Here is a 144179-nt window from a genome sequence, read left to right as displayed (position 1 = left end):
CCTTCCCATGTTAAGACATCTTTCTCCTCTCTCATAGTCTCCTTTCTGCTTTTATCTCTCTCTCTCTCACACACACACAAGCACACACATACATATTAAGATATATTTGAGAAAAAAAAAACATGTGGTATTTGTTGTTCTGAGTCTGGCTTATGTCACTTGACATAATTATTTCCAGTTCCATCCGTTTTCCTGAAAACGTATGACTTCATTTCTCTTTATGGCTGAAAACCATTCCTGTTCGTAAACCACATTCTCTTCGGCCACTCATCCGTTTGCGGTCGTCTGGGCTGGGTCAGCTTCCTATCTAGTGTGAATAGTGCCGAGTTAACTTGGATGTCCACGTGGTCTGTTGATCTAGAATCTTCAGATGTGTACCAGGTGTTGTATAACTGTTCCTAGTGTTAGGTTTTCGTTTTGTTTTGTTTTTTAATACAGGGTCTCATGTAACACGGGCTGGACTCAAACTTACTCTGCAGGCAAGCATGAGCTTGAATTATTGAGTGCTCTGCCTTCGGCTTCCTCATGCTACAACTACAGAGGTATGTCACCATGCCTGGGGTGCCTCTGCACTGACTTCTATCTAGCTGGAGCAGCTAGCTAACACTTTCAGCAGCAGCGAATGAGCGCCCGTCTTTCTCCACATCCTGCCCATCTCTGATCATGTGTATTTGTGGCTCTAAATATACATGTTCCGATAGTCATTTCTTTTTCTAGATTAGAGAGATTTTCTGCTATAATTTCATTGAAAAGATTTTCTATGTCTTGGGTTTTAATTTCAGCTCCCCTTGTATCCTATGGACCCTTCAGTTTGGTCTTTTGATCATGCATACCCCAGAGTCCTGGAAGCTCTGATGATGTACAACTTTTCCTTTGTTGCTGTTTGAATGTAGTGTCCTTGCCTTTAGTACCTGATATTCTTCTGCTTGGTCAAAATTATTGGTAATTCTTTTCACTGACTTTTCTTTTGATTCATTGAATTTTCATGTCTAACATTTCTATTTGTCTTCAAAATTCCAGTTTTCTGTCAATCCTTTTCTTCCATGGTGCTGATCTTTGGTGATAACCCATCTTCTGATTTTTTTAACCTCTCTGTTACTATATTTCCTTGCTGGGTCCTGGATTGCATTTATCTCCCTGTTTGTGTCAGGCAAATACACACATCTCTTTGAGGAAGTAATCTTTTTTTTTCCTAGTAAATGATTGATCTCTTCTTGCATTTTGCCTATTTTAGTATTTTTGAGTTCAGTAGTTGAAGAGGTCTGATCATTTGGAAGAGTAGTGTTACCTTGCTTTTTCTTACTTCCTGGTTTCTATGCTGTGACCTACTCCTCTGTTGTTTGACTATTGCTTCAGTTTTATAGAGAGGTCATCTCATTGAGGAACCTACTTGCATGGTCTCAATTCTCAGCACCTCCTAGGGAAGAAAAAACAGGAACAACATGAAACCAATCAAAATATTAAAATACATTTCAAATCAGTGAGAACCCACTAGTTCATCATCAGAAACCATAAAATAGACAGTGGGGAAGCTGATATAGAGTGTTCTATGAAGTTAAAATTATTTAAGATAAATGTAGAAATAATAGGGCTGGAGAGATGACTCTGTGATTAAGAGCACTGGCTGCTCTTCCAGAGGTCCTGAGTTCAGTTCCCAGCACCCACATGGTGGCTCACAGCCATCTATAGTAGGATCTGATGCCCTCTTCTGGCATAAAGTCATACATGAACATACAGTGCTCATACAATCAAATAAATTACTTTCAAAGAATGTGGAAATAACGACAGAGATAAAGGTAGAAGTCAGGAAAAGGGAAGCACATAAGCCAGTGGAGCAGAAAGAAGAGGAGGAAAAGGCTGTTCTGGAGGGGGAAAAGAAACAGGAAGTGGAGGCTCATGCCAAGAAGCACAACATCTGGGACATGAGGGTGAGAGTTCAAGTTCAATTGGAGGCCAGTCTGGTTCCATGAGAACTTTTCTCAGGAAAAGCTACCGAACAAATGAAAGCTATGATGGCTCACACTTGTAGCCCCAGGAAAAGATTGCGTGAGGTCTACCAGGACTACATAGTGAGATCCAGAGAGAAAGAGAGACAGAGAGAGAGAGAGAGAGAGAGAGAGAGAGAGAGAGAGAGAGAGGAAAAAGAAACAACAAAGCAATTAAAAAAAAAGAAAATTTAAAATCCTCCCAAAGCTAAAAGGGGGTGGGGTGGGGAGATGTATAAGTAATGAGAAAGTTTGAAAGTAAAATTTGATAAATATAAGACATGGCATGAAAAACCAAACCACAAAAACCATGAGGCTGGAGAGATGGTGCAGTGGTTAAGAATGTGTACTCCTCTTATTGAGGATTTGAGTTCTATTCCTGGCACTAGCATTGAGTGGTTCACAATGACATGCAACTCCTCCAGTCTTGCTGTCATGACTTCAGCCGCAATAAGGCTGACACTTCCGGGTTCTAGGGGCCATGCATGTGCAAACAAGCCTCATGCAGAAGTTCCTAATGGCCCCCAGGGATGTTAAAGGGCCCTGCATGACCTACCTGCGGCGTGGATTACAGCATCCACATATGACAGCCCTTGGGCGCATGCATGAGACCCGTCACCTGCTTATGACTGAGACACGTCAACCCCTGTGCACATGTGCTAAGCTGCTTTTAAAAGTTGGACATGGCATCTTCCTCCCTCTCTCTGCACACTGACTTCCCCAGGCCTGTGCATGCCCCCCTCTAATAAACTCCTAAGCGGGTTTGGTGCATGTTCTGTGTTTCCTTCTCACTCACGCCAAGTAATTTCATCGACACCTTTGATCTCTGTGGGCAGGGACACACACACACACTCAGGCATAATTAAAAGTAAAATAAATCTGTGGTTGGAGAGATGGTTCAGTGGTTAAGAGCTCTTTCTTCTCTTGCTATGGACCCAGGTTTGGTTCCCAGAATATACATGGTGCCTCAGCCAGTGATAAATCCAAGTTCAGGAGGTCCAATGTCCTCTCTTGACCATGGGCTCCAGGTACTTACATGGCACACATACATACACCCAGGCAAAATATGTACATATACCATACACCCATGCTGGGGTTTGCAGTCAACTGTAACTCCAGCTCTGAGAGATCTGACACCCTTTCCTGTCCTCCCCGCACACTCACACAAGTGCATACATAAATTTATTTTAAATTAAAAAACAAACAAACAGGGGGCTGGAGAGATGGCTCAGCGGTTAAGAGCGTTGTCTGCTCTACCAAAGGTCCTGAGTTCAATTCCCAGCAACCACATGGTGGCTCACAGCCATCTGTAATGAGGTCTGGTGCCCTCTTCTGGCCTTCAGGCATACACACAGACAGAATATTGTATACATAATAAATAAATAAATAAATATTTGAAAAAACAAACAAACAAACAAACAAAAATCAGGCCAGGAGATGGTAGCACACACTTTTAATCTCGGCACTTGAATGGCAGAGTTGTATGGATCTCTGAGTTTTGAGGCCAGCCTGGTATACAGAGCAAGTACCAGGACAGCCAGGGGTAAGCAGAGAAACCCTGTCTTGAAAAACCAAAAGCAAACCAAACAAACTAAATAAAACCCAACAACAACAAAGAACCAACCAAACAAAAAACAGCAGCAGCAGCTGCGGCACAGACTGGAGAGATGGCTTAGCATATACCAATTTCTCAGCAGACCAAAATCCAGTTCTCAACAGCCACTTCAGGCAGCTCACACCCCACCGTGAATCCAGCTCAAGGGGCATCCTACTGACCTTTGAGGACACCAGCACTCACATGCACATATCTACATAGAGACACACACGTACCCTTCATAAAAAAAATAATTTTTAAATTAATTAATTAAAAAACTTAAGAGGCACGGGGACTGGAGAGTAGCTCAATAACTTCTATTCCAGAGGACTTAGGTTTGCTTCCCAGCACCCACATGATGACTCACAACTGTCTGTAGCTCCAGTTTCAGGGACCCAAGTCCTCCTCTTGGCTTCCTCAGGCACCTGGCACACACATGGTACACAAACAAACATATACATAAAATAAATAAGATATACTTAAAAACACACATACACAGGGCTACAGAGATAGCTCAGTAGTTAAGAGCACTGGGTGCTTCTCTAGAGGACCAGGGTTCAAATCCCACCAACCACATGGCAGCTCATAGTTCCAGTTCCTGGGGATTCACAGTTGTAGTGGGAGCTGCGGGCTGTGTTCCTGCCACCCGGGTCCCGGCCGCCTGGCTAGCTTATGCCCCGAAATAACAACACACAAACTGTATTCATTTAAACACTGCCTGGCCCATTATATCTAGCCTCTTCTTTGCTAACTTTCATATCTTGCTTAACCCATATTTAGTAATCTGTGTAGCACCATGAGGAGATGTCTTACCGGGAAAGATTCAGCATGTCTGACCTGGCGGCTTGCTCCATCGCATCTGACCAGAGAGGAGCGGCATGGCATCTGGTTCACTTCCCTTCTTCCCAGCGTTCTGTTCTGTCTACTCCACCTACCTAATTTTCTGACCTATCAGACCAAGCAGTTTTCTTTATTGATTAACCAATGAAACAACAGATTGACAAATGAGCTTCCCACATCACACAGTACTAAGCATGCACGTGGTACACGCAGGCAAAATACCCACACACATAAAATAAATAATTTGTTTTTTGAGATGTAATTTCTCTGTGTAACATCCCTGGCTGACCTGGAACTAGCTCTTGTAGACCACTAGGTTGGCCTCGAACTCAGAGATCTGCCTGCCTCTGCCTCCTGAGTTCTGGGATTAAAGGCTTGCGCCACTAACACCTGGCAATAAATGAATCTTAAAACACACACACACACATACAACAGAAAAAAAAAAGATGAAAAAAGGTTAAATGTTGAATAATCTTTTGTTTCTGTTGTGGTGATCAAGCAGAGAGGACTTCTTTTTTATATATATATATATTTATTATGTATACAATATTCTGTCTGTGTGTAATACATGCAGGCCAGAAGAGGGCACTAGACCCCATTACAGATGGTTGTGAGCTGGGAATTGAACTCAGGACCTTTGGAAGAGCAGGCAATGCTCTTAACCTCTGAGCCATCTCTCCAGCCCCCTGGATTTTCTTTTTTGTTTGTTTTTTTCGAGACAGGGTTTCTCTGTAGCTATGGAGCCAGTCCTGGAACTAGCTCTTGTAGACTAGGCTGAACTTAAACTCACAGAGATCGGCCTGCCTCTGCCTCCCAAGTGCTGGGATTAAAGGCATGTGCTACCACCGGCCAGCAATTGTGAAATTTTTAAAGTCATACTATGTTTTATGATGCGATAAGAATAGGAGATCTTGAGGAATGAACAAAGAGGAAAGGTTATGTTTACAGTATATCTTTGTGTACCAGTACAAAAGAATACAGGATCAGTGGTGCTGCATAGCTTTTTGTCAGCTTGACACAAGCTAGGATCGTCTAGCATGAAGGAAGCTCAATGGAGAAAATGCCTCCAAAAGATTAGCATTTTCTAAAAGGGTCCAACCCACTGTGGATGGTGCCATCTCTGGGCAGGTAGTCTTGGGGAGTATAAAGGAGCCTATTGATCCAGGTGTGGTCAAGAATGCTTTAAATTCCAACACTCAGAGGTTGGTCTTTGTGAGTTTGAGAACAGCCTGGTCTACAGAACGAGTTCCAGGACAGCTAGGGCTACACAGAGAAACTCTCTCGAAGGTCCTCCCTCCCCTGCAAAAAGATCTCAGTCTCAAAACACAAGTTTTTTGTTTTCTTTTTTAGCATTGAAACAAGATCATGCTATGTACCCCTGGCTGTCCCAAAACTTGCTATAAAGACTACGCTAGCCTGGAACTTGACTTGATCTTCTTATGTGATGAGAATACAGATGTGCACTAACACACCCAGCTAATGAAATTATTTATGTTCATTTTGAGATTGCAGTTTACCAAAATAGCAGTTCATTTAATTTTCTCAAGCATTTATTTGATAATTCTTCCACACTAAAGAGCTCACCAGACTGGAAGAACATCCTAGTTTGCTTCTATTGCAGTGATAAAGGCAACGACTACAAGACATGGAAACGATCACACGGGAGGAAAGGGTTGATTTGGTTCATGTGAGGGTCAGCCATGATGATCTAAGTCTGGGCAGGTGACCCAAAGGAAGTTCTTTACTTCTTCCAACCATTATCACCTGGCACTCTGGTCATAGACGAATTTCAATGGAGGCTGGAGTCTTAGTTGTTTACCCTGAGATGATGCAGGGCTGCAGGAGAAACCACAAGCTGAGATCACCTGACCCTTCCCCTTGGCCCCTATCTCCTTTCCCACGGCAAGCTCCCTATCCCACTTTAACACAGGCCTTCCCTTCTTCTTCTCCTTTTTAAGGATGACACCCGCAAGGTCGTTTCCTGCTGTTTTTCTGTCTGAGTCAGAAAGCAGCGCTTTAACTTTCCTTCCCCACTTAAAAAAGGAGCTCTCTGTGAAAACAGGTGATTGGGTGTGGTTTGTGCCTAATTCGGGGAGCCCCTTTCAGTTACTTTCTTCAAACAAGGCCTCAGGTGTTATGATCTGCTGGGCCTGGTCTGTCCCCCCTGGGTACCCTGTTCCTTTAAGAAACAAGCCCTGCCCACTCCCAACCCCTCCCCTTCTGCTTGCAAGCAGGATTTCCTGGGTCCTCCAGCCTGTGAGTTATCTCTCTTTTCTACCTCTCTCCTGAAGAGGTAACTTCTGTTCTTCCCCTTCTCTCTGCCTCTCTCTCTTCTTCCCCCTTCTCTCCTCCCTTTACTTTCCCTTCCAAAACCCACTAAATAAACTCATACCCAAACTCTCTCTGCATGGTGTGTCTGTCTGTCTCTCACCCCCTCAGGGGTCTACCCCACCTAGGAAAGAAGGACATCTAGTAAGCAAAAGAAATCATACCTAGGTTGTGTTGACATAATACCACGACTTAACTCCTCACAAAATCAATTTCAGAGGAATTTTAAGACTCCACAACTCTGTTTAAAATGCTTTATTCTGGTGACTGTGAGTGTGGTTCAGGGGTAGAGTACTTGCCTCACATTCATGAAGACCTAGGGTCAGTCGCCAACACCAAATAAACTGTGCCTGTGATCCCCAGAAGCCTAGAAATGGAGGCAGGGGGTTCAGAAGCTCAACATCATTCTGCCCTGAATCGTGAGTTTGATGCCAGCTTGTCTCAAAATACTATTGTGAAGCTGAAGGCATGTGCTTTGCATGTCCAAGACTCTAGTACCACGTCCTTCCTCAGCAGGCTGTGGCAAGAGGCTCGGGACACACGTTCAAGGACACACGTAAGGACGCAGATCAGCTCACAGGGTGAAAGGCAACAAGGCCTGGGAGTACATATCAGTGGTTGAGCCCTTGCCTAGCTCATGAGACTCTAGACTCCATCTGAGTACAAACGAGCAAGCATAAAAAAGAGACTTTTTTATACTAGAATTTGGGAAATCTTAAGACAGTCAAGAGACACAAATATTAGTCCTTTAAAAATTGGTGGCATCAACTTTATTGAAGTCTGTTTTGATTTTGTTTTTGTTTTGTTTTTTTGTTTTTTGTTTTGGTTTTTCAAGACAGGGTTTCTCTGTGGTTTTGGAGCCTGTCCTGGAACTAGCTCTTGTAGACCAGGCTGGTCTCGAACTCACAGAGATCCGCCTGCCTCTGCCTCCCGAGTGCTGGGATTAAAGGCATGTGCCACCACCGCCCGGCTTGAAGTCTGTTTTGAATTTGCTAACAAAAGACTCAGTTAAAGACAGGTTGCCAGGCTTGGTAGCACACATATGTGATTCCAACCTGAGAGGTTGATCAAGCCAGCTTGGGCTACATAATGAACACTTGGCTAAAGAATTAGAACTTATCTCCTACAGAGAAACCCTATCTCGAAAAAAAAAAAATTAGAACTTATCTCAAAAGAATGAGAGCCAGGCAGTGGTGGCGCATGCCTTTAATCCCAGCACTCTGTGAGTTCGAGGCCTGTCTGGTCTACTAGAGCTAGTTCCAGGACAGGCACCAAAGCTACAGAGAAACCTTGTCTTGAAAAACAAAACAAAACAAAAAAAATTAATGAATAATTAATAAAATAAAGAATAAAAAGCACACATTTCCAAATAAGACTGTGGATGAGAAGCCTCCACCAAGTATTAAAAAGAACAGCTAGTAAAGTGGAAGAAGAGACTGTTTAAGACAGAGAAGAGGGAAGAGCTGTGGAGAGTCACAAAGGCTCTGAAAACAGCAGCAAAGGGGGATGGGGTGGGGGAGGGGTAGAGCTGACTAGAGCTTCAGCCAGAGGGCCTCCCACAAGGGCGAGGGGATGCTGAAACCTCATCCACGAGGTAGACCAGGTAGCTCTGGTGAAAGATACTGGTGTCCTACCATCAGATAAGCACCACCCCTCGCCACCCTCAAAGTCAGCTGTGAGTTTTGGGGAGACAGATTCCTCCAGTGGACAGCAGAAGGAGGATCCATCAGACATCATCCAATGAAGGATCTTAAAGCCTAAAAGTGAGCAATCTGGGGGGACCAGAAAAGAGAGAATCACCATGAATCGGAACCGAATTTAATCCAGAACACCTCCAAGCCAGAGACAGCCCTGGGAAGAGTGTAGAGCCAGATGCTGACAAGCCAAAGCAAGCAGGCTGCAGAGGCTCAGTTCAGGCGATGTATTACATAACAATGCAGCCTCATTAGCCGAAAATGGGCCAGAGTAACTTTTTGGTTTGGTTTTCAATGTAGGGGTGCTCAAAGGGTTCTGAGAGTGTGAAGACAATCTCCTTAGGTGTGATCTCCTTTTCTGTTTTTTTTTTGTCATCCCCCAACCTCCCCCCCCCCTTTTTTTTAAAGACAGGGTCTCACTATGTAGCCTAGGCTGGCCTGAAACTCACAGAAACCTCCCGGCTCTAAGCACTGGGATTAAAGGTGAGACTGAGAATGTAACAATTGCTGTCATTACAAACAGAAACTACACCATTAATTTCTACCGAGTAGACTGTTGTAAGGAGAAGTCAGTGTTAGAAATATTTCCTAACGCGAGCTCTCTGCTGGTGCAAAAATCCCAATCAAGCCAAATCACAACAAACTAAATTAAAAGAGGGGTGGGGGAGGCCACGAAGGGACTCTCCCGGGAGTAGTTTAAATAGACTTGGGGGAGTGGTCAAGGTTTTGGCAGGCTGCCTTGACCCTCCTCCTCCGGAGGGACCTAGGCTTGCGGGCCACCTTGACTCTTCTCCAGGGAGGGGTCAAGGTTTGGTGGGCACAGGGGCGGGGCCTCCAAAGATGGAGGCCTGAGACCGGGACTTACAGTCAGTTTTCCAGAATTAATGCTTGTGTTGAATGGTAATTTTTCTTTTGTTTCTTTTCTTTTTTTCTTTTTTCTTTTCTTTTTTTTCTTTCTTTCGAGACAGGTCTTCTCTGGCTGTCCTGGAACTAGCTCTTGTAAACCAGGCTGCCCTTGTCTCTGCCTCCCAAGTGCTGGGATTAAAGGCACGCACTACCACCACCTGCCTAACGTGCATAAAAACCTTTAGGTTCGATGATGAAAATTACATAGAACAGTAGTCGCAGCGAGGCAGCAATGGCACAAGTCTTTAATCCCTGTATTTCTGGAAGTAGAGTTCAAAAATGTAGGACCCTGCCATGACAAACAGCACAAAGAGAGACCTGAGTCTCAGTTGTTTACCCTAAGGCAATACCTCATTCAGAGAAAGACCTCAAACTGAGACTACCCAGGCACAATCCAGGAACAGACCATCCAAAGGAAATTCCTAACGTTCCAACCATTGTAAATAGGATCACCTGCCAGCACGCACCTATCACTTTTCACCAGGACACCCCTAGACAAATGTCAGCCAATCAGGATTGAACCTGTCACCCCACACCCTGCTAATGTAACTTTTCTGGTTTCTACCTTTAATTGTGTTCTCCAGAAGGGTGGTGTTCCTCTTCTTGCAGCTGCTGCACTGACGAGGTCCCTGCCGGCTTATAATGTACACACAATAAACCTTGCTTTTTGCATTTCGGTGAGTCAGTCTCCCTGGTGGTCTTTTGGGGTCCCCACAGACTAGGCATAACAGAAAACAGCCTGATCTACAGAGCCAGTTCCAGGACAGTTAGAGTTGCTACATAGAGAAAGCCTGTCTTGAAAAACCCAAACCAAACCAACCAAATAACTCCCAAAATAGTAATTGTAGTGTACCACTGTTACCCAATCACTCTGGAGGCACAAAAAAGAAGACTGGAAGATCAGTCCTTTATGAGTGTGGTGATTTCTCAGAAAATTAAGAAACAACCTACCTCAAAATCCAGTAATACAACTTTTGGGTATGTACTGAAATGATACTCAATCATACCACAAGGACTTGTGCTCAACTATGTTCATAGCAGCATTATTTGTCATAGCCAGAACCTGAAAGCAACCTAGATTGTAGAAGGAGCCGTGGGTTGCTTCCCACCACCCGGGTGGGCTCCCAGCCACTGGCTAGCTTTACCCCAAATAATTATAAGGAAACTGTATTCTTTTAAACACTGCTTGGCCCATTAGCTCTAGCCTCTTACTGGTTAACTCTCACATCTTGATTAACCCATTTCTATTAATGAGTGTAGCACCACGAGATGGTGGCTTACCAGGAAGGATCTTAACCTGCATCCATCTTGGAGAGGAGAGCTATAGCGTCTACCTCATTGTCTTCTTCCCAGCATTCTGTTCTGTTTATTCTGCTTACCTAATTTTCTGTCCTATCAAAGGGCCAAGGCAGTTTCTTTATTAACCAATGAAAGTAACACATAGACAGAAGACCCACCTACATCATTTCCCCCTTTTCTGTTTGAACAAAAAAGAAGGCTTTCATTTTAACATAGTAAAATTACATATAACAAAACAGTTATCAAGTAAGAACTACAGTTACATTATTTATATCTACTTTATCTTTTATCATAACTAAGGAAAACTATAACTGCTGTTCTTTTGGAGACAAGGCCACGCATGCGCAGAAAATACAGCCTCTAAGTGGACTACGAATCCCAGCGGTACAATGGAAAGCCACGCATGCGCAGGACATTTTCTCCCAGACACACCTGAACTCCCCCTTAAAAACGGGGGGACACCTTAACCCGCCCCCTCTTTCCCCTCTTTCCTTTCATCTCTTCACCCCTGTCCCTTACCTGTTGATCCCCATTAAAGTTTGCCCACGTGGGACCCCGCGTGTCTCATCTCTCCTTCCCGAACCCCGCATAAAAAATAATAACAATAACTATCTCTTTATTCTTCAACTCCATCAAAGACTCCAGAAGGATATAATCCTACTAAGTAAAGAAGAGGTAAGCAACTTCCAAAACTCTAAAAATGACAGAGACATCTCGCTGCCTGTACAGTCACCCAAAGTTCCTCTGTACCATTGGGGCATCAATTTTCAGCCTTCAGGCCCATAGTATCTAGCAGACTTTTCCATGAAGCAGGAAATTTCAAAGACAGTTCAGTCACTATCTGCTGTGTCCTGCAGAATGTCTCGCAGACTCTTTCATGAATCAGGAACCCCAAAAGATCATCTCACCTTTAGGCAAGTTCAGCAGTCCTCTCTCTGCGGGTTCTCTGTGTTCAGTTTATGCAACAGTCCAGGCAAGAGCAGTTTCTTGCCCAAATGGCTATCAAACTCCATAAGGAGCCGCTTCGATGCCCATCTTCTTCTTAAAGTAGATTGGTGCTGTCAGGAGCAGACGTGTCTCATTGTCATGAAAAGCCCTAAGTTATTAAAACATTAAAATGCCATATTCTGTAGTCTTTGAAAGATATGAAGAATGCCTATCTGAAATATATCTATGTACATCTAGAAAGTCTAACTAACATGACTAAAAGCTTGACTATTATTGATGATTATCCATTAACAACCTATATACATTACATTTTTAAATAAACTACACAAACACAATACCTTAATCAAGATCAGAAACATATATAACATATACATATAACATAATCAACCTTAACTATATACAAATAAAGTGAAATTTATACCAATGTAAATTATTCATATCTATATAATATCCTCCTTTAAATGTAAAAGAACATTTATTTATTTATTTATTTTTTAAAGATTTATTTATTATGTATACAACTTTCTGCCTCCATTTATACCCACACGCCAGAGGAGCGTGCCAGATCTCTTTACAGATGGTTTGGAGCCACCATGTGGTTGCTGGGAATTGAACTCAGGACCTCTGGAGGAGCAGACAGTGCTCTTAACCACTGAGCCATCTCTCCAGCCCCTAAAAGAACATTTATAAACAATATTTGGGAATATGGACACAGTTATTTCTCTCCAAACTGCTTCTTGCTGTACAGGGGCGCTGTTATTTAGGTCTTTTATGGTGTATTCTGTGTGCCAGGTTCATCTCAGTCAGCAGTTGAGCATTTTACTTAATCCATTATAGTACTACATAGCAGAAAAAAAATGACATCTTGAAATTTGCAGTCTGCCAGGCAGTAGTGACACACTCCTTTAATCCCAGCACTCAGGAGGCAGAGGCAGGTGGATCTCTGTGAGTTTGAAGCCAGCCTAGTCTACAAGAGCTAGTTCCAGGACAGGCACCAAAGCTACAGAGATACCCTGTCAAAAAAAAAAAAAAAGAAAAGAAAAGAAAAGAAATTTGCGGGCAAATGTATACATCATATCGACCCAGAAAGACAAATATAATATATACTCACTCATAAGTGGCTTTTAGGCATAAAGCAAAAAAATTTAAAAAAATTAAAAAAACAGCCTACAATTCACAATCCTAGAGAACCTAGACAAGAAAGAGGATCCTAAGAGAGACATACATGGAATCTAATCTACATGGAAAGTAGAAAAAGACAAGATCTCCTGAGTAAATTGGGAACATGGGGATCATGGGAGAGCGTAGAAAGGGAGGGAAGGAGAGAGGAGCAGAGAAAAATATATAGCTCAATAAAAACAATTTTTAAAAATGTTCAACCCTTGGTTACCTTGTTAAAAATTGTCTTAGTTAGGGTTTCTATAGTTTTGGTAAAACACCATGACAAAGAGTAACTTGGGGAGGAAAGGCCTTGCTTCATCCTACAGCTTGTAGTCCTTAGAAGTCAGGGCAGGAACTCAGGGCAGCAAGTGCTACAGAGGCCATGGAGCAGTCCTGTTTACTGGCTGCTTTCTTCAAGAATCCAGAACCACTATCCGAGTGGTGGTACTACCTATGGTGAGCTGTGTCCTGCCATATGAATCATGAATCAAGAAAATACAGTACAGGCCAAGATAGTGGGGGCATTTCTCAATTGAAGTTCTTTTTTCCAAATATGTCTAGGTTTGTGCTAAGTTGACAAAAGGAAACCAGAACAAAGCTCATCCTGGAATACTTGAGACTATATGTTAATACACGTGCGTGCACGCACACACACACACTCATACACATGTACACACATGCACACACATTCATACACACGCACACACACATTCCTACACAGGCACACACACATATTCATACACACACACATTCATATACATGCACGCACGTGTGCATTGTCCTCCAGACATGACGTGGTCATTGCCCTCAGCTCTCAGCAGCTGTGATTCCTTGCATGAATTTTGCCAGGACTGGTTCCGCTAAAGTCCCATCATGGACAGGAATTGAGGGGTTCGTGACTCGTTCCACCAGATGGTGTAGAAGAGGTTAACTACTGATGAGGTAAGAGTTTTCCTTTTTTTTTTCGTTGCCACATTTTGGCAGGCGTATGTGTATGTAGGTGTGTGCTCATACATGACATGGTGAACATGTGGAGGTCAGAGGATCAGTGACTTTTAGAGTCTTTAGGACTCAGTGTCCAGTTGTGGGTCTGTGTTTTAGTTCCCATCTATTTCAGCAGGAAGCTTCCCTGGAGATGGATGGATGAGACCTGATCCATGGGTATAACAGAATGTTGTTAGGAGATTTATATTGCTATGTTCCTTTAGCAGTTCATTAACATTTAGTTTTCTGCTAGGTTCATGGCCTATTTAGTCTCAGATTTTTGTCTGCTCAAACAGTGTCAGGCATGGGTTCCATGTCATGGAGTGGGCCTTAAATCCAATCAGATAGTGATTGGTTACTGTAACATGGAGTGCAGGTGGCCTGGCTAGCTTACCACCAATCTGTAACAGGAACGAACCAGCAGGCTGCTTGTCATCCCAGCTGCCCTGATAGCTTACACCAGAAATAATCACACAGAAACTGTATTCATTTAAACACTGCCAGGACCATTAGTTCTAGCTTCTTATTGGCTAACTCTCACATCTTGATTTAACCCATTTCTAACAAACTTTATGTCACCATGAGGTTGTGGCTTACTGGGAAAGATTCAGCATGTCTGACCTGGCATCTCCATGGTGGCTCTCTCTGACTCTTCTTCCCAGCATTCTGTTCTGTCTACTCTGCCTACCTAAGTGTTGCCCTATCAAAAGGCAAAGGCAGTTTCTTTATTCAACCAATGAAAACAACACATATACAGAAGAACCTCCTACACCAGGTTACTCCCACAGCTCTCTGACAGGGTTGCACCAGCAATATTATGCAGTCAGGTCACTACTGTAGATCAAAGGGCTTATAGCTGGGTTGGTGTCTACCTTTCTCCTCTGGTAGTGTGCACGGTGCCTTCCAGTACTATAAAAACGACTAGCTGTTCTGTGGTGGTGCATACCTTTAATATCAGCACTTGGGAGGCAGAGGCAGGTGAATCCCTGTGAGTTTGAGGCCAGCCTGGTCTACAAGAGCTAGTTGCAGGACAGGTGGGACTGTTACTCAGGGAAACCCTGTCTCGAAAAAACAAACAAAAAAAGCAACAAAACAAAACAAAACCAAAAGGACTAGCCAGTTGGAGTGAAGGCTCCAGTTAGGCACCAGCTCAACTTCTCTGTGTTCAATGAGATGTGTAAGTATTACCTTCAGCAATAGGGCCTTACTGTTAATTTGTGGAGAGCAACCAACAATCTTGGAAATAGTCAGAGTCCTTTAAGGGTTTCCATGGTGCCCTTTTGACCAGCAACTCAATTAGATACAACCCATTCCTGGCACTGAAAGTTTCACTTGGTGGCAAGAGATGTCTGGTTGGAGCTTTGTCTCCACTGTTCTTTGGTGATTACATTTAGGTTTCTTTTATATAGTGTATATTTTAAGGAGTTTCTACCATGGTAGTGTTAATCCCAATGATTGAGTTTAAAGCCAAATGTGAAGTGAACTGTAATTAAATACTGGCCAGATGATTGGATTCTTAACCACTGAGCCATCTCTCCAGCCTGGGATAATTTTTTTTCTAGTTCTATCCATTTACCTTCAAATTTCATTATTTTAGGTTTTTCTTCTTCTTTCCTTTTTTCTTTTCATTTCATTTCTTACTTTCTTTTTTGTTTTGTTTTTTTTTTCAAGACATAGTTTTCTCTTTGTAACAATCTTGGTTGTCCTGGAACTCACTCTGTAGACCAGGCTGGCCTTGAACTCACAGAGATCTGCCTGCCTCTGCCTCCTAAGTGCTGGATTTAAATGTGTGCACCTCCACCACCTGGCTTATTTCACTTTAAAAAAAATAGTAACATTTCTTTCTTAACTGCACTGCATTTTCATTATTCATTCCTCAGTTGCTGACATCGAGACTGTTTCCAGTTCCTGGCTACTGTGACGAGAGCAGCAAGGCACACAGCTGCGCAAATGTCTGGAGGGATACAGAATCCTCTGTGTAGACACCCAAGAGTGGTCTAGCTGGATCTTGAGGTCTTTTATTCCCAGCTTCTTGAGGAACTGCCACCCTGATTTCCTATTGGTTGTGAAAGTTTGCACTCCCACCACAAATTAATGAGTGTTCCCCTTACCCCATATCCTCAACAGCATAAATTGTCTTTTGCTTTATTGATCTTGGCCATCTGACTGGGATAAGATGAAATCTCAAAGTAGTTTTGTTTGCATTTCCCTGACAAGTAAAGATGTTGAACATTTCTTTAAGTGTTTCTCAGCCATTTGTGTTTCAGTTTTCAAAATGTCAGAATTGTTTGTTCAAATCTATATCCCATTTTTTAATTGGGTTATTTGTTTTCTTTATGTTCAGGGTCTTTTTTTTTTAAGTTCTTTAGATATGAGTCCTCTATCTATGGGTAATTGGTAATGATTTTTTCCCCATTCTGTGATCTGCTGCTTTGTCAGAATGATGATGTACTTTGCTATACAGAAGATTTTCAACTTCATGAGGTCATTCATTAATTATTGGCCTTAATGCCTTAGTTAATGGCATTCTGTTTGGAGAGCCTTTTCCTGTGCCAATGAGTTCAAGACTATTTCCCGATATTTCTACCAGATTCAGCATACTGGGTCTTATGTGAAGGTCCTTAATCCATTTGAGGTTGAGTTTTGTGCAGGGTGATAAATATGGTTCTATTTGCATTTTTCTCTGTGCAGCCATCCATCTTGACACTGTTGAAGATGCTGTCTTTTTCCAGTGTGTATTTCTGGCTTCTTTGTTTAAAACCAATTATCAATATGGTGTGCAGACTTATTGAAAGTCCCGGTCTCCGGCCTCCATTTTTGGAGCCCCATCCCTGTGCTCGCCAAACCTTGACCCCTCCATGGGCAAGGCAACCCGCCAAACCTTGACCACTCTCCCAGTCTATTTAAAAGGTCCCTGTGTGGCCTTTTCTCTCCCCCTACCTTGTGGTTGCGGCTTCCTTGTTCCCCTAGGGTCCACCGCAGAGTGCAGAAATTCCATTAAACCTAACTATCCTTTAATTTGGCTTGTTGTGATTTGGCTTGATTGCGATTTTTGCATTTTCAGAGAGCTCGCATTAGGAAAATTCCTAACACTTATGCCTGGGTCTTCAACTCAATTCCACTGATCAATGTGTCTTTTTTTTATGCCAATACCAGGATGTTAATATTACTATAGATCTATAGTACAATACCAGGATGTTATTATTACTATAGATCTATAGTACAATTTGAGATTGAGAATCGTGATACCTCCTGCAGTTCTTTTATTACTCAACATTGTTTTAGCTATCCTATTTCTAGACCAGGCTGGCCTCAAACTCACAAAGATCTATGTGCTTCTGTTCCCCAGATTCTGGAATTAAATTATTTATGTAACTATAATTATTTATAATTTCATCTTTAATATACACCTGATCCTATAGAGTTCTGAAGTTAGAATGATTGGTATGACATTACAAATCAAGCTTTAATTTTCTAGCAACTTACTACTTTATACTCTTATCAATGCCATACATACAAATGACAGTTTCTTTTTCTGTGCTTTTCATCGATACTGGTTGTTCATTATCTATCCTTCTCTCTCCCACCTGATGGAGGAAGGTCATTGGCTAATAAAGAAACTGCTTTGGCCCATTTGATAGGCCAGCCTTTAGGTGGGTGGAGTAAACAGAACAGAATGCTGAGAGGAAGAGGAAGTGAGCTCAGATGCAGGGCAGTTCCTCTCAGAGCCAGAAGCGATGAAGCAAGCCACCAGATCAGACATGCTGAATCTTTCCTGGTAAGACTGATGCTACACAGATTATTAGAGATGGGTTGATCGGGATATGAGAATTAGCCAGTAAGGGCTAGAGCTAATGGGCCAAGCAGTGCTTAAAAGAATACCGTTTGTGTGTCGTTATTTTGGGGCATAAGCTAGCCAGGCAGCCATGAGCCAGGCTGTGGGAAGTGGCCCGCAGCTCCCCACTACACCCACCCCTGGCCTCCTTTCTTTACCTCCTTCTGATAGAAGAGGGTTATCTGTCTATGTGTTACTTTCATTGGTTAATAAAGAAACTGCCTTGGCTCTTTGTTGGGAAAGAAAATTAGGTAGGCAGAGTAAACAGAACAGGATGCTGGGTAGAAGGCAGTGAAGCAGACATGATGAAGCTCCGGCCCAAGATGACTGACATAGGTTAGTATCTTCCCGGTAAGCCATTGCCTCGTGGTGCTACACACATGAATAGATATGAGATGTGAGAATTAGCCAATAAGAGGCTGAAACTAATGGGCCAGGCAGTGTTTAAATGAATACAACTTGTGTGTTGTTATTCCCGGGCATAAGCTAGCCAGGTGGCCAGAGGCTGGGCAGCAGGAACGCAGCCCACTGTTCCTACGAAAAGCAGGCCTGCTCGCCTCATCACTACATCCTTCTTTCTATCAAGTTTGCTTTCAACCTTGTTGAAAATAAGGACTATTTTAGCTAGGCATGAGCTAGACATGATAGCTCATGCCTGTGATCTCAGCACTTGGGGAGTGTGATATAGGAAGACCATCAAGACATCAGGATCCAGTCTGGGCTACAGAGTGAAAACCACTCATCACGAGACAGAATCTGTCATCCACTCATTGGTTGCTTGTTCACATTCAAGTTCACACCATAGTTTCAAATCCTCCTTTGGAAGAACAACTTGAAGGATTATCTCATACCTAGCCTTAGGTGAAAATCTGAATTTTGTTTTACAAATTAAGGATGTTGCCAGGCAGTGGTAGGGCACACCTTTAATCCCAGCACTCGGGAGCCAGAGGCAGGCAGATCTCTGTGAGTTCAAGGCCAGCCTGGTCTACTGATGGAGGATGGTCATCTTTCTATCTGTTGCTTTCATTGGTTAATCAATAAAGAAACTGCTTGGCCTCTGATAGGGTAGAATTAAGATAGGCAGAGTAAACAGAACAGAATTCTGGGAGAAAGAAGCAGAGTCAGTGAGTCGAATTGATTCTCCCACCAGACACAGACGCAGGTTAAGATCTTTCCTGGTAAGCCAGCTCATGGTGCTACGTAGAATATTAGAAATGGGTTAGATCAATATGTAAGAGCTAGCCAATAAGAGGCTGGAACTAATGGGCCAGGCAGTGTTTAAAAGAATACAGTTTCCGGTGGAGGGCTGGAGAGATGGCTCAGTGGTTAAGAGCATTGTCTGCTCTACCAAAGGTCCTGAGTTCAATTCCCGGCAACCATATGGTGGCTCACAACCATCTGTAAAGAGGTCTGGTGCCCTCTTCTGGCCTGCAGACATGCACACAGACAGAATATTGTATACATAATAAATAAATAAATATTAAAAAATAAAAATGAAAATAGTAAAAACCAAACAACAACAAAAACAAACAAACAAAAAACCAAGGAGCCTGAGTCCCATATGTAAAAGCAAAGAACCTTTATTCAAGTTTGAACTTGGACTGTCTGTGTGTCCAAAGAGAGAATCTCGAGCTCAGTTGGGGAGCTGGGGTGGGGTTTTATCTTAGCAGAGGTTGGGGTGAGGGATTTCTAAGGTTCAGAACCCCAGATTGCTGACATTTGTCTAGCAGTGTTCTGGTGAAAGGGGGTGGGTATGTGCTGAGAGACATCAGGTGCTCCTATCTACAATGGTTGAAATGTTAGGTATTTCCTTCAGAACATTAGGTACTTTCTCCTTGGATGGTGCCTGGGTAGTTGCTGGGCCCTACAAACTGGTCTATGTAGGTCAGTAGTTCTCAACATGGGCGTCAAACGATCCTTTCATGGGAGTCGCACATCAGATATCCTGCATATAAGATATTTATATTCCTTTTTAAGAAAATATTGATTTATTTATTATGTATACAATATTCTGTCTGTGTATATGCCTGCAAGCCAGAAGAGGACACCAGACCTCATTACAGATGGTTGTGAGCCACCATGTGGTTGCTGGGAATTGAACTCAGGACCCTTGGAAGAGCAGGCAATGCTCTTAACCTCTGAGCCACCACTCCAGTCCCATACATTCTTTTTTTTTTTTTAATTTTATTTTTGGAGACAAGGTTTCTCTGTAGCTTTGGGGCCTGTCCTGGAACTAGCTCTTGTAGATCAGGCTGGCCTCGAACTCACAGAGATCTGCCTGCCTCTGCCTCCCGAGTGCTGGGGTTAAAGGCATGTGCCACCACTGTTCAGTTGGAAGCATCATCTCAGCCCCTGGCATCCATTTTAGAATGTTGGGTGGAAAGTTCCATTTCAAGCCCCCTCCCCTGGGAATTGCCCCAATCCAGATTCCACCTCTGAGAAAGCCTGCCGTGTAGTGGGGAGCTGTGGGCCTCTTCCCACAGCCCGGCTAATGGCTGCCTGGCTAGCTTATGCCCCAAAATAACAACACACAAACTCTATTCATTTAAACACTGCCTGGCCCATTTCTATTCATGTGTGTAGCACCCCAAGGTGCGCTTACCGGGAAGATTCTAGCCTACGTCCATCCTGGGTCGGAGCTTCATCTCGCCTTCCCTGGAGAGGAGAGCATGGCGTCTGTCTCTCAGAGGAGCTGCCCTGCATCTGAGCTCACTTCCTCTTCCTCCCAGCATTCTATTCTGTCTACTCCACCCACCTAAGGGATGGCCTATCAAATGGGCCAAGGCAGTTTGTTTATTGACAAATGACCTTCCTCCATCACTGCCGAACAATGACCCCTCCCCAGAGAGGGTCAAGACTACTCCTGCAGACCATTTAAACTGCCCACAGAGAACAAACTGTTTTCTCCGGGCCTACTTCTCCCTGTCTGTGTCTACCTGGTCTTCTTGTGGGTGGGAGCAGGGGGGTAAAGGGGGTGGGGAGGTTGAGCTGGGGAGGGGCCTGAGAGGCCACCCGGGAGTGCTGATATCCATTAAACCTGGGCCTTTTTCTAATTTGGTTTGATTTGGTCTGATTTGCATTATTGCATCAGCAGAGAGGCTTATTGGGCCGGAAAAGCTTTACAACTACCACCTGGCTGATATTTACATTCTTAACAGTAGCAAAATTACAGTTATGAAGTAGCCACAAAAATAATTTTATGGTTGAGGTCACCACAACATGAGGAACTGAATTAAAGGGTTGCAGCATTAGGCAGGTTGAGAACCACTGATTTAGGGAGTTCCAGGCCAAGTAGGATCATGTAGTGAGTAAGTATCTCTCTCGCTCTCTCTTTTTAATTTGTTTTTTCGTGATATGGTTTCTCTGTGTAGCTCTGTGATGGAGGAAGGTCATTGGTTAAAAAATAAAGAAACTGCTTGGCCCTCATAGGTTAGAACATAGGTGGGTGGAGTAAACAGAACAGAATGCTGGGAGGAAGAGGAAGTGAGCTCAGACTCGATAGCTCTCCTCTCTGGGGCAGATGCGATGAAGCTCCGACCCAGGATGGATGTAGGCTAGAATCTTCCCGGTAAGTGCACCTTGGGGTGCTACACACATTATTAGAAATGGGCTAGTCCAGGTGCAAGAGTTAGCCAAGAAGAGGCTAGATATAATGAGCCAGGTAGTGTTTAAAAGAATAGTTTGTGTGTTGTTATTTCAGGGCATAAGCTAGCCAGGTGGCCGGGAGCTGGGGTGGCAGGAACACAGCCCGCAGCTCCCCACTACACCTCTGACTGTCCTGGAAATTGTTATGCAAACCAGGTGGCCTCGAACCTGGAGATCTGCCTGCCTCTGCCTACCAAGTGCTAGGATTAAAGGTGTGTGCCCTTTAGAAACTGACCTGGAGGCAAGTGGGAGCCATTAAATAGCTTTGTAGACATATTTTCCTAAACTAATTTTCTTTCAATATTTATAAGAATATTTTCTGTGTTAATTTTTTCTTTTTGATTTTTGGTTTTTGTTTTTTTTTTTTTTGAGACAGGGTTTCTCTGTATATCTTTGAAGCCTATCCTGGAACTTCCACCATAGGCCAGGCTGGCCTTGAACTCACAGAGATCCACCAGCCTCTGCCTCCTGAGTGCTGAGATTAAAGGTGTGCACCACCACCATCCAGCAACTTATTTAATTTTTTATGATATGAGTGTTTTGCCTACATCTATGCATGTGTACCACATGTGTGCCTGGTGCCTGAGTAGGTCAGAAGAGGACATCAGATTCCCTGGGACTGGACTTAATAGATATTTATGAGCCACCATGTGGGTCCTGGGAACTGAACTTTTGGTCCTCTGCAAGAACAGCCAGTGCTCTTCTCCTGCCTCTACTTTAAGCAACAGAAGGAGGAGTCTAAATGTGGAGTGTCACGCCCCACCTTGTCCCACAAGGAGGACGCGACACACCGGAGCTCTTCTTGCTAAGCAGTTTATTCAGGACCTTTTTACAATTATCTCTCTCTCTCTCTTTCTCACTACTCACTCACTCACTCAGTCACTCACTCAGTCACTCACTCACTCTCACTCTCTCCCTCTCTCTCATTTCCTCTCTCCCTCTCCTTCCTCTCCCTCTCTTTTCCTCTCTCCCCGGGCAAACCTCCCCCAGTCCTTAAGTAGTCCTGGGCCGCCAACCCCAGATTGCCAGGTGGGCACTGCCCTTAGGTTCACGCATATGCAAGCAGCTGACAATCATTGCGTGATAATAGCATAAGTCAGGCCTAGTTGATATTAGGAGTTGATTATCACAGAGAGCACTCGCTTTCGGGATCGCGGAGAGCGGGAGCCAGCACCATCAGGTGCGGCTCCACGCAGCTCTCTACACATAGCCATCAGGTGTGACTCCACATGGCTCTCTACACATAGCCATCAGGTGTGACTCCACGCGGCTCTCTACACATAGCCATCAGGTGTGGCTCCACACAGCTCTCTACACATAGCTATCAGGTGTGACTCCACACGGCTCTCTACACATAGCCATCAGGTGTGACTCCACACGGCTCTCTACACATAGCCATCAGGTGCGGCTCTACACGGCTCTCTACACATAGCCATCAGGTGTGACTCCACACGGCTCTCTACAGTGGAGGTGTAAGCCTACAATCTCAGCACTGAGGGTGAGGCAAGAGGCCAAGTCATCATCCTCCAAACGGCTCTCTACACATAGCCATCAGGTGCGGCTCCACACGGCTCTCTACACATAGCCATCAGGTGTGACTCCACACGGCTCTCTACAGTGGAGGTGTAAGCCTACAATCTCAGCACTGAGGGTGAGGCAAGAGGCCAAGTCATCATCCTTTGCTGCACATCCATACTGAGGCCAGCCTGGGCTACAGGATACCCTATTCAAATTAAATTGATTAATTTTTAAGAGACAGGTGTCTCTGTGTAAAAACCCTAGAACTTGCTTTGTAGACCAGGCTGGCATTGAACTCATAGAGTTCTGCCTGCCTCTGCCTCTCGAGTTCTTAGATTAAAGGTATGTGCCACATCATGCCTGGCGGGGGTAATCTAGTTTTATTATTATTTTTATTTTTCCATTCAAAAATTTCCACTTCCTCCCCTCCTCCCATTCCCCTCCTGCTCCCCCACTCACTCTCCTCCCTCCCCCTCCAGTCTTAAGAGAGGGCAGGGTACCCTGCCCTGTGGGAAGTGCAAGACCCTCCCCCCTCCATCCAGGCCTAGGAAGATGTGCATCCAGATAGACTAGGGTCCCAAAAAGTCAGTACATGCAGTAAGACAAATTCCCAGTGCCATTGCCATTGGCTTCTCAGTCTGCTCCAATTGTCAGCCACATTCAGAGGGTCCAATTTGATCCCATGCTCGTTCAGTCCCAATCCAGCTGGATTTGGTGAGCTCCCATTAGCTCATGCACCCTGTCTCAGTGGGTGGACCAACCCCTCCTAGTCCTGACTTCCTTGCTCATATTCTCCCTCCTTCTACTCTTCAACTGGACCTTGGGAGCTCAGTCCAGTGCTCCGATGTGGGTCTCTGTCTCTATCTCCATCTGTCGCCGGACGAAGGTTCTATGGTGATATTTGAGATATTCATCAGTGTGACTTTGGGACAAGCCTAGTTCAGGCACCCTCTCCTCTGCTGCCCAAGGACCTAGCTGGGGACATCCCCATGGATACCTGGGATCCCCTCTAGAGCCAAGTCTCTTGCCAACCCTAAAATGACTCCCTTAATTATGATATCTTCTTCCCTGTTCCTGTATTTGTCCTTTCTCCATCTCAACCCTCCCACTCCCCCAAGCTCTCCCTAATCCTTCCCTTCTTCCTTCTCTCTCCCCCTCTCCCCCTTCCTCCCACCTCACTCCCACCCCCATGCTCTCAACTTTTGCCTGGTGATCTTGTCTGGTTCTAATTTCCAGGAGGATGTTTTTCTTTGGATTCACCTTATTATTTAGCTTCTCTAGGCTTGTGAACTATAGGCTCAATGTCCTTTGTTTATGGCTAGAGTCCACTAATGAGTGAGTACATACAAGAAAAATGGAAGGATTTCCCATGCTCTTGGATGGGTAGGATCAACACAGTAAAAATGGCAATCTTACCAAAGGAAATCTATAGATTCAATGCAATCCCCGTCAAAATCCCAACAAAATTCTTCACAGACCTGGAGAGAACAATAATCAACTTTATATGGAAAAACAAAAAACCCAGGATAGCCAAAACAATTCTATACAATAAAGGAATTTCCGGAAGCATTACCATCCCTGACTTCAAACTCTATTACAGAACTACAGTAATGAAAACAGTTTGATATCGGCATAAAAACAGAGACGTTGACCAAGGGAATCGAATCGAAGACCTGGATATTAACCCACAAACCTATGAACACCTGATTTTCGACAAAGGAGCTAAAATTATACAATGGAAGAAAGAAAGCATCTTCAACAAATGGTGCTGGCATAACTGGATGTCAACCTGTAGAAGAATGAAAATAAATCCATATTGATCACCATGCACAAAACTCAAGTCCAAGTGGGTTAAAGACCTCAATATAAATCCGACCACACTGAACCTGATAGAAGAGAAAGTGAGAAGTAGACTGCAACACACAGGCACAGGAGATGGCTTCCTATGTACAACCCCAGTAGTACAGACAATAAGGGCAACATCGATAAATGGGACCTCCTGAAACTGAGAAGCTTCCGTAAAACAAAGGACACTGTCATTAAGACAAAAAGGCATCCTACTGAATGGGAGAAGATCTTCACCAACCTCATATCAGACAAAGGTCTGATCTCCAAAATATATAAAGAACTCAAGAAACTAGACATTAAAATTCTAAATAACCCAATTAAAAAATGGGGTACTGAACTGAACAAAGAATTCTCAACAGAAAAGTTTCAAATGATCAAAAGATACTTAAGGACACGTTCAACTTCCTTAGCTACCAGGGAAATGCAACTTTGAGATACCATCTTACACCTGTCAAAGTGACTAAAATAAAAAACACCAATGATAACCTATGCTGGAGAGGATGTGGAGTAAGGGGAACACTCATCCATTGCTGGTGGGAATGCAAACTTGTGCAACCACTTTGGAAATCAGTGTGGCAGTTTCTCAGGAAATTGGGAGTCAACCTACCTCAGGATCCAGCAATACCACTCTTGGGAATATACCCAAGAGATGCCCAATCATACTACAAAAACATTTGTTCAACTATGTTCAATAGCAGCATTATTTGTAATAACCAGAACCCGGAAACAACCTAGATGTCCCTCAATGGAAGAATGGATAAAGTGTGGAACATATACACATTAGAGTATTACTCAGTGGTAAAAACAATGACATCTTGAATTTTGCATGCAAATGGATGGAAATAGAAAACCCTATCCTGAGGTAATCTATTTTTAAACATACACACATATACATTTACTAGGAAGGAAACAATTTTGAACTACATGACACTATTTGGATGGAAAATTCACCTCAACCCTTGACATCCATATATCCAAAGAATTTTAATGTTTGGGTGGAAGCCATACCCCAGCCCCTGACACCCACAGGAGTCTGGAATGTTCAAGTGGGTGTACCACCATAAGACTCCTCCCCTGGGAGTTGTCTCTGTCCAGACTCCACCTGACAAAGCCCACCAAAGGATGACCCCTTCCCAAGGATGCTTAAGACCACTCCCACAGGGTATTTAAACCGCTCCCACAGAGAACAGACTTCCTTCCTGGCCTCCTTTCTGAGGGGCTGGAAAGACATTTGGGAATGTTGGTATCCATTAAACCTGGGCTTTTTCTAACTCAGTTTGATTTGATCTGATTATTGCATTGGCAGAAGCTTGCTGGGGTGCAGAAACTTTTTAGATAATGTGTCAAAAATAAAAGAAGGAATCCCTCTCAAGAAAGTGTTTTGGGTTCTTTGAGCTTAGAAAGTAATGACCTCTCTTGGGGTACAGGAGGTGACAGCAGCAGTTGGCTCTGCTGAGATGCTGAGGAACACTGGAAGAGCCTTAGAACTAGTTTCTGGCCTGCCTTCCTGTCTGACTTCCCTGAACCTAGATTTCCTCACAGCAAACAAAGAAAACTGGAACTTTTTCCCTCCAAAGAAACCTAGAGACTGTAGCAATCTGCCCCACCCTCTTTCTCTGGTAGAGGCCCCTGTGCTCCTCAGGCCTCCGACTCAGGATGCCAATAAGGGTAGCCTTGAACTCCTGACCTACCTCTCCAGTGCTCTCATTATAGACAGGCTTCATCACATCAGCCCCAAACTATTGGCTTTAGTGCCCACCTTTAATCCTACAAGTTAGCTAACGTGGACCATAATCCAACACTCGGACACAGCAAAGAGAACTGCCTGGAGGATTTTAAAGGTAAAAACTGTAAGCGGGGTGGCACAAGCCTTTATGTTTCGGGATTGGGTAAAGTATACAACTTTTGAATCATTGGATGGGATGTAGGGGATTTGCAAAACAGTGACTGTCAGCAGACAGAAATTTTAAAACAGTGGTTAATCGGATACCTACAAGGATGTTCACAGCAAACAGGTGTTTGGACACCTGGTGGGCCACTTTGATCATGGCAGGCACACTTTCTTGGAAGTGTTTATGACTTTCCTAGGCTGCATTACCCTCAACCCCCCCAGGTAGGTCCTGTCTAAAATAGAGTTCTTTTTCAAAATGGAGTTTGTTCTGCTCCTTCAATATAGGCAAGCAAAACACTCAAATATACACAAAAAATTATTAAGAATAAAATTTAAAATGGTAGTAACTAATAAAAGTCTTGTTAATTTTTAGACTGCAATTTTTTGTTTTGTTTTGTTTTTCGAGACAAGGTTTCTCTGTAGCTTTGGAGAGGGTCCTGGAACTAGCTCTTGTAGACCAGGCTGGCCTCGCACTCCTTCCTCTGCCTCTCGCGTGCTGGGATTCAAGATGTGCACCACCACTTCTTGGATTGTAATTATTTTTGTTATAAACCAAGTAAATTCAGGGATCTGGTATGGTCATGCATACCTGTAATTCCCACACTGAGGCTGGATAATGAGTTCTAGGCTAGCCTGGAATGTGTAGGGAGACCTTGACTCAAAACAAAACAAAAAAAATCTCAAGGTTTAAAGATGTTACTCAGTGACAGAAGGCTTCCCTGGTGTGTGCTTGGTCCCAAGTTCCATCCCCTGTGTGTAAAAAAATACAATCAATTTAAAGTTCTACTCTCCTATGTGTGTGGTTGGGCCACAGTGTGTGTGTGTGTGTGTGTGTGTGTGTGTGTGTTCATATGTTTAGGGCCGATGTCAAACTTAGGGGTTGTTTCTCCAGAGTCTTTTCAGATATAGTTTGTCCCTGGAACTGTAGCTCACTGACTAGGCTAGGTTGGCATATAGGTAACCCTAGGTACTAGTCTCTACTTACCCAGTGCTAAAATGGCAAAGTGTACCTTTATGGCTGGGTGTGGTGGCACACACCTTTAGTTCCAGCAGGCAGAGGCAGGCAAATCTCTGAGTTCAAGGCCATTCTGGTCTTGAAAAATCATAAGCAAAACCAGCCAAACAAACAAAAAAGATGTGCCCTTATGCTGGACTCATATATTACATATACAGTGTTCTGCTTGCATGTATACTTGCAGACCAGAAGAGGGCACAAGATCTCATTACAGATGGTTGTGAGCCACCATGTGGTTGCTGGGAACTGAACTCAGGACCTTTTAATCCCAGCACCCAGGAGACTGAAGAAGACAGATTTCTGAGTTTGAAACCAACATGGTCTACAGAGAGAGCCCCAGGACAGCCATCTCTACGCAGAGAAATCCTGTCTCAAAAAGACAAACAACAACAAAAGAAAAACAAAAGAACAAATAAACTACCACAAGCTTCTCTTTTAAATATTTTATTCTTTGAAAAATAATTCACATGCACACAAAATATTTTGATCATATCTGCCTCCTTATACTTCTCTCTTCTTTCTATTGTATGTGTGCCTGTGATTTTTTTTTCTTGAGCAAAATTAATTTTCTAACAATTTATTTGATATCAGAAACTTTGGTGCCGAAAATTAAAGTTAACTCACATTCTCGAAATGACTTCCATGTGTTCCTCAGTAGCCGCTGTCTCTCCATCAACCAATGCAAAGTCCACACTTTCTCCACTCCATTGCGACCACCTGCCAGGGGGTTACCAAAGCCTGTGCTTAGGAGTTTTCCATGCACTACAGGAGAATTCTGACTCTATGGCAGGACTCTAGAGTGTACAGGTGTCAGTGCAGTGAACCCCTGACAGGACCTTCTACAGATAGCCCTCCATCTCCCAGGAGAAAATTTGGTTTCTTGCTGTCCAGGCATTGTTGAAGGAGCTGCGGGCTGTGTTCCTGCCACCCCAGCTCATGGTCGCCTGGCTAGTTTATGCCCCAAAATAACGACACACAAACTGTATTCTTTTTTTTTTTTTTGGTTTTTCGAGACAGGGTTTCTCTGTAGCTTTGGTGCCTGTCCTGGAACAAGCTCTTGTAGACCAGGCTGGCCTTGAACTCCCAGAGATCCGCCTGCCTCTGCCTCCCGAGTGCTGGGATTAAAGGTGTGCGCCACCACCGCCGGGCACAAACTGTATTCTTTTAAACACTGCTTGGCTCATTAGCTCTAGCCCTTACTGGCTAATTCTCATATCCCGATCAACCCATCTCTAATAATCTGTGTAGCATCAGTCTTACCAGGAAAGATTCAGCATGTCTGACCTGGCGGCTTGCTTCATCGCTTCTGGCTCTGAGAGGAGCTGCCCTGCATCTGAGCTCACTTCCTCTTCCTCCCAGCATTCTATTCTGTTTACTCCACCCACCTAAAGGCTGGCCAATCAAATGGGCCAAGGCAGTTTCTTTATTAGCCAATGACCTTCCTCCATCAAGGCATCACTCCTCTGGTTTCTTCCAGTTGCTGATGCTTGTCGTGATTATCCAATTTTTGTTTGTTTTGTTATTTTCAAGACAGGGTTTCCCTGTGTAGCCCTGGCTGTTCTGGAACTTGCTCTGTAGATTGGGCTAGCCTCAAACTCACAGAGATCTGCCTGCCTCTGCCTCCCGAGTGCTGGGATTAAAGGTGTGCGCCACCACCACCCAGCAAGAGATAACTTCTATAACCTGATGTGAAAAACAGTTTTACAAGAATGGGTATGGAGAAAGCTCAGGTGCCAGAAAATAAATCTTCAGTCACATAGATTGCACAAAGGTCACCAGACCAGATGGCACAGCCACTCTAGCCTTCTGGGTAGAAAACAGGTTTTGTATCCTTTCCCTTGGAGGAACATCCCTGTGTATTTAACTTTCCAGGTTTCCCTACTGCATGTCTGTGAGCAAAAAACCCTCCATGTCTCCGTAAGGTGGGAATCCCAAACCCCTCCATGGTACTTCTCAGTTGTCCTAAGGACCTACCTACCACCAGGTCCCACCTCCTGAATGTTCCATGTCATCTTAATACTGTCACCTGGTAACAAGATCTTCATGGCACCAACCTGGAGGGATAAAAACCACATCATTATTGGCAAATAAAGACTTTCTATTGATTTAAACCAGTAGTGTCTGAGCAGTCTTCTCTGGTAGCTACCCCACAACAGTTTTGGAGGCCCTGCTGAGATCCCCAGAGACCTTGAGACACTGGTAGGGTTGGGGGTTGGTGGGGAGGGGCCAGTGTGTGTGCTCAGAGCTCCTTGGAGCAGGAAGAGTGTGGTGGTCAAGGAGCTCCCAAGGGATGTATAACCTAAGTTCCAAGTCCCCAAGACTCCCTTTTATCAATCACTGCCTAGTACTTCAGAGGAATCTGGTACCTTGCTCCTAAAAGGAAACAAATGAGAAAGTCACATAGTCTGCTTCTTGTAACATGAATTCTAATTGTTCTTTTTTTTAAAAAAAAAAATTATTTATTTATTTATTTATTTATTATGTATACAATATTCTGTCTGTGTGTATGCCTGCAGGCCAGAAGAGGGCACCAGACCTCATTATAGATGGTTGTGAGCCACCATGTGGTTGCTGGGAATTGAACTCAGGACCTTTGGAAGAGCAGCCAGTGCTCTTAACCTCTGAGCCATCTCTCCAGCCCCTCTAATTGTTCTTAATAAAAACCTGGAGTCAGGGCCGGGCGGTGGTGGCGCACGCCTTTAATCCCAGCACTCGGGAGGCAGAGGCAGGCGGATCTCTGTGAGTTCGAGGCCAGCCTGGTCTACAAAGGGAGTTCCAGGACAGGCTCCAGAGAAACCCTGTCTCGAAAAACCAAAAAAAAAAAAAAAACCTGGAGTCAGATATTAGTGAAAGTTGAGGTCAGAGAAGCAGTGCAGCCAGACACCAGAGAGACCTTTTACCTCTATCGAATCCTCAGACCAAAAAGGCAATTCTGTCCTCAACTGCCTCTTCAGACTGCGTCCTCTGACTGATTGCTGCAGACTGCACTTCAGACTGCCCTGCGCTCCTGACTCATCCAGCCTTGTATTCCTCTTCCTGTCCAGTCATATCATTCCTGTCTTTTGTTTGTTTTTTGTTTTGTTTTGTTTGTTTTTTGGTATTTTGAGTCAGGGTTTCTCTGTGGCTTTGGAGCATGTCCTGGAACTAGCTCTTGTGATGTGGGAGTGTCTGTATCTATTTGTTGCTTTCATTGGTTAATTAATAAAGCTGCTTGGCCTCTGATAGGACAGAAAATTAGATAGGCGGAGTTGACAGAACAGAATTCTAGGAGAAAAAATGTCGAGTCAGTGAGTCGCCATGATTCTCCCACCTGACACAGACAAAGGTTAAGATCTTTCCTGGTAGCCGGGCGGTGGTGGTGCACGCCTTTAATCCCAGCACTTGGGAGGCAGAGGCAGGTGAATCTCTGTGAGTTCGAGACCAGCCTGGTCTACAAGAGCTAGTTCCAGGACAGGCTCCAAAGCCACAGAGAAACCCTGTCTCGAAAAACCAAAAAAAAAAAAAAAAAAAAAAAAAGATCTTTCCTGGTAAACCAGCTCGTGGTGCTCCACAGAATATTAGAAATGTAAGAGCTAGCCAATAAGAGGCTGGAGCTAATGGGCCAAGCAGTGTTTAAAAGAATACAGTTTCCGTGTAATTATTTTGGGGCATAAGCTAGCCAATGAGGGAGCCGGGGCGGCTGGAACGCAGCCCCGCCGTTCCTCATACTACACTCTTGTAGACCAGGCTGGCCTCGAACTCACAGAGATCCGTTGCCCTCTGCATCCTGAGGGCTGGGATTAAAGATCCACTGTGCCACCACTGCCTGCCTATCTAGTGGCTTAGCTCTGCACTCTAATCTTCAGGCAAGCTTTATTTGCTAGATTACCAATGAAATATCAGTACAGTCACCTCTGGAGGTTGGGTCTGGTTAAGGCACCTTCTATTTGGACATACAAGAGAGGTAAGATGCAGCCACTGATCCGGTTTCTGGTATCCATGCAAGACACACTGGATTCCCGTCTGTTCAGGTGTTGACTGTGTGTGGCTACTCCTGGCTGTCTTTACCCTGTGTGTCTCTCCATATGTGTCTTTCTGTCAGTTCTGTTTTCCTATATTGCCCTGTGACTTTCTTTGGTGTGAGAACCTCCTGGTTTAAGACCTGTGCCCCTCCTCTTGGAGACCTGAATCCTTTTGGCTCTGCCAGGTCACCCCAGAGAGACCAAACCAAACCTCCATCTGTCCCACTATGGGAGCCCAAATGCTTACTTGTTTCATTGTTTGACTCCGGGCTCAAGGGTCAGGGTTGGTTCCTGTGTCGAGGTGGGGAGGGGCCCGGACTCTCATCCAGGGCCAGCTGCCCTCTACTGCGACTGTGTAAACAGGTGAGCGTTCTCTCTGCTCCATGCCTGCTCTAAGAAGCCCCTGGGAAGGGGGAAAGCTCCCCTGGGCTGAGCCAGAAGGAAAAGAGAAAGTTTCTCTTCTTTCTTTTTCATAATGTATGTCTTCTTTTAAACTAATGATCCTGTATAACTAGAAACTCACCATTCTGGAAAAAGTAGAAAAACTGCCCCTGGGCTGGACATGAGATCTTTGCCAGACAAATGGGACAAAATGGGATTATCCCTTCTCTCCAACACTGACCAAGGAGACTAAACATTTCTTTCTAGGTTCTTTTTAGAAGGATTAAAGACAGATGCTAAAATGATTGTCTTTGCCATCCAGTCGGCCACAGATAGTGAAAAAATTTTTTTTGAGACTTTAGAAACAGTTCTGACTTTGACTCCAGTCCTAGCACTTCCACATGTCTCAAGACCAGTTTGTTCACAAAACAGAAGACAGGAGGGTTTTGTTTTTTTTTTTGGTTTTTCGAGACAGGGTTTCTCTGTGGTTTTGAAGCCTGTCCTGGAACTAGCTCTTGTAGACCAGGCTGGTCTTGAACTCACAGAGATCTGCCTGCATGTGCCTCCCGAGTGCTGGGATTAAAGGCGTGCGCCACCACCGCCCGGCTGCCAGATTTCTTTTGATTCAATCAAAAATAGAGATCCCTTACTTAGGAAGTAGTCAAAATGAGAGACCAACACTAAGACAAATGCTGGGAAAACTGACTTCACCAAGATCCGGCCTGTCAGGAGAAGATATAAGAACTTGCTAGTTTTTAGAGATATCATTTCCAGGTGGGTGGCAGCACATCCCACTGTCATAGTCAGGGTTTCTATCGCTAGGAAGAGACACTGTGACCATGGCAACTTTTTTTTTTTTTTTTTTTTTTTTTTGGTTTTTGGTTTTTCGAGACAGGGTTTCCCTGTGGTTTTGGAGCCTGTCCTGGAACTAGCTCTTGTAGACCAGGCTGGTCTCGAACTCACAGAGATCCGCCTGCCTCTGCCTCCTGAGTGCTGGGATTAAAGGCGTGCGTTACCATCGCCTGGCCCATGGCAACTTTTATAAGGAAACATTTAATTGGGGCTTGCTTACAGTTCAGAGGTTTAGTTCATTATCCTCATGGTGGGAAGGAAGCAAGGCAGCATGCAGGCAGACACGGTTCTGGAGAAGGAGTTGAGAGTTCTGCATCTGGATTGGCAGACCACAAGAAGAGAATAAGACATTGGCCTCTGACTTGAGCATCTGGGACGTCAAAGCCCGTCCCCACTAATACTTCCTCCAACAAAACCACACCCACCCCAAAAAAGGCCACACCTCCTAACAGTGCCACACCCTATGGGCCTATCAGGCAAATTTTCATTTAAACCACATTTCACTGTCTGGTCCCCATAGACTTGTAGCCATATCATAATGCAGAATCCATGTAGTCTAACTTCAGTAGTCCCCATTGTCTATCATTGTATCAACACTGTTTAAAAGTCCAAAATTCAAAGTCTCTTCTGAGACTCATGCAATCTCTTAACTATAATCCCTGTAAAATCTAAATGAAAAAGCAGATTACATACTTACATCTTGTAGTAAGGAGGCCTTTTGTTCATTTCTCAGCTACTCAGACTCCTGAGATAACTATACAGAATTGTATTAGTTAAATCATTGCTTGGCCAATTACTTAAGTGTATTGCTAGTTAGCTCTCACATCTAAAATCAATCCATCTCCATTATCTTATATTTTACCACGAGGCTCATGGCCTGCCAGCAAGGTTTCAGCATGTCTGTCTCTGGTGGCAGCTCCATGCTTCTCCCCTGACTCTGCCTTCCTTCTCCCAGCATTCAGTTTAGTTTTCCCTGCCTACCTCTGTTCTACCCTGTCAGGCCAAGCCAGTATTTTTATTAACCAATGGTATTCACAGCATACTGAGGGGACTCCCACATCAACTTCTAACATATAGTGGTGCAGGATATACATTACCATTCCAAAAAGGAGGAAGGGGTCCATAATGAGGAAATACTGGATGAAAGTGAGACCAAAAAATAGCTGGGCAAACTTCAAACTCTACATTTCCATGTCTGAGGTCAAAATGCTTTCCAGATCTCCAGCTCCTTTCAGCTCTGTTGACTGCAGCACACTTCTTTCTCTTGGGCTGGTTTTACTCCTGTTAGCAGCTTTCCTTGGTAAATATCCCTGTCATCTCCAATATCTTGGGGTTTCCAAGTCAATCCAGGTTTCACCTTTATATTTTCACACAATGGCCCCCCCAAATGCCCAGGTCACAGAGTCCCCCCAAAACCAACTAGGAGACTGAGTCCTGTATGTAAAAGCAAAGAGCCTTTATTCTTACACAAGTTTGCAGACTCAGACTCTCTGTGTGTCCAAGTTCCGGGTGATCAGAGAGCCCCGAGCTCAGTTGGGGTTGGGTTTTTGTAGCAGCAAAGGTGGGGGTGAGGAATTTCTAAGGTTCAGGACCCCCGATTGGCTGGCATTTGTCCAGGAGTGTCCTGGTGAAAAGTGATGGGTGTGTGCTGGCAGGTGAGTGTATCTACAACAGTTGTTAGAAATTTCCTTTCCTGGGTGATGCCTGGGTAGTCTCAGTTTGTGGTCTTTCTTGGAACCAGGATAAACTATTGAGACTCAGGCCTCTATCGAGCTTATTGTGGCTGGGTCCTACACATGCAAAGACACCGCTGACATAAACCTGGCCTCAGTGGCTTTCCTTAATCTCAGAGGGAGATTCCATAACCTCTTTCTTGTTTCCTTGACGCTACAGACAGAATCTTGTGGCTGAGGCTGCCAAGTTCTGCTGCTTACTGGGGCTGAAACATGGAATGTTCCTGGGAACTGATAAAGACAGATACAGGGGAGGTGATACCAAACATGGCTATAAACCAGCAGCTCCATCCATAGTCCCTTTTCTTCTTCTTCTTTTTTTTTTGGTAGGGGAGTTGAGATAGGGTTTCTCTGTGTAGCTTTGCAGCCTGTCCTGGAACTCACTCTGTAAACCAGGCTGGCCTTGAACTCTTTCAACTCTTTAGTTAGGGTTTTTGTTGCTGGGAAGAGACGCCATGACCATGGCAACTCTTCTAAAGGAGAACATTTAATTGGGTGACTTACAGTTCAGTGGATCACTCTATTATCACCACGGTGGGACTGGTGACATGCAGGCAGACATGGTGCTGGAGAAGGAATTGAGAGTTTTACATCTTGATATGCAGGCAATAGTATGTGACCTGGGACCCTGGCGGCGGCTTGAGCATATACGAGCCCGCGAAGCCCACTCTCGTAGTGACACACTTCTTCCATCCACACCCATAGCAACAAAGCCACACCTCCTAAGAGTGCCACCCACTATGAGCCTATGGGGACCAACTACATTCAAACTACCGCCCCCACTTTAAGTGTCTGATCGTACTGGAGAAAGAAAAGATGTGGGAGTTTATCTTTTGAGATAGGATTACATAGTTTATAATTCTATGTGTGCTCTGTGGCTGGGCCCCTCGTTGTTAGGAACAAGGGAGTTTCCATCGCAAAGATTAGAATTGTAAAGCTAGACTTCCTGAAAAACTCCTTAAGAAAGGACTGGCTTGGGGGCTGGAGAGATGGCTCAGAGGTTAAGAGCACTGACTGTTCTTCCACAGGTCCTGAGTTCAATTCCCAGCAACCACATGGTGGCTCACAACCATCTATAATGAGATCTAGCGCCCTCTTCTGGGGTGCAGGTACACATGCAGGCAGAATAGCTTATACATAATAAATAAATAAATCTTTAAAAAAAAAAAAAGAAAAAAAGGACTGGCCTTTTGAAAACAGGGAAAGCCTGGGGAATCAGATTCCATGCCACAGGAAAGGACCTTGGGAATAGAGTTAGTCATTTCTAGCCAATAACTGGCTGGGATTGCTGGTTGGACTGTCAGCCCATTGACTGACAAAACTTACTGTGACTGGGAACAGCCCAAATTAAAGTGAGAGAACTTTCAAGGGTGCGAATGGAATTTGTCCGCTATCCAAAGCGTTGCATCTCGGCAGTTCTGAGTCTAACCCCAGCTGGTCCACCTTGCCGGTTAACAGCAGCAGTTCTCCTTATCCAGGCACTGGTGAGTCTGCCTTGTCCGTCACCCTTGTGGGCACAGTGATGTTCCTGGGCCCTAGACTACATGGTGGACATTACCAATGGTGACTAAGTGTGCTCTTCGGACGCTTTCCCCCTTGCTAGCGCTGTTAATGGAACGATGTCAACCCAGAACGCGGGTTTTTACTTATGCTTGAGCGCTCAGCCTGAGAAAGGCTACACTGGGGTCCCGAATCTCCGGAGTAGTCGCCAGCCAGCTAGTGAAGACTTTCTGTGGGCTGACACCTGTGTCTGAGCAGTCTTCTCCAGTGAACACTCCATAACACAAAGCATCCCTAACCATGAAATGAATCACTCTTTAAAAGATAACAAAGCCACAAAGAAGAAAAGGACTTTAGGAACAAGCTAGAGGAGTAAGACAGACGTGTGCTGGGATGCTACAAATGACACCAGAAACGAGAGCTTTCTCTCAAGGACACAGGATGTGTGAGTCTCTCATTTTAGTGAAGAAACTCAGGCTTCAAAAGACTTGGTTACTGCTAGAGTTAGAATGCTTCTCCTTTCCTTCAGGACTCCAGGGCTGTCACTCAGGAAACACAAACAGAACATTCAGGAGTTCAAGGTTGTCCTGTTACACAGCGAGCTCAAGGCCAGGCTAGGCTACGTCAAACTGGGGGGGGGGGGGGGCTCAAATTGAATTGCTATTGTGACAATACTAAGGAGTTTAGATCACTAGGGTCCCCCTTACGAATTCGTTACCGCCCTCATGGCAGTACAGCGAGTTCCTCATCTAGGAGCATGGCTGTTGTGATTTTGGCAGCGCACCAGGTCCCCCTGCTGGTGTGGGGGACCTAGGTGGGTGGCCCGAGGCCAGTCCCATGAGGGGCTGGGAGAGGTAGGAAACAGGCAGACACGACATGCAGAGAGAGTTTGGGTACAGTTTACTTAGCGGGTATTGGGAAGGGTATAAGGGTAAGGGGGTTATGGAGGAGAGAGAGAGAGAGAGAGAGAGAGAGAGAGAGAGAGAGAGAGAGAGAGAGATGGAAAAAGGAGAGGCAGAAGTTTCCTCTTCAGAAGGACAAAGAGAAAGAGGAAGAGGGGAGGAGGGAGATCAGTTGAGGGGGGCATTGGGAGTGGATGGTGGGGCTTGTCTCTTAAAGGGACAGGGTACCCAGGTGACGGGGCTGGCCAGCAGATTTATAATTACAATGGCCCCTTACTCATTTGGGTGTCTGCTCATGTGTTGCTGTCCACAGTGAGGCAGTAGGAAGGCTCTCCCCATCTGGCACCTTGACAAACTTCCCCAAATCTAGCACCAAAAATCTAGAACCAATAAATTACCATTACATTGTGTGTGTGTGTGTGTGTGTGTGTGTATGTGGTTTTTCGAGACAAGGTTTCCCAGTAGCTATGGAGTCAGCCCTGGAACTCACTCTGTAGACCATGCTGGCTTTGAACTCACAGAGGTGGCCTGCCTCTGCCACCTGAGTGCTGGGATTAAAGGAGTGCACCACCACCACCTGGTTAAAATTCCATTCTTTGTAAATTCTGCAGGCCAGTCACAGAGTTAGCAAGCTGTGGGATCAGCATGTTTTCAACCCCTGAGGCATTCTTCCAGTCCTCCGGACTCTCCTCTGGGGGCATTTTGTCCGTTTTGGCTTTCACAGATAAAGGCTTTAGTTCAGTGCCTGGTCTGTACTCACCAAGGCCACTGTGTACAAAGTTCATTCCTTGCTTTCTTCCTCCAGACGAAAGGAGGCAGAAGGCCTCTTTTTCCTGCTTGAAAACTCCTAAACCAGGCATTTCCCCAGGGGCCTTGTGGAATGTTTAGAATGTTTGGTGAGGATCCCCTTCTTCTCTACATCAGGCTATTGTACTTGGTATTCCATCTCACTAGATTCATAGAAATTGCAGCCTACATAGGACCTCACCCGGGTCACGTGTAGGGGCATTCAGCCCGACTGCACCCTTCCCTTCTCCAGGCCCCAGGGTTGCCCTCCCCAGGAGCACAGGTGTTTTTATGGATGCTCACAGACTTGTGGATGAGCATGTTTTATTGGATAAGATTCTAGATGCAGCTGGGTGTGGTGGTGCCCACCTTTAATTCCAGCACTCTGGAGGCAGAGGCAGGCAGAGATTGTGATGAGTTCGATGTCAGCCTGGTACACAGAGTGAGTTCCTTTCCAGGGCAGCCAGGGATACACAGAGAAAGCCTACCTCGGAAAACAAAACAAAGAAAGATTCAAGAGGGCTGGAGAGATGGCTCAGTGGTTAAGAGCACTGCCTGCTCTTCCAAAGGTCATGAGTTCAATTCCCAGCAACCACATGGTGGCTCACAACCATCTGTGATGAGGTCTGCTGCCCTCTTCTGGTCTGCAAACACACACAGACAGAATATTGTATAATAAATAAATAAATAAATAAATATTTTAAAAAAAGATTCAAGATACATTGGCAGAATAGGCATTGTTGAGTTCTTTGGTCTTTGCTCCCCTTTGAAACTTTTCAAGCCAGATCTCCATCATCTGACTGTTCTCAACGTGCCTTTCTTCCAAACTCCCACAACAATGCATTAAGCTCTGAACACTAAATGGTTTTTCCAGCTCAAAGTACCAAATTCCTTCCACAGTCTTCCCCAAAGCAATTGGTCTGTGACAGCTGTAATGATCTGCCTCTTTAAGAGACAAGCCACTCCTACTCCCTCCCCCATCCGCTGAGACAAGCAGGTCTTCCTTACAGCTTGCAGCCTTAGTCTCTCTTTTCCAGCTCTTGGAAAAGCAGGTTAGGTCTCCTCTCTCTCTCTCTCTCTCTCTCTCTCTCTCTCTCTCTCTCTCTCTCTCTCTCTCTCTCTCTCTCCTCCCTCCCTCCCTCCCTCTCTCTCTCTCTCTCTCTCCCCCTCTTCTTCTCCCCCCCTTCTCCCCCCTCTGTTCTTCTCCCTTTCTCCTTTCCTTCCATAATCACTAAATAAATATCTAACCTCTCAACATGGTGTGCCTATCTCTCGCCCACCGCCCACATGGCTCACGAGCTGTCTCTGCCTGGGACTGGCTGCTCTCAGGACCCCCTGCCCACTGCCTACCGCCGCCGGGGGATCCTGCAGCAAGCTACTCGGGGATCGGGGTAACAATTTTTTTTTTTTTTTTTTTTTTTTTGGTTTTTCGAGACAGGGTTTCTCTGTGGCTTTGGAGCCTGTCCTGGAACTAGCTCTGTAGACCAGGCTGGTCTCGAACTCACAGAGATCCGCCTGCCTCTGCCTCCCGAGTGCTGGGATTAAAGGCGTGCGCCACCATCGCCCGGCCGGGGTAACAATTTTTAATAATCCGTTACAGCAACAATACCCCACTCTCAGTGCTAGGTTCTTTTTTTTTTTTTTTTTTGGTTTTTCGAGACAGGGTTTTTCTCTGTGGTTTTGGAGCCTGTCCTGGAACTAGCTCTTGTAGACCAGGCTGGTCTCGAACTCACAGAGATCCGCTGCTTCTGCCTCCCGAGTGCTGGGATTAACAGCGGCGTGCGCCACTACCGCCCGGCTCAGTACCAGGTTCTATTTTGGTGTGCTTTCTGTGTGGTGCACCGGGGAGGAGGAAGCCAAAGGATCAAGAGCTGGAGTTAAGCTTGATTTGCATGAGACATTGTTTCAAAGGAAGGGAAAAAGGAAACTTGACTGATAACTCTGGAAACTGTAGGATGCCTGCTTTAACTGACAGGAAAGAAAGGGAAGCAACCGTCTTCCCAAGGGGCCAAGAATCCACCGCCCTTGCTTTCTAAGAAGCCATTCCTGAAAGGGCTCTTACCTTACAGCAGTGGTTCTCAGACTTCCTAATGCCATGACCCTTTGATACAGGTCTTCACGTGTGGTGATCCCCAACCATAAAATTATTTGGTTGCTACTTCCTAAATGTAATTTTGCTACTAATATGAATGGTAATGTAACTATCTGATATGCACGATGGTCTTTGGTGACCCCTGTGAAGGGGTCACTCGACCCCTAAAGGGGCCGTGAGGCACAGGTTGAGAACTTCTTACCATACTAAGGAGACTAGCATCACCCTTTCATGAAAGAAGAATCTCCCATTCCTGCCTTCTTCCTCCTCCTTCTCCATCAGAGTCTTGTGTAACCCAAACTAGCCCTGAATTTACCACGTACCCGAGATTGGCCTTGAATGCCTAATCTTCTTTCCTCCCCGACCCTTGCTGTCCCCGAACTCACCCTGCAGACCAGGCTGGCCTTGAACTCAGAGATAAACAAACAAACAAATAAATAAGAGCAAGGCGTTGGTGGCGCACTCCTTTAGTCCCAGCACTCGGGAGGCAGAGGCAGGCGGATCTCTGTGAGTTCGAGACCAGCCTGGTCTACAAGAGCTAGTTCCAGGACAGGCTCCAAAACCACAGAGAAACCCTGTCTTGAAAGAACCCAATAAATAAATAAATAAATAAATAAATAAATAAATAAATAAATAAATAAATTCTGGCATTAAAGGTGTACACTGACGCTGCCTGGCTCTTTTTTTATTACCAATGGGGAAATTCAAAGTATTAGTTTACATTAGCTACTTAACCTTCAGGCTCAAACCACTTTTAGATCAGAACCCCTAGTCTTCTGGCCTCCATATTGGGAAGAGGAGTAGTTCACACTCGCCAGAAAGCTCTTTGTTACTGGCCTACCCAATGTGTTCATTGTGCTGTATAAACCAATTTGTCTTTTTTTTTTTTCTTAAGAAAAGAAAAATTAGGGGGCTGGAGAGATGGCTCAGTGGTTAAGAGCATTGACTGTTCTTCCAGAGGACCTGAGTTCTATTCCCAGCAACCACATGGTGGCTCACAACCATCTGTAATGAGATCTGGTGCCCTCTTCTGGCATGCAGGCATACATGGAGGAAGAATGTTGTATACATAATAAAAAATAAAAATCTTTTTTTTTAAAAAAAAAAATTACACTAAACTTCTTTCAAAAAGTAAAAAAAAATACATTTGATTTGATTTGAAGTACCATTGATCTGTTTGTGATCATCATTATCTTGACTACATTTGAGCATAGTGTTGGTGGTAGGTATACCAATGTAGCCCCCACAAACTGCTATACCTAATTTTTTCTGCCCAGCCAAGATGGTATGGTTCTGTAAGTCTAGCAATTTTTTTTTTTTTTTTTTTTTTTGTCACAGGGTCTCCCTATGTAGCCCAGGCTGGCTTAAACTCATGATTCTTGTTCTTGTTTGCTTTCCATAGCTGTAATAAAACATTCTGATCAAAAGCACCTTGAGGAGGAAGGTTTTATTTGGCATACACACCCCAATCACAGTCTACCATGAAGAGAAGTCAGGGCAAGAAGTCAAGACTGGAATCTGGAGGCAGGAAGTGAATCAGAGGCCATGGAGGAGTGATGCTTACTGACTTGCTCCTCTTAGCTTGCTCAGACAGCTTTCTTTTACAACCCAGAACCACTATGTGCCCAGTGATAATGTGACCCTCAGAAGCCTGGGATCTTCCATGTCAATCATTAATCAAGAAAATGCCCACAGTCATGCCTACAGATCACTCTAATGAAGGGTCCCTCTAATTCGGATGACCCTAGCTTGAGGCAATTTTATAAAAAACTCACTGGTACTATCATTCTACCTCTGCCTCCTGAGTGCCAGAATGATTGGTGTGCACCGTCAAGCCTAACTAAATGAAGTATATATCTCTAGTACTCCACAGAGCCAATTATGACAAGCATTTATTGATGTCTACAAGTTCTACTCATGGGTGCTCATTGTGTCTCTGAAAGGAGGGATTATCTATACACATGAGGAGACAGGCTTAGAGCAGTTACTGCATGCCTAAAGTCAGTTGCCCTGTGGTAGGCGATGCTGGAATCCAAATGCTAGTTTGTGGCTGTGCCATCTCAGGGTGATTTCTTGGTCCTCAGAGCACTAACGTTTACATTTGCATGTCACTGTCACAGAACTTGTTCAGTCCTTAAACAGCTCTGTGCTGCTTTCTTTTACGAATGAGGGAAAAGGGTCAAAGAGAAGGGACATTTCTGAGGGTCTGATTGGCCAATTAAGTATTTGAGAAAAGCCGGGCGGTGGTGGCGTCTGCCTTTAATCCCGGCACTTGGGAGGCAGAGGCAGGTGAATCTCTGTGAGTTCGAGAACAGCCTGGTCTACAAGAGCTAGTTCCAGGACAGGCTCCAAAGCCACAGAGAAACCTTGTCTCGAAAAACAAAACAAACAAAAAAAAAGTATTTGAGAAAAAAACTTAATGCTCAGGTCTTTTTTTCTTTTTAACTTCAACTGCTACTTTTCTTTTAAAATATTATTTATTTATTGTGTTTGTCACCACACACATGGCAGAGCAGGCAGTAGGAGGCCAGAGGACAAGTTCTTCAGGAAGTTGCTCTCTCAGAAGTCATCAGGTTTGGTAGAAAGGCCCCTTTATCTCCTGAGCCATCTGGCTGACCCAAACTGTTACTTTCCATAATTTGCAGCTCAATATCTTCATTCTGTTACCTTACCAGGCACATTCACTAGTGTTCCATAAAGATGTATATGAGCCACGAGGTGGTGGCGCATGCCTTTAAGCCCAGTACCTGGGAGGCAGAGGCAGGCAGATCTCTGTGAGTTCAAGGCCAGCCTGGTCTACAAGAGCTAGTTCCAGGACAGGCACCAAAGCTACAGAGAAACTCTGTCTCAAACAACAACAACGGGAAAAAAAAAACAAACAAAAAAATCAAACAACAATAATAACAACAATAAACCCACCACTACGATCACCAACCAACCAACAAATAAACAAAACAAAAGAAGTGATTTGTGAGTGCTTTCACTGTCTGTGTTCTCAGCCCTAATGTGGTTATTTCTTCTGTTTTGGGGTCTTAGCTACTTTAGACTTGTCAGGTAGGGAGTCAGAGCATCCTCCCGAGTTCCTCCATGGCATGTCTTTCCACTGTGCTAGTTTTCCTGAAGACTCGGTGGTTCTTGTCCATCCAATGCACAGCTGTAGGCTCTGTAACACTTGGGAACTTCCATGTGCTGGAGCCTAGAGAGATGGCTTCACTCGGTGAAGTTCTTGCCATGCGAGCACACCACGAAAAAAGCCAGGCATAGTGTTGAGTACTTAGTCCTGGGGAAGTGGAGAGTAGAACGGGCAGGAGAGTCACCACAGCTCACTGGTTAGCCATTCCAGTGGATTTGGTTAGCTTCATATTTGGGGAGAGACCCCCATCTTAAAAAATAGGATGGTGCCAGGCATAAGGGTACATGCTTTTAATCCCAGCACTTGGGAGGCTGAGGCAGGTGGTTCTCCATAATGTCCTCCTGGAATGACTTAGTCCTTGCACGCTTAAGCTCTCAGCAGCTGTAACTACTTGTGCAAGATCTGTGCAAATTTCAGCCCATGGCAGTAAGGGGTCCATAATGTACCCTTCTAGATACATGGGCAGGTAACGGTTGATTGAGGGAAGGGTTCCTGAAATCCTGTCTCATCCCAAGAATATATAGGCAGTTAACAGCTGGTGGGGGAGGGGTTCACAAGGTACTTTCCCTTCCTAGGAATAAGTAGATGACTAATAGTGGCTGGGGGAGGGGCTCCAGAGGTGCCAGGACATAAAGTGTTAACAGTTGAGCTGGGTAGTAGGTGGTGCAGGCCTTTAATCTCAGCACTGGGGAGGCAGAGGTAAGCGGATCTCTGTGAGTTCGAGGCCAGCCGGACCTACAAAAGCTGTCCTAGGACAGCTGGGGCTGTTACACAGAGAAACCTTATCTCGAAAAATTAAAAAAAAAAAAAAAAAGTTTTCTTCAAGTATAAGTTGCCTATGCTCCTATAAGTAATCCTAATTAAACCCATTCATGCACAACTTGTGTGGAGTCATTGATTTGTCTTTAGTACTTTACCTGGGGTGAATGGGCATTTGTTCCTTTCCCTAGGAAAACTCCATGTAACATCTAGTCCAATCAAAATTCTTATATTGCACATAGATATTCATATAGTGTTACATATTTGTAATACTTGAATTTAGGAAGTGTAGGCAAGATTAGGAGTCCAAAGATAAGGCCGGGCGGTGGTGGCGCATTAATCCCAGCACTTGGGAGGCAGAGGTGGGCAGATCTCTGTGAGTGTGAGGCCAGCTTGGTCTACAAGAGCTAGTTCCAGGACAGGCTCCAAAGCTACAGAGAAAGCCTATCTCGAAAAACCAAAAAAAAAAAAAAAAAAAGTTCAATGTCCAATGTAAGTAGGCCAGTGTGGAGTACATGAGGCATTTGAGCAGGGAGGGTTAGGTGGTACATGCTTATGTCAGAATTGGGGAGGTAAAGGAAGAAGGACCAGGAATTCAAAGTTTTCCTTAACTACACATTTGAGTTCTAGGCCATCATGGGGTGTAAGAACCTGTTTCAATTAACCAAATAAATACTTGAGCATTTTCCAAGAAGGGTCATGCACACCTGCCTCCTACCACGTGGGTTCCAAGGATCCAGCCCAGATTGTCACCAGAGAATAATGAAGTATAAAACAGCGCTCATCAGGGAAGCGATAGCAGTCTAAAGCTGCTCCAATGTGAATAGCTGGTGCAAGTCAATCAAGGAGCTTACCACATAAAAACACTTTTAACCATAAGTTCAGGTAGTCAACTTAAAATAAGGCTGGAGAGATGGCTTAGTGGTTAAGAGCACTGACTGCTCTTTCAGAGGTTGTGAATTCAATTCCCAGCGACCACATGGTGGCTCACAGCCATCTGTAATGAGATCTTGTGCCCTCTGATGTGTGGGCATACATGGAGGCAGAATGTTGTATACACAATAAATATTTTTTTTTTTAAAGAATATGGATCTAATGTTGTCATCAGACCCCCCTCCCTCAAGGCTCAGGAATGTATTCAGTAGAAGAAGAGAACAGGATTTTAAGAGCCTGAGGTGGTGGATGACTACAAGGAAACCACAGGGAATGATACACTTATTACTCTCTCTGAGAGGCTGGGACAGAACTCATGGGACCTGCAAGGGTTCAGGTTCCAGCACTGTGAGGTGAAGTGGACCCTGGGGTCCCATTGTTATAAACAACAGGAATGATACACTTATGACCTCTCTGAGAGGCTGGGACAGAACTCATGGGACCTGCAGGGGTTCAGGTTCCAACATTGTGAGGGGGAAGTGGACCCTGTGGTCCCACGCCTACCCAAGAAGCTATTTGCAACTATTATCTGCTGGCAAACGGAAAATTAGTTTTTTTCTTCTTTTTTAAATTTCATTTATTATTTATACAGTGCTCTGCCTGCAGGGATACATGCAGGCCAGAGAGGCACCAAATCTCATTACAGATGGTTGTGAGCCACCATGTGGTTGCTAGGAATTGAACTCAGGACCTTTGGAAGAGCAGGCAGAGCTCTTAACCACTGAGCCATCTCTCCAGCCCCGGGAAATTAGTTTTCTGCAAGGGAGTGTCATCGAGTATTTCAACCACTTGTCCAGGCAGCCAGGACAACACACATGAACTCCTTGCTTTTTTAAGTGTACTTTTTCTTTTGTTTTGGCATTATCCATTTATTTGCTTTTTTGAAGACTGGGTTTCTCTGTGTAGCTTTGACTGCCCTGAAAATCACTTTGTAGATTGGGCTGGCTTCGAACTTGGAGATGAACCTGCCTCTGCTTCCTAAATATTGGGATTAAAAGTGTGCACCAGCATTGCTTGACACGTTTTGGCATTTTTCTGTCTTACTAGTTTCCTATTTGCGTTTTATTTTTTGAGACAAAGAACATGAGGTGGGGGTAGGGAGGTGAGGAGGTTCGAGAAGCTGGGGAAAACATAATGAAAATATACTGTATGAATTTTTTTAAAAGAAAAAAACCAATATGGCCCTAGATTGCAGCAGAAAATGGATACTACCACATTTTTTAGCGAATTTTCTTCTTCCTCACATTTATTAAGAGGACATTGTTGTGACAATGACATTGAGTATGCAAAACAGTATTGTGTAATAATATGAAATTTCACAAGTATGTTTTAGTGTTTTGAAAACAAAAAAAATTGTTTATGGAATTTTCTGAAAAATATTCCTTGAAAAGCTAGGTCACATAATGTAGGTCTCTTTCAGTTAGTAAAAGAAACAGTGCATGTATGTAATTTAGACGCGGGTGAAGGCAGTTGTCTTATTGAGAATGAACCAGTTTCTACCATGTTACTCTTTGTAAATGGTATCCACTAGAATTTACACATTAGTCTTGAGTCCTCAATCGATAATTCACTTCATTAAAAATTTCATGTTCATTATCATTCTGAAAGTATTTAAAATGCAACGTCATATTCTCATTAATAGGCGGTATTATCAATCCGAAAATTGAAGTCTAATGCACTCATCCTTTTGGCTGGGGAAGTAACCAACAGCATCAGTTGTAATCCCGCTAACAACCGCCAGGGTGAGGTGCATCTGCTAGGTCTTTACAGGGAGTCCTGGAAATCCCGCACCACGACATCCGCCGCAGACGTAGGTGTAGACGAGGAACAAAAGACCCTCGTGCCGCCCTCCCGCGGCTCTGCTCCGAACGCGCCTGGCGCTGCCCAAGGGGCCACGTCGGGCAGGAGGAGCGAAAGGCGCGGGTGGCCGAGGCGCCCCCGTCAATGTAGGGCACAGGCGCTGGGCAGGCCCGGGAGCGCGCGCACTGCCAGGCACCGACGGCCGAGCCCGGACAGCCCGGGTCCCCGGGGCGCGCACCGTCGTGTGGCCCGGCCGCAAGCTAGGCGCGCAGGCCCTTAGCCGCCGAGGGCACAGCCGATGGCAGAGCGCGGTTGGGGCTGTTCCGGGCCAAGTTTCCCGGCCCCACGGGGTTCGGTTCTGATGGGCACCAAGTTGTCCCAAAAGATCCCACAAAATGGAGGACGACGTCTCCTCCCGCCGCAGCCATGGCGGAGGTGGGGGACCATTCCCACGGGCGAGGCAAGGTGGAAGCGCCCGCACGGCCGCCAGCGCGCCAGTCCCCTGCAGCCGCGGCCCGGCCCGCCCCCTCGGCCCGCCGCAGGCACTGCGGGGCTCGGCAGTCTCCCCGGGCCTTGGCGGCCTGGATAGGGAGGACGCCGGGGCATCGAGGCCGCGTCGCTCCTCGGGCAGAGTCGCGGGGGACCGCGGCGACCGTCTAGAGGCCGAGGTCCGGTGGCCCGATCCCGGCCCCGCGGGAAGCCTCGACGAAGACTCCTCCGCCCCGAGGCCGCACGGCGATCCGTACCGCGGGCCTCGCCTCTCGGGCTCCTGACCCCGGCGGACCCGGCGAGTGGGGGCGGGGCGGAGCGGGGGCACCGAGGGAGGGAGGGAGGAGGAGGGAGGGAAGAGGGAGGGCTAAGCCCGAGGCTGGCGGCGGGGTGGGGGGGAGGGAACGGCAGGCACGAGGGCGTGGCCCAGCTTTGACGGACAGCCGGTCTGACTACCTCACCGAGGAGGGTCCTGAACGAAGGCCGACAGAGCCAATGGACATGCCCGAGGCATTCCGGGCCGCCTTCGCCAGCAGCCAATGAGCGTGCGGAGGGCGGGGCCTCCGTGGGCTCCGCCGCGCCGCCGCCTCCTCTACCTCCTCCTCACCAGCGCTAAAGCCGGGACTGGACCGAGCGGAGTTGTGCGTGTCGCTGAAGGGGGGTGGGCCGGGGGAGGGGAGGTTCGTTCCGCGGAGCTGCAGCCAGAACCGGGTGAGGCTTATCCCCGCTGTCTTTCCTGTCGAGGGCCGCGGAGAGTGGGGGTGGCTGGGAGCAGCGCAGCCTCGGGAGGAGGAGGCGGAGGCGGGGGCGACTGGGGAGGCGGAGATGGGTGAGGGCAGCCTCGGGAGCCTCCCACCGACCCGGGCTTAGCAGCCCGCGGCGGCCGGTGTTGCCGCTGCTGCGTCGGGGCCTCGGGGTGCGCTGGGGGCCGCGCTCATGTCCCGGGCGGCTTCGCGTGCGACCCGAAGGCTGAGGGAGCACGGGCGCGGCCGGGCGGGCTGGGTGAGGCGGACGCCGGGGCGGGGGGCGCGGGGGCCTCGGGGCGCGGGCGGCGACGGCCGGAGGTCGTGGGGTGTTTTCCTTTCTGGGCTGCGGGCGGGCCGGGGAGGGGCCCGTTGGCCCTCCCTCCTGGGGTCCGCACTCCCACCCTTTCTGCCTGACCGAGACCCCAAGTTTTAGAAGGCGAGCGGCGCCGCCTGAGTCTCGCCGGTCCTCTTCGTCGCTGGTCTCCTCCCCGGCGCTGTGCTGCGCGGCTCTGCTCCGCACGTATTGTTTGGCTGGGTCTCTAATGGCGGACGGGGAGGCAGCGCTGCCGGTCGCGGACTGCAGGGGGGGCAAACCTCGGGCCCAGGGCAACTGCTTGGGGCAAATATGGGCAATATCAGCCCAACGCAGACGTGAACTGTTTCTTACCTGTAAATTGGTGCTGAGTTTGATTGAAATGACGGTGGGTGGTAAGATTTGAGAAGGAGTGCAAGTCCCCTTGCTGGCGTCGGGGCAATGTTTGTTCTCCACCCCCCTCCCTTTCCCAGGAGCAGCTTGATGCCCTCAGGTCCCTTCCCCTGGAGATTGTAGCTTTCACATACGTTTTGGGCCCCGAATAAATATTTCGCTTCCCTTGCCTAGGAGTGGGCTGTTTTGCGTGGGCTCGGGATAATAATAGAGGGCCGAACCTCCTTGACCTCTTAGTCCCTTCTCTGCCTCCTCCTGGTGAAATAGACTTGGTGCTCCTACCAGATTGGGTGTTGATCCATTTTTCTTTTCCTTTTTTCTCTTATCCCAGGACCAGAAATTTCGTTCAACCCTATCTGGTGCATCTTTGGCAGAAAGTGAGGAAAACACCCCCATTGTGAGTCCTTTGCATCCAATTTGTTGCTTAATACAGAAGGACATCGTCAGCTTTATAGGTGTTCAGCTATGGTACTTGGCCCTCCTGGTTGTTTTCAGAGGGAGGAGTCTTCGCTCGGGTGGCAGCTGCTCCGGGGAGAAGCCCGAGTGATGCCTGGTGAGGCAGCTGGGAGTGGGCGCTGCTGTTTCCACCGCTGCAGACATCTCTTCTGCTGCTGCAATACCAACCTCAGCAACCAGACGACGGGCTTCTGCAGCTGCTCACGTTACCGGGGAGGAGGGGTGGTGTGAAGGAGGGCATATTTCTGGTGCCCTCTAGAGTTGCAAAGTGGGAATTCACGTTATTTCGTTTGAAGTGCACGCAACCATTTTTTGACATTTTTCTTGTCATAATGGTTAATTGATCTAAGGTATTGGAAAACTAGAGAGAGCTGCTTAACTTTATTTCTGGTCTAAATGACAAAATTTGGGCCTTAACGGTGGATGTATTTCTAGATATTTTCATGTCTTTGGTTAAGAAACGATGAAATATCTGTTTCTTTAGTATCTATCTACTGTTTCACCTCATCAAGTAGAAACTGCTTGGAGCTGTGTAGTCTTATTCTTCTACGGTGTTGACTGGTCTTCCATTAACTCACTCTTCTTACTTGCTAAAGTTTTTATTGTGTGTATCTGATGTATTTGTGTTGGGTGCGCATGCCACAGCACCAGTGTGTAGGTAAGGATAGGTATTGGAGTTGGTTCTACTCTTTGAGACTTGCTGGATTCCATGGAACCAGCTCAGGTTAAACAAGCACCTCTCTCCACTCAGCCATCTTGCTAGCTCTGTCACTTATTTTGAGAGGGAGTCTGAGTCCCTGGTTGACCTTGAACTTTTGTTGCATAGCCTAGGTGATTTTGAACTTGACCCCTCTGTCTCAACTTTACAAGTGCTGGAAGGTTTATGTGGTGCTGGGAATCAAACCCAATGTTTCCTGCATGCTAGCAATTCTCTACCAACTGAGCTACATCCCTAGTCCCAAACATTCTTGAGCCCAGCACAGTTCGAGTTGTAATTTGTAGACTTTCAAAGGTGTGTTATAATAATTGGTAATTGTAGTTTCTTTTGATATTTCTTTTTTTTAAAGATTTATTTATTTATTTATTTATACAGTATCCTGCCAGAAGAGGGCACCAGATCTCATTATAGGTGGTTGTGAGCCACCATGTGGCTGGCAGTCAGTGCTCTTAACCGCTGAGCCATCTCTCCAGCCCTCTTTTGATATTTCTTATGTGTATGAGTATTTTGCTTACATGAATGTATGCGCACAATACATGTATCTAGTGTCCAAGGATGTCCGAAGAGGGTATTGGATCCCCTGTAACTGGAGATGTTGTAAGCCACTGTGTGTGTGCTGGAAACTGAACTTGGATCCTCTGCAAGAACAAGTGCTTTCTTTTGACTGCTGAGCCATCTCTCCAACCTAATGTTAAACATTTTTTTATGTGTATTAAGTAATTTAATTTATAGGACTTGATGGTATAGCTAATATTTTTCCCTTTTGAATATCTTTTTGATTCTTAATTTGCAGAGGAGTAGATAAACATAGCAAGATACGGGGTAATATTTAGTAAAGCCACGTCTGAACTTGGCAGTATGATTGGTGGTGGAGCCCAACATCAACAACCATGCTCTACCTTAAGATTCTCATGACATCTCAAATGAAACTGAGTCAAAATGATCTTTTCCTGCTTGGAAGTAGAAACATAAAAAGTGCTTGAATCTTGTTGAATGTTTTTTTAAAAAATAAGAGAATGCCAGATGTTGGTGGCTCATGCCATTAATCCCAGCACTCAGAAGGCAGAGGCAGGTGGATCTCTTGAGTTTGAGTCCAGTAAGGGCTATGGAGTGGGTTTCAGGATAGCCAGGGCCATACAGAGAAACCCTATGTTGGAAAAAATAAAGGGGATAGGAATACACTCACACTTAACTTGCATTTATTTTTTAATTAATTTTGACTAGGATTATGACCCAGACTGGCCTTGAATTCACTGTGTAGCACAGGATGTCAGAGTGCTGTTCTTTCTGCCTGTTTCCTAGTTGGTGATGTTACAGGCATGTGCCACCATGGCCTGCTTCATTTAGATTTTTTACTGCCTCAACCAATAGAGGCTGTTTGTAGCGGTATTATTTTTTGCAGTATATGTCCCGATTAGTCTACAAATCTTTTAAAGAATTTTATTGTTATTACTATTTCAGACTAGGTTTTACTATATAGTCCTGAAGCTCTTTTTTTTTTTTTTTTTTTTTTTTTTTTTTGATTTTTGAGACAGGGTTTCTCCGTAGCTTTTGGTTCCTTGAAGCTCATTTTGTAGACCAAGCTGGCACTGAACACAGATTTACCTCCCTCAGCATTCCAGGTCCTGGGATTGCAGGTATGTGCCACCTGACATGGCCTGACTTTGTGTTCCTCATTTGGTGAGTCAGTTCTTTGTCTGGCACTTTGGTATTCCATAGAAGCTGGCAGAAGAGTGTTTTCAGTTTGCACCTGTATGAGTCTGTCAGACCATAGATTGTATAACTGGGTTCATTTTGTAGTCTGTCCCTCTGTTTTGCTTGTGTGAGGTATAGAAGTATGCAAGCAGTGCTGTTGGGACAGAGTGCATCTTTGCCTTTATTAAGATGCTCTGGTATTACTCTGATAGAAAAGAATATGTATGAAATGATGGAAGTCTTTGTTGTCAAGAGTTGTGGTATATTTTAATTTTGTCTCGTTATGCATTGCTATCTGTCCTATTTCATTGATACCATGAACACATATTTTTATGCTAAAGGGACTTCTTATAAGAAATCTTAGGCTTATTATTTGCTTCTTGCTGTGTGTCTTTAAGGATTATAAGAAAAGGTTAGACTGCTAACCCAGTCTGAGTGCTGGGATTCCGTTTGTGAGCTGCCATAGTGGTAACTTGAGAGAGAGAGTGTCTGTCTTTCTATCTTTCTCTTTCTGGAATATCTCTCATTAGGAAACAGATATCCTGGAGTCCATGTTTAGTAAATTTTTATTTTAACTTTAGTTGATTAATTTTCCTTCTAATACTAGCAGTATAGGATGAAGATTTTACAAATTGAACATACTCGTCTAAAAGGTGCGCAGATCCGAATACATACAACTCATAAAGTTGCCAGTGAGAAAAAACAGGCTGTTAGATAAGTGCCCAAGTTTGAAGTATGCCGTTCAGAGCAGCAATTACAGTTCATTATTTTTTTGTATACCATCCAGGAAATTCTGTTTTACGTGTTTGGAATTGGAAATTTATATCTGTAGTCCATCTTCCTTTTTTCTTTTTTTCCCTTTCTCTCTTTCTCTCTCTGCTTACCTGCCTTTCTTTGACCAACAATGGGGGAATTAATCTAGGGTCTCATGCTAGGCAAGAGCTCTACCATTGAGCTACAACCTTAGCTTGTATTATCTTAGTTTTAGAACAGCTACATTATAGATTTATTTATTCATTCATTTCATTTTCAGCATAGCAATAGCCAGAGCATTTCCATTGCCAGTGCTAAATTCATGATAAAAAGAGAGTTGATCAAGCTGGACTTGGTGCCAAATCCTGGTGTGGTGGCGCACACCTTTAATCCCAGCACTCTGGAGGCAGAGGCAGGCCGATCTCTGTGAATCAGACGTTGAGGGAAGCTGGGGTGTGAACTGGAAGCAGGAACTATGTAGGAACACTGCTTCCTTGCTTACTTTCTGGCTTTCTCCCAGGCTCATGTTTATCTGGTTTTTCTTCCCTCCTGTCTTCCTTCCTTTTTTCTCTTTCTTCGCTCATGTCTATCTAGATTTTCTTTCTCTATTGCTCTCTTCATTTTTCAAAGAGGGGGCTTTCTCTATATAACAGCCCTGACTTTCTTGGAGCTTCACTTATAGATGAGGCTCTCCTTGAATTCACAGAGATACACCTGCCTCTGCCTTCTGAGTGCTGGGATTCAGGGTGTGCACCATTATGGTGGGTTTATCTAGTTTTCTTAAATAATCCATTATGTCAGATATTTTGATCACATTCTGATGTTCCCTAGACTGCCAATAAAATTCGCTTTGAATCAGAGAGCGAAGATAGCTACTAGCTGACCAAAATTAACCATAGAGGTTTTGGGGGACTGAGGACAGAAAGACACATGAAGTAGTAGGGTGGGAAGAGAGGGTCTCGTCCTTCCTGGATTGAAGCAGGAAGGGGGGAGGTCACTAGTTGCTTCTCTACCACTTTTCTGATCATTCAGTTCAGGTTCTTACTGTAATATTTGACTTATAAAGAATAATTAGATGAGCTCCCCCCCCCCACTTCTCTGAGACAGGGTTTCTCTGTAGTTTTGGAGCCTGTCTTGGAACTTACTCTTGTAGACGAGGCCTGCCTCTGCCTCCTGGTGTTGGGATTAAAGGCATGCGCTGCCACCACCTGGTTTAAATTCCTTTTTTCTTTCTTTTTTTCTTTTTTGAGACAGGGTTTCTCTGTGTTTCTTTGGAGCTTGTCCTGGAACTAGCACTTGTAGAACAGGCTAACCTCTGCCTCCCGAGTGCTGGGATTAAAGACAGGTGCCACCACTGTGTGGCTCTAGATAAACTCTTTAGGCCCAGGTCCACTTGCCCCAGAGATGCCCACATTGGGCTGGGCCCTCCCACATCATAAGTCAATAATATTCCTCAGACATGACACAGGCCAATCTGATTTGGGCAGTCCCTGAGCTGCAACTCTCCCTTAGATTACTCTAGGCTATGTCACCTTGACAACTGAAGTTGTATTATGTCTAAGTTCCTAACAGACCATTGAAAATTAGAAATAATAACTTCTTTCTTTGTCAAGAATAAGCTCTTCTTCATGGCCAGAATTGTGTGTGTTGTACGTATGTACATGTACATTTGGTACACACGTGTGTGTACATGTGGAAGTCAAAAGTTGATGTTGTCTTCCCCAATTGTTCTCTATCATAGTTTTTTTTTTTTTTTTTTTTGAGACAAAGTTTCTCTGTGTTGCTCTGGCTGTCCTAGAATTAACAGATATTCATCTGCCTGTGCCTTCGCCTCCCAAGTGCTGGGATTAAAGTTCTTTTGAGGTAGTCTTTTACTGTTTTTTGATAGGGTGGTGGTTGTATCTCATAGAGATTGTGTTTAAAATTTAGTATGAGATACTTATGAAAAGTATCAATTGGCTGGGTGTGGTAGCACACACCTGTAATTCCAGACACAGAGGCAGGTGGGGCTCTCTGAATTCAAGGCCAGCCTGCTCTACTTGAGTTCCTGCTAGCCAAGGCTATATAGTGAGACTTCGTGTCAAAAGTAAATAAAAAATTAAAAACAAAAAGACATTATAAGGGGCCTGGAGAGAAGGCTCAGTGGTTTAAGAGCACTTCCTGCTCTTACAGAGAACCACACACTATGCTGTACATAAATATCTTACCCAGAATGTAAAAGGTAACATACGCCTTTTTATCTTTTTCAGTGTAATAAGATAAGTGATCATTAGAGTCTAAATTTGTATTTATTTAATACAAGTTTATAGTGGTATTTTATTTATGTTTTAATAAATAAAGCTTGCCTGAAGATCAGAAGGGCAAAACTAAGCCACTAGAGGTAAGGCAGCAGTGGCACACACCTTTGATCCCATGGTTTGGGAGTCAGGCAGATGAATCTGTGAGTTGATCAATGCAGAAACAAATCCACGTGGGGGTGGCTCACACCTTTATTCCCAGTCATAGGAAGTTCTAATATTTTATGTGTATGGGTGATTTGCCTGCATATATGTCTTGATTGCTGTATGTATATCTGTTGCCAATAGAGGCCAGAAGAGGGTGTCTGGTTTTCTGGAGCTGGACGGTTAGAGATGTGTGTTACCCATGTCAGTGCTGGAAATAAAATCTGGATCCTTTGGAACAGCAGTTTAGTGTTTATAGCTGCTGAGCCATCTCTCTAGCTCTCTTTGGTAGGTATTTTCACTAGTTTATGTTCACTTTTAGCTGAAATGTACTGGCTTAGTACTCCTAAAGTTTATGAATCTCCAGAGTGATATCTATGCTGTCAAGGTTTTCTGATGACTGGCAGTCCTTTGGTGGTTTCAGAATATGGGTGGGGCAAGGGACTGGTAATTAGAAAGACTGGGGTACATATAAGAGGGTTGGAATTTTTCAATCAAAAACTGTTACCTCTGAGGACAAGGACGGGAAAGAGTTGAAGGTTAACTTTATCATCAGTGTTCACAAGCTTCTATGGAAAACCTAAAGGGAAAGGTTCAGAGAGCTTTTGGATGATGAAATTTTAGAGAGCCCTGTAGGAAGGCACCGCAAAGGGGGCATGGACTGTTGGACTTTTTTTAGTTCTTTAGATCTCTTCTGTAGTCTCTAAAATATCATTTCTATAAAATAAACTGTTAAATGTAAATTCTAAAATTGAGTTGTATGGACAACTTTAGCAAAATTTGGACATCACCAGAAGATCTTGAGAACTCAGTTTTGAACTGGTTAATCAGAAACACAAGTTAAAACAAATACATGGCTTGCAATCTGAATGGGAAGGTGAATGAGTTTTCAACCTATTGGATCTGATGTTGTCTCTAGGTAGATGGTGTCAGGCTATCTTGCTGATGTTCAGGGAAGCCCTCTAATTTGGTCACAGATTTTCTGTACTGATTTTTGAGTGGGAGTATTGGAGAAACTTCAGCGTTATCTTTTCCCCCTTAATTGATTGTCTCAGCGTTTCTATTGCTATTAAAAGACACTATGACCATGGCAATTTTTTTTTTTTGTGGTTTTTTGAGACAGGTTTTCTCTGTATCTCCGGCTGTCCTGGAATTCACTCTGTAGACCAGACTGACCTCGAACTCACATAGACCCACCCTCCTCTGCCTGCCTGAGTGTGCTGCAGCTGAACCATGGCAACTCTTATAAATATTTAATTTGGGTGCTTGCTTACAGTTTCAGAGATTCAGTCTATTATGGTGAAGAGCATGGTGGCATGCAGGCAGACTTAGTGCTGGAGCAATAGCTGAGACTCCTACATCTTGCAGGCAACAGAAAGTTTACAGAGACACTGAGTATAGGAAATCTCAAGGCCTGTCCCCACACCAGCACATTTCCTCCAAAAGGCCACACCCACTCTACCAAAGCCACACCTCCTAACAGTGCCACTCCCTAAGAGGTTGTGGGGGCCAAATAAATTCAAACTACCACATTGGTCATTCTGTCTTTTTTCTTCCCCATGTAGTTAGTTGTCGTCTTCCACTTTTTTCTTTAAAAATTGCTGTGACAGCCAGGTGGTGGTGGTGGCAGCACATGCCTTTAATCTTAGCACTTGGGAGGCATGCACCACCACCATCCGGCCTTAACATAAACAAGTCTTCTTAACTCACTAAATCATCTGAAGCTTCTATTTTATTATTTTTAATTATTTTGTTTGTGTGTATTTGTATGTATGTACACCATGCTTTCAGAAATTTGCCTGAAGCTGTTAAAGACAGATCAGTCTGACATGGATGCTGGTAATGGAACTTATATCAACTACTGAGCTATCCTTATGTTGATCTTATGTTGTAGTTCATACCTGTATTCCTAGTACTTTGAAGGCTGAGGTAAGATGATCCACCAGTGTTTGAAGCCAACTTGGACTACATAGTGAATTCTAAGTTAGCCTGTGCTACAGAGTTAAGACCCCTTCTCAAAAAGATACAAAGAAACCGGGCGGTGGTGGGGCACGCCTTTAATCCCAGCTCTCGGGAGGCAGAGGCAGGTGGATCTCTGGAAGTTCGAGGTCAGCCTGGTCTACAAGAGCTAGTTCCAGGCCAGGCTCCAAAGCTACAGAGAAACCCTGTCTCGAAAAACCAAAAAAAAAAAAAAAGATACAAACAAAAAAACCGTGTATTCCTGTAAAATATGTTAAAATAAGATTTACTGTTTGTTTTTGTCTTCACTGTGGTGAAGATCAGACTCGGCCTCATGCCTGTTAGGCAGGTACTCTACTATTTTGTGTCTTTTTGTGTTTGAGTTATTTTACTTAGTACAATATTTTCAGAGCTGTTGTGTGTATCAGAATTTAATTCATTTTCATGGATGAGTACAACTCTGAGCGTATAGTACAACTTTTTTGCTTATTTATAAATTTAGTCATTAACATTGTTTATACTTTTTGATACTTATAAAAATGCTCCTATGATTGTTTTAGTGCTATCCATTTGATTCTTTGCTTTCAGTACTGTTTTCTGTTTGTGTGTGTGTGTGAAATGAATAAAATCAATAGGGCATATGTTACCTATTTAGAACAACTGTCAAATTTTTCCACCATACTATAATATTTTACAGTTAATTGGCGTGCACAAAATCCCTAGTTTTAGGGTATCCTTGTTACTTTTCTTTAAAAAAAAATATGACAGACTAGACGGAAGATGGTTCAGTGATCAAGAGCATTGGTTTTGTTTTCCCAGCTCCCATATGTAGGCTTAACAACCATCTGTAACTCCTACTCTAGTGGATCATCCTATACCCTCTTCTCACCTGGGGACACCAGGCATGCACATTGTGCACAGACATAATTGGAGGCAGAACACACATACACATAAAATTTTAAAAAGTATCACTTCAGTGGGCACAAGGAAGAAGATATTATCTCTTTTTTTTTTTTGGTTTTTCGAGACAGGGTTTCTCTGTGGTTTTGGAGCCTGTCCTGGAACTAGCTCTTGTAGAGCAGGCTGGTCTCGAACTCACAGAGATCTGCCTGCCTCTGCCTCCCGAGTGCTGGGATTAAAGGTGTGCGCCACCACCGCCCGGCTATCTCTTTTATTAAAGTTTAAATTTTTTATTTTAATTTTTTTTATTTTTGACTGGGTTCCAGTCAAACTTTGCTGGCCTCAGACTTGCTTTGTAACTAAGACTGGTCTTCAAGGCCTGGCTCACCTACCCTTGCTTCCCAAATTAACCAAATGCTGGGATTATAAACATGTGTGTCCTCTCCCCTTTAGCATTTTTCAATTCTTAGGAAAACCCATGTAATAGCCTTCCTGCTGGAGAGAACTCAGGGTCTTATGGAATGCTAGTTAAGCATTCTATCACTGAGCTGCATGTACCCCTCACTCTATGTTTTACCATCCTAATTCTTTTTAGAGGCAAAGTCTCACTATGTAGTTCTGGCAAGTCTGGAACTTGCTATATAGACCATCTCTGCTTTCTGCACATTGAAATTAAAGGTGTATGTCACTATATTTCTCTTAAGAGTACAGCTCAAAGCTTGTAATACTGCTGGGGGCTGTGGTGGAGCAAGCCTTTGGTCCCAGTTCTTGAGTTCAAGGGCAGCTTGGTCTGAGTGAGTTTGGGATAGCCAGGGTCACACAGATAAGCCCTGAAAAGCCCTGTCTTGAACGTCCCCCCACCCCCAAACAAAACAAAAACCAAACAACCAAACCTGTATTTTTTTAAATATTTATTTGTTTATTATGTACACAATATTCTTCCTGTAGGCCTCATTACAGATGGTTGTGAGCCACCATATGGTTGCTGGGAATTGAACTCAGGACCTTTGGAAGAGCAGGTAATGCTCTTAACCGCTGAGCCATCTCTCCAGCCCCAAACCTGTATTTTTAACACTTTGGAGGCAGAGGCCCTAGACTGTGTGAGACTTTCTTCTCTCCCCCAAAACAAAAGCAACGAGAGAGAGAGAGAGAGAGACAGAGACAGAGACAGAGACAAAAGCAGAGTCAGACACTCTTAGTGTTAATGTCAGCAGTAGATCTTGGGAAACTTTCTTTTGATTTTGTAAAACCAGAACTATTATTAAACAGTTTCCCATTTATTTCTCTCGTAGCAACCATTTTACTTTTCATTTAGATGAATCTGACCATTGTAGGTGGCTCAATTTTATTTTAATAGTACTCCATTCTAGGGTCTTCTGTACTGCAGCTTGAATGGTTTTCCATTTTGTAGATATACTATATTTTGTTCATTCCGTGGTAGACATTGGATTTCTTCAACCTCTTAGCATTTTTGACTAATAATACTACTACGGACATAGATGTACAAATATCACATTGAATTTCTATCTTCGTGTCCTTTTGGACATGTATCCAGTGATACAATTGCTGGATCCCATAGTAATTCAAGTAAAAAAATTGCTTATAGGGCCTTGGACAGTGAAGTGGATCAGCAGGTAAAGGTGCTTACACTTAGGACCTGGGTGTTGGAAGGAGGGAACTGACTTCTGACCTGTACATACTGTATGCATTTTTGTGCACTCATATCCATAGACGTACACACCCATGTACATGCACACTCACATGCACACATACACGTATAACACAGCTTTTAAAATACTGAGATTTCTTCATACATTGAGCTTTTTTTAAATCTTTTGAGACAGGGTTTCTCTTTGTAGCCCTGTCTTGGAACTAGCTTTGTAGACCAGGCTGGCCTTGAACTTAGATCCACCTGTCTTTGCTTCACAGTGCTGGATTTAAAGAGCTTGCCACCACCTTGAGACAGGCAGTAAAATGTGGCTCAGACTGGCCTGAAGCTCTTGCTGAGATTACAGATAATATACCATCAAGTTGAGATCTCTTGGTTTCATGTACATTTGCCTAATGGCTGATGATGTTGGAGAATCATTTGATTTGAATTTTGGTAGTTTGAGTGTTTTATTTATGCATGGTGTTTATTTAAAAAATATGTTGGAGTATTGTGGAACCTACCCACATTTATTTCTATATTCTTGGCATTGTCTTTATTTTCTTGGTAATAATTCTTTGCACAAAATACTGTAAATTTTGATCAGTCTAATGTTTTTTCTTATCTGTGTTTTTGATGTCATCCAAAAAAATAAATGACAAATCCAGTGGCATGAAGTTTTCTCTCTTTCCAAGAGTTTTAGGTGGCTTCTACATGGTCTAAGGAAAGGATCAATTTTGTGATTTCTTTTTTTTCTTCTTCCCTTCAGGTCATCTTTATTTTTGTTTCCATATATGAAAGAAAGCACAGGAACAGTTATTATTTTACTTAGCATGATTTCCTCTAGTTCATCCATGTTCCTTTAAATAACAGGATCCTATTCTTCGTGCTAGAATATACTTTCTGTATATTATATTCTTTATCCATTCATCTAGTTACTTCTCTGTTAAGGACTTTTGGATCTGCTTTTTTGGAGACAGGGTCTCTCTGTAGTCTTGGCTATCCTTGAGTTTGATAGACAGACCGTGCTGGTCTCTAACTTACTGAGATCCTCCTTACTCTGCCTCCCAATGTTGGTGGTAAAGGCCTGTGCCACCAAGCATAGCATGGATTTGTCTTTGTAAAGATTACTATAAGTTGCCTGTAAGGTGTTTGCCAGAATTATATATTCAGGTAGTTCTGGATTAAAAGGGGGAGTTTGGAAATGTTCCACTTTTCATTATTTTTGGGAGTGGTTTAAGAATGGTTGTTGATTATTTTGAAATGTTAATAGAATTCATAAGTAAGTTATCTGTCCTAACCTTATTTTTTCCTGAGATGTTTCTGATTACTGACTTACTCGCTTAATCAACTTGCCTGTTTTAGGTCTACTCAGGTTTCATATTCTTCCTTCCTATGAATTTAAGAATTTTTCCCCCATTTTCTATTCATCCTTGTTATCCAGTTTGGCATATAATGAATTGCTCATGGTAATCTTTAAAAATTTTATTTCTGTAAAGTTGATAATTACATCCCCATTTTTTTAGTATTTTGAGGCTTTTTTTTCTACCCCAAAAGAATCAATCTTTGTTTTTCTTTTTTTCTATTTTGTTATTTCTACAGTATTTTTTATTATTATTTACTTCTTCCATTACGAATTTGGACTTAGTTTGTCCCCTCTCCCTTTTTTTGTTGATGTTTCTCTGTTCCTTACTGATTGAAGAGGTTTTGTTTTTGTTGCTTGTGTTAGTAGACAAGGTCTCATGTAGCCCAGGCTGGCCTTAAGCCTTCCTGCCTATAGTGTACATAGTAATAAAGCACTTAGATTCTTTAAACCCGAGTTGTCTTTAACATTTAGAATGAAGATCTTCCATTTACAAAGCCCTGGGGTGATTTTATGAATTCTTAATTCTTTTTTTTTAAATAATTATTATGTATACAATTAGTCTATCTGTGTGTATGCCGAAGGGCAGAAGAGGGCACCAGACCTTATTACAGATGGTTGTGAGCCACCATGTGGTTGCTGTGAATTGAACTTAGGACCTTTGGAAGAGCAGGCAATGCTCTTAACCTCTGAGCCATTTCTCCAGCCCCCTGAATTCTTAATTCTTAAGTGGGAAAGTTTATCTGTGTATAGCCACTGTATTAGCACTGGTATCTAGCAGCACTGCTAAACACTCTTGGTAAGTTGCTGTCACTGTAAATTTTTGATTTCTTGACCAGTTAACAGCTGCTCAGTTTATATACTTTTCAACTGTGTTTTGAATAAAGTTTTTTTTGTTTTGTTTTTTTATCACCAACTACACATTTTTCTATTGCTGTCCCTGTCTCTCTTTTCTTTTTATCCACCAGCCTCTGCTTCCTGAGTACTGAGATTAAAGGCGTGCACTACCACTGCCCGGCAGAAGTATCATGCATCTTAAAGTTTAAAAATGATTTGAGTATTTTAGAGATTTTTCTCAAGCTTTTGTTTTCTTTTTCAAGTTGGAATATTGTGTCTGTTCCTTACAAGCATGCTGCTCCTTAGTTAGCTGCTGCCTTATCAGTCATCTTGTCAGTGTGTTTGTAATTGGTCAGGCTTCTGCTTTATCTTCATAATTATGCCCACATTATCTCTTTGGCTACCCACCAGCCCTCTGGATAGTTCTTCTCAAAATTGCTCATTATAAGTCTCAAAACAACTGGGCAGTGGTGGTGCTTACCTTCAGTTCCAATACTTGGGAAGCAGAGGTAGGCAGATCTCTGAGTTCGAGGGCAATCTGATCTACATACAGTACAGGGTGAGTTTCAGGACAGCCAGGGCTACACAGAGAAACCTTGTCTTGAAAAGCCTTTAAAAAATAAGTAAATATAAAGACGTCAACATTCTGATCTCCCTCCTTAGAGGAGTATGCAATTTTTGTTCTCGCCATGAATTTGTCTGTTTTCTTGTGGGATTCCCATAGCTAATATGAGCCATGGCCAATTTATTGTAGCTTTGTTGCTGTTTTTGTGTTGTGCTTTTGTTTTTGTTTGTTTTTAGACTAGTTTTCGCTATGTAATTCTGGGTATCCTTGAACTTGCCTTATAGACCAGGTTGGTCTCAGAATCCCAGAAATCTTCCCATTTCTCTTCCTGCATGCTGGTGTTAAAGATGTGTGTGGACCCAAACCAAACCCAGTTGTCTTACTTTTTCTTAAGCTTTCCTTCAATCATTGTACTCGTTGGGAGATGTGATCCATCTGGTCAGAGATTCTGCTGCACTGTCCTGGTCTCTCAGTCCCCTAGAAAGGCATAAGCATCAGCAAATGCTTTCTCAGCTGTGCGGCTCATTCCCAGAAGAAGAGCTCACTGCTCGGCTCCAGTAGAGGAGGCTTCCACTTACTTGTTCTTTTCCTAGCCATGAGCTGAACACTGAGGCTTGAATGCCTAAGGCAAAAACTGTGCTCTTTTATTTTGTAATATGAGGCTTTGGTGCCAGGGTCTCCTGCCTTCTCATTATGGGTTCTAGGGTTACAAGTGGGTGCTTCTGTTCCTAGTTTATGCCGTTCTAGGGATCTGAATCAGGAATTTGTGTATGCTAGGCAAACAGTCTACCAACTGAGCTACATCTTCATACTTTTTTCTGCTTTAAACATTTTAATTTTATAACCAGATAGGATATAGTTTACACCTGTAATCCTAGCACCTGGGAGGAATAAGGCAGGAGAATTGCCACAAGTTCAAAGCTAACTTGAGCTACATTTCAAGTACCTGGCTAGCTAGGACTATTATAGTAGTCCTATCTCAAGCATTAAAACTAAGCCTCTGCCACAAGTTTGCTTAAAAAAATAAAAATCATGTGGTCCAAAAATTAGGAATTTGATAAATGGTAAACATTCTCTACCCCGTCACCCATTAGTTGAAGTGATAATTACATTTATGTCCTCTATCTTAGTATCTCTTTGCACTTTATAGTTTTAAGCTAGGTTTTTAAGATTTTCACCACCAGGGACTGGAGTGATGGCTCAGATGAAAAAATGTTTGTTGCACAAGTGTGCAAGTATTAGGACCTGAGTTTAAGCACCCACATAAGCTGTGTGTGGTGGTACATGTCTGCCATCCTAGCAGAGGAGAGGTAGAGATAGCAGTAGCTCTGAAACTTGCTAGCCAGTCTAGTCCATTTGGTGAGCTCTAGGTTAAGCAAGAGATTCTGTCTAAAAATTAAGATGAAGGGGATAGAGAGAAGGCTCAGAGGTTAAGAACACTGACCTCTTTCAGTCTTTTTTTTTTTTTTTTGGTTTTTCGAGACAAGGTTTCTCTGTGGTTTTGGCGCCTGTCCTGGAACTAGCTCTTGTAGACCAGGCTGGTCTCGAACTCACAGAGATCCGCCTGCCTCTGCCTCCCGAGTGCTGGGATTAAAGGCGTGCTTTCAGTCTTTAGTTCAATTCCCAGCAACCACATGATGGCTCACAACCATCTATAATGAGATATGGTGCCCTCTTCTGGTGTGAAGGCATACATACAGGCAGAACACTGTATATATAATAAATAAATCTTTAAAAAAATTAAGGTGGAGAGATGACTCAATGATTAAGAGTGCTTCTTATTCTTCCAGAGGAGTTTGTTCCTAGCACCCACTTTGAGCATCTTACAACTACCTGTAACTCCAGCTCCAGGGAATCTGAAGCCCTCTCTTAGCCTTTGTGGGTATTCACACATATGTGGCATGCACTTAGGACACATACATATAAATAAAACTAAATTTTAATTTAAAAAATAAGATAAAGAGCTGCCTTAGGGTTTCTATTGCTATGAAGAGACACCATGAACATGGCAGCTCTTATAAAGGAAAAACACTTAATTGGGGCAGCTTACATTTTCAGAGGTTTAGTCCATTATCATCATGGCAAGACATGGTAGCATGCAGGCAGACATGGTCCTGTATCTGAGAGTCCTACATCTTGTTTGACTGGCTGCAGGAAGTGAATTCAGTCACTGGGTGTGGCTTGAGCATAGATGAGACCTCAAAGCCTACTTCCACAGTGATACTCTTCCTCCAGAAAGGCCATACCTCCTTCAACAAAGACAAACCTCCTAATAGTGCCCTTCCCTATGAGCTTATGGGGGCCAGTTACATTAAGGTTACCACAAGAGGCTTTTGGCCTCTGCACACATGTTTATGCATGCCTGTATATGTGTACACTCATGAATGTGCTTACATACAAATACCTTTATAGTTATTGTCTCTTTAGGTAATATCCTCTGAAAATAAAGCTATCATCTATAAATCACTTCAACTTCTGTCAGGTCTATAAGTCTACCTACAGTGTATGCTCTCTAAACCCCCCACCTGTCCATTGACCTCTTTCGGTTCTAAGGTCTCAAAATTTCTTGAGAATTATGCTCTCTTTCTCTCTTTTTTGTGCACACAATCTCATCTTCATTTGTATTTGTTCTAGTTTTTTTGTTTTTTTATTGATATTTATTGAGCTTTATATTTTTCTCTGTTCCCCTCCCTGCCTATCCCCTCCCCCCTTCATCCGTCCCCCAAGGTCCCCATACTCCCAGTTAACTGAGGAGATCTTGTCTTTTTATACTTTCTACTTCCCATGTAGATTAGATCTATGTAAGTCTCTCTTAGTGTCCTCATTGTTGTCTAAGTTCTCTGGGATTGTGGTTTGTAGGTTTGTTTGCTTTATGTTTAAAAACCACCTATGAGTGAGTACATTGTGATAATTGTCTCTCTCTGTGTCTGGGTTACCTCACTCAAAATAGTGTTTTCTAGCTCCATCCATTTTCCTGCAAAATTCAAGCTGTCATTATTTTTTTCTGCTGTGTAGTACTCCGTTGTGTAAATGTACCACATTTTCCTTATCCAGTCTTTGATCGAGGGTCATTTAGGTTGTTTCCAGGTTCTGGCTATGGCAAACAAAGCTGCTGTGAACATAGTTGAGCACATGTCCTTGTGACACGATTGCGCATCCTTTGAATATATACACAAAAGTAGTATTACTGGTCCCAAAAGTGGTATTACTGGGTCTTGAGGAAGGTTGTTTCCTAATTTTCTGAGAAATTGCCACACTGACATCTAAAGGGATTGTACCAGCTTGCATTCCCACCAGCAATGCAGAAGTGTTCCCTTTTCCCCACAGCCTCTCCAGCATAAGTTGTCATCAGTGTTTTTGATCTTGGCCATTCTTACAGGTATAAGATGGAATCTCAGAGTTGTTTTTTTTTTTTGTTTTGTTTTTTTGTTTTTGATTTGCATTTCTCTGATGACTAAGGATGTTGCACATTTCCTTAAGTGTCTTTCAGCCATTTTAGATTCCTCTGTTGAGAGTTCTCTTTTTAGGTCTGGACTCCATTTTTTTTTTAATTGGATTATGTGATCTTTTGGTGTCCAATTTCTTGAGTTTTTTGTATATTTTGGAGATCAGACCTCTGTCTGATGTGGAGTTAGTGAAGATCTTTTCCAATTCTGTAGGCTGTCGTTTTGTCTTGTTGACCGTGTTCTTTGCTTCACAGAAGCTTTTCAGTTTTAGGAGGACCCATTTACTAATTGTTTCTCTCAGTGTCTGTGCTGCTGGGGTTCTATTTAGAAAGTGGTTCCCTGTGCCAAAGCGTTCAACTGTACTTCCCACTTTCTCTTCTATAAGGTTCAGTGTGGCTGGCTTTATGTTGAGTTCTTTGATCCATTTGGACTTGAGTTTTGTGCATGGTGATAGATATGGGTTTATTTTCATTCTTCTACATGTTGAAATCCAGTTATGCCAGCACCACTTGTTAAATATGCTTTCTTTTTTCCATTTGATATTTTTTACTTTCTTGTCAAAGATCAGGTGTTTGAAGATGTGTGGATTGAAATCCGGGTGTTCTATTTGGTTCCATTGGTCCTCCTGTCTGTTCTTTTGCCAATACCAGGCTGTTTTCAATACTGTAGCTCTGTAGTAGAGTTTGAAGTCAGGGATTGTGATGCCTTCAGAAGTTCTTTTATTGGCTATCCTGGGTTTTTGCTTTTCCATATGAAGTTGAGTACTGTTCTTTCAAGGTCTGTGAAGAATTTTGCTGAGATTTTGATGGGCATTGTGTTGAATCTGTTGTTTGCTTTTTAGCTTTGCCTTCTCTTTGGCTGCAACATAGTAGGTAGGCATTAGGTTAGGTAGTCAGACAATTTTAATTACAGCTGGATATGGTAGGGTGGCACATACCTGCTAACCCGATACTTTAGACTGATACAGGATTGCCATAATTTTAAAACTAGATTGGGTTACAGAGTGAGATCCTTTCTTTTTTTTTTTCCATGTAAAATATGTGTTATTGTTCTTTAAAAGGGTTCAGGGTTTGGTTTTAAATCAGCCTACACACCTTTCAAAAGTCTGACATCTCTCACCATGCAAAACTGGCTACCGCTAGCAATACTTCGTTAAATCCAAAAGAAAAAAAAAGAGATCCTTTCTAAAAGCAACAAATGAATAGAAATAGTTGAATGTAGCAGAGCATTGGAAGGCCTGGACTTTTGAGTTTAAAGGCATGTGTGTTCATACTGTGTATGTGGACAAATTAGGTTCTTTAAGAAAGTGTATGTGTATATTAATTTTTTTCTTTCGAGTTAGGGTTCCTCAGTAGCTACGGAGCCAGTCCAGGAACTTGCTCTGTAGATCAGGCTTGCCTTTTAACACACAGAGAGATCCGTCTGCCTCTGCCTCCCGAGTGCTGGGATTAAAGGCTTGTGTCACCACCGCCCAGCCGATTTTACTTTTTTTTGGGGGGGGGGGGCTTTGAGGCAGGTTTTCTCTATAGTTTTGGATCTTGTCTTTGAACTAGCTCTTGTAGAGCAAGCTGGCCTCAAAATCACAGAGATCCCTCTGCCTCTTCGTCCCTAGTGCTGGGATTAAAGGCGTGTGCCACTACCACCCAGGTAGATTTTACTATTCTTATATGCATGTCTGCATCACATATATGCCAGGTGTCCATGGAGGCCACAAGGAACTATCTGATTCTCTGGAACTAGAGTTACAAATGATTTTGAACCACCACGTGGGTACTGGGAGTTGGACATACATCTTCTGGAAAAAGAGCTAGTAAATTGCTGAGCTACCCCTCCAATCCCTAAACTACAATTCCTTTTTTTTTTTTGTGGGGGTGGTTTGGGGATAGGATTTCTCTGGGTAGTCCTGGCTGTTCTGGAACTTGCTCTGTAGACCAGATGACCTCGAACTCAGAGATCCACCTGCCTCTGCCTCTGCCTCTTGAGTACTGGGATTAAAGGCATGCGTCACCACTGCCTGGCCTTTCCTTATTATATATAAAGATAAGTTTTTGTTGTGTTGTGGCTGACCTGGAGTCTATGTAAAAACAAGTTGGACTGGAAGTCCATCTGTCTTTACTTGGAATTAAAGGCCTGTGCTATGTCTGGCCTGCAATTTCTTAATCATTAACATAGGATACAAATTAAATTGTTTTGGGAGATGATTGAACAGAGAAGTGGATTATATGGGTTTCTTGTGGCTGCTGCAACAACAATAAAGTTGGTAGCTTAAAATAACAGAAATTTATCCTGATAGTGTTAGGGGCCAGAAATCTGGAATCCATTTCATTGGAATCATATCAAGGTGTCAGCAGTACCACATTGGAGGCTCTAGGTAGGGCCTGCCAACCTTAAATTGGATGGTTGTGAAAATTTTGTTAACGGTAAAAGGTTTCTGAATGTTCAAGGACCAAAATTCCAGTGAGTTCCATGTTCAGTGAAAGATTCCAACTCAAAAAAAAAAAAAAAAAAGTAGATAGCAGTAGAGGAAGATACCTGATGTTGTCGTGTTAGTTTTGGACTTTCTGTTGGCACTTACTGTTTACATTTTGGGTAAACTTTATGGAGTAAATAGTGTATCTCTAGAAAGAAAGTGGGAGTGTATGTCGTGCACATGGTTACTGAGAATTGGCTGTGTTCCTTGTTCCCTTGTATGTAGCTATATGGATATGTAAACTATGAACTGCTTGAGACCACAGAAGATAATGACAGCAGTCTTATAACAGAAAACAAATGCATCTTTAAAAAATGAAGTCACACACTTACATATATATTTCATTTCCCTGAACAGGTTCTTTGGCATGGACACAAGTTCAGTGGGAACATTAGAATCGACTGATCAAACTCCTGTTCTATTAGGAAGTACAGCCATGGCAACTAGTCTCACAAACGTAGGAAATTCATTTAGTGGCGCTGCGAATCCTTTAGTATCTAGATCTAGTAAGTTTCAGAATTCATCAGTGGAAGATGATGATGATGTTGTTTTTATTGAACCTGTACAACCTCCTCCATCTTCTGCACCTTTGGTTGCCGATCAAAGAACCATAACATTTACGTCTTCAAAAACTGAAGAACTACAAGGAAATGATCCCAAAATCCTTCCTTCCTCGAAAGAGTTGACTTCTCAGAAGGGCAGTGTAAGTGAGACAATTGTCATTGATGATGAAGAGGACATGGAAACAAATCAAGGGCAAGAGAAGAACCCCTCACATTTCATTGAAAGGAGACCTTCTGAAACTAAAAACAGAACGAATGATGTGGATTTCTCTACTTCCACTTTTTCAAGAAGTAAGGTAAACACAGGAGGAATGGGTAATAGTGGTATTACCACAGAACCAGACTCTGAAATTCAGATTGCTAATGTTACAACATTAGAAACAGGCATAAGCTCTGTGAGTGATGGCCAGCTAGAAAGTACTGACGGGAGAGATATGAACTTAATGATTACTCATGTGACATCACTGCATAATACCAACCTGGGAGATGTCTCTAATGGACTTCAGTCAAGTAACTTTGGTGTTAATATGCAAACGTACACCCCATCTTTAACTTCACAGACCAAGTCTGGAGTAGGACCTTTTAATCCTGGTAGGATGAATGTTGCAGGAGATGTATTTCAGAATGGAGAGTCTGCACCTCATCATAACCCTGGTAAGTAGTCACACTCTATTTCATACAAATAATTTGATATTTTATCTGATTGTTCTTTCCCAGTAGTAAGAGGCATTGCCTTGTTTAATATCTTCATATAGAAAATGTTTTAGTTCTGTTGACATCAAAATTTGAAATTTTAATGTTGTTAAGCAACTGTGTAGTATTATTTGTGAAGTAGAATATTAATTATGATTTTATGTTTAGTGGATTAAAAATAATATAAATATAACATCTTGCTATATATTACTTTTTGCTAATATGTAATAGTGGTTGAATATGTAAATTAGATTAATAACATCCTTAAGACTGTTATATAATAAATTTATTATGTGTTCGGTGTTCTGCCTGCAAGTAGACCTGCAGGCCAGAAGGCAGCACCAGATCTCATTATGGATGGTTGCGAGCCACCATGTGGTTGTTGGGAATAGAACTCAGGATCGATCGATCTATCTAATCTAATCTATCTATCTATCTATCTATCTATCTATCTATCTATCTATCTATCTATCTATCTATCTATCTATCTATCTATCTAATCTATGTTTATTTTTGGTTTTTTGAGACAGAGTTTCTTGTAGTCCTAGCTGTCTGTCCTGGAACTAGCTCTTGTAGACCAGGCTGATCTTTAACTCACAGAAATCCGCCTGTCTCTGCTTTTCTAGTGCTATCGTTAAAGGCATTTGCTATCACTGCCAGGCCTCTTTTTCATTTTTCAAACTATTTTAAGAGATGATTGACATGCACACATTTATTATATTCAGCTCAATGACTTTGAGGTCTTTGTGGTTTGTTTGCTTGTAATTATCTTTGTTCTTTTGAGCCAGGGTCTCACTAAATAGCCTTGACTAGCCTGGAACTTGCTACGTAAACCAGGCTGACCTTGAACTCACAGAGATCTGTTTACCTCTGTCTCTAAAGTACTGAGTTTAAAAGTGTGTGGCAGTACGTGTGCCTTGTATTCATTTTTGATTGTCTATCTAGTGTTAGGTTTTTTGTTTTTTTTTTTTGAGGCAGTTTCTCTGTGTAACCTTGGTTTGGCAGTCCTGGAAATCTGTAGACCAGGCTGGCCTTCAACTCACGGATCTGCCTGCTTTTGACTCCCAAGTGCTGGGATTAAAGGCGTGTGCTACCACCACCCTGCTAGTGTTAGTTTTTTATTTTATTTTACTTTATCCCAGTATTTTCATTAATCACTTTATTTATTCCTTACCATTTTTGAAAGTTGGTATAATTCTTAACTGTTGGGTCTTCCTTTAATCTATTTCTCTTCGAAGAATACTATTATACAGAGATTATTGTATAGCTGGGTGTAGTGGCACATACCTGTAATTCTAGCACTTGAGAGATAAAGGCAGAAAGATGAGGAATTCAAAGCCTTCCTTTGCCACGTAGCACATTTGAGGGCTTCTTAAGCTACAGTGAGATACTATCTCAAAAAACTCACTCTCCAAACCAACCAACATATAAAACTGGCCTTTTTACAATGTATTTCTCTCCTTTTATCTCTTTCTCTGCTCTGCACATAGATATGCCTGTCTCTATCTCAATTTCTCTCTGTGTCTGTCTCCACATTCATGAAGAGGCCGTGCTATATCTAGTATTGGTTATGGACTTGCTCTCTCCTGATTTGGTCAACCTGTATTCTTAAAACATCTCAGGACCACCTACCCAAGGATGGCACAACTCATGCAATGAGCTGGGCCCTTCCATATCAGACAGTGATTAAACTTGCCTATAGATAAATCTTATGGAGATGTTCTCACTTGGGAGTCCCTTTTCTCAGATAACTTGAGCTTGTTTGTCAAGTTAACATAAAGTTAGCCAGGTCACAGACAAAACATGGGAGTTAGGTTTTCTTTCCTTTTGTCTTGTTGGACCTGGGACGTATTGACAAGTGCCTTTACCTCTGAGCCATCTCACTTCCTCATCCTTAAGTTTTGCAGTGTTAGGGATCTGCTGTACAGACTCTACTGAGCCATAGTCCCAGCTTGAGCATTTTTGACTTATGACATATATTGCCTTATGGCTTTCCAGAACACTCTTACAAGTTTATATTGCCACCATGTATTTATTAGTATATTTTTCTTTTTTCTTTTCCCCTCGACACAGGATTTCTTTGTGTAAAAGCCCTGGCTGTCCTGGAACTTACAGAGATCCACCTGCCTCTGCCTATTAAGTGCTGGTATTAAAGGCATGCACCACCACTGCCTGTCATAGAATAGCAGTTTTTCTAGTCATTATAAGTATGTTAATATTAGTATGAATATACAAATAATAATGTTGGTTATCACCTTTAAGAAGAATCGATTACTTTAGCCAGGGCTACATTGTGAGACCCTGTCTCAAAATAAAAGTGAATTAATTGATAATATCTGTAATTTTGAGAGCATAGTAGAGTTACGGTTTGGAATAATACCTTTTTTGTTGTTGTTGTTTTTGTTTTTTTTTGAGACACTGTTTCTCTGTAGCTTTGGAGCCTGTTCTGGAACTAGCTCTTGCAGACCAGGCTGGTCTCGAACTCACAGAGATCCACCTGCCCCTGCCTCCCAAGTGCTGGGATTAAAGGCGTGTGCTACCACCGCCCGGCCACTTTTTTTTCTTTTTAAAAGAAAAATTATGCCTTACGTGCCTGTCTTGTTATGTGCATGTGTGTGTGTGTGTGTGTGTGTGTGTGCAAATGCCTACAGAGGTTAGAGGGTGTATCAAATCATTTGGACCTGAAGTTATAGGTAGGTGTTAACCTCTTGACCTGGGTTCTGGGTACTGCAAAAGAGCACCAAGTGGTTTTGACTGCTGAGCCATCCTTCAGCCCTCACAATAGTTTTTTTTTTTATTTGTTGTGGGTCTGGTTTATTTTTCTTTTTTTAAATATTTATTTATTATGGATACAATATTCTGTCTGTGTGTATGCCTGAAGGCCAGAAGAGGGCACCAGACCTCATTACAGATGGTTGTGAGCCACCATGTGGTTGCTGGGAATTGAACTCAGGACCTTTGGAAGAGCAGGCAATGCTCTTAACCACTGAGCCATTTCTCCAGCCCCCAAATAAAATCTTAAAGCACCATTTCCCCTAAGTAAATATAAAATAGATGCCCTTGTTTATAAAGTATGCTTTTAGAGACAGAACCTCACTTTGTATTGTTGGCTGACCTGGAACTCTTGGTCTACCTGCCTCTGTCTCCTGAAACTTGTGTTAAAAGTCCTCTTCTTTAAGCTTAATATGCTTAAGCATTTTATTGTCATTTATTCGTATGTATGTTTGTTTGTTTATTGGGACGGGGGTTTTTCTATAGCCCTGGCTGGATCTCACTCTGTAGACCTGCACCATACCTTCGCCCATCATTACAGGCATTTTCCCTTCTGGAATTACAAGCCAAAATAAACTCTTTTAAGTTGACTGTGCTCATTGTATTTGACCACAGATCAACAAAATACCTAATATGCCATCTTCAAAGACAAAACTTTAAACTCAGCTTGGTGGCAGGAAGCACAGTTTGATCTTTTTTTTTTTTTAAAGATTTATTTATTTATTTCTTATGTATACAACATCTGCCTCCATGTATGCCCGCATGCCAGAAGAGGGCGCCAGATCTCATTATAGATGGTTGTGAGCCACCATGTGGTTGCTGGGAATTGAACTCAGAACCTCTGGAAGAGCAGCCAGTGCTCTTAACCACCAAGCCATCTCTCCAGCCCCCACAGTTTGATCTTGAAGTGGGATGAGGCTGTGAACTCTAAGAGGTCTTCCCCCTGTGATTTGTTTACTTTCGGGGACTACACATCCTAAAAATTCCATAATTTCTCTAAACAGTTATACCAGATGGGGACCAAGTCTTTAAATACATGAGGACATTGCTCATTCAAATCACCTCTCTGCCAGGGTTTAGCATTGCCCCGGTTGGCTTCAAAATTCACTATGTAGTCAATAATATCTTTGAATTTTAAAGGAATTTTCTTTTTTATTTAATGTGTGAGCTTTTGCCTACATATATGTATGTGCACCACATACATGCCCCGTGCTAATGAAGACCAGGAGGTGGCATATTCCCTAGAACTGGAGTTACAGATGGTTGCTCTCATCATGTGGGTGCTGGGACCTGAACCCTCATCCTCTCTCTGTAAGAGCAGTGGTATTTATTTATTATTATTTTTTTGACTTTTTGAGACAGGGTTTCTCTGTAGTTTTGGAGCCTGTCCTGGAACTAGCTCTTGTATACCAGGCTGGCCTCAAACTCACAGAGATCTGAGTGCTGGGATTAAAGGCATGCATCACCACTGCCCAGCTAAGAGCAGTGTTCTTAACAGCTGAGCTATTCCTACAGCTCCATTACTTTGTTCCTACCTTCCACGTGCTGGGATTATAAACTTGTGTTACTGTGCCTATGTTTTGTGCTGAGGACTGAGCCTGGGCTTTATGCATGCTTGGGGAGCACCCTGCCAATTGAGCTACATCACCATCTTCCATTATTTTTTAAATTGAAGAGTGTTATGCTTGAAACTATTAGGCTGATAGAATGGATCAGAACCAAGAAATCACTCTTAAATATTTTTGTAGGTAAAGAAGTCTCCAAGTTTTGCTAGCATGCCTGGTTATTGATTTCTCTGTCTGCACTTCCTATCTCATAGCCAGTGACATATTTTTTAGTGCTTCCTGTATGCTAGTCACTATGCTTTGTTACATGTATTACCACTTTTAATGCTTGGTGCTATTTCTAGTTTAAAGAAGAGTGAAACACAGTTTTCTAAGTGGGCAGAATGCAAATTTATTTTTACTTATTGCTTTGTTGTGTGTATGTGAACGGGTGTTTGTGGAGGGTTCATGTGCAGTCCTTTGGATGTCAGAGGTTAATCTTGAGTATTGTTCCTCAGTCACTGTCTTATTCTTTGAGACAAGATCTCTTATTTGCCTGGAACTCACTAAGTCGGCTAGGCTGGCTGGCCAGTGAACCCTTGGAATCTGTTTCTGCCTCAGCCTCAGTACTGGAATTATGAGTGTGTACCTTACTTAGCTTGCTTCAACCTCCCCCGCCCCCCAGGAAAGTAACAGTCCTAACTGTCCTGGAACTTGTTTTGTAGACCAGACTGGCCTTGAACTCGGAGATTTGCTTGCCTCTGCCTCCTGACTGCAGGGATAAGGCGTGCATCACCACCACCCGGCTTTTTTTTTTTTTTTTAAAGATTTGTTTATTATGCATACATTGTTCTGCCTGTCAGATCTTATTTTAGTACTTGTGAGCTACCATGTGGTTGCTGGGAATTGAACTCAGGACCTCTGGAAGAGCAACCAGTGCTCTTAATCTCTAAGCCATCTCTCTACCCACTTGGCTTGCTTTTTTAAAAAACAAAACAACCCAGCAAGCAAAGAAAAAAAAATAAAAATTGTGAGTTCTGTTCAACTCAGATTCTCATGCTTGTGCAGCAAGTACATTACCAACTTAATCTATTCAGCTCCATTCTTTTTATTTTTCGAGACAGGGTTTCTCTGTGCAACAGTAATAGCTGTCCTGTAACTCACTGTGTAGACCAGGCTTGCCTTGAGCTTGCAGAGATCCATCTTCCTCTGCCTCTCAAGTGCTGGGATTAAAGGCGTGCTCCAACACTGCCTGGCCATTCTTTTTTATTTAAACTATCAGAAAAAAAATGTGCTTTTATCATGTAGAACATGTTGATTAGGAATATGTGTACATTGTGTTATGGCTAAATCAAGCTGATCTCACAGCACACCATATACTTCCTTTCTTTTCTTTTTTTTTTTTTAAATATTTATTTATTTATTATGTATACAATATTCTGTCTGTGTGTCTGCAGCCAGAAGAGGGCATCAGATCTCATTTCAGATGGTTGTGAGCCACCATGTGGTTGCTGGGAATTGAACTCAGGACCTTTGGAAGAACAGGCAGTGCTCTTAACCTCTGAGCCATCTCTCCAGCCCCATACTTCCTTTCTTTATGAGAATAATTTAAATAAATTTACTGTCTTGCCATTTAGACATGTATTGTTTCTAGAAAGCAGACAATCTTACCCACAGATGCTCCTACTTCTGCAAAATTGTTGCTTTATGCAAGGCTGTGGTAGTGCACATCTTTAATCCCAGCACTTGAGAGGCAGAGGCAGTCAGATCTCTGTCAGGTTGAGGCCAACCTGGTTTACAAGAGCTAGTTCCAGGACAGTTAGGACTGTTACACAGAGAGAAACCCTGCCTCAATTAAAAATAAATAAATAAATAACCCCCCAAAATATTGTTGCTTCATTAGCATCTGAGGCAGGGTCTCACTTTAGAGCTCAGGCTTGTCTTAAATTTGTGGCACTCCTTTTTCAGTTCCTCAAGTGTTGATTATAGGCATGAACCATCACATGTGGCTTTAATTAGTATTATAAACTTTGGCATACTAGAAAAGTAAAACTATTTCTTTACTAATAAAGTTCTATGTCTACGAATACCTATTTGATTATTTTCTCCATATTTTGTTTTAGATTCCTGGATCTCCCAATCAGCATCATTTCCTCGTAACCAGAAACAACAGGGGGTGGATTCTTTATCACCAGTGGCCTCACTTCCTAAACAGATATTCCAGCCTTCTGCTCAACAGCAGCCCACTAAACCAGTTAAAGTCACTTGTGCAAACTGTAAGAAACCTCTGCAGAAGGGGCAGACAGCTTACCAACGGAAAGGATCAGCTCACCTCTTTTGTTCAACCACCTGCCTTTCTTCTTTCTCTCATAAACCTGCTCCAAAGAAACTCTGTGTTATGTGTAAAAAGTAAGATTAACCTTTCATACCATTCCATGTGGTTAAATAATGATCATAATTTTTTTTTAGAAATTTCATTGAGACACTTAGAGATGAATTCATTCATGTTTTAAAATTTGGTAAGCTACTTTGAAAGTCTGGTGGCTTATAGATTGGGCTTCCTATTTGGTAGGTTTTGAACTAATTTATTTAGGCCCTTGTAATTTTGACTGTCATCTCCAATGAATCCCTTGCAAAAATGTGAATATTTATATAATATAATAACAATATAAATATATTTAGTTGATTTTCTTTTTTTCTTTATTTACAATGCTAGGGATCAAGCCCAGAGCCTCACCTTATAGAGGCACTCTACTACTAAATGCATTATTAATTGTAAGAATATAACTTAATGTTAGAAAGTTGTGTGCTTACACTTACGAAACCGATATGATACATTCTATATATTTGAGTATTTTTTTGACTGTTGTCAAAATGTAGTTTTATGACCCAGGTACTTTTACTTTGTTTTTTTTTTTTTTTTTTTTGTATTCTTGAAAATAAGAATTTCTGTCCTGTTTTAGATCTGTTTTCAATGATTGCAAACAAAACTGGATGATAAACTGTATTGAGGGTCAAGTGGATCTTTTTGTACTCTCTCAGAGCTGCCCAAATCTGAAACTAGTTTAGGTGTATTGAACTTCTGATAAAGTCTTAGTGTTTCATTCTTATAGTAAATCCAAGGACAAAAACAATTGTTCTATAGTGTTTAGATTATTTTACAATATGCTTAAATGCTGTAATAGTCTAGAAATTTAGTATTTAAATTTAAAGTCAATAGTAGTATTATTTTTGGTTTTTTTTTTTTTTGGTGTTTTTATTTTATTTATTTATTGATTGATTCAGATGTCTTGCTTTGAAGTCCAAGCTATCTTAGAACTTTATATAAGACATTTTGGCTTCAAAATTATGGTAGTCACACTATTTCTCCATTGTACTGGGATTACAGGTGCATGCCCCCTTATTGTATTTACCCATCATTTTATTTATTTATACATTAATTCATTCTATAATTTAGGGTCTTATGTAATCTAGGTTGACTGTATACTGAGGACCTTGAACTCCTGATGCTTTTTACCTCTACCATCTAACTATTTTTTTAATTTATTTTTTATTGCTTTATAAATAATACTATTCAAAATTTCTACTTCCTCTTCTCCTCCCATTTCCCTTTCTCTCCCCCACATACCCTTTCTCTTCCCCCTCCAGTCCTAAGAGGGGACAGGGTACCCTGTCCTGTGGGAAGTCCAAGTACCTCCCCCCTCCATTCAGGCTTAGGAAGGTATGCAACCAAACAGACTAGGATCCCCAAAAGCCGGTACATGCAGTAGAGACAAATCTCAGTGCTATTATCATTGGCTTCTCAGTCTGCCCCCATTATCAGCCACATTCAGAGGGTCCAGTTTGATCCCATGCTCGTTCAGTCCTAGTCCAGCTGGCTTTGGTGAGCTCCAATTAGCTCAGGCACATTGTCTCAGTGGGTGGACCAATCCCTCCTAGTCCTGACTTCCTTGCTCATATTCTCCCTCCTTCTACTCTTCAACTGGACCTTGGGAGCTCAGTCGAGTGCTCCAATGTGGGTCTCTGTCTCTATCTCCATCTGTCGCCGGAGGTTCTATGGTGATATTCAAGATAGTCATCTGACTATGGGACAAGGCTAGTTGAGGCACCCTCTCTTCCACTGCCCAGGGTCCTAGCTGGGGACATCCCCGTGGACACCTGGGAACCCCTCTAGAGCCAAGCCTCTTGCCAACCCCCAAATGTCTTCCTTAATTAAAATATCTTCTTCCCTGCTCCCATATCCGTCCTTTCTCCATCTCCACCCTCCCACTTCCTCAAGCTCTCCCCAACGCCCCCCCCCCCCCACCAACTAAGTATTTGGATTAATGATGTGAGCCACCATGCCTGGTAAGTGGTGCATTTAAGCAGAAAATACTTTGTGTAGTCTCTCCTGATGTTAAATTTCCATAATCTAGGAGTCTTAATGCTTGCCTATTAGTTGGGGAGGGTAATTGAACTGGTATTATCAGTTGAAGTAAATTAGTCTTTGACTTTAATTTAATGCAACTATGGTAATTTTAGTTTTTCCAATCTTAAAACCTTGTTAGTGCATGTGAAGATAAAGTATTAGTGACAGAATCAAATAATTGTACTTTTTTTTGTTTTGTTTTGTTTTTGGTGTGTGTGTGTATATATATTTTTTTTTTTTTGTGAAAGGGTTTCTCCGTGTATCTTTCCTGCCTGTCTTGGCACTTTCTCTGTAGAGGCTGGCCTCGAATTCACAAAGAACTGCCTGCCTCTAACTCCCAGTGCTGGGTTTAAAGGCATACCCCACCACTGTCTGGCTGTTTTGACTTATTAATCTTTTGTTTTTGTTTTTGTTTTTTGAGACAGGATTTCTCTGTAAATTTGGAGCCTGTCCTGGAACTCACTCTGTAGTCCTGCCTGGGCTCGAATTCATAGAGCCTGTTCTCTGCCTCCCGAGTGCTGGGATTAAATGGATGTGTCACCACTGCCCGGCGACTTTTTGATCTTTTTTTTCCAAGAGTACATATTTTATACTAAAAGTGATCTCCTGAATCTAAAAATGATGTTTGATTTCCACGAATTAGTCTGTGGAAATTAAAAATATCAGTTACAACTTTTGTTTTTAGTTACTTTTGAAATGGAACTTTAAGTTGTACCTCTTATTTTTTCAGAGATATAACTACAATGAAAGGAACAATTGTTGCTCAAGTAGATTCAAGTGAATCCTTCCAAGAATTTTGTAGTACATCTTGCCTGTCTCTCTATGAGGACAAGCAGAGTCCTGCTAAAGGAGCTCTAAATAAATCGAGATGCACAATCTGTGGCAAACTCACCGAGGTTTGTACTTTTCACTTGCTCTCACGTGAGATCATTTTGGATGTTGACAGTTTCCCCCTATTCTTTTATTGGTGCCTGTGTCCTTAGAAGTGAAGATATATAAACTTCTTAGAGTATTCCATTATGTAATCCTAGTCTTCCAAGAAAGCTGACTCAGGAAGAATTAATTACTTTGTTTATTTCATCAGGTTGACAGAAAACAGTCATAGTATTATGATTGTACTTTCCCCTTTTTATTGGTTCTATATGTTTATTTATACAAATGGGTAACTACACAAGAAACAGAAATAGGCAAATAGAAATGGAAAAATTTCCAAAATTAATTCACATTATTATGATATTAAAGTAACTTATATATGCATACTTTATTTGAATTGTTTGTAGTACTGACTTTTTTTCTTCCTTGCCTAGTGCAGTGTACTTTATCATTTCTTTTGGAGTTGTCTAAAGATTTATAATAAGTCTGTTTATGAAAGTGTGGATTTTCTGTTGTGTTTGGTTTTTCGAAACAGGGTTTCTCTGTGTAGCTTTGGTGCCTGTCTAGGATCTAGCTCTTGTAGAACAGACTGGCCTCTAACTCTCAGAGATCTGCCATCCTCTGCTTCCCAAATGCTGGGATTAAAGGCGTGCACCACCACCACCCAGCTTTCTGTTTTTAATTTATTTTTAGAGAAGTTTATAGTGATAATTCCTATACATTCATTTTCTGTAGTGCGATGCATGCGTTCATATGTTTTTGTGTATATAAACAATTCAGAGATATAGAAAAATGTATTTTGATTTTTGCTTTTCCTCAAATTAGCCTTCTTGTGTTTATGTTGCTGTTGGATTAAGCTTTTTAGCTACTTGAAAACAGATACACTCTTAAAAATCTGTTTGTTTTTCTTTTAGATTCGCCATGAAGTTAGTTTTAAAAATATGACTCATAAGCTATGCAGTGACCACTGCTTCAATAGATATAGAATGGCCAATGGTCTAATAATGAATTGCTGTGAACAGTGTGGAGAATATTTGCCCAGTAAAGGTGCTGGAAATAATGTTCTGGTGATTGATGGTCAGCAGAAAAGATTTTGCTGTCAGAGTTGTGTCAGTGAATACAAACAGGTAACTCATGTGCTAAAGCCCAAGGTATTTTGGGTGAGTTTGGAAGCATTGTAGGAGGATTTAGCCTTATTTGTTTTTGGAATCTCATTTAATTCTATAATTTTTTATGTGAAGATGGCTTAACTCAAATGAAGGAAGAAATATGTAGGTTTTTAAAAATTAACTTGTGATCTAGTATAAGTCTTTTGAATTTTCTTTTTTTGGGGGGATTTGGAGAGGGACTTTCAAACTGTTAGAACTTGGGTTGGGAATGATTACCTTTGTATTTCAGCTTTTAGATTAATTTCCAGTTTTAGACCTCTAATTTGACTTTACAAGTACATGTAGACATAAGATACTCCTTTGTATTATTTTTAGGTATCAATTTTTAGTCTTTATTTTGTATATTTTTTTGAAACTTAAGGAAATAGCCAAGCTACTGATAGTTTATCTTTTTCTTAAAGAGAAGGTATCTTTTTTTTAGTGATTTTTTTTTTTTGAGGTTTTCTTTTTTTGTTTGTTTGTTTTGGTTTTTCGAGACAGCTTTTTTGTAGCATTGGAGTCTGTCCTGGAACTCACTCTGTAGACCAGGCTGGCCTCAAACTCACAGAAATCCACCTGCCTCTGTCCCCCGAATGCTGGGTTTAAAGGTGTGCACACCGCTGCCTGGAACAGAAGGTATCTTAATGTATGCGTTGCTGTACATGTCTCTGAAATCATTCCCTATCACTACATGGATTGATCTTTTTCATTCTTTATGGAAGAATAGTCCATTTTATCGTAATTTTATGAAATCATTATTAAAAGTTAAATTATGAAAACATGATTAGATTAATATTTAATTAGTTCTTTAGGGCTACTATATACCAGATATCATGGGTTCTGACTTAATAAATAGTAATTGACATTCTGACAGTTCTGGAAGATGAAAGTTCAAGTTTCTGGTGCTGCCTCTTCTTTACTTCCTACTTCTCTACAACTGTTTTTGCTTTGCCTTTCTCTCTTCTTAAAGGGAAACCAGGTTTATTTCATTATATCCCCACCCCTATGACCTTGTTTAACCATAACAATACATAACAATTCAATTGGAAGTTAGAGTTTCAAAGTAGGAATTGGATTGAAGGGAGCACACGTTTCTGTCTATAAGAATAAAAGCAAAGATGCTCAAAATTCTCACTATATTATCTTTATTTTGCTCTGTTTTAAGACAGAACTCTTAGTTTTGGTTGGCTTTGAACTTGATCTCCTGCCTTGGCCTCCCAAGTACTGGGATTGTAGACATATGTCACCATTCCTACGTTGTTCATTGTATTTTAATTATGTATGCTCTTTGGTTATTTACATTGATTGTATTTGTATGCTGGAAGTACTGTAGTTATAATGGTGTGCCTCTATATATTTCTTCTCATTCTTTGGTCAGCTTCCAAACCTTTGTGTCTTATTAATTTAGGAAAAGGTATATGTATATCTTTATCTTGCTTATCCCTCCCCCCTTTTCTGCACCTAGGGCCTTACATTTGCTACGCAAATGCTTTTCCACTGACTTGTATCTGCATCCCTTTTTCTGTCATTTCCATTTTCTACTTGATGTATTGGGAGGGGTGCTAGAGATGGCATGGGTGTATTGTGGATGCATATATATAATTTATGTATGTATGTATGTATGTATGTATGTATGTATGTATGTATGTATGTATGTCACAGGTTAGTCGTGAGTGTTATTCTTTAGGCACCTTGGCTTTTGAGGCATTTACCCTGAGATTTGGTGCTCATGTTTAGACTAGACTGACTGGCTCCAGAGTTCCAGAGCATCTATCCATTTACAGTCCCCTAGCACTGGGATTACAAATGTATGCCACCACCATGTCCAGCTTTTTAAGTTAGATTCTGGGGATTAAACTTGTATCCTTATAATTGCTGGAAAACACTTCACTATGTGAGCTGCTTTCTTCAGACACCTGCCATAATTTTAATTTTATGTATCTGGGTATTTTGCCTATATGTATGTCTGTGTACAGCACTTTCATGCCTAATACCCACAGAAGCTGGATCCTCTGAAGGAACAGCTAGTGGTCTCACCTATTTATTCCTCTCTACAGTCCCTTGTCTGTCTGTCTGTCTTTCTGTCTTTCTGTCTCTCTTTTCATTCATTCAGACAGGGTCTCTCTGTGTAGTGCAGGCTAACCTCAAATTCATAGCAACCAATCTGCTTCAATCTCCTGAATAGCTGGGGTTATAGCCATGTTGCCTACAGGTCTGGCCTAGTTTCTTTTGAATATCAACTTTCATTGATTTTATTTTTTCATTCTGTTTTTACCATTTTTCTGCTTTAATCTTTATTTCCTTTTCTCTATGGTGAGATTATAGTGATTTGCTGGCGTTCAGTAGTAGAACATTTACATCTTGTTTGCCTGTTTTCTTTTTGTTTAGTTTTTTTAAAAGATTTTATTTATTTATTATGTATACAACATTCTGCCTCCATGTAAGCCTGCATGCTAGAAGAGGGCGCCAGGTCTCATTACAGATGGTTGTGAGCCACCATGTGGTTGCTGGGAACTGAACTCAGGTCCTCTGAAAGAACAGTCAATGCTCTTAGCCACTGAGCCATCTCTCCAGCCCTTGTTTAGTTTTTTTAAGATAAGAGTTTCTCTGTGTATTCCTGGCTGTCTGAAACTCATTCTATAGATTAGGCTGGTCCTGCCTCTTTTGGAATTAAAAGCATGGGCTACCACAGTCAGACTTCTTTCTTTTTCTTTTTTTATTAAAAAGATTTATTTATTTTCTGTATATGAGTGCTTTGTTTGCATGTACTAGAAGAGGACATCAGAGCCCACTATACGTGATTGTGAGCCACCATGTGGTTGCTGGGAATTAAACTCCAGAAGAGAGGCCAGTGCTCTTATTTACTGAGTCGTCTCTCTAGCCTCCTTTTTCCTTTTTTAAAGGGAAGTTGGAATATTGATTTGAGATTTAATGAATGAATGACAAGTTCTTTTGTTAAGGAATCATATTGTCTCAAATAGGTATTCTTCTTGTCTCATCCCGCAGCAACTAGGCAGCAACTAGACTTATGTAAAAAGATGCAATCCCCGAGCCTAGCGGCTGTGGTGGCTATTGCTATTGCTTCCCCTCCCACCCTCCTTATTTTCCCCGCTTTTACTTTGTATCACAGGCTGAGCCTGAACTAGCTAGGTGAAGATAACTTTGAGCTGCTGGTTCTCTGCATTCCAGGTGGTACAGTTGTGTTTATGTGATGCTGGGGCTTCTTTCTGTCCTATTGCAAGCACATTCCTACTGAGGTACACCTCCAAACCCTTTGTGTTTCTAGTTTAGGTGAGGTGCAGCCACCTTCTCTGTAGTTTTAGTATTGGTCAGACTACCTTTGTTAGGATTTGGGATAAGAATGATTGTTGGTAGTTAAGCTTTGTTATTACTGTATGGTGGACTGGAAGATTTGGTCTTTAACATAATATTGGCTGGAGTGGAGGAGGGCTTAGAAGAGATACTTTACTACTGAAGTTTAATGTGGAAATCAAGCTCTAAAAAAGCTTTGCCTTTTCTTGTGTGGGTGGGGCTAGAGTAGAGGGGTAAATGCTTTGTTTTTCTATGCTGCTGGTATATATATATAGTAGTTGTGTTTCTTCTGTAAGCTCTTCTGATACTAATTTCAAGATTTTATTCTTTAATTTTAAAAAATTGTGGATGTCTCTTTCTCTGTCCCTCCCTCCCTCCCTCCCTCCCTCCCTCCCTCCCTCCCTCCCTCCCTCCCTCCCTCCCTCCCTCCTTCCTTCCTTCCTCCTGGACAGGGATGAAGTTAATCTAGGGTTTACTCAGCTTCTATCTATACATTAAATCAGTCTTTTGCTTGATGTGAGGCATCTTCAGGCAGTATTTCACGTATTCATTTGTTTGCTCATTATTTATTATGCAGGCAAATTAATTATTTATTTATTTAGTATGTAGTGCTGTGTCTACACATGCCTGCACACCAGAAGAGAGCATTAGATCTCATTACAGATGGTTGTGAGCCATCACGTGGTTGTTGGGAATTGACCTTTGGACCTCTGGAAGTGTAACCAGTGCTCTTAAACTCTGAGTCATCGCTCCAGTCCCCAGGCAGTATTTCTTGGAGAATTCTGTCTTCTTTTCTTATTCCTCCACAGCTCCAAAGATAGCACAGAGTAGTTTCTATTTATTATCTTACAGTTCTCTGATTCTTTAATTTTTTTTTATATTTATTTCTTTGTTCTTTGAGACAGGGTCTTACTATATAGCCTTGGGTCCAGCTTGAACTTCCAGAGATCTGCATGCCTCAGTCTCTGAAGTGCTGGGATTAAAGGTGTGCAGTACCAGACCTGGCTCCCCATCTTGTTTTTAAATTGAGAGCAACTATTTTATTTCTTCTTCAAGCATATTATAACTATTGAAGCATTTTTATGATGACTACTTAGGAAATCTTTGTCAGATAATTCTAACATCTGTAATTTGGGTTTTGACATCGATTGCTTTACTAATTTTAAAGTTTCAACTTTCCTTTTGGTGATGAGGATTACTTTTTTTTTTTTTTTTTAACTTAAATGTGATTTCGTAGTCTAGGGCTCTTATTCTCTATTTTGTGTGTGTTGGGGGGTGTTGTTTAATACTAAAGTGCTTATCTAGAATTAAAGAACAGGCGTTCTTTAATGCGGCCAGGATGTGAAGGGATGAATCTTTCTCACATTGTTATGATAATGTTTTATCATTATATCACCCCCCCCCCCACACACTTCTTCAATAGTGAGTACAGAACAGAAAATGTACTGTTGAAAGCTGGGGGGGGGGGGCTGGAGAGATGGCTCAGAGGTTAAGAACATTTATTGCTCTTCCAGAGGTCCTGAGATCAATTCCCAGCAACCACATGGTGGCTCACAACTAACTTATAATGAGATCTGATGCCCTCTTCTGGCCTGCAAGCAAACATGCAGACAGAACACTGTATACATAATAAATAACATAAATCTTAAAAATAAGTTAAAAAAAAAGAAAGGAGAAGGTTTAAAATCAGTCAGTCATTGAAGCAGCTTTCATAGATTTTTTATTTACTTTTCAGTCTGACAGCTTTTCTTCATGCACTTACGAAATCTTTTAAAATGTTTTAGGTAGGTAGTCATCCAAGTTTCCTGAAGGAAGTTCGAGATCACATGCAGGATTCTTTCTTAATGCAGCCTGAGGTAAGCAGGAATGTTGGTGAGATTGAAGATTCATTTAAATAAAAAAAAATCATGTTTGTATATGTGTATATGTATGTGGGCATATGCAGGTCAGAGGACAGCTTGTGGGAATTAGTTATCTTATACTATGTAAGTTCCTGGTGTCAAATGTCATAACGTTGCATCCATTTTCAAGCATGAAAGTGTATTTTAACATAATAGTTGTCTGAGGAATTATTAAAATTTATTCTCTTAAATTATATCAGATGATGAATGTTTTAATTTCCTCCAAGAGATAGATTTTTCAATTCCACCAAATTTTTCATGTTTTTTATTTGTCAGAAAATCCTTGTGTGTCATTAGACAGTTCTTCTCAGATACAGTTTTGGTGTTGCTTACCTGAACTAATGCCTCTCTCACACATCTGCTCCTGCTGTCAATGTTTCTTACCACTGAGGCGCTATATATTATTTTCCTCTCTCCGTGCTCCATTTTGAGGTGTTTTTTGTTGGTGCTGTATCTCTTTGAGACATGGTCACATTATGTAGCCTACCTTCCTGCTTCAACTTTGTACATGCTGAGACTGATAAATGCAGCACTGCTGTCAGTTCCTTTCACGTCTGTCCTTCTCACACACGCACTCATTAGTTCTTTCCCAAAGCCTCTTTTGAGATACCGGTGGTTAGGTAGCCACAGTTCTTTTCTGTGCAGATCCCTTCATTATTTTGTTTTCCAAATAGTAGTTGTCCAGAACTTGATCTGTTTTTTCAACTTCTGGGCTCCAAAATCCACCTCCAGGCAGTGAGATTTAGTAGCCATAGAGTTTTCTTTGTTTTTGTTTCTTAGAGATGCAGTCTTGAACACAGCTCCAAAACCACGTACACACAGAAAAGTTATTATGCCTCTCCTAGATTTTCAACTAAATATCAACAAAAACCATTTTTTTTTTTTTGAAGGAGAGTGAGATGACGATTGGTTGGCTAGAACTAGTTTAGTGGGTGGCACAATTAGTTTGCATTTAGAAAGAATATAATGGAATCATTTGAAATGACAGGAAAGGCTTTGAGTCAGGCATGATGACATATTTCTGCAATCCCAGATTTTATGGGGAAGGAAAGAAGGTCATAAGTTTTGAGGCCTTCCTGGGCTCCATAGAACTCTGTCTTTTGCTGTTAAAAAATGCTTTATGAAATTAGTTCTAGTTGAGTGTGTATGTGTTTGTGTGTGTGTGTGTGTTTAAATATCTTTTTATGTTCAAATTTTAGAAATATGGAAAACTGACAACATGTACTGGTTGCCGAACACAGTGCAGATTTTTTGATATGACTCAGTGTATAGGTCCTAATGGATATATGGAGCCATATTGTTCAACTGCTTGCATGAACAGTCACAAGACAAAATATGCAAAGTCACAAAGTAAGTTTTAAGTATTTGGAAAGTTTTTTGACATAATTGTATATTAAAGATAGCTGATCTTATTTTTATATAGTTTTAACTGTTTGATTTTCTCATACTGAACTTCTTTATTGCAAGCCTAAAATTATTTTGATGATTTCCATATTTTTTAATTTTTAAAAGTTAGTGAGGCTTTATTTGTATCTGATTAGCTAAAACTATTATTAAGCCCGAAAATATCTAAAACATTTTTATGTATTCTTGTATACTGTAGATAATTAAATGTTTATTTTCATTTTATGTGTATAGGTGTTTTGCCAGCATTGTCTGTGTGTACTTGTGTATGTGCAGTGCTCACAGAGGTCTGAAGAAGGTGAAGGGTTATCTAGAACTGGTGTTAAAGTTGGTTAGTTGCTTTGTGGGTGCTGGGAACAGAGCTTGGTTCCTTTGCAAGAGCTCTTTTTTGCTGAGCTTTCTTTTAATCCCTGGCAGTATTTTTTGAAGATGAAAATATCTTGAAAATTTAAGGTACAAATAATATGAGAAAATTTGTAGAGAGACCCATTTAAAAAAAAATCAGTTAACATTTTCAGAAGATCTTTTACTTTATAAGGAAATCAGGTATGTATCTTTTTTTTTCTTCTAGGTTTGGGAATTATTTGCCATTTTTGTAAGCGAAACTCTTTACCTCAATACCAAGCCACAATGCCTGATGGAAAACTGTATAACTTTTGCAATTCCAGTTGTGTGGCTAAATTTCAGGTTTGTTACTTTCCCCCCTCACCCATAAAATGCATATAGAAAACAATTATCATAATATGCTTTTTTCTTTTCTGCTTCTTTGGGCGGAGACTATATATATCACAAGTCACAGAAGGCCTTGCTGAACTTCTGTATAGATTTGATGTGATTCAGAGCTTGAAAGAAAATGACTTTTATAGGATTTAATTCAGTGTTGGATGTATAGTGCTTTTCTTGTTAAATAGTAGCAGTGTCTTTAGTCTTGAAACATTAAGCATATTGTTATCCAAAATAGAAATGAACACTGTAAAAAGGGGATTTAGACTTATAGTAGCTTTTAACTTAGTCTGGGATCCATTCAGGGAGACATTATTGATTTTTGTAAATGATGGGTTGTTTAGCCTGGTGGTGGTGGCGGCGCACACCTTTAATCCCAGCACTTGGGAGGCAGAGGCAGGTGGATCTCTGTGAGGCCAACCTGGTCTACAAGAGCTATTTCCAGGACAGGGTCCAAAGCTACAGAGAAACCCTGTCTCAACACCCCCCCCCCAAAAAAAAAACAACAATAAAAAAGCAAACCAAACCAAAACTAAACAAAAAAAAAATTCTCAAAAAACTTGGGTTGTTTGATAGTTTTTTACATTTGGAGTGTGGATAATATCAAAAGATAATGTTTGGTTGACCACTCTGAAGGAATAGTTTAGGTGTTCGTAGGTAGCACTAGTAGGTTTATCTATTTATTGTATGTGAGAATTTCAAATCAGTGCATAAAAGCCATGATTCATGAGTTATTCATCCAACAGTTCTGTTTTATTCCGGGTACTATGCTCTAGGTTAACTTATTTATTTTTGTTTTTTTTAATTTATCCTTATTTTATGTACATTGGTGTTTTACCTGCCTTTATGTCTGTGTGAGGGTGTCAGATCTTGGAATTATAGACACTTGTCTGCTGCCATGTGGGTGCTGGGAATTGAATCTGAGTCCTCTGGAAGAACAGTCAGTGCTCTTAAGTGCTGAGCCATCTCTTCAGCACCTAGGTTAACTTTTTAAAACTGAAACTATAGTCTTTTAAATATGTATGCTACAGTAGTTACTACAAATAACTACCATTTAAATTGAGGTTTTTAAATTCAGTGAATGAATATTGTTTTCGTGAGTTACACTCTCATTGAAATTAGATAATAAACTTGTTCAACACTAATCTTTTCTAACTTGAAATTTACACTCTCATTGAAATTAGATAATAAACTTGTTCAACACTAATCTTTTCTAAGTTGAAATTAAGTCAATTGATGGATAAAGTTGCTTTAGTGGTGCATAATCTTTCTTTTTTTTATTTTTTTTATTTTTATTTATTTATGCATAATCTTTCTAATAGTTTAATTTTTTTACACCAGAAATAAAGGGATAATTAATTTGTGAAGAGAAAGATAGGGATGATGGCCTTCTGCTTCTCAGATACTAAAACTACCTTTATTTCTTTAGATGTTAGGTATTTTTTAATTTTATTTATTTTTTATTTTTTTTAAAGATTTATTTCTTTATTTTTTTTTTAAATTTTTTATTTATTTTTTTAACAAAACAGTTTATAAGCAATTTGCTATTTCTCAGAGTTTAGGAACTTAAAAATCCAATATGGCTCTTGCAAGTTCAGTGAAATAGTAAAAAAGGCTTGTTAACATTTCAGTCATCTGATAGTAAAATATATTTTTATGTTTTCTTTCTCTTTCTCTTTGCCTCCCTCCCTCTTTCTTTGTTTCATCTTGTTTTTTCTTGGGACAGTTTCTCTTTGAAACAGTCCTGACTGTCCTGGAACTCACTCTGTAGACCATGCTGGCCTTAAACTCATAGGGATAGGCCCGGCTGCCTTCCAAGTTCTGGGGTTGAATTAAAGATTTGCACCACCACTGACTGGCCTTTCTTTTTTTCTTTAAACTAACTTTACTTGTATTGTACAATATGGTATTTAAAAGTGATTGTTTCTCCCTCTACTTTTTCTTGAGTAATTTTATTAGCCACTTGTTGCATGCACAAGGTTATGCTTAACCTGTATATGTATGGAGAACATACCCAAAAGAATGATAAATATTAGTGTATTTAGGTTAAGATTCAGAGAAAAAAAAGCTGGGCGTGGTGTTTGCTTACTCCTTTAATCCCAGCACTCAAGAGACAGCTGTAAATAGCTAGTCCGGGACCTCCAGTACTACATGGAGACTGCCTCGCACAAAGAATCAAGGAAAAAGGTTCAAGTCTATGTATGTTTATATATCCTTCCTATCTTATTCTGTGATAATCCTGTATGGTTATCAACTTTTACTTTTTTTTGTTCGTTATTTTGAGGCAGGTTTTCTCTGTGTAGTCCTGACTATCCTGGCACTTATTCTGTAGACCAGGCTGGTCTTGTTCACAGAGACCCACCTTCCTCTCTCTCTCAAGTGTTGGGATTAAAGGCGTACACCACCACCACTTGGCTTTGTTACCTCTTTTAAAAGTAATACATGCATGTTTTCCTTGATAAGGACTTAGAGTAAGGATTATGGGAGTGATGTAGTGGGGCAAGTTATTAATAGCTTAATATTTCATTTTTGGAAAGATCAGTACAGGTTTATCTCCTTTCTGTCTTTTCCCTCCTTTTTCACCCTCCCTTGTTATCCTCCTTCCTTGCTTTCATGTTGTAGTTCAGAACTTGGAGAGCTAACCTATTATCATTTTTTTTAACTGAAAAAAAAAATAAGCTGTAGTTTTTTCTTCTTTTTTTTATTTAATTATTTTAGGTAATTCTTGGTAAACATTTTGATTTGTAAAGCTAACAATACAGGGTTTTTGTGTGTGTGTGTGTTTTTGTTTTTTTCCAGTACTGGGCATTGAAGCTAGGGCCTTGAACTTGCTAAGAAGTCATGCTGCCTCTGAGCTACATCCCAGAGCTTTTTAATAGTGTATTTTTGAGGGAAAATTAAGAATTATCATTTTATGTACTAAGGAAATTAGCAAAGAAACTATTGCTTTCTGCATACAGTAGACTTTTCATAGTACTTACAGTAGAAGTTCTAAAAATACATGTCAGACTAAGTGTATTTTGTTCTTTATTTTAGGCACTAAGCATGCAGTCGTCTCCAAATGGCCAATTTGTAGCACCCAGTGATATTCAATTGAAATGCAACTACTGTAAAAATTCCTTTTGTTCAAAACCAGAAATCTTGGAATGGGAGGCAAGTCTTGTTTCCTTATGTGTTATCTGATGCTAAGATGAGAACATAATAAAGTAACTAGCATTTCTGTTTGCAAACCTTTCTTAGTAGTTTCATATATTGTATTGGTGATGTGTATACTTGTGTGGAAGTGAAGTCAGCAGGATAGATGTAATGCGAAGCAATTTATTGAAGTCAAATACAGAAGAAGTAATACCCTTGTAATAGAATATAAAATGTCTCCTCGTTCACCCAGAGTATCTGTCGACTTATTTTCCTGTTTCTCCTCATTATTTTCATTATCTGAACTATAAATACCTTTGTGCTCTGTATTTGTAGAATTAGAATTTGTAAGTAAGACACTATGCTGCCATTTAACATCTTCTATTTTATTAAGAAAGTAGAGGCCTGTGACTCTTGTTGATTTTTTTTTTCCGTAACACTCTTTAATTTTTTTTAGTGTATTAATTTACTTCGTCATATTCTTTCTTTTGCAGTTGGCACTTCTGAACAGTGAGTTTGTTTGAGGACAGTAATGGATAGATAGGTAATCCAGGCTGCTCACTGCTGTGTAGAACAGTGTTTACTTTTGACCATTCTTTAAACTGTTTTTGGGTGGATTGGATGGTCAGAAGTATACATGAAGTATATACTTAAAAGTTATATAAGATGTAGAATTAAAATCAGACTGCTTGTTTTGTGATTGTTCACACATCACTTAAAATGTAACACTCAGCCAGGTTTTGGTGGCGCATGTGTTTAATCTCAGCACTCAAGAGGCAGAGGCAGGCAGATCTCTTTCCAGTCCAGCATAGTCTACAGAGCGAGTTCCAGGCCATGTTACACAAAGAAACCCTTCTTGAAAAATCAGTAAACAAATAAATAAGAGTGTAACACTGAGGTGAAAAGTGATATCTAGAATTAGATTTCATGATTTCTAAACTTTTTGGAAATCTGAGGAAGTTTATTATTTTAGTACCTGTAAAATTCTGTAGTTTATTATTTTGTTTGGTGCTATTTCTAATATAGTTAAATTTAGTCATTCTTTTGAGCCTCTTGATGGCGTCTCGTCGTGAGTTTTAGACTAATAACTACCTAACTAGTACCAGAAATAATACTGAATGGCCAACATGAGAAAATAAAGGAATAACCAGAGAGTGAGGGAAGAAATCCATCGGCAAGCATACAAATAGTATCATATAGGAAATAAATGTCTTATAATAAATTAAAATTTGGTAATTTCAGATGAAAATCATTGCTACTCAAATTTTGTAGTGATACAGTATCGCTTCTGTTTACAGAGAACTTTAGTGTTAGTTGCCATTAAGAGATACTGTCCTATTGATTGAGCGTCTCCCTCAGAGACTGTGAGTTTAGGGTCTTTTCCAGACCATGATTAGCAGTTTTGATTTTTTTCATGTGCATGTGGTCTCTGTCTGTATGTCTCTGCGTGATTGTTTTTGTGCCTGTGTTCCCCCCAGCCATTTTTTCTCCTCTTGACTTTTGTATTCATAATGGGGCAGTTTTCCATTGATGACTGCTTTAACTACTTGAGTTGTTTCCTGCATCGTTTTATCTCCTTATTTTAGTCTTCAGATATCTTTGATATGTATTAAGTTGATGATTTAGACTTAATTTATATGTGCCCATAATTTGGGAGAAAAGTTAAATTTTTTGAATTTTAGTTCTTAAATCCTGGCTCATTGTTTAAAAAGTAAACCTGACAATTGTTTTGAATCCAGGAAAAAATAATAATTAACCATTTTTTCACTTAAGGAAACTTAGTGTCAAGTTTTTCATTAATCCTGTAGAATAGCACTAAATTGAAATTTTGGACATAAATGATGTTTTTATTAAAGTATGTCAGGAATGTGTTGGAATCTACTCAACAAAGTATCTTGCATTGACTAAAAATACTGTATCTCGTATTTCTGTAGCTTCCATTGTATTTTTCATTATTTCCTTTTTGTTTCTCTAATTCAGCTTTTCCAGACTTATACTTTATGTTAGCGATTGTTACCTGCTCATAGAGTACTTTTAGGGTAGTTAATGATGCTGAATTTAGTGAAGCTATGTTTATATTTAGAAAACTGGTTAGTTTAGGTGTCTATGACCTATAGGAAATGTGTCTCCAAAGATCGTAACAGTAAATAGTTTTACTGTAAGAGCGTTTTTTTTATTTCTTAAGATTGGTTGAGATGGTTGGTTCTCTACTTACCAAAGTTCCCATTGTGCATTTAGAACAAAGTGCATCAGTTCTGCAGCAAAACTTGCTCAGATGATTATAAGAAGTTGCATTGCATAGTTACATATTGCGAATACTGCCAAGAGGAGAAGACGCTTCATGAAACAGTAAATTTCTCCGGCGTTAAGAGACCATTCTGTAGTGAAGGCAAGTGTGTATACAGTGTTTGTTATTTTAACTTTTACTCTATATAATGCCTTTTGCCAAAATATTTAGATAATATGTAATTACAGATGTCCAGAATAGACACACAATTTAATAAGACTGAACAAAACTTAGGTTAATTTTCTGCTGAATTTTTGTTTTACATGTGTCTTTTTAGACTTCTGGGCCTCTTGAAATTTGGGGATAAAATGAAAGAAAGCATTGTGATACCATGTTATCTCTAAACTTGCACATTGTGGCCTGAAAACTGATTTTCAAGAGCAAAGAATATTTTGTGTTAGTTTCATGTCTTCTACCAGCTTGCTACCTAGCTACAGATATCTTTAGTATATAGATTGATATTCACTGACCTCAAAATCTGAAACCTATGATGATTCTCTAGAAGTTTCAGGTTTTGGATTTCTAGGTTAAGAAAGCTAAAGTACATCTGATGAAAATAAACAAAACACCCCACAGCCCCTGTCCCCCCAATCTTAAATTCTTCTGATCAAAAGCATTTTAGATACGGGTCATTGATGAAGATCTGTGAGGAATTACATGCAATGACAAGAATAGTGGGTACAGTTAGGGCATATGGTGTCTGGGGCACATTAGGTTCTGTTAAAATATGTTTACAAACATCTTTTCTCCTTACTTAAAGTTTCTGGTCTCATACCAGAAATGAGGTTATAAACATGAACTTTAGTTGTTAACTCACTTCTGGAGATAGAAAGAGGATTGTAGCTGTGGGCTTTGGGTGCTTGTTGTTAGTAGTATTCTCAGTTGGCACAGTTTTGCTCTAAGTTGACTTTCACCTTCTTTTATTTTTTGCTGGGGCTTATCTTTATTTTCCATTGAAGACTATTTGTCCCTTGCTTATACTTTTTTTTGTGGACTCCTATAGCAAATTTGGAGTAAGAAGAAAGTTCAGTAACCCTAAATGCCATCTGTCAGTGACAGAAGAATCAGATGTTCAGTTCAGTTGGCATCTCCCTATACATTTCTCACACGCAGTAGAACATGTATATTAAAAGGTACTGCTTGCTGGGCAGTGGTGACACATGCCTTTAATCCCAGCACTCGGGAGGCAGAGGCAGGTGCATCTTTGTGAGTTCAAGGCCAGCCTGGTTATAGAGTGAGTTCTGGGACAACCAGGGCTAAACAGAGAAACTTTGTCTTGAAAAACAAATAAACAAACAAAGGAATTAGTCAACAAAGCAAGGCAATTTTACTTAGTTATGATTGGTACATCTCACCTGTAACCATGATGTATTATTAAGAGCAAAGTTATAGTGAAAATGACTAATTCGTTGATGATACTGAGCTAATTTAAGCTACCACTTGCATTTTTGTGCAAGAACAATCTAATTCATTCCTAAGTCTAAATATTATAATTGAATATTAATGTATGTGTCAGTGATTTTGTAGCAATTAGATTTTTGTAAATCTAACCTGGGTTTTATGAAATAAAGAGTGTATCAAATAGTTAATTGATACTTAGAAACATAATTTTCATAGGGGAAGGACTTAAGGACTTAAGATGGGTAATAAAGTGTTAGGTATGTAAATTTTTATGTTTTACTTTTTTCCCCCCGATTTATTATGATGACACATGCGCACACAGTCACAAGCACACACAGACACAAGCCGGGATCCGAACTGGCGACTTCCGCCTCCGCGGGCGGCACTCCCAACCTCTCGGCCAGCGCTCAGACCATTTTTATGTTTTACTTTTAAGTGGCATTTTTTTCAACCCTCTGTTACCCTAGTTTTCTGCTAGAACTTATAAATAACAAAATACCTAGTGTTACTATCAGTCAAATCTAGTTTATAAAGGCCAGGTGTGGTGGCATTCCTTTAATCCCAATACTAAAGAGGCAAAGGCAGTTGGATACCTGTGAGTTCTAGGACAGCCTGATCTGTGTACATATTGAGTTCTCAGACAGCCAAGGCTGCATAGAGATCTTTCCAAAAAACCAAAACCAAAATAACACCCAACAAAAACAACAACAAAACAATCTGAAAAAGGTATATAATAGTTCAAGGGCTGGTAATGGCTCAGTGTTTCTACTGAGACATTAGGCCTGGGTTCTCAGTTTGATTTTTAGTATCCACATGATAGAAATGACACTTTCCGGTTGTCCTGAGTGTCATGTGTATGCTGTATCATGATGATGCCACAAAACACATTACAAATAAATAAATAAATAAATGTAATTTAAAAAATAAAACATGATTTGCAATAATAAATTCTAGGGTGGTACATAGTGATCTGCAGAACTTTGTGTTTTTTAAAACTGTACAATTAAGTATGGTAGCAGTTGCCTACAGTCTTAACAACATAGAAGTTTGACAAGAAAGGAGGATTGAAAGTTCAAAGCCATCCTGAGCTATAGTTCAGGATAATGATGAGTCTCAACTCCCAAAAGCAGAAGATTCTTAGGACAAAACATTTAAAACATTAGGTCAATGAGAACATTGTATATGTTAGAATTATAATTTGAGTTTCTTATTAACGGGTAGATAGGGTTGCCATAGATATTAATAGATGATTCTTCTTTCATGAAATAGCATGAGTAATAATATAGAGGCCTATTCAACTTCAGTGGTATTATAGATAGTAAATTAGATATGTGAAAGTACTTTGCACAACTATGCAGTAGATACAGAGAGGTATTCATTAAAGAAGTAGATAGTATTTTCTCTAGACAAGTCAGTAAATCAGTTACGTCTCCTTGAAAAATTCTTCTATGAAAATAGGCTGATAGGAAGAGTCTAGAAAACTTAGTATAATGCTTTCTAAGGAATATGCCTATAAACCGTGCGGTGGTGGTGCACACCTTTACTCCCAGCACTTGGGAGACAGAGGCAGGTGAATCTCCGAGTTTGAGGCCAGCCTCGTCTACAAAGTGTATTCCAGGACAGCTAAGGCTACATAGTGAAACCCTGTCTTGGAAAAAAAAAGAGAGAGTGCGTATAAATTTAGTTGGAACTTCTCAGCATTCTGTGTTCATTTTTCTAACATACTTGCTGTATCCTTGTGATTTTATTTAAATAGAACAAAGAGAATAGTTCTGAAGTGTCAATAGATTTTAATGTCTTAAAGTATTGTTTGAACCCATGTTATAAATATGTTTTCTAATATAATAATCCGTGTTTTATTCACATTCTTAGAGGTTGGTGTTAGCATTTTGTAGGGCCTGGGGAAAAGCTCCTGTTAGTAAAGTGCTGCTGTCCCAGCATGAAGCGGAGTCTGATCCCCATTATCCTTGTGAAAGTCAGGCTTGACGTCTGTACTGCCAGCACTGCGGAGCACAGACAGGGGGATCCCTTTGGGGACTTGCTGCTAGCCAGTCTAGCTTTGGGGTCAGTGAGACTCCGTCTGGGGGAGAAAGATGGTGAGCAATTGAGGAAGACATCAGGCATCAAGCTCTGGCCTCCATATGCACCTGAACTTACACATATAACATGTAGGTTTTTAACCAGAAGGGAATGAGGACTTTATATGTGAGTATATTGGATATTTCCTGAAACTAGTAAGTAACTAGCCTTAAAAGATCTGTCTCAGTTTAAAATTTGTCATTTTATGTGTTCTTTAAAAAAAAAAATGTAACATTTTTCAGGCTGCAAGCTATTATACAAACAAGATTTTGCAAGACGATTAGGATTAAGATGTGTTACGTGCAACTATTGTTCTCAGCTGTGTAAGAAGGGAGCCACTAAAGAGCTTGATGGGGTTCTCAGAGACTTCTGCAGTGATGACTGCTGTAAAAAGTTTCAGGAGTGGTACTACAAGGCAAGTAACAACTATTCTGATTGCAGTGACTACTTTCGGTAGTCTTTTAAAATTCTTGGTAGCTATTATTTAACTCTTTTTGTTACTTAAATTTGCATACTTTATGCCTAGCCCTGTTTCTGATGTTCATTAAGATGGTTTTTGTCTTTTCTACTTGTTTTTTATAAAGTGAAATAGAGTTATTATTATTTTTCTTAAGAATTTAGGCGCTACTAACCATTAGGCTATTTGTGTATTTTCAGTGTTATAGCTTCATAAAATAGATATTTCTCCAATTTTTATTTAATGAGTCTGTTGTCAATATTTAGCAAAGCAGTAGCGTCTTTAAATATTTGGCTAGTGTTTTGTAAGTCTTTGCTTTTACGTGTATGTAGGTTCACGTGTAAATGCTTCTTTGTGGAACAACTCTTGGTGTTGTGTCTTATAAAAGACTTTAAAAGTTAGTAATAATGACCTTTGGCCCATTGCATTAACTACTTTTTTTGAGACAGGGTTTCACTGTGTAGCAGTGGCTGACCTTGATATAGTTCTTTGTTTTCTAACTGCTGGGATTAAAGATGTGTACCACCTTTCCTGGCTACTTCTTTTTTTAGATAAGAAATTAAAGATTATTTGGAGTTTGTATCATCAGATGTTACCCAAGAGAAAGTTTGATATTATACAAAAAAAGTATTAATTTCTATGTTGATAACATGGAAAAGTACCTCAGTGGTAAAAGCTTCATTATGGATACAGTTTTAAAGCATGTGAAGACAGATAACATGACTCCTGAATTGTGAGACAGATGAAGTTGGATGAACCTGATGTAGTTCATTGACTTTATGAAGATGATTAGTATTAATGATATATCTGAAAATCATCATACTAGCTAAAGAATACTTTCCTGGCCAGAGCTAAAATAATTGAGATTTCATGTATTTTCAGTGGTGTAGCTTCATAAAATGGTTTTGGTGTTTTTCAGAAACTTGATTCATTATGAATGAATTGCTTTTGGGTAGTTTACATTTTTAAGTCCAAAGTTATAAACACACTGAAGGACACACATTTTAACACTCTGCTCACACTTTCATAGTTTAAAATAGTGTTTCAGGGGCTGGAGAGATGGCTCAGCAGTTAAGAGCACTGGCTGCTCTTCCAGAGGACCCGGGTTCAATTCCCAGCACCTACATGGCAGCTCACAACTGTCTGAAAATGCATTTCCACGAGATCTGACACCTTCACAGCAATGCACATAAAATAAAGTTAAATAAATCATTAAAAAAATATAAAAAAATAGTGTTTCATTCTATTGTGTAGTGTATTTAAGAAATTTTCCCTCACTTACTACTTTGATATTGTTAATGCTTAATTTTTGTTAAACACACACAAATACTCTGTTGCCTTCAGGTTAGGTTTTATTAAGTTGTTTGTTTTCTCTTCTAGAGATCAAACTCATAGCCTTTTACATCAGTACTCCAACAATGTATTCCATCCTCAGATTTTGGTTTTGGTGGCTTTTTTTTTCTTTTTCTTTTTTTTTTTTTTTGATGGTGCTAGGGATAAGAAGTTTTAGTTTTGAAATTTTGTTTTTAATAATCAGAAAAACAGTAAAGGTGTTTGGTGACTACATATTTAAAAGTGCCATTTATTCCTTTTTATCATTCACTTTTTGAGACAGTAGTTATTATGATGTGATAATAATTTCTTTGTAATTATTTTACTGTTAAAGTTTCTACCTAATTGTGAACCTAAAATATTTTTTAACTTTGGAGATTTTGGTTTTTGCTTATAGAATAAACTAAATGCATTTTTGAGTTAGCTGTTCTCTCTGTGTTTATTATTTTTCTTCCTCTTTTATGCCCTTTCCTACCTCTTTTTTGAATATTCTCTTTCTATTTCCTATAATGAAAATAGAGAAATCTTAGAGTTTCTTTTTCTTTGATGGCAAGTAAAGATGTGCTGTTTAGTAAAAGACCACATTGTTGTCTTATGTTCCATTTTATTACTTTAATTTTGTTAGTGTTGGGGATTGGATCTAGGACCTCATACATACTAGTTAATTGTACATGCTGATAGTGCTCATTTACATAGTGCTCAGTTAGGACAATTCAGTGAAGCAGTACATTTCGGAATGTATAAGATCTCTGTGTAATGTTATGTTGGTGTAAAAGTAATGTCAGGTTTTGCGCTGTTGAAGTTTGTCGTTTTATAGTGAAATATGTTCTTGTATAATAAATGTGGTTCTATATCTCATTTTAGTACTCACTTCTCACTTTTTGTTTTGCTAGTGACCTCTTATTTATTTTATACTATGGAAAGTATGTTAGACAAAAAGCAGATTTGAGTTCAAAGTGAGTCATAAAGCACAAAAGTAACTTGAAAAAACATCAGCAATGTATTTGGCCCAAGAGCTGCTAGCTAATTATAGAGTACATTGTGTTGGTTGAAGGGATTTTGCAAAGCAGGCCTGAGTGTTGAAGATACGGAGGGTAGTAATCAGCCATGAGAAGTTAACAGTGACTGTTGGAAAGCAATCAGTGAAGCTGAACTTCTTACAACTTTATTAGGAGTGAGTACTAAAGGATCACTAGGTATTTGAGGCAAGCTAGAAAGGTGGTAGTGGGAAAAGTATCTGTCTCATAGGCTGAAATTATCTTGTATTTTATTGAGACTGGATATCTCTGTGTAGCTCTGGCTGTCCTGGCTTCACTCATGGAAATTTCCCTGCCTGTGCCTCTCAAGTGCTAGGATTAAAGGTGTGTGCCACCACTGCTCAGCAACAAACCATTTTCTTCGTCAGATTGTGACATTTGACAAAAATAGTGGCTGGAGAGATGGCTTCATAGTTAATAGCACTTGCTGCTCTTCCAGAGGACCTGAGTTCATTTCCTAGGACCCAAATAAGGTGGCTCATAAATGTCTGTAGGAAATCTTGACACCCTCTTCAAGCCTCTGGGTAGCTACATACATGTGACATATATACACAGAGACATACATACACAAATATATAAGTTAAAATCTTTAAGAAAAAAATTGAATTGTATACGACTGGCAGTTGGCTGCTCAGTGCTGTGCCGAGAATCAGTTCTAAAGTACTGCAAGACCAAACGTTCACCTAAAAATAGTCACTGTTGGGTTGTCTGCTGCCTTGCCTGATACATTGCAGTGTTCTGAACCATAGAGAAATTGCTCAGAAAACCCATGAGATGCACTGGAAACTGCCAACATCTGTATCTGACATTGGCCACCAGAAAGACCAATTCTTTTCTTCAACAGCACCCACCACATGTTGCACAACTAATGCTCCCAAAGATGAGGTAGATTACTGTCCCTACCTCTTGCCAATGAGGTACTACTTTTTCAAGCACTTTGACAACTTTTTGAAGGGAAAGTGTTTCTGTAACCAGCAGAATACAGAGAATGTTTTCTGAGAGTTCACCAAATTCCAAAGCATAGACTTCTCTGGAATTAACAAACGTTTCTCATTTCTCACCCTCCCCTCTGATGATAATTGTAATGGTTCCTGTTTTTATGGATAAAGATGTGTTTGTTCCTAGTTACACACACACACACACACACACACACACACACACACACACACACACACACACACACACACACACCAGTATAGTAGTGTTTAAATTCACAGTTCCAAATTGCTGTGTCTTTTGCACCAGTACAGTAATTCTTATGTAAAACGCACAAACCTTTGTGTAATATTCACAATAACATTGAGACTACTTAGAATTGAAATAATTTTATAAAATATTTTTAGTATTTAAATTTAATAATGAGATTAGCTGTATAGCTCAGTGCTTACTTAGTAGGTGGGAGTTTGATGCTAAGTACCACAAAATAAATTTTATTGAAGCATTTAACATTATGCTTTCAAATTTTCTGCTGGTATGCTGTATTAATTACATTTCTGTTATTGTGATAAATCATCTTGGCCAAGGTGACCTATACAAAAGTTTATTTTGGCTCGTGGTTCCAGAGGGTTAGAGTCCATAATGTCAGAGTTCAGGTTGTTGTGGTGGCTGGAGAGAGAGTGCTGAGAACTCAGTGTGGGTTGTAAGCACAAAGCAGAGAGCAAACTAGAAGTGGCAGGTGGATTTTATCTCTTCAGAGTCTGTGCACACTGACTGACTTCTTCAAAGCAAGGCTACCTAAGTCTCTGCTACCAACTGGGGATCAAGTCTTCAGATGTGGAAACGTGTTGGCATTCTCATTCAGCTATTCCATATGCTTTTTACTTAGGACATTTCAAAATTCTACATTTTCTGATCTTTGCAGTAGGTTGCTTCTGTATTTAGAGACTTACTATAACTGTCTCTTAAGTTAATATTAAAAAATGTGTTGATAGATAACCAAAAAAATTAGTAAAATTGGTTTATCTGAATGTAAGTGTTGCACACCTGTAATTTAACTTGACCATCTGGATGGCCAGTTAGATGCCAGCCTGAGCTTATATAAGAAGACCCTGTTAGGAAGATGGCTCAGTGGTTAAGAGCATTACTTTTCTTGCAGAGGATCCAGGTTCCTTTCCTAGCACCCATGTTGAGGCTCATAACCACCAGTAACCCCAGTTCTAGAGCTTTGACTCTTCTGACTTCCATGGGCACTTGGCATACACATAGTTCACAGACTTACTTGCCACTAAAATACTTAGATACATAAATCAAATAAATAGAAGTTTACAGCCTTCACAGTTCTGTTTATGGCATTAAGCTTAGAATTGCTAGTTTTGAGTTCCCACCCTTCTAGTTTGAAAAAAAGTAGAAAATTTGTTTTTTATGTATAATTGATATTAATCCCGCCCTGTTTTTTTTTTTTGGACAGATTGTTTTTAATATTTTTAAAGAAAGGAGTTAGATGTAGGAAAACAAAGTATATAAGATTTTAGAATGAAGAACTTATTATTCAGATTTTGGGATAAGATATTTTTATTTAGATGTGATAAAAACTATAATTCTAGCACTTGGGATGTGGAAGCAAGATAACTGATGGGGTTTGAGGCAAGATTGAACATCCTGACACCCGCCTTTTCAGAAAGCCAGTATAGTACATATGCCATGGAAATTTAAATTTTACACAAACTGAGTTTTGACTTAAATATTAAATTGAGAACCATTTTGTGTGTTTTACTTTTATTAGGGCTTTTATTTTCTACTTATTTATTTTCTGTTTGCCAGTCTATCCTGAGGTCATGATAAAATATAGATTTTGACTTGGCTTTCTGCTGGAATTCTGTATCTTTATTTTTAATATTTGATGTTAGTCAGATCTTTTATTTTTGAGTGTTGGTTTTTCCCTGTCCATTTTGCAGGGCTGCTGTAAGAGCTGTAGATAGTAGGTCAGTGTTAGGCTTTTAATCTCAGGTTCTCAGTGAGCGGGTAGTCAGGCTGCAGTTTCAATTGGTTTTCTTTTTTTTTTCTGTTTTTTTTTGTTGTTTGTTTGTTTGTTTGTTTGTTTGTTTGGTTTTTCGAGACAGGGTTTCTCTGTGGCTTTGGAGCCTGTCCTGGAACTAGCTCTGTAGACCAGGCTGGTCTTGAACTCACAGAGATCCGCCTGCCTCTGCCTCCCTCAATTGGTTTTCATTAGTGCTCTGACTCACTGTAAGTGGTTGTAAACTTATTTCCTTTCTTATGATTTGATTATAAAAAAGGACAAAGAATCTGAAACATTACTTTGATTTCAAGTAGTCTTTTGTTGATAAGAGTTGTACATAGGAACTGTTTCCATTATTGAGTCAAGTATAACTGTATTACGAATTTTCTAGAGGAACAGACCTGATAGAATGTGTATATTAAAAGGGGACTCTCATGGGAGAGGCCTTCAGCCTGGTAGCAGTTCAGTCCTTGAGGTTGGGTTCTTCAGCAGTTGTGGTTTGGTATTCAAGGTCTAGAGAGCTGTTGGTAGTCCTTGTTGGAAGCCCCTAAAATCTATGTTTTGATGTCATCAAAACACAGTAGCAGCACTGACGTAGATGAACATGCTAGTGAGAGCAAAGGCAGATGGACAAAAGCAAAGCTTTTTTCTTTGCTTTTTTATCTAGGGTGCTGTCAACATTTAAGGTGGGTCTTGCCACTTGAAATAAAGTTGACAGCTAAGATTAGCCATCATAATGACCTAGGTTAAAATACTTAATGCTTCTGTAATTGAGATTACCACATAATCTACCAGTATTGTAAAATTTGATTCATACATTTTTAGACAAGGCATAATAGCATCAGTTACTGCTAATGATATATACCACAAAACTTCATTTATTTAATCTTTGTTCAGCAAGAGAACTGAAATAGAAAAAAGAGACTGTGCAGTATGGTCCATCTCTTTGTTCTTTAAGACCTGTGTGTCAGTGTGATTCTTTATTAATATCTTTCAACTGTGAGCTTACTTTTTTTGCCTCTTAAGCTAAAATGTGCTCTACTTCTAAGATACACCCTTAAAGTATTTATTAATAGAATTTCATTTGGGATATAAGTTGAGATAATCACATATATAATATAAAACTGAATTAGAGTAATGAAACAGTCACAGATACATATATTATAATTTAGTATTATCAGAATTTCTAAATTGTTAAGCTGACAATCAGTTTTTAAAGATTAAAGTAATTTATTTTTAGATTAGAAACTTCATTCTCATTCTATTTGGAATAAATTACATCTTTTGTTTCACTCACTGATCAAAATTTCTTTAAAAGATGGGCCGAGCCGGGCGGTGGTGGCGCACGCCTTTAATCCCAGCACTCGGGAGGCAGAGGCAGGCGGATCTCTGTGAGTTCGAGACCAGCCTGGTCTACAGAGCTAGTTCCAGGCCAGGCTCCAAAACCACAGAGAAACCCTGTCTCGAAAAACAAACAAACAAAAAAAAAAGATGGGCCGGATTTAGGTGAATTAGTATCTTTAAAGTGAAATCTGCCCCTGTATTGAGTTACTATTTAAAGTGTTACTATCTTGAATTCTACGCTGTTTTTTTGCTGTTCTTGGTTTTTGGTAAGAAGCTCCGGATTGCTCTGATCTGGTTGTAGACCTGTTGATCTTTCCTAGTTGTAGAGCTGTCGCATGACGTTTGTCTGTTTGTTTCATTCGTTATTGATTTATTTTGAGATAGGGTTTCTCTGTGTAGCCCTGGCTGTCACGGGACTTATTTTGTAGACTAGGCTGGACATATGTCTCCAGAGTGCTGTGATTAAAGGCATGTGCCACCACCACCTGGCTTCTGATTGGATATCTTGATAAATTATTTAATTTTTTTCAAGTAAATATTGGCTCTTTTAAAACACATTCTCAAAGTTCTTCTCAGAAAATTAAACTTTTTAAAAAAGTTTTATAGTAAATTCACAGAAAACAAATAATTGAGTTTTCCATACTATAAGAGCTTGCTTCAGAATTATTCTGGTCTTCCTACAGGTGTTGTTCCTGTTTATTGCCCAGTGTTACCTTGCAGTGCATTCAATTAACTAATTTTCTTTTCTTTGAATTAAAAGAAAATAGTCTGGTCTTCTATACTTAAGCATGGAAATCTGCTTATTGTAGAAACTGTTCAAGATAATATAATTTCTAGAGACTTCTACTTGTTATCATTATGGCTCTCAAAAAATGTCTTATGCCACTACTGTTTGGTTTAAGTTTTTGTTTTGTTTATTTTTATTTGAGTCAGGATCTTGCTATGCAACCTAGACTTGTATAGCCCAGGGTGGCCTCAAACTTGCCAACTTCTTGGCTTAGCCTGCTGACTGTTAGGGTAATTTTTGTGCCTACCACCATGCTCAGTTTCAAAATTATTTTCAAGTAAATTCTATCAGTTTTTGTCTAATCATGCTCATTTAATTTTTTTAAATGATTCATGTGTGTGTATATAGGTGCACATGCCTGCACATGGATACCATAAGAGGGTGTGAGATCCCTTAGAGATGCATTTATGGGTGTTAATGGGATCCTCAGTTTTACGGGTGCTAGAATCAGAACTCCAGTCCTAATGATTGCACAGCAAATACAGGAACTACTGAGCCATCTCTCTAGCCATTATTGTTTTTTTGTTTGTTTGTCTTTTGTTTTGATTTTGGTAATATAGGATTGGATTTAGTCTTCGTATGTGACCTACAATCTTAATTTTTGCTTTGATACCATTTTAGTACTTTGTCATCACTTTTGTCAGCTAATGTGTATGTTAATATTAAGAAGACTTAAGTCTTCTCATTTACAATGTCTGAGCACTTTCCCTTCTTATTAAGGCTGCGAGGTGTGATTGCTGTAAATCCCAAGGCACCCTTAAAGAGCGAGTGCAGTGGCGAGGGGAGATGAAACATTTCTGTGATCAACACTGCTTACTACGTTTTTACTGTCAACAAAATGAGCCCAATATGACTACCCAAAAAGGACCCGAAAACCTACATTATGGTATGTATTGTGGCCACTTAAAGACTTTATTTTTAAATAAATATTTATTATGTATACAACATTCTGTCTGCATATATGCCTGTAGGCCAGAAGAGGGCACCAGACCTCATTACAGATTTTTGTGGGCCACCATGTGGTTGCTGGGAATTGAACTCAGGACCTTTGGAAGAGCAGGCAATGCTCTTAACTGCTGAGCCATCTCTCCAGCCCCCCACTTAAAGACTTTATATTCTTTATTTTCTAGTTTTGAATTTCAAACATTGATAAGTAAGCAGTTGATTTGAAGATAGTTATTAAGACTGGGGCATAGATCAATGGTAGAGAAAGAGCATAGGTTTTATATAACTCTAGTAAGTCTCTCGTAGTTTATATATGGATGGAAAATATAAATTGAAATGAACCCCATACTTTCTCTAGGTCCATTGCTTATTTTATTCCCCTTTAAAAACCTGTATGCTGAAAAATATTGGACATCATTGAACTAAATTAGAGAAATTAAACTATTAAAAACATTTTAAAAATAATCTATCCTGTGACATCTAGCTTCATCAGATAAGAAGCTTTCTTAGCAGACTATGTACTATTTGTGGCCTGGAAGGAGCAACAACTTTTAGAAGTTGTGATCTTTTATTTTACTTAAGCAGTATTTCTTAGAATATTTTGTATTCGGAGAGAGCAAAGAGGAAAATCAGCTATGCTCATCTCCATATTTTTGTACTCTTTGTTTAAATTTGGAAATCGGTAAGATTTAATGATACATAGAGATTTAAAAAATGTCAAGAAAGTGTTATTTGTCTTATTTTAAATGTTTGTTTTTTAGATCAGGGCTGTCAGACGTCCCGAACCAAAATAACAGTGAGTATTTTCTCAGTTCAGTGCTGTGATGTGATTTACGGTATGAGTGAAAAATAGTTAGGCTGTACTAATATCATCATGAAAGGTTTTTACTTTGTTGAAATAGTGGAAACATTCAACTTAACTAGTATCAGAAACATAAAAGGAACATAAAAGTGAATTGTTGATGGCCTCTATCCAAATGGGGAAGATAATACATGGTATTTGAGTTGACATAGCTGTAGCTTTGAGATGATTGTTTGCTCTCTCTTTCCCTCAGTCTCCCTCCTCTCCCTCTGCCTGTCTTCTTGGAAAGCATGGATGGGTCAGTGGTAGTCAGTAGGACATTGTCAAGAGGATCAGTAGGAAAAAGTACATGAGAAGTACAGAGCAGCCATTAGGGTCCATCCTGATATGGATCTCTGAGAGCATAAGGAAAGTGAAGCTAAAAGCAGTGATTTAAAGATCTCGTAGTAGAGTCTTTTAAACCTGAAAAATATGCACATAATATGCTCCAATCCTTTTTTGTTTAGTCTTTTTCTGTCTTTTGGTACTATGCAGCAATCCTTAATTGTCATTTTAAGAATTTTATAGGTTGATAGTGGCCATTTACATGTAATGATTACTTGAGAGCATAAGTAGTGTTTTGCCATACCTTGAACAGTGGGACATTGATTGCCTTCAGTATGTTGACTCTTCTGGAATTTATAGCATCCTTGTTCAAATGAAGCTCTGTGCTTGAAGGAGTCATTTGTTGGCATCCTAAAAAGCCTGTACTAGCCCTAATTGTGGTCAAGATGATGATGGTGATGATGATGTGTAGTTACTAATTTTTAGCTTCAGCAAAGATCACATACCAGATTTTCAGAACTGTGATATCTAGACTCCAACTCAAAAATTGTGATTTAGAAAATTTACTGGGTAGTTTTAATACAAAAGCAGAGAATAACCAAGAGATATGCACTCTTCATGTCCTTGGACTAGGATGCCATTATGGCTGTTAAGACCTGTGTATTTTCTTTGCATTGTAATATTTTAGCTCTGTATCCATAGTCAAAAGTCAAGCTGAGCTGTTGTTTTGTTTGGAGTCAGGATCTGACTGGCTTAATAATTGATAATTAAGAGATAATTGTTTTCATATTTTTTTCCTTAAAACATGCTTATCGGATCTCTGTGAGTTCGAGGCCAGCCTGGTCTAAGTTCCAGGACAGGCTCCAAAGCTACAGAGAAACCCTGATTCGAAAAACCAAAAATAAATAAATAAATTAATTAATTAAAAAAAAAAATCTTATTTATAGAAATGAATGAATTCCTGCTGCTGGATAGTGTTTAGAGTAAATCCACATTGACTTTCGAGATTAAGACTGATAAACTAGTAGTAATAGCTTTTGGTTATACTTTTTCACTTTTTTGTGAAAGTAAGTCCCTTTAGGACTTGTAAAACAGATAATGCCTTTAATTCTAATACTCTGGGGGCAAAAACAGGTAGTTTTAGGCCAGCTTAGCTGCATATTGGTTTCCAGGCCAGCTAGAGCTACATAGTAAGACCCTTTCTCAAGAAAGAAAAGAGAGGAAAAGTGGAAAGAAAACAGACTATTGGTATCAGGATAAAAATTAAAGAAATAAAATGTGTATCTTTGCTTCTCTGTAGGGCTCAGCACCACCCCCTTCTCCTACACCAAACAAAGAGATGAAGAACAAAGCAGTTCTTTGCAAACCTTTAACAATGACAAAAGCAACTTACTGTAAGCCTCACATGCAGACCAAATCTTGTCAGACAGGTAACTTAGGAACTTTTGAATTATATCTCCATCTGCTTAGACTTTACTGAACTAAAATGTGTGATTTTCTAGGGTGAAGACTACAAAATAGATTGTTAAGACATTGTGTCCTTTGATTTTCTTCTGTGATTTTTTTCTTTTTTCTTTTTTTAATATCACCTTGGGAATAAAGCATATTGTTTAAATTACTTGTGATCTGTTAGTAGCTGATTAAAGAACTAGAGTATAACTTGTTAAAAATCACACAATTCTATAAAACTTTTCTTGGATTGAGACCTACAATTGCTTAGTTCCTGTTGAGAAAATGATTTTGTGGTCTATAACAATGATAGTTCTGTTTCCTTCTGGTCAGAAAGATATTAAATAATTTTGTACTGATTTCACATCGTGTAGCATTAATTCTTAGTTTTCTTTTGATATTTGGGGAGGATTCTATTTTGCCGTGTACAGGTTTGCCTTAAATACAGTTCTCCTGATTGCTGGGATTACAGGAATGGGCTACTGTGCAGCTCAATGTTTGCTACATTTTAATTGTTGAAGTAAATAAACTGAGGGGAATTGCCAGAACAGTCTGCTGGATATTTTTAAAGGGTGTGTGTGTGTGTGTGTGTGTGTGTGTGTGTGTGTGTATTTTTATTTTTTAAAAAAGTGTAAGCTGTGTTTGTTTTAAGTTAGAACAGTTGATGTAGAAAACAACAGAAAGTTTTACTGTTTGAAATTTATTAAATCTTACAGAAATTAGAAATTTCTCTTTTTCAAAATTTTTTGAGACAAGGTTTCTCTCTTTATCCCTGGCTGTCCTGTAACTTGCTCTGTAGACCAGGCTGACCTTGAACTAACAGAAATCAGCCTGCTTCTGCTGGAATTTATGGGATGTGCCATCACCACCCAGTAGAAATTTCTTTTAAAATGAGTACAAAGTTATTTTCCTTTGTTGCCCAGTTAAGTTGATTATGAAACCAAATAACCAAAGAAACAAAAAGCCATTGTGAAAAATGAAAAGTCATGCTTGGTGTTTCTATGCTTTTAATTGCCCTTTGGGGAGACAGAGACAAGAGGATACCTATGAGTGTAAGGCCAGCTTGGTCTGCAAGCAAGTTTATAAAAACAAAGAGCCATTATTATGGCTCATACCTGTATTCTCAGGATGTAGGAGGCTGAGGCAGGAGGAGCACCAGGAGTTCAAGGTCATCTTGTGTGTAGAACAGTGTGATATTATGTCTCAAAGCAAAAACATGTTCTTTTTTGCCTATATCTTGTTTTTCAGATGAGAATTGGAAGACAGAGTATGTCCCAGTGCCTATTCCTGTACCTGTCTATGTGCCCGTGCCTATGCACATGTACAGTCAGAGTATTCCTGTCCCTACCACAGTTCCTGTTCCTGTGCGTGAGATTCACCCTCTCATTCTTGTTTTTGCAGGCAGTTTGGGATGGTCCCTCGCTGCTGGTACTGCTGTACTTGTTACAGTTACTGTGACAAAAGGGACTTGTAATGCGAGGAGGAGCTTCATTTTGGTTCATGATTTAGGAGGGAGGGCATGGAGGCAAGAGCATGAGAGAGCTGCTGGTCTTCCTGCATCTCCAGTCAGGATGAAGACAGGAAGTAGGGCTAGGTTATAAAACCTTAAAGCCTGACTCAAGTGACCCATTTCCTCCAGAGAGGTTTTCTTCCTTCTAATGATTCCAAAGCAGCATCAGCAGCTGGAGACCAAATGATCAAACACATGAGCATATGAAGAGCAGTTGACATTACACCCAACAGAAGCCATCTTTTTTGTTCTTCCACAGTTAGATTTTTGTCAATTTCCTGTTATCATGATGATGTTTGTTTATATGGTCATCCCAGAGTTAAGTTGAGCAGATGAGTGTATGTACTGTGACATTATTGATTATACATTTGAATTCATCTTCAAAAGAAATGTTTTGTGAAACCATAAGGTTTAGAAATGAAACATAGATCAGAGGTATTTATTTATTTATTTATTTATTTATTTATTTATTTATTTATTTATTTATCATGTATAGTGTTCTGCTTGCATGTATGTCTACAGGCCAGAAGAGGGAACCAGATCTTATTATAGATGGTTGTGAGCCACCATGTAGTTGCTGGGAATTGAACTCAGGACCTTTGAAAGAGTAGCAATCAGTGCTTTCAACTTCTGAGCCATCTGTCCAGCCCAACTAGAGGTTCTTAAAATGTTCACTTCATTACAAATCACCTGTAATATGCAGAATAGTGTATTTGAACTTGGCTTTTTTTTCCTTAATTTTTATTTTTTAAAGTATATATTTTGGGATTTCCTTGCCATAGTACACATCTTAGTTTTGATATGTATTCTTCCCAAAGATTTTCTTCATTAGTGTATTTATATAGTAATATATTGTGCATTTAATTTGTGGAAATTTCTTTTATTCTTTAATATACCTAACATTAAATGTTTTGGTTAATTAGGTGCCCGTTCCTGTGTTTCTGCCTGCTCCATTGGACAGCAGTGAGAAGATTCCTACCACGGTTGAAGATGTAAAAAGCAAAGTTTCTTCAGATCCTCTTGATACAGAATTGCTTACAATGCCAGATATGATGACTGAAGATGAGGGGAAAACAGAGGCATCCAATGTCAACAGTGAGCCATACTATCACAGTTTGTCAATAAGTGGTTTGGGGAATCGGTTCTGTGCATTGTCATTGTTACAGTACTTACAGACGAATCTTGTAACAAAACTTAATACGGGAGTAGGAGAAGGAATTATATATAGCAGAAGTGTATTTTATATTAAGAGATGTACACTTTAGCCTAGCAGTTAACAGCATGAGCTGTTGTAGAAGACTGGGTTTGACTTCCAACACCCACATGCTTACATTTGTCTACAATTCTAGTTCCAGAGGTTCTCATGCCCTCTTCTGGCTTCACAGGCATAAGACATGTAAGTGGGTCCCAGATACTGTAATGCATGCAAAACACCTGTAGAATAATAAATATTTTTGAAAAGAGATATAAACATTTCACCTTGATCCAGGTATGCTCTAATTCTAAGATTAATTTCCAGTGAAATGATTTGTTCCATTTTCTCTCTATCTCTTGAGATGGAGTCTTGGTATGTGCTTTGGACAGAAACTTTTGGACTGAAGAGTGCTACCAGCCTCACCCTCCCAAGTAGATAAGATTATTTTTACCTACCACCACACACTTACTTGTGCTCTCAAAAATATCAAACGTTTTTAAAAGGTTTATTTATGAGTGTGAGAGCTGCATCACTTGTGTGCCTGGTACCTGGGGAGGTCGGAAAATAGTGTTGTATCCTCTGGAACGGAGTTATAGGTGATTGTGAGTCACCATGTGGGGTAGGAACTGAACCCCGGTTCTCTGCAAGAGCAGTCATTTGCTCCTGATTCCTGAGCCACTCACTCCCTGTTTTTTTTTTTTTTTTTTTTTTTAATAGTAATAGAATTTGATTTGAACTTCAGTGGAGTTATTTTTCTTAGTAACTTGTAGGTTTCCAAGATTTCATTTTATGATGGATACTTTCCAGTATTATTCTATTTCTTACATTAGTTAAATATAATTTGCTTTATCTAAATCAGAATTTATTCTACTTTCTGTTTGGATACTGTTTGCTACCTTTTGTGGGGGGTTCTGTTCCTTGGAATATTTATTCTTTCTCCTAGCATTTAGGTAATATTCAGAATCCCTTTTTAGTCCTGAATTACCTGATTGCCCTTACATTAGAAGACAATTGTAGTAGCAGTTTTGCAGTGTTGTTAGGGGATTGTAAAATTTTAGTGGACTATAACTAGTGGTATGGTTTTTGTTATTAATTAAAACAAAACATAATCACTTACTCGCTGTACTCGGGAGTGTGAGTTCTAGTTGTGCCCAGTACATGACATAGCAAGATTCCGTGGAAAAAGAATGAGGAACCATAAGAATGTCATGCTGTTTTGTGAACCCTTTGTTCTTTATTTGCATGCATTTGTCTTACTTCTCTGTCTGGAGACCAACCATCACTTTGCAGTACATATTGAATAGAATGCATTTGTAACTATACAACATCAAAAAAGTTAAGCAGCTGATCCAAACAAATATGTTAATTACAAACAAGTATATACTGAGTTATGTGGAAACTTGGTCAACATTCAAAAAGTTTGTTTGAAAATTTTAGTTATTTACTTTTATAAATTTATTTCTGACAAGGAATTGCTTTTAAGAATATTTACCTGTGGAAATGGCTCATTCGGTAAAGTGTCTGTGACACATGTATGGGTCACACTCAGTGGCTTGTGCCTATCACCCCAGTGAGTGGAGAGGTAGAACTAGGAGGAAAGGTGGATCCAGTAAACAAAGAAAAACACATCAATCTCTGGTTTCCACATGCATGCCCATCTGTGTGGATGTACCTATGCCACGCTAGCAAGTATATATTTGTCTCTCCGTGTCTGTCTGTCTGTCTGTCTGTTACACACACACACAAACACACACAGAAAAGTACTCTTACATGGGCATTGTTTTAGTGTTCTAACATTTATTTATTTTTTGAGAAGGGATAGCCAGAATGTATAGTATTAAAAGTTTCCAATTATAGTTACAAATTTTATAGTAGCTTACTTATTAAGATAGTTATGTATTTCTTTCTTTGGCAGATTAAGTATAGATACTGTTGAGTTTTTTTTGAAACTTTAATTTCTAATAAAATATTGTTTATTTACAGGTGTAATTATTGAGACTGACATAATTGGCTCGGATCTCACAAAGAACTCTGACACAGATATACAGTCCAACATGCCTGATGTACCATATGAACCAGATTTGGATATCGAAATAGATTTCCCTAGAGGTACTTAAATACTACTTTATCACTGTTAAAATCAAGTTATACAGTTGTACTTAAGATAACTAATCATCAGTGTTAATGTCATTACAAATTGTCTCCATACTTGTGGGGATGAGGGGTGTGCTTTTCATCCTCTGCTCTTTCCACCTAGCTGTGTCCTTCATCCTGTTCTTCCTTTCCCATCGACAACTTAATTCATTACAGGAGCTTTAGGCACTAGAGAAGAATATAATACTTGTTTCTTTTCAATTCAAAGATCCTGATACTGTTGGGGGTGGAGGTAGGGATCAAGATAGGGTTTTGTTCTATATTCTGGGTTGGCCCCTACTCCCTTCAGTCTGTGCCTCAGCCTGTTTAGTGCTGGGATCATAAGTGTGTCAGCATGTTAGTTTGATAGCATTTTTTTTAATGTTGAATTTGTGTTCAAATGAAAAAGCTATATTCTGTCTCTGGGTTTTTGTTATTTGTGCTATAACATATTCCATTGCTTCTTAGCTGTTACAGACTTTCTAAAGTGAATTCCAGACCATAAACAGGGAGACGAATGCTTTCCTTTTCTCATTTTCTCCCTAATTTTGACTTCCTATTGAGGGAAATATAAAGCATGCCATGAAAAAGAGTTAATAGATTAAATAGGATTGGCATTTTAGGTCTTCCAACTAAAGTTTTAGTTGTTTACTTTTTCTAGTATCATATAGTTCTGTGAAATTTATGTATTGATACTTGTTGATTTATCTAAACTCGGACTTGTACTTCCTAGTCTTGTACTGCCTAGCCTACCTCAAACTTATCCTCACGTCTGAATGATCATTCATGCCATGCTGTGTTTATGTAATGTAAACCTTTATTTACAATAAAAGATTTTCTAATTTGTCAGCTGCGGAGGAGCTTGATATGGAAAATGAGTTTTTGTTACCACCTGTTTTTGGAGAAGAATATGAGGAGCAGCCCAGACCTCGATCTAAAAAAAAGGTATAGAATTTGTTAATATGTCTTGTAGTCACTTAGTATCTCTATAGCAGCATCTCAGACAGAGAAAGATGCATTGATTTTATTTATTTATTTTTTTTTTGTGCTTGACAATATAGGAAGATAAATGTTAAAATGTATCTTAATACAAGGTCAAAATAGAAAATAGCTGTCTTAAGAAGGAAATTCAACTCTGACAATAATAGAGTTTAGATTCTAGGTGGGCATGGTGGCACATAACTAATCACTGGTAGGCTGAGGTGGGAAGATTGTCTCAAAAAGGAGAAGAGGGAAGGAATTGATGATTTTCAAGGGTTAGTTTTTTCATCATTATTTTTCATTAGGTTAATCAATACAGAAGAGGTATAATTTATCCTTTTCTTCTTCTTTTCTTTTCTTTTGGTTTTTCAAAACAGGGTTTCTCTGTAGCTTTGGAGTCTGTCCTGGAACTAGCTCTTCTAGACCAGGCTGGCCTCGAACTCACAGAGATCGCCTGCCTCTGCCTCCCAAGTGCTGGGATTAAAGGTGTGCGTCACCACTGCCCGGCCTATAATTTATTCTTAAACATGCCAGCACAGAGAGAAAGACATGTTGGGAACTGTGAATATGTATCTCAGTGGTAGAGTGTTTGCCTACCATACAGGAAATCCTGGGTTTGATTCCCAGCACTACATAAACTGGGTGTCATGGTACATGCTTGTAATTCTAGCAGGAAATTAGAAGCTGGAGGATCATAGGTTTGAGGCCAGCTTGAGATAAATGGCATACTGTTTCACACCAAACATCACCAAACAAATGAACATATAAAAACAAACAAACAAAAAAAACCACCCTAAAATAATAGAACAAAACAATAATAAAACAAGAAAAAAAAAAACTAGATATGAACCAGACAGTTTGATCATTCAGACATAGAAAATCTAAATTTGTTTAATATTGTATCAACAACTTAACTGTTTCTGACTTTGAACACAAGGCCAGATCAAAAAAAATGGCTTTCACAAATTTATGTCGAAAGGAAGAGCTGAAAAACGGAGTGAGTATCCATAGTAGGATAAAAGTGAGCTCTTATTTGACACCGTACACAGGACGGGTGTGGTGGTGCACACCTTTAACCCCAGTACTCTGGAGGCAGAGGCAGAGGCAGACGGATCTCTGAGATGGAGGCTAGGCTGGTCTAAAGAGCAAGTTCTAGGACAGCCAGGATTATTACACAGAGAAACCCTGTCTTCAAAACAGAACAACAAAAAAAACCTTTCCAAAAGACACTATACACAGCCATTAACTGAAATGAGTCATAGTATTAAATGTTAGAGCTAAAAATATAAAGTTAGGCCTTTCTCACAAACAAACAAGCAATCAACTTTACCATCAAACATTGAAAGGAAGGGACTGGGGTTGTGACTCAGTAATGGCAGATACTTGCTTAGCATGTGCATGCTCCTGGATTTGATCCTCAGCACTAATAAGAAAAGAAAGGAAGCAAAGAACACTGAAAACCAAGTAAAGAGTACATTTCTTTTTCTTGTTTTGGTTTTTCAAGACAAAATTTCTCTATATAGTCCTGGCTGTCCTGGAATGCAGTCTAGACCAGCCTGGACTTTTAACTTTGAGATCTGCCTGCCTCTGCCTCCCAAGTGCTGGAATTAAAAATGTGCACCACCACTGCTTGTCTAAGAGTAAGTTTAATTCCTTTGCTTCTTGCATTTTGGGGGGTTTGGGGTTCGAGACTGGGTTTTTCTGTAGCCCTGCTATCCTGAAAGTCACTTTGTAGACCAGGCTGGCCTTAAATGCAGATATCTACTTGTTTCTCTCTCCTAAGTGCTGGGATTAAGAGTAAATTTCTAATATATGGAAGTTATTAAAAGATTCTTCAGTCTCAAGTTGACATTTAGAATCCTTCTATTATTATTATTTATCTTGTATTTTTCATTAATTCTAATTTTATTATGCAAAGTAATTTGTATGGAAACATTCATGGAGGTAGATTTCAAGAAGCAGTATGGATAACTATCATCAGTTGTCAGAGTATAAGCCAATTCTCACACAAATAAATACAGTTCTTTTTTAGTTGTCTTTCTTCAAAGATACCTTGTATAGAAGTCATGGAATAATGTAGAACAAAGGAAGGATTTACAGTGCTGTTTTATTTCCAGGGTACCAAAAGAAAAGCTGTGTCAGGATACCAGTCTCATGATGATAGTTCTGACAACTCGGAATGCAGCTTTCCTTTCAAGTATTCATATGGTGTAAACGCATGGAAACACTGGGTCAAAACTAGGCAGCTTGATGAAGATCTTCTGGTATTAGATGAGCTAAAATCCTGTAAGTGTTTTTGTTTGTTATCATAAGTTCTGTATAAAAATGTTTTCTGTAATTAATTAATATTAATATTTTTTAATATTTAATGTCCCCCCCCAAGATTTATTATTTAATGTGTATGAGTGTTTTACCTGCATGCCTGGTGCCCACCAAGGCCAGGAAGACTGTTGGAGTTCCTGAACTGTAGTTACTGACAGTAGTGAGCTGCCATGTGGGTGCTGGGGATCAACCTAGATCCTGTGGAGGAATGGTCATTGTTCTTAAATCACTTTGTCGTCTCTACTCCAGGATTTAATGTTATTTTTGTCTATGTGTGTATGTTTGTGAATATATTCCATGTGTGTATGGGTGCCTGTGAAAGCCAGAAGAGGGCCTCAGAGTTAAAGCTGGAGTTAAAGACAGTTATGAGCTGTCCAACATGGGTGCAGAGACATGATAGTTGCTGATTATTTTATTTCTTTTTAGCTAAATCAGTAAAGTTAAAAGAAGATCTACTCTCTCATACCACAGCTGAGCTCAACTATGGGTTAGCCCATTTTGTTAATGAGATCCGACGACCAAACGGAGAGAATTATGCACCTGACAGCATCTATTACCTCTGTCTTGGTATACAGGAGGTAAGTTTTTGAATACAATATTACTAGGAAAATTTGTGGTAGAGTTTGTAGATACTAGTGTGCCTTTGAAAATGTAAGGGTAGAAATTTTTTTATTTAATGTGTGTGTGTGTGTATGCACATGTGTGTATGGGTGCTCACAGAGGCCAGAGAGAGTGTCAGATACCTTTGAGCTGGTGTTTGCGAGCTGCCGGATGTGGGTGCTAGTATCTGAACTCTGGTCCTCAGGATTGAGCAGTCCTCTCGGGTATGCCGTTTCTCCAGTCAGGTTTCTGGAATTTCTTTTGGTTTACCAAGAGAGGTAGAATTTAATCTCTTTGGAAATACCTAGGGTATATAAAAGGTTTTCCTAGGTACTTTGTGGTTTTCTATAACATAGTATATATGTTCCTTACATCTTCAAGTTCTCTAGAACTGTGTTTCAAAACAAAAAACAATAGACTTAACTGCACTCCCTCATATGAAAACAAAATGAAACAGGATCTCACTATGTATCCCTGACCAGCATGGAACTCACAGAAACCCACCTCTGCCTCCTGCATGCTGGAATTAGCACATGCACCATCATCCATAGCTTTATGCATAGGTGAGGAGTCTTAACAGTGGTGTGTGTTTGGAGATGACATCACTTCTTAGTGGTGGCTAGACTGTTAGCTACAGAATTCCCTTTAGAGTTGGTGATGTTTCTGTATAAGTACAGGGTATAAGTATATGTACTTAGACCATGGTAGCAATGTACATGCCCTTTAATTTCAAAAGACAATATTTTTGACCAGGCAAATGTAATAATCAACCATTTTTCTGTGTAAAACAGAGCAATAGGGTTTGGTGGGAAAGAAAAGAAAGTTTTAGGCTATTTTTAAAATCCATTTCTTTATTTTTGTTGTGTTTTAGTCTATATGAAATTTTTTTTTAAAAAAAATCTTCCTAAACATATCCTAAAAATGAGCTTCTAGTGTTTTTGGTTGCTTGATTAGTTTAGTTGTTATTGAGGGTTTGTTTGTTGTTGTTTTAGTAGTTTTATTCTTTGAGAATTTCATAGTAGATTTGAATAGATTTCTCTATTCTCAAACTCCCTAGCCTCCCTAGACATTAACTTCACTTCATTCCAGAATTTCTTCAAGCATTTTACTTTTGAGTATTTTATAGGTAGGATGTAGTCAGAGTTTGTTTTAAAACTTTGCACCGTATTAGTAAATTAAGAAATAGTAGAGCAATGGCTTGTGTAGCTAAAGTTCTACACAGGTGAGTAGTTTTCAGTAATTACTAAAGTACATACAACCAACTTTTATTCATGAGATTTTAAGACTGCATTATTTATATACTATAAAAATAATATTTTTGAAGTGAACTTGAGTTTTACTAATCCTTCATTTTAGTTTTTCCTGTTTACTGGACATTGGCATGTTTTGGAAATTGACATACTCCTATTGCTGAATTACATTTACTAACTGCTACTGTTTGATTTTCTATGTACCCATGCTAAGTGTTGGATGTTCCTATTATTATTTTCTATTGTTCAGATGAGGAGAGATGTGTTTAGTAGCTTGTCCAGGTTAGTAGCTCATAAGTTTTGAGTCTGGACTGAGTATATTAGTACTTGGGAGGCTGAGGCAGGTAGGCTCATCAGTGTGAGGTCAGCCTGGGCTTCATAGCAAGACCCTGTCCCCATCCCTAAGCCCCCCCCACCAAAAAAAAAAAACCAAAAACAAAGCAAAACAAAACAAAAAAATACCACTACCACCACAACAAAAGAAAAACCAAGTAGAATCTGATAGTTTGACTTAAAAAATCATTGTAAACCAGGTATGGTACGTGGTACATGCTAACATATGTGAAGCAGGATGGTTTTGAGTTTGAGGCCAGGCAGAATGGGCTATGACGGACTCTATCAAGGGAAGCCACTATAATATAGTTTGCTCAAGAATTTGAAATATTTATATGGTACTCTATCCAAAGAGTATTTGTAGCACAGTTTTTGGACATGAATTCTACCCAAGTATCTCAGGAAAATGTGTAACAATGAGGTGAGGAGATGTCTCAGTTGGTTAAGTGCTTCTAGTACAAGCATGTGAACCCGAATTTGAATACCCAGCACCTATGTAAAAAGCCATGTGTGGTGGTGTTTGCTTGTAATCCCTAGTGCTAGGAAGGTGGAGAGAAGGGGCTAGTAAAATCCATGTTCAGTGAGAGAGACCCTGTCTCACAAAAACATGGAGAAGTAGTTAAGGAAGATACTCATCTCTGGCCTCTACATGCATGTGCACACACACATATTACAGCATGTAAACACACGTTACACAAATGTGTACACAGCATGAAAGACTTTTTAAATTGAATTTTTTGAAATATAGGTAGAAATTCCTAGACAGAAAGGATGAGAAGAGAATGGTATTCCCAGAAAACAGAGTCAGTCAGTTTCCCAGAAACCATGTTTAACATGGCAGGATGCCAGGTGTGAAGTACAAAGAGTGATGGTGAAGTTACACCATAAAGGGCCTGGATTCTTTCCTAAGTTGTTTAGTTTTCAGGTGAAAAGGTGGTGTCTGTTTTGATTTCTGCTATACTGGAATTAATGCCCGGCCTTTGAGCACATTAATCAGGTGTTCCTCCCTTGTGCTGCAACTGTGGTTAGGTTCTCAGCTTTTCCAAAAGCACAACCATGTACACACACTTTTGGCAGAGGAACAAGAGAGCACAGGGAGTCAGCTCCTCAGTGTTTTCCTTTAATCATTGATTATTCCTTAAAACGCTTAGTTTTTTCCATGTGTGTTATAAACTGGAGTCATTCTGTATTTTGTCTGACAGACTAATGAGTGTGTGTGGGTGTTTGGTGTGGTGTGTGCGTGCGCAGCGTGCATATGTGATGAAAGCAGTGCGTGCCACACTACATAGATGGCAGGCAGAGGACAGTACTGAAAAGTGGGTTCTGAGACCCTTCCTTGGGTTGTCAGGCTCTTGCATGGTAAATACTTTACCTGCTAAGCCGTTTCTGTGACCCCAGTCTGATGATTCTTATCCAGTTTTTACATTCAGGATTTTGTGTTATGCTTTCCAGCTTTGTATACTTTAAGCAGTGATTGATTGGTAGTTTATGCTTTTTCAGTTTGTACACACATAACCAAGGACAGTAGTCTCGTGTTTTACTAGAATTCTTGCTTTTATTAAACATAAAGCTTTTTCTTAAGAAATGAAAAGTATAATACATTCAGTGTTTATAATTAGCTGGTTTTTCTTCAATAATTTTTTTGTAGTACTTATGTGGTAGTAATCGAAAGGACAACATATTTATTGATCCAGGATACCAGATGTTTGAGCAAGAATTGAATAAAATACTCCGAAGTTGGCAACCAAGCATCCTTCCAGATGGTAATGCTGTTTTAAATGTGTTGATATTTAAATATGTGTTGATAGTTAATAATGGAATTGTTATTTTTTACAGAAAGTATGTTAAGTATAATTAGGAAATAATTTAAATTAGAGCGTAAGATGTTTGTGCCTATGCATTCATTTGTAAATACATGTAGTCAGTAACTAATGTTTGTGAAGAGCTTTGTAAAACTTGTGACCCATTTTCTTTGGATTGCAAAGCTTAGATATTTATATCTTAAGACCTACAATAGATAGATTCTAATGTGAAGAAACTTACGAGAATCACGTGTTGTTTTCAAGAATTACACAGATTTTAAATTGCTTTCTGATCATAATGTGTTTGCCCTACTGAAGGACTGTACTTTATTCTGTGGATGGTGGTTCCATAGACTGTTTACCAACCTCTATATTGTTAAAAGAGCTAATGTGGAATTCTGAGGTTTATTCACATTGGTGTAATGTGCAGAGCGGATTGGCATTTGACTGTTTTAAATTCATTTTATTTCTAGACGGTTAAATTAAAACTGTTTGCTGTATTTATAATTCTTTTAAAATAGTTCTCTTTATTTAAGGGTCAATATTTTCTCGAGTTGAAGAAGACTATCTCTGGAGGATAAAACAGCTAGGATCACACTCTCCAGTAGCTCTTTTGAACACCCTGTTCTACTTTAACACTAAGTATTTTGGCCTGAAAACAGTGGAGCAACACTTAAGACTTTCCTTTGGCACTGTGTTTAGGCATTGGAAAAAAAATCCTTTAACGATGGAAAATAAAGCATGTCTTCGATATCAGGTGTCTTCCTTATGTGGAACAGACAATGAAGGTAGTGTAACTTTAAAATGAAGATTGATTTTTTTTCTGTGTGTGAATGTGTTTTGCCTGCACAAATATATGTATGTACCACATATGTGCAGCGTCCGAGGGTTCCATAAGATGGCATCAGATCTCCTGGAACTGGAGCTATGAAGGGTTGTGAGTCACCATTGAAGGTTCTGGGAACTGAACCTAGATCTTCTGCAAGAGCAATAAGTGATCTTCATCTCTGAACCTTCACTGGCGCTGATAGTATAGCATCTTTATTTTGAGATTGCCTGTGGTGGGCAATCTTTCAAACTTTCTTAAGTCCACTTCAGGCATTCATTAAGAGCCTAAAGACAATTACTTTCATAAAACACAGCAAAATGTGCTGTCCTCGTTCATTCATTCATTCATTCATTCATTCATTCATTCATTCATTCATTGTGAGGCATGGTCTCACCTATGTATCCTTGCTAGTCTGGAATTTCCTGTGTAGACTAGGATGGCCTCAAACTCCTAAATATCCATCTGCCTCCATCTTCAAACTTTATCTTTTTAAAATGTCTTATTTATTTGTTGTAATTTATTTTGTTTTGAGATTGGATTTCTAATTTAGATTGGCCTTAAGTCATATAGCAAAAAATGACCCTTGGAACTATGATCCTCCTTTCTTTGCTGAGTATAGGCATGAACTAGTACACCTGTTTTTATGCTGAGTTGGGCTTCAACTCAGGCACCAGGCATACTAGGCAAGCATTCTACCAACTGAGCTATATTCACAGTCTCTCAGTTCCTTTTTTGCAAAATTAAACATTACCAGAAGCTACCACATAGAAAATCCTGAAGGGAATCTAATCCTATCTTGCTATGGGTAAACAGTTTTTCCTTAGAATTGGTTTTGGGGGTTTAGAGGATAACTCAGTGAGTAAAACCAGTTGCTGCACAAAGTCTGACCACCTGAATTGGAATTCCTGGAGCCCACAGAAATAGCCAGATGCAGTCAGTAGGTTGCATCTGTGATCTCTGCCCTCTTTGTGGAGAGGAGAGGAGAGGCAGAAACAGGAAACTCATAAGCCAGCTAGCCTGGAGTATGCAGTGCAAAAGCAGAGAGGCCTTGCTCAGACAAGAACTGACTTTCAAAGTTCCTCTGACCTTAACATATATGCTGTGGCATACTGTGTCCACATTCATATACATACCATACATACACATATACACAAAAAGAAAAAAAGATTGGTTTTATGAGTCTGTCTTTTGTTGTTGTTGCTTTTTAAAGATAAAATTGCTACTGGAAAACGAAAACATGAGGATGATGAACCAGTATTTGAGCAAATTGAAAACACAGCCAACCCTTCTAGATGTCCTGTGAAAATGTTTGAATGCTACTTGTCTAAAAGGTGAACATTAATGATATTTGACTTTTATTTTGTAGTACTGGGGAATTAAACTTTATCCTAGATAATTGCTCTACCACTGAGCTACATGCTTAGCCTGATAACTTAAAAGTTTTAAGATGTTTGTATAAGTTGGTTGAATTTAATAGTGTTCAGTAGTGATGGTATTGTTGGGCAGTGTGGTGCATACCTTTAATCCCAACACTCAGAGTGAGTTCCAGGACAGCCAGGGTTACACAGTGAAACCCTGTTTTGAAAAACCAATATATACATTTTTCCCTCCCTCCTTTCCCCTCCTCCCTTTCTCTCTCCCTCCCTATCTCCCTCTTTTCTCCATCTCTTTCCCTCTCCCTCTCTTCCCCCCCAAAAAAAAGTGACAGTATTTTAACAATTTTTGAAATTTCTCTCTTCTTGCTTAAATGGAATTTTATATTCCAAAGTTATATTCAACTATAACTTCAGATTCTCTTGTGAAATAAATCCCTAGCACCTACACTTTAGGATTCCAGTCCATGTTAAGAAATCACTCTTAAAACTATCACTCTTGCTATCATCTCTGTTTTAGAGAATTAGAGCAGTTCTGTTGATTGCCAAGCAGGGGCTTAGGCTTTTTGTTTAGAGATAATTATTTTAGGTTTTTGGATATTTAGTCTCTATTTTATCTACTTGATTGTCCCACTACAACTAGAAAGAGACCTTATACTGTACAATAATAAGTTCACAGTACATGACTTCATATAAACAGGTTGCTGAGCATTGCCAACTTCTAGTGCAAAGGTAGATGTGATTAAAAGTGGGCACAATGTGTAATGAAAAAGAGATGAAAATGAAATACCTAGATGTGAATGAGAACAGTTTTCTAAAGACATTCTTTGGGAGGTCCCCCATTTGCATGACTGCTGTCTTCCCTGTCTAAAACTCGCAGGCTCTAGGAACTGTTTCATTTTGAGTGTTGTTTTAAATAAGCACTCTCACTTTCAGAAAGTGCAGAGTTAGGTTGTACTTTGTAAACAACTTCTCAAATCATAGTGTGGCTTCCTGGGTGACTTTCAAGAATTTGTAGAAGTATGAACTTCATCTCTAGCATGCCCATGTTTCTAACTGTGGTGTAAGGTTAGTTTTCTTCAACTCTATTCTGGAGTATCCGTTTAATTTCATGAATTTCCAGTGTTGGCAACTATTTGCATGATGGGAATTCCTTTCTCAGTATTGTCTTGTTAGTATTTAATATTTATGCTCTTGTTCAGTGCTATAAGGCTTTTTATGTGTTGCATATTTTAAGTCATATTTTTCACATTTCATTTTTCCTGAAACGGACATGCATCATTAAGTTAATGCATTTGAGATTATAATTGGCACCATTTTAATAACGACTGAAATAATAGTGTATATATTAGTGAAGTCTTGGATTCTATGAAATACAGTATTTAAATTACAGTAGGGGACTAATCCTACTTTTTTATCACAATTACTTAGAGTTTACTGATAAAACATTACTGCAGTTAATGAGGCAGAAGGCGCTGAGCATATCTGTTGCTGGGGGCTGAGTTGTTCTTAAAAGAAGTAAAGCTATGGTGACTTTTGTTGTGTTTTGTGAACTTGACCTTTTCTCTTTTCCTCCAAAGTCCACAGAATCTTAATCAGAGAATGGATGTTTTTTATTTGCAACCAGAATGTTCTAGTTCTGCAGATAGCCCCGTGTGGTACACATCTACTTCCCTGGACCGGAACACGCTGGAAAATATGCTTGTACGGGTTCTTCTAGTGAAAGATATTTATGATAAAGACAATTATGAACTGGATGAAGACACAGACTAAAAAGGACCGTTTCAGAAGCAATGGGATAACACAGCATTAGATAGTCATGCTGCTAGATCTTTACAGGAAAACATTTCAAGTTTACTCCTTCTGTTTTGAGTTTTGTAGCAATGTACCCACACTGGGTATTACCATGTAAATAATCTGTGAGTGAAAGTTGCCATTATTCTATGTAGTGGTTTTAGGATACTTAACAAATACATCAAATTCTTTTTTATTATTATTTATTTGATTAGGTATGTTTGTAACTTTTTACATTACAAATATGAAGAGAATGTGCCATGTATAAGTTTTTCTTGTTGCACTGCTCTACTGTTGCAAAGCTCCCTCCAGAAGGGCGTCCTTTTACTGCGTTCTTGACCAGATGGTTGTATATGGGTAGCACTACTCAAGTTTAGAACTTGCAGTGTCTTTCGGAATTTTTAAAATAAACTGTAAACTAATAGGCTGGGTTTTTTGTTTTGTTTGGGTTTTTTGTTTGTTTGTTTTATGTTTTAGTTACTGAAGCCTTACCAGGTTATGTAGAGAGATACCATCTTCTGTACCAAAAATAGACAAGAGAATGCTGTCGATACTGGTGTTCTGTAATGTGAACCTATGCTGGTGAAAACAACTTTATGTTCCCCTTATTAAAACTTAGTGTCCTTTTCTCACTTGTGACTTTCTGCATCACCCCATCAATAAAAAGTGTGTATATACATACATACATACATACATAAATATATGTAAGGAGAGAGTGACTGTAACTTGAAAACAAGACACTTTTCTTTGTAGAGTGTCTGGTGACAGTGTAAGGCTGTTCCTTTTCCATGCCGACCGTCAGTATATGTCCCCCCCCCCCCCCAAAGGGTACAGATCATGCTGCATTGCAACTTGCACAGCACTCTCAAGTTTCACCACTCTTGAGAATTCTTGTGCCTGCTTCCAAAACTGACTGATGCTTATGCGGGACAGAATTATTTTTAGAAATTCCACTCCTGAAATAGTCATTTTAGAAAGTCAAGCTACTTGAAGGGAGATAGTGTCACACTTCCCTACAAAGATTACCAGTGGAGAGTGCTGGTTAATCCAGATGATTGAAGAAAAAACTGGTGGATAAAGTCAGTTTCAGAGGAAATCATACTTGATGTTAGATTGTTTGGCTTTGAAATTTTAATTACTTCTTATAGAAGATTGCATTTAAAATATCTTTGTGCTTCTGCATAGCAGTTTATCTGTTCACAAATTTTAGATTAAGGAAACTTCAAATTATACTTTCTAAAGACTGAGTAAAGTGGTAGCTGAAAATAATTATTTGGCTGACTTTGTATAGCATGTGTGATGTTACTTTCTTATTTATGAATCTTGAAATCACTATGGTGATACTAGTTTTTAAAGTAGTTCTGAGGGAAATTGGCCTGTTTTCCACAGTGAGTAGACAGTATCTACACATCCCTCACCCAGTTCTCTCTCCCTTAGGATAAATTTTAGCACACTAAAGAAATTTTATCAATCATGGTTTTCAAAATTTCACATGTATAGCCACTGCTCATTTAAGCAATAACTATCTGAAATGATTTTTGTTATTGCTTTTTTTTTTGGCATGAAAATTTGCAGTGTATTTTTGTAAGTTTGAATGATCTGAGTCTATTTGGTTTTCTATTTGAATCATCAGACTAACAGTAGCAAATCCAGTACAAGTTACTTTACTAAGATTGATTCCCCATTCGCCTGTTGAATGAAGCTGGAAGCAGTTAAAACAGAATGCAAATGTTTCTTGGCTTTTCAGTGCTCATTCTGAAATACTTCTACTAGAAACGCATATTGTGACTAAAGACTGGTTAATCCTAACCATCTTTTATTCCTCAGAGTGGTGCTATAGCCCATCAAAAAGCAATAAACTTATCCACAAATGTCAAATACCATAAATTTCCTGCCGTGGTACTACTAAGCACCGTGTTTTGCTATTTAGTTTTTATTATTTGTACATTTTAGCTTTTCTAAACAGAAATGCCTACAGAATTTTGGTCTTACATGATAAAGGATTTAGAGCTTGTCTTTGTCTCATGCAATCCAATGATTAATCTCAGGGGGAAAGGAAAAAAACTATTTTATGAGAATTGTTCTGGGAAATTTATTTCACCTGGAACACATTTCTTTGGTTCTTGGCCCTACTGCTGAGAGAAAGGACAATGAAATGTTAGTTTATTTTTGCTTCTTGGTGATTTCTGATTATAGACAGCATCCTGTAAATATAACTTTATTGTCTTGAGATGTCTATTGAAGATACTATATTTTTCTGTTCTGAACGATTTTGCCACTTAAAATCGTTCAATTGAAAAGATGACTAGCCATTCTGAGGCAGGTGGATTTCCCATGCAAACTGAATTCTCAACGCATTTCAAAAGGCTTTTACTGTATTAGGTAACGTGAGATATTAAAGAATTTTTCTAGGCAAGATGCTCAGCCTTTTCTTTTCCCATAAAAGTTCTTTTTATTAAAGTTGTAACTCATGTTTTCCTTCCGTGAAATGGAGTGGTTACCAGTGTGTTAAATACTGAAATAGGAGGGTGCATATTGTGCTGTGCTTTTTATTTATACCACTTTCTTTTGGCTTCCCTTTGTCCTGGCCAATTGCGATTTGCAAATCAGGGTGACCCATTTATATGTAGCATGGACAGACTGTTGTGATGGGGAGGACAGAAAAGGGCACATTTGGGTTTGTACTGTTATAATAGGTCCACTCAGTCTTCGCTCTGAAATACTTTAAATTCCTTAAATGTAAACTTAAAACACTGATCATTAGTTTTCAGGCTAGCCACTTTCAGGGGTAACATTACATGGCTTTGCTTTTGTTCTAAGCATTTCATTATGTTGCTTTAGTCACGACTTTCATGTCTGAAAGAATTTTTAAAAATAGACTTCTTAGCCAGATTACAGAATTTCCAGTTTTACCCCAGCAAGCCTTTATTCATATTTAGAGTAGATTCTGAAGTTTGCTAATCTGTTCTGCTTGTACCCTTAAGACTACACCAGTTCCAGAGCACTGCCGGCTTGCAAGCTCCTGTCCACAGCAGGGAGCTTCACTCAGGGACTGGGTGTAGAAACAGCTACTCTGAGTCTTCATTTGGAAGGCTGTGTTTCCCACATGAGCTGAACTGGATGGGGAAATGTCCCTACAACAAAAGGCAGGGACTATCGTGATAGCTGAAGTCCAAGCTCATGAACATAGGCCTGAAAGGGGACCAAAGTAGAAAGTAAGATTTAACTTGTAAACAGTAGTGGCAAGTTGAGCTTTTCTAGTTTAAAAACCTGAAATCTGTAATGGTCTAAAATCTAAAAATGTTGACAGCACATATTTTGTGTGTTTGGGTGAGGAATAGTCAGGCAGAATGTACAGACCCCCAACAGAATCACTGTGGCCCCAGACATTTCAGCCTGTGCAGAACTGAAGAAGGCCACAGTGGGATCTGAGCTTACATCCAAACTGACCACGTTCCCTGATGCAGCACAGTGGCAAGAACAATGGGAGGGCTTCAGCTCAATAAAGCCCAATAGTGCCTGGATTCTGATTCTGGAGCTTGGTGGAACATGTTTTCTTAGAGGGAAAATTCTAAAGCAGCTTTATTAGCTTAAAAACTGTCAGGTTTTAAAGGCCAACTCACAACATCATTATTAACAAAAATTGTTTACTACGCATCACCCTGCCCCCCCTTCTCTTTTTGATTTTTCGAGACAGGGCTTTTCTGTGTAACCCCTGTCTGTCCTGGAACTCACATTGTAGACCAGGCTGGCCTCAGAGATCTGCCTGCCAGAGTGCTGTGGCTACTACACATTGTCTTCTGTGCCTCAAGAACTGCTGCTGTCCGTGGTAGGTAAAGAGAAAAAAATAGTGTGTTGAAGTATGCTTCTAAATAAACACACCACATTTAACTGCTAGGAGTGCACTCTACCTTTAGAAGGCTGTGTGCAATCTAAAAGTACTTCCAAAGGCCACTGGTATACTCTAGGTTTGGAGAGGTGGTCACTGCCTGCGAATGTTATAGATTCCTTCCTTTGACTATACATGGTTAGTATCTCCTGTGGAAATGGTCAAAGTGGAATGGTATCAGCCCTGGTCCCTGGCTTTAAGCTCAATCACGTATATGAGTAGTTGAAAAATAATTCTCAACTGTAGAGCTGGAATGTTCTTCATGGATTAAACAAGGCTACAAGAACCTCAGCCACAGTGGATCAAGAACAATCCAGTTTCTGTGTTCTGTACAGTAAGTGGAACGTACAATGTCCAACATGTTACAGTAAGAATTTTACATTGATAGAAGGTTTCCTATAGTAATTTCTTTTGAAACAGTCTCAGTTCACTATATTGTAGTATAGTATGTTCCTAACTCTATATGCAGTATAAGACATTCCCACTTTGATCACATAGTAGTGGTTTTTGTTGCTTATTTGAGATAGCATCTCATCCACTTATCAGAATGACTTCAAACTCCAGGATCTCTAGCCTCCCTCTGGTGCATAAATTTGTAATTATAAGTTCCTGTCAGCAGGTGGCAGCAGTGCAGAACACTAACAGTCTCTTATAGTATGCCTATTTAAAAATTCCTGGGGAATCTTGGAATGTAGAATTTTCAAAGATGAATTATATGCTGTAGATTTGTGCTACTGAAGTTGGGGCAGCACCTCGTTATTAGACTTCAATGCGTTTAAGAGCTAAGTCTGACTGGCATAAGCTATGTCTTACAGTGTCAGTTTCTCTCACAAGGAAATTTTTTCACATTTTAAAATTACTGGTAAGAATTGGTGATGAGAAAAGTAATAGGTTGGTATTTTTAGTAAGATTTAGCATTTTTGTTAGAGATAAAAGTCTTGCATTTTATTTGTATTTGTCTTGTATATGTAGTTAGTGAGCTATGACTGTCTTGGAAATCACTGTAGATTAGACTGGCTTCCAGCTCACAGAAGTCTGCCTGCCTCAGCCTCCCAAATCTGGAACTAAAGGTGTGCCTCCATGCCTGGCCCCATTTGGATTCTAAGAATGCAAATTAGGAATAAAATGCACAAGTGATAATTTTAGACTTAACCGCTGAATTCTATATCACTGAAGAGTAGCATTCACTTTCAACCCTTTTGGGCACTTGTAGCATATGCACATAAACTGTACCTTTGTGGAGGACTACACTTTCCGTGGAGTGAATTGTTCATTCTTTCAACAAATTGACCATCCTTCAGGCACCTGTCCATGTGCTAATAATAACCCAGTGGGACATAGAGCTCAGCCCCTCTCCAGGACATCGTCTATAGTCAAGGAGACTCAGCTAAGATAGTCACTTGGAGCTGGGTGATGGTGGCGCACGCCTTTAATCCCAGCACTTGGGAGACAGGCAGGCGGATCTCTGTGAGTTCGAGACCAGCCTGGTCTACAGAGCTAGTTCCAGGACAGGCTCCAAAGCCACAGAGAAACCCTGAAAGTGTTGTAACTATACCTAGGACCTACTCTCAGACCAGCTCTTTCTGACTGTAGTTGAAGGCTTTATTGGCATGCTTTCTGTTCTATCAAGAGGGCAATGCAAAGTGTAAATAGCAGAGGGTATCTCCCAGACTTGAGATTTCAGTCTTCAGAGGTTTGTTCATACATGCCTGTCCATTCTATTTTTAATGTTTCCCTGTACAAGAGCAGAACATGCACTTGGTAAGATTTCTCTCCTCTATCACAAGTACCTAGGGGAATTCTGGCACAAACTAAATATTAATAAATGTTTGTTGAATGAATCAATGGTTATAAGTATCTTTAACTGAAAAAAACTGAACAGAGCCGGGAGGTGGTGGCACACGCCTTTAATCCCAGCACTCGGGAGGCAGAGGCAGGCGGATCTCTGAGTTCGAGGCCAGGAACCAAAAACTACGGAGAAACCCTGTCTCGGGGGGGGAAAAAAAAGAAAGAAAAAACTGAAAGGAAAGGAGCCTTGGGACTACTGACACGATGCATGATAATGTGCCTGTTTTAGGGTGTGCCTCTGAGCCTCTGTGTTATGTGGGTCTCCTTATTCATCTTGCATACTGAGGCCTTGTGAGTTCCTTGGCCTTCCATTTCAATAACCAGGGGAGTTGGAATACAGGGCTAAATGTAGGTATTTGCTTAGTAGTCTTCATGGACTCTAGAACTGTATTTGTAACATTGGTTAAAAACCTAGTCCAGGGGGCTGGAGAGATGGTGCAGAGGTTAAGAGCACTGACTGCTCTTCCAGAGGTCCTGAGTTCAATTCCCAGCAACCACATGGTGGCCCACAGCCATCTATAATGAGATCTGGTGCCCTCTTCAGGCATGCAAGCATACATGGAAGGAGTGTTTTATACATAGTAAATAAATAAATCTTTAAAAAAAAAAAAAAAACCAAAACAGTCCAGTTAGGTGGTGTTGGCGCACGCCTTTAATCCCAGCACTCCGGAGGCAGAGGCAGGCAGATCTGTGTGCGTTCATTGCCAGCCTAGTTGGTCTGCAAGAGCCAGGACAGGCTCCAAAGCTACAGAGAAACCCTGTCTCGAGAAAACCAAAAAAGCAAAGCAAAACAGAACAGAAAAACACTAAAACAAAAAGCTAGTCCAAATCAGCCACAAATCCTTAGAGGAAGAACAGGCATGCAGGTATACTGATAAGGCATTCTTGATAAAACCTGTTTTAACCATACTGTGCTTGGTGATATACTTATTTTTATGATCTCAAAAGGGTGCTCTGTGCCTACATTTCTTTTTTAGATTCCACTTAGTAGTTCTCTGTACTGGGCTCCACCTGAGCCATATTTATGCTGTAACAATTGTACTTTTCACCAAAGCTAGAGTGGAGTGTTTGAATCAGACTGATTCTGTTTACCCAAAGTGTGAGCACTCTAGTCACATCAAAAAGTCCCGTTGGATTAAGAACTGCCTTAATTCTAGTGTCTTCTGTGTGTGAACTTGCAAAGTGATGGTATTACCCACAATTTAAAGACCTGTGTCACACAAGCAGGTGGCAGATTGAAGCAGGACATTCAGATGACACCAGGCTTGGAAGCTAGGAGGCAGATGGTAAGTGGCCACAGCAGAGCCAGTAATAGCCACACAGGGAGCTCTCAGTCACTGTCTCTGTCTCTCTCTCTCTCTGTCTCTCTCTCTCTGTCTCTCTCTCTGTCTCTGTCTCTCTCTCTCTCTCTCTCTCTATATATATATATATATATATATATGATTAATCCAGCAGCATTTATAATCAAATGTCTTTTAGCAGCTTTTGCTCCTTTCTCGGTCATCAGACAATTTAAACACAACACAATAATATACAGTATCCAGACTGTGTATTTTTCATCTTTATGTAGTTATATTTTAGCCTCTCTTATTTTTAATTTTTGGCTTTCTGATACAGGTTTTGTCTGTGTATCTTTGGCTGTCCTGGAATTCACTTTGTAGACCAGGTTGCCCTTGAAGTCAGAGATCCGCCTGCCTCTGCCTCCCAAGTGTTGGGATTAAAGGTGTGCGCCACCACATCCAACTACTCTTATTTTCTTTTAAGGACTTTATCCTTTTTTTTTTTTTCCCAAGCCTACATGTATTTTTAAACACAGTGAACCATTCAGAGGTTTTCTTTGTCTTTGAATTTATCTTTCCTGTATATCTCTTTTTCTGACCACATGAGTCTTTAATTTTTTAAGCGATATGCTAGGATTAAAGTTGACGGCCGGATCCAGCCCATTCCTTAGCTTTTTTTCTGAGAGTCCAGCCTCATGGCAGAGGTACTGTCTGGAGCCATGTTTACTGCCATGACTCTGTGGCGTTTTAAGGTCCCTGCCACCACCAAAAAGTATGAAGTCAACTTTTCCTCAACGCCATTTAAGTGTTTTGTGGCAGGACCTCTTAAAAGAGCTGCAAGGTTTTACAGCTAAAGCTCAGTCAGGAAGCCTGTCTTTAAATGAGAGTGCTTGCGTCTAGCAAGCAGAGCCCACCTGAGAAAGTGCTGCTATCAAGAAGCCATGCTTAACTCTATTCTTTTCTATCTAGAATAACTTCTTAAACTCTCTCGGACTTTTAAGTGGATTTGGTCAGCCCCACGTTGGCACTCAATTCTGTTGACTGAAGTTTCTGTCCTGCTTGGTTCCTGCAGTCATTCAGTCCCAAAGAAACACAGAGGTCTACAGTAGTTATAAACTGATTGGCCTAGTAGTTCAAGCTTCTTATTAACTTTTATAATTTATATTAGCCCATAATTCTTGTGTGTGTTAGCCATGTGACTTGGTACCATTTTTGGCGAGGTAGTCACATCTTGCTTGCTCTGTGTCTCAAGAATGTCTTCTTGAATGGGTAGGGATTGCTGAATATTGGCAAATCATGAGTCAAGTACACTCCTTGGAAGGCAATAGCACAATTCTTTCATTTAAGTATCATGCCGCACATTAATCCCATTCCATCCAGAGTTCCATGGACTGCTTGTACCATCAGCTGTCAGGTTGTATGTAGCACGATTAATAAAAACCCAGAGACAGATATCAGGGTTCAACCTGAAGGTCAGAAAAACAAAACAGCCACTGGCTCTTATTTCTACCTCAGTCTGAAATAGCGATCCTGCCTCCGGGAATCTCAGAATAAGACTGTCTGAGAGCTCCTCCTGTCTCTAGTGCTGGGATTAAAGGTGTATAACACTACTGCCTGTTTTTTTTTTTTTTTCAAACTAGTGTGACTATTGGGATTAAAGTTGTGTGTCATCACTGCCTGGTCTGTAAGGCTGCTCAGTGCAGCTGTTTTACTCTCTGAATGTCAGGCATGCTTTATTTATTAAGATACAAATGAAATATCACTACACAGGTTAATGTTAATTTTTAGAAATCACTCTCCTGCAGGATGTCTTATGCTGTAGCACTCATTGTCTTGTGATTTTTGGCTTGCTCATTAGGAAACATTACTAACTATAACAAAAACTAGTTTCCAAAACTTAGTGTTTGGTGTGGCGTAGTGGGAGCTGTGGGCTGCGTTCCTGCCGCCCCAGCTCCTGGTCACCTAGCTAGTTATTGCCCCAAAATAACAACACACAAACTGTATTCTTTTAAACACTGCTTGGCCCATTACATCTAGCCTCTTCTCGGCTAACTCTCGAACCTGAACTAGCCCATTTCTAATTTATGTGTGTAGCACCCCAAGGTGCGCTTACCGGGAAGATTCTAGCCTACGTCCATCCTGGGTCGGAGCTTCATCGCGTCTGCTCTGGAGCACACCAGCATGGCATCTGCCCCAGAGAGGAGAGGAAATGGCGTCTGAGCTCACTTCCTCTTCCTCCCCCGCATTCTGTTTACTCCACCCACCTATGTTCTAACCAATGAGGGCCAAGCAGTTTCTTTATTATTTAACCAATGACCTTCCTCCATCATTTCCCCTTTTTCTGTTTAAACAAAAAAAAAAAGGAAGGCTTTAACTTTAACATAGCAAAATTACATATAGCAAAACAGTTATCAAGTAAGAATTACAGTTACAATATTTACATCTATTTTATCTTTATCATAACTAAGGAAAACTATAACTATCTATCTATTCTTCAACTCCATCAAAGACTCCAGAAGGATATAATATTACTTAAGTAAATGAGAAGTAAGCAACTTACAAAACTCTAGAAATCACAGAAACATCTCACTGCCTGGACAGTCACCCAAAGTTCCTCTGTACCGTTGGGGCATCCATCTTCGGCCTACAGGTCCATAGTATCCAAAGACATTTCCATGAAGCAGGAAATTTCAAAGGCAGTTCAGTCACTATCTGCTGTGTCCTGCAGAATGTCTCGCAGACTCTTTCATGAATCAGGAACCCCGAAGGATCATCTCACCTTTAGGCAAGTTCAGTAGTCCTCTCTCTGCGGGTTCTCTGTGTCCAGTTTATACAATAGTCCAGGCAAGAGCAGTTTCTTGCCCAAATAGCTATCAAACTCCATAAGGTGCCTCTTCAATGCCCATCTTCTTCTTGAAGTAGATTGGTGTTGCCAGGAGCAGAGTGTCTCATTGTCATGAAAAACCCTAAGTTATTAAAACATTTAAAATGCCATATTCTATAATCTTTGAAAGACATGAAGAATGCCTATCTAAAATATATCTATGTACATCTAGAAAATCTAACTAACATGACTACAAGCTTGACTATTATTGATAATTATCCATTAACAACCTATATACATTACATTTTTAAGTGAACTACACAATCATAATACCTTAATCAATATCAGAAATACATATACATACAATAAAATTGACCTTAAATTAATATCAGTAAACCAAGATTCATATCAATGCAAATTATTCATATCTATATCATCTTCCCCTTTAAATGTAAAAGAACATTTATAAACAATATATGGGAACATGGGCGCAGTTTTTTCTCTCCAAACTGATTCCTGTTGAATGGGGGCACTGTTATTCGGGTCTTTTATGGGATAACCTGTCTGCTAGGTTCATCTCAGTTGGCAGTTGAGCGAAGCAATTTTTTAAGGGTGTTCACAGCAACCCTTCAGGAGGGCGTGGTCTATCATACCATATTGGGATCGAAGAAGCAATCCATAGAGTCTCATTCTCTGTGAAAACAAAAGAATCTCTTTTCCAAAGTATCATATCCTTAGATCCAAATTCTGAAGTCAAGGTATTTTGAAAATATCTATCTTGGATTAGTTCAGCAACATTTATAAACAAATATCTTTTAGCAGCTGTTGCTCCTTCCTCAGCATTCAAACAATTCAAACAGAGCATAATAGCATATAGTATCAAGATTCTCATTGTATTTTCCATCTTTGTGCGGCTTTATTTTAACCTCAATTTCGTTTACTTTTACTTTTATATTTTCTGTATCTCTTCGTCCTGGAATAATTCTTTAGACCAGGCTGTCCTTGAACTCTCAGAGATCCTTCTGTCTCTGCCTCCCAGGCATTGGGATTAAAGGCGTGTGCTATCACACCTTGAAGTCACAGAGGTCAATCTCCCTCTGCCTCCAAAGTGTTGGGATTAAAGATGTGTACTACCACACCCAACTACTTTCTTTCTTCCTTATTTTTTTTTTTTACTTTTAAGAACTTTAACATTTAGCCTGCATATATTTTTAAGTATACTGTAAATCATTTAAAGGTTTTCTTTGTCTTTGAATCTCTCTTTACTGTATCTCTCTCTTTTTCTGACCACACCAGCCTTTAAATTACTGAGCAATAATGGGTAGGATTAAAGCCGTGGCTTTGCCAGCTAGATCCAGCCCATTCCTTAGCTTTCCAGCCTCATGGCGGAGGTACCGGCTGTAGCCATGTTTATCACCACAACTCTGTGGCGTTTCAAGGTCCTTGCCAGCAAACAAGTTGAGTGTTGTTTTAACACTCAAAAGCTCCTTAGTCAGGACCGCCTGCTTGAAAGAGTCAGAGTTTGCCCTGGCAGGACGGCCCAGAAAGCCAGCATTTTAAAACAGCACAACTTTTTTTCCTGCTACGGCTGAAAACAAACAAGCGTGCAGTCAGCTTTTCATCAACACTGTTCAAGTGTTCATGGTAGGACCTCTTAAATGAGCTGCAGGGTTTTGCAGCTAAAGCAGGAAGCCTCTCTTAGATGAGAACGCTTGCTTGCCTCTAGCAAGCAGAGCAGAACCAAGAAATTGCTGCTACCAAGAAAACATGCATTACTCTATTCTTTCCCAAGCTTTCTCAGGCTTTCTGTGGATATAGTCATCCACACGTTGGGGGCCATTTTGTAGTGGGAGCTGTGGGCTGCGTTCCTGCCGCCCCAGCTCCTGGTCGCCTAGCTAGCTTATGCCCCAAAATAACAACACACAAACTGTATTCTTTTAAACACCGCTTGGCCCATTACATCTAGCCTCTTCTCGGCTAACTCTCGAACCTGAACTAGCCCATTTCTAATTTATGTGTGTAGCACCCCAAGGTGTGCTTACTGGGAAGATTCTAGCCTATGTCCATCCTGGGTCAGAGCTTCATCGGGTCTGCTCTGGAGCACACCAGCATGGCATCTGCCCCAGAGAGGAGAGGAAATGGCATCTGAGCTCACTTCCTCTTCCTCCCCCCCGCATTCTGTTCTGTTTACTCCACCCACCTATGTTCTAACCAATGAGTGCCAAGCAGTTTCTTTATTATTTAACCAATGACCTTCCTCCATCAGTGTGGAGCTTGAAACACGTATGCATGCATGTGTGTGCGCACACACACACACACACACCACTTAAGGAAAAAAAAATTCAGCTTGGCCCTGAGTACAAAACATCACAATAAAAGTTTACTAGTGTTAAGCTCAACTGTGGCAAGAACAATACGGCTGCTCTTCAGGGCTATCCTCTGGCAAAAGTCTATGGATCCAGGAGATGGTTCATGGCACTGCAGGGTCAATCTTGGGTAGACTGAGGCATGCTACAGGGGGACCTGCTGAGGACCATCAGCTACTATCAGCTCTGACCATTTCAGTCTCTGCTAAGTTTTGCTTCATACACACACACACCTATTACAGTATCTATTTTCAGGTTTAAGTGGATGAAATCCCAGCTCTGTGGTACATTTCCCCATACAGATCTATTGGTAGAAGTTTAATTGGAAGGGCTGGTGGAGCTCTGTGGCAGAGTGCTGGCCTACCACATCATATACAAGGTCTTGGGTTCTTCCTTACTTTAGCTCTGTGAGAAAGAGTAAAGAAAAAGCTGACTCTTAAGCCATCTCAGTCTGGGATGACTTCTTAGGAAACAACTGAAGTGTATCAGTAAAATCACCAGACTTAACCAAGAGTGGAGTGAAAGCCGGGTGTGGTGATTGAACACCATTAGTCCCTGCACTTGGGGATCTGAGGCAGGAGGATTGAGAGGTTGAGGCTAGCTTGGGCTATAAAGTGAGATTTTTGTCTTACACTTACACCCTCACACCCCCAAGAAAGGAGAAAGTAAAGGGGAGGTTAGAAGACTGTTCAGTAATGAGGATCAGCCCATAACCAGGGGCGTGCAATTCACAGCTATGACAAAAGGTGCATAGTTGAGCGAGGAAGGACTGTTAGCTGCTCTGGGTGACCTTAGCCTTTCTCAACTCCAGGGCTCTGCCCCAGTGGTGCCCCACAGCCTACAAGAACCCTGGGTAGGGCCAGGCCCAACCTCTCAAGATTAGGCAAGATGCTTGGGGGAAATTCCTAACTGCCAAGTAAAGCACTCTGCCAGTCCTGTGGCAGGAAGGGAGCTCCTTGGAGTGCTCTGGGCTTGGTGTTCTGTCTGCCTTTTTCTGATCCAGACAGACCCCCAGGGGTCTTTGGAGACAGTCTCACAGGCTGGTCTTGGCCACTTTCTGCCCGTGTCTCACTGATGGAGTGTATATGGGTTAACATTTAGCTATCTGGGATTTTGAGAGGCTGAGCATGCAGCTATTAAGGACAAGGGATTTAGGTACAGGCACCCAGAGCTTTCCTTGCATCCTTTCGGCTCAGCGGCAGCCTGCAGTGGGGAGGCAGCACCACTTTCACAGAAAAGTGCAGTGAGCAGGGCTGGTTGTGAGCCGAGTTGGTAGCTAAGCAGTTTCATTAGTTGGTACCCTTAAAAATCACATTCCTGATGGGTCAGTGAATAAAAGTGCCTGCCACAAAGCCCGATGACACGGCTTAGCTCCTTTGAGCCCACATGGTAGGACAGAACCAGTGCCTCCAAGTTATCCTCTGACGGCCACATGCTCATAGTTTCCTGGCGTGTGCTCCCCTGACCCCCTTCTGATCCTCACATAAAAGCAGTAAGTGTAAATCCGCATTTCTCAACGTATGTTCAGTTTTTACTAAAGAGAGACGCTGATCTGGATTGGTGGGTGTGGAGCAGGAGACTGGGAAGGTCAGCTTCTATCTGGTAGTCCTTGGGGAGTTTGCACAGGTCCCCAGTCCATTCCACAAAGACTCCCCCCTCCCCCACAGAAAATAGTCTGGGACTCCCTTTTCTGCTCTGAGGACCAGCAAAGGCATTTCTTCTCTCCCCACTTGGAACTCACACAGGGGTTCAGTGAAGCCAGGCCATAGCGCTGGGCGGGGTGTGTGTGTGTGTGTGTGTGTGTGTGTGTGTGTGTGTGTGTGTGTGTGCTGCTGCAGCAGGTTCAGGGCAAATGCTGTAGCTCTTGCTATTACGGGAACTTGTCTTATCAGCTCACAGGATTCCCTAGCTGAACTTTCACAAGAGCGACACTGCCTTTTATCTTAAACCTGAAGTTTTCTATAATTTGCAATGTTTTTGCTGCTATCTCCTGAGCCCTCTGGATCAACTCAAGCTGGCTCTGTGGGTTAAGAATATGGTTTGACACAAGCCGGCGAGCCAGAGATTCAGCAGTTTCCTTCCCTGATGCTGGTGCCTGTGTGTGTCTGCCACGGAATCTTTGGACTATTCCCCACACCCCCACGTGGAAGGAAGAAAAATCTTTTGCTTTGACCATAATGGATTCCTCTGAGTCATGTTATCAGAAGGTGACACAGAAGGAAAGAGAAGTGGTTTTATGTTCTAACAGAAATCCCAGCTCTGTGGTGTCTTCTAGAAGCCCTCAAAATCGAGGTAAATTTTACTCAGACATTTCTATAGAAAAATCAAACCTTCTGAGATCAGAGACAATTATTTAAAATCTCGATCACCCTGTTTCCTCTTTCCCTGGAGTCTGATGATGTGGCCCAGAACCTTCTTTGTCCTGTTGAATGAAATGTCTGAGACCATCACGTGGCCAAGCTTTCAATGGAACACAACAAAGAGCTGCAGCCAGATATGGTCAGGGTATCAGAAAAGGCTGATGGGAACACATTCTGGTGAGCTGCAGGACGTCAGGGATGTGAGGCAAAGAGATCGCAGAGGTTGGTGACAAGGAGAGCAGGAATTTAGGTTCCAACAATGGCTTCCAGACAACTCTCATTCAAATTATCAGATTATCAGCAGATATCAGATTATCTACCTTAGATTTTAAATTTTCTGAGTCAGTATTTTGTTAATTTTCTAATTAATTAGTTAATTGATGAAATAGTGAAAATTGCAGGTAAATGAATAGAAGAATTAGGAAAAAAGTCACCCTGAGTGAGGTATCCTAGAAACAGAAAGACAACTATGGTTTGTATTCACTTATACATGGATATTAACTGTTAAACAAACAAGTACTGTGTTGAATAGGTATGGAAAAAGTAGACAAGATAAAGCATGTTTTTTCTTTTCTTATGTTTTTTTGGTTTTTCGAGACAGGATTTCTCTGTAGTTTTGGAGCCTGTTCTGGAACTAGCTCTTGTAGACCAGGTAGGCCTTGAACTCACAGAAATCTGCCTGCCTCTGTCTCCTGAGTGCTGGGATTAAAGACATGCACCACCACCGCCTGGCTGCATTTTTTTCTTGTATTTCCTCCTTCATCACCCTCTTCCCTCTCTCTCCTTACTTGATCCTCCCATTCCATCCCCCCAATCCATCCAAAACTATCTATTCTAGTTCCCTTTCCTGGGGAGAGCTTTCTGCCCTGCCCCAGTTCCTTACTCTATACCTAACCTCTGTGGTTCTATGGCCTGTAGCTTGTTCATTATTGACTTCACAGCTAATATCCACATATAAGTGAATGTTTGCCATCGTTGTCTTTCTGGGTCCAGGATACCTCAGGATGATTTTTTTCTAGTTTTATTCATTTACCTGCAAATTTCATAATTTCATTTTTTAACAGCTAAGTAATACTCCATTATGTAAATGTACCATATTTTCTTTACATATTCTTTTGTTGAGGGATATCTAGGTTATTTCCAATATTTGGCTATTGTAACTAGAGCAGCAATAAACATGGATGAACAAGTATCTCTGTGGTAGGATGAAATGTTCTTTGAATATTTACTCAAGAGTGGTATGGCTGGATCTTGAGGTAGGCTGAATCCCATCTTCCTAAGGAACTGCCACACTGATTTCCGTAATGGCTGCGCAAGTTTGCACTCCCATCAGCAGTGGAGGCATGCTCCCATACTGCACACCATCTTCAACATGAGCTGCTAGCTTGTTTTATTGATCTTAGTCAATCTCACAGGTATAAGATGAAATATCAAAGTACTTTTGAGTTGCATTTCCCTAACAGCTAAGGATGTCAAACATTTTTTTAAAATGTTCCTCAGCCATTTAAGTTTCTTCTTTAGAAATTCTCTTGTTTAAATATGTACCCCATTTTAGATTAGGTTGTTTTCTTGACATCTTTTTTTAAAGTTCTTTATATATTTTGAATATTAGCCCTCAATAGTCTGTGGAGTTGCTAACACCTTTTCCCATTCTGAAGGCTGCTGTTTTGTCTGAATGATGGTGTCATTTGCCATGTAGAAGCTTTTCAGTTTCCTGAGGTCCCATTTGTTGTTAATTGTTGACCTTAGTGCCTGTGCTGATGATGTTCTGTTCAGAAAGTCTTTTCTTGTATTAATGAGCTCAAGGCTATTCCCTACTTACTCTTCTATCAGGCTCAGTGTATCTGGTTTTGTGCTGAGGTCTTTGATCCACTTGGAGTTGAATTTTGTACAGGGTGATAAGCATGGATCTATTTGAATTCTTCTACATGCAGCCGTCCAGCTTGACCAGCACTGTTGTTGAAGATGCTGTCTTTTTTCCAGTGTGTATTTTTGGCTTTATAAAAAAATCAGGTGACAATAGGTGTGTGGATTTATGTCTGGGTCTTCAGTTCAATTCCATTGATCAATATGTCTGTTTTTATACCAATACCATGCTATTTTTACTCTGTAATACAAAGCTCTGCAGTACAACTTGAAATTGAGGATGGTGATATCTCCAGCAGTTCTTTTGAGGATTCTTTTAGCTATGTGTGTGTGTTTCCATATGAAACTGAAAATTGTCCTTTCAAGATCTGTGAAGAATTGTATTACAATTTTGATGGGAATTGCACTGAATGAGTAGATTTCTTTTGGTCGGAGGTCATTTTTACTATATTAATTCTACTGATTCATGAGCATAGAAAATCTTTCTATCTCCTGATATCTTTTTAAACTTTTCTTAAGTGCCTTAAATTCTTTATTTAAGTCTTTCACTTGCTTAGTTAGAGTTACCACAAAATATTCTATATTATTTGAGCTTATTGTGAAGTGTGTTAGTTTCCTGATTTCTTCCTCAGTATGTTTGTCATTTGTATGTAGGAGGACTACTGATTTTTCTGTGCTAATTTTGTGTCCTGCTACTTTACTGGAAGTGTTTATTATCTATAGGAGTTTCCCAGTGAATTTTTAGGGTCACTTATGTAGACTGTCATATCATCAGCAAATACTTTGATTTCTTCATCTCTGGTTTATATACCTTTGATCTCCTTTAGCTGTCTTAGTGCACTAGCTAAGACTTCAAGTATTGTTTTCAGTAGGTTTGGAAAAAAGGCAACATTGTCTTGTTCCTCACTGTAGCAGAATTGCTTTGAGTTTCTCTCCATTTAAGTTGATGTTGACTGTGAGATTGCTGTAAATTGCCTCTATTATGTTGAAATATATCTCTTACACCCCTAATCTCTTTATGACTTTTATTGTGAAGGGATGTTGGATTTTGTCAAAGGCCTTTTCTGCATCTAATGAAATAATCATGTGGTTTTCGTATTTCAGCTTGCCTATATGATAGATTACATATCAATTTACATATGTTGACACATATGTTACCTATTTACATGCCTGCATCTCTGGGAAGAAGCCCACTTGATCATGGTGGATGTTCTTTTTGATGTGCTGTTAGAGTTGGTTCACAAATATTTTATTAAGAATTTTTGTGGGGAAAGGAGAAAAAGGGAGGGGAGTGGATAAAAATATATAGCTCAATAAAAACAATTAAAAAGTCATGTAACAAGAAAAAGAATTTTTGCATCTGTGTTCATCAGGGGTTTGAGTTGTAATTCTCTTTCTTTGTTGGGTCTTTGTGTGATTTGACTATCAGGGTAATCATACCTAATATGATGAACTGAGCAATGTTCCTTCTATTTCTATTTTGTATTGTCATTAACTTTTCTTTAACAGTCTGGTAGAATTCTGTACTAAAACTATCTGGCCCCTGAGCTTTTTTTTTTTTTTTGGTTGGTTGACTTTTGATGACTGCTATTTCATTAAGGGTTATAGGTCTGTTTAATTTGCTTACTTGATCTTGATTTAACTTTGGTAAGTTTAGATATTGATAAAATCATCCATTTCTTTAAGATTTTCCAATGTGATGGAGTACAGGTTTTGAAAGTATGTCTTTAGAATTCTTTGGATTTCCTTGGTGTCTGTTTTATGTCCCACTTTTCTTGTTTAATTTTATTAATATGGATATTCTCTCTGCTCCTTTTAGATAATTTGGATAAGGGTTTGTCAGTTTTATTGATTTTTTTCAAAGAACTAACAGTTTGCTTAATTGCTTCTTTTTTGTATTGTTGTTGTGTTTTTATTTTATTGATTTCAGACCTGCGTTTGATTATTTCTTTCTGTCTCCCTTTTGGGTGTGATTTCTTTTCTTCTTGTTGTTCTTTTCTAGATCTTTCAGGTGTGCTGTTAGGTTACTAGTATGCAATCTCATCTTTTTTTTATGTAGACTCTTAGTATTATGAACTTACTTCTTAAAACTGCCTTCATTGTGTCACATAAGTTTGGGTATGGCATGTATTAATTTTCATTAAATTCTAGGAAGTCTTTTATTTTTTTCTTAATTTTTATCTTTTTACCTTGACTCATTTTTCATCTAGTAGTGAGTTGTTGTGTCTCTGTAGATTTGTCAGTTTTCTGTTTTTTTTTCTTGTTGTTGTTTGTTTGTTTTGTCATTGATATTCAGCTTTATTCTGTGTGGTCAGATAGAATGCAGGAAGCTGTTTCAATTTTCTTATATCTGTTGATATTTTCTCTGTGTCTGAGTATGTGGTCAATTTTGGAGAAAGTTCCATGAGGTTCTGAGAAGGTGGTATATTCTTTTGTGTTTAGGTGAAATGTTCTGTAGATATCTGTTAGATTCATTTGGTTTATACATCTGTTAGCACCAGCATTTCTCTGTTTAGTTTGTTTGTCTAGGTGACCTGTCTATTGGTGAGAGTAGGGTATTGAGGTCTCCCACTAGACGTGTGTGCAGGCCAATATGTGATGTAAGTTGTAGTAGTATTTCTTTATAGTCTTGAATGCCCTGTGTTAGGTGCATGGATGTTAAGAATTGTAATGTCTGTTCACTTGGTGGATTTTTCCGTTGAGTATATAGTGTCCTTCCCTATCTCTTCTGATTAGTTTCAGTTTGAATTCTATTTTATTAGATATTTAAATGGCTGCAGCAGCCTGTTTCTTGGGTTTATTTGCGAAGAATATCATTTTCCATCCTTTTACCCTGAGGTGATTTTTCCTTGATGTTGAAGCGTGTTTCTTGGATGCTTCAGAAGGATGCATCCATTCTGTTAGTCTGTATCTTTTTGTTGGGGAGTTGAGACAATTGATGTTGAGAGATATCAACGAACAGTGTTTGTTGATTTCTGCAATTTTGTTGTGGTGTGTGTATTTTCCCTCTTTTGATTTTTCTGATCTGAGATTGTTCTTGTGTTGTAGTTAACCTTAGGTTGGAGTTTTCCGTTTAGCACCTTTTGTAGGTCTAGATATGTAGAAAGATATTGCTTAAATTTGGGTTTATCATGGAATATCTTATTTTCTCCATCTATTGTGATAGAAAGTTTTGCTGGCTCTAGTTGTCTTGGCTGGCATCTGTGGTCTCTTAGAGTCTGTAGAACAGCTGTTCAGTCCCTTCTGACTTCTAGATTCTCCATTGAGAATTTAGATGCAATTCTAATGGGTCTGTCTTTATATGTTAGTCTTTTTCTCTTGTAGTTTATAATATTCCTTCTTTGTTCTGTACATTTAGTGTTTTGATTATTATGTATCATGGGGACTTTCTTTTCTGGTCCAGTCTATTTGGTGTTTTGCAAGCTTCTTGTACTTTGAAAATTTTCTTTAGGGAAATTTTCTTCTATGATTTTATTGAAAATATTTTCTTTGCCTTTGATCTGGGTTTGGTCTCCTTCCTTTATTCCTATTATTCTTAGATTTGGTCTTTTCATGGTATCCCAGATTTCTTGAATGTTTTGTGCCAATTTTTGGATTTTAACATTTTTTTTTGACAAATGTATCCATTTCTTCTATCGTGTCTTCAATGCCAGAGATTCTCTCTTCTACTTCTTGTATTATGTTAGGGAAGCTTGCCTCTGAGGTTTCCACTTGAGTTCCTGAATTTTTCATTTCCAGATTGCCCTCAGTTTGGGCTTTCTTTCTTGATTCTATTTCCACTTTCAGGTCTTGAGCTGTTTTACTCATTTCCTTCCACTGTTTGTGTTTTCATAGATTTCTTTAAGGGATTTGTTGATTTCCTCTTTGAGGACCTCTGTCATATTCATAAGGCTATTTTAAGTTCCTTGTGCTTCAGCTATGTTGCAGTACTCAGGGCCTGCTGTGGTAGGGTTGTTGGGCTCTAGTGGAGACGTATCATCCTGGCTATTACTGATTGTGTTTTTATGCCAGCATCTAGAATCTGGGTTTGGGAAGATTGTACTTCTAGGTGCTGATATCTGGTCTTGTCTCTGTTGGTAGGTGTTTTGATCCTTGGTTTCTGTTGCCCTCTCTGGTTCCTAAGAGAGTTGCGGTGGCTGTGTGTTGCCTGGTAGGAAATTCTTCTGGGGTTCTGTCAGGTGCGGACACTGGGGGTTCTGGTAAAGTGTGTTTTGGGTATTGGGAACCATACTGGGAATGGGAATGGACTTTGTGTGAGGGCTGAGCAGGTCCACAAGAGGAAAGGGAGCATGTAGTGGGAGCTGCCGGCTGCGTTCTGCCACCCAGCTCCTGGCCACCTGGCTAGCTTTGCCCCAAAATAACGACACACAAACTGTATTCTTTTAAACACTGC

At 40.5% G+C, this 144179-nt stretch overlaps 1 protein-coding gene across 5 annotated transcripts; it reads left to right on the top strand.

Moving 5' to 3' along the window:
- The first annotated feature begins 47459 nt into the window (after positions 1-47459).
- Positions 47460-123985, top strand: Zmym2 (zinc finger MYM-type containing 2). 5 transcript variants are annotated; one of them, XM_057785932.1, is made up of 26 exons: positions 47460-47563; positions 48636-48701; positions 51014-51115; positions 67913-68772; positions 75251-75536; positions 78266-78431; positions 79323-79535; positions 84653-84724; positions 85969-86119; positions 86745-86860; positions 89933-90049; positions 92270-92420; positions 96041-96213; positions 104432-104597; positions 105418-105452; positions 107083-107212; positions 108480-108595; positions 109665-109836; positions 111920-112045; positions 112920-113014; positions 115168-115336; positions 115799-115950; positions 119204-119318; positions 119894-120145; positions 121397-121517; positions 123140-123985. In XM_057785932.1, exons 4-26 carry the CDS (start codon positions 67923-67925, stop codon positions 123330-123332), a joined length of 4137 nt encoding a protein of 1378 aa, XP_057641915.1. In that variant the 5' UTR covers positions 47460-47563; positions 48636-48701; positions 51014-51115; positions 67913-67922; the 3' UTR covers positions 123333-123985. The 5 variants fall into 5 exon arrangements, with proteins under 5 accessions (XP_057641915.1, XP_057641910.1, XP_057641912.1 ...); XM_057785927.1 differs by lacking the exon at positions 51014-51115; XM_057785929.1 differs by lacking the exons at positions 47460-47563; positions 51014-51115 and adding an exon at positions 47738-47854.
- The last annotated feature ends 20194 nt before the right edge of the window (positions 123986-144179 follow it).

This window comes from Chionomys nivalis, chromosome 12, assembly GCF_950005125.1.
Source record: "Chionomys nivalis chromosome 12, mChiNiv1.1, whole genome shotgun sequence".
In the NCBI taxonomy this organism is placed as follows: domain Eukaryota; kingdom Metazoa; phylum Chordata; class Mammalia; order Rodentia; family Cricetidae; genus Chionomys; species Chionomys nivalis.
This window is presented reverse-complemented; position numbering and strand designations above follow the sequence as displayed.

Excerpts from the sequence above, each read along its gene's own strand:
- Zmym2 (XM_057785927.1), top strand. The coding sequence starts at position 67,923 with ATGGACACAAGTTCAGTGGGAACATTAGAATCGACTGATCAAACTCCT. Across the intron at positions 79,536-84,652 it reads GTGTCAGTGAATACAAACAG|GTAGGTAGTCATCCAAGTTT; the intron begins GTAACTCATGTG and ends AAAATGTTTTAG. Across the intron at positions 121,518-123,139 it reads GAATGCTACTTGTCTAAAAG|TCCACAGAATCTTAATCAGA; the intron begins GTGAACATTAAT and ends TTTCCTCCAAAG.